Below are 129090 nucleotides of genomic sequence, written 5' to 3'. Positions count from 1 at the left end.
ATACTGTGTTCTGTCTTTATTCTTTTGAATAATTACTTAAACATTACTGCTTCCAGCAGACCAAAATGCGTGCTTTAATTGATTACCTTGTCCCTGTCCCCATGGCAACTAGAAATTACCAGAAGGACATAATCATAGGCTTCTGCAAGATATCTTGAAATCTATGGAACTGCTACTTTTTTTAACCTTCCCTTGTTATATCCAGTTACACTGGTTGAGCAGTTGCTTTGTTTTTAAGGTTTGACCTGTACTGCGCTATATCAGCAAAGTACACAACCTCCTGAAAGCAGAAGAAAAAGATGGAGATATAGGTGTTGATGGGGTGTCGCAAGTTTTTTTCTTTCCAACCATAATGTAGCTCATTTGGTAGGCGTGACTTCAGCACTTTCCCCTGAAGTTAGCCAGCTGGCAGCTGCTGATTTTTCTCTTCCTTTCTACTGCTAAATTGCTGCCCTAGATTCCCACCCTGACATTTCAAGCAGCATAGAATTCCAGTTTGATATGTGAAACCAAACCCATACTCATGTATGCAGTCTTTACCAGCACTTACAGTGTAATGATGTCTGATGATACATTTAAATTCATAAAGTGAGGGTAGAGCACTTACACAAAAGAAAGCCTCACAAAGTAGCATTCTTCTGTCCACAAAAGCTGACAGAATAATTGAAGACCTTGTCTTCCCAATATCTGAAAAATTAACTATTTTGCTTTTTGTCTTGTGTGTCATAAATTGATGTTAAGGCATTAATAGCTCCAAAATGCCGCATTTTTCCAGACTTAAGCTTTGAAAATCTGAAACAGTAGAAAAGTATTCAATATACACAACATAAACTGCTACTTTATTAAAAATTAATTATATTCAGCATTACATTTCTAATTCCATCCTTGACCACATTTCCCATTGCACTCTGGTTGCATCCAACTCCCTTCCTCTCCTGACCCACTGGTAACCTCTGAAGGCTGTTCTTGTCTGAAACAATCAACTGATCGAAAAGGATAAGTAGGATCCATTTACGTTCAAGTAATGGCCTTTGGCAGATTAAAGTGGTCTTACTTACTGCATGCTCTACAGTGGTGAGAGGCTTTTGGACAAGACAAGTGAACAATCATGTGGCTAAAAATGGAGCATAATGAGCTGGATGAGAAATCAGAGGGTTCGAAGCTTCTTAAATGAGGTGCTAAAGATTCTCTATATTTTATAATACAAATGTAAATGCCATATATCTGCCACACATTTCACATTTGGTTTCCTTTACAAGAATCAGATGAATGAAAATATTACTATCAATACACTAAAATCCAACATATAGACTAAAGACCAGCTAGTTAGTTTAATTTAGCACATGCATCAAAAATAGTTCCTGGTATCAAAGTGTCTTATGTAATTCATGTGCTTTAAAAGAAATTAATCAACATTTTGGGAAGATTTTTAATATGAATCATAGTGTTAGACCAGGGGTGTCGAACTTCAGACCTTGAGGGCCGGTGTCCTGTAGGTTTTAGATAACACCCTGAGTCAACACACCTGAATCAAATGATTCGTTCATTAATAGGCCTCTGGAGAACTTCAAAACATGTTGAGGAGGTCATTTAGCCATTTAAATCAGCTGTGATGGATCAAGGACACATCTAAAACCTGCAGGACACCAGCCCTCGACACCTGTGTGTTAGACCATAAGATAAAAACAACTCTCATACACAGCTAGCAGTGTCTTATATATAGCTAGCAGTTGACCAGCTTGGCTTGCTCTGGGTGACTTTTACAGAAAAGTAAGGCACCTGTCTGCTTGCACAGCTACAGCCTTTTTTTACAGAAGCATGGGCACACCCATGAAAACAGCAAACGCTATACATCTTCAGTGGTTTGTCAAACAGACAAAAACAGAGAAAGCCCAGAGACGATAGCCAACTACAGCCATGAGATGGCAGTTATTTAATGGATGGATACAAACAGGCAATACATTTCATAACAGAGCTTTTTCTGGCATGTGTGGAGAGAGATTGTGTTCACTTTATTAGTTTTGTACTGATGTTTATTTTTATATTTCACTGGGCAAGCACTGCCTGCCTTGCTTGCCCTAAAAGAATGCCACCTGCACAGCAGGAAAACACAATTAAAGGCATTACAAACTCTGTTTTTTCACCTCCATCATACAATTCGATAAACTGTTTCTTCATGCAGATAAATAGTAGGGGTGCAACGATACACAAAATTCACGGTTCGGTTCGGTTCGATACTTTGGTGTCACGGTTCGATATTTTTTCGATACAAAAAAATGTTCATGCCTTTTTAATTTGTCATTTATTAAAATTATAAATATATATTTTAACTCAAAAGTACAGTTTTTAAATTTAACCCTAACCCTTGTGCGCGTTTTTTATTTTGACAGCGAATGCGCACCTGCGGACCACTTATGTGCAGCCCTGGTTATTTAGCTCGTCATATTGCAGCCACAGAAATTCTTTTGTCCATGAAACCATAAAGCTGCACTTTCTTTTTGCCTTATAGTCTCATTTGTCATAACTTCTCCGTTTTGTGGTAAGCTTTTCTTTGGCTGTCACTTCTTCACCCCGACCTGTCTTATTTGGCTCAGCAGAACTAAAATATATATACTGCTACTTTTACACACGGACTCACATAAGCTCAGCGATTCTCTGCGCGATCAACCTCTCACATGTTTAAGCTTGCTGCGGGAGATTTCACTTGTCATGTTTGCATAGTAAGCTAACGATTAATAAGACGATGTCAGAGGAATTGGTGCACAAATTATCATCACTCTATACACAGTTCGCACGATTGCAAAAAACAAGCGCAAATTCAAACGTGTATGAATTGTCACATATTGACAGTGGCTCACCGATGCCAATGACATAATTACCCAGCAACATTTCTGAAAGAATGCAAAAGCATTGACATATATTTTTCCTACAATAGCCCGACGGGCAGGGAAGAGATAGATTTTTGTAGCCCGACTGGAAAGATCGCTAGCTCCAGGACGTCAGGCTAGCGATTTTGCAAGCCCTGTATCTGATTGAGGAATCACTCATCTTTGGAAAAGAGAGTTTATTACAGAGAAATGTCTCTTTCCAAAATAAAAGCTATACTATCCGCTTCTTCTGGGCTATATTCTCAGCAGCATAAGGAGAATCACGTGCTAACAGCTGTCTAAATGACTCGGCTAAAGTTAGTAGCATGCTTGTTGTTTTTGTCTTTGCATTAGGATGATGTCGGCGTAAATGTGCAGTCATATTCGTTGTGTTCCCACTAGTGCTTTCAGGTTAATCTCGTTGAAATGACCTTAACGCCACAACACCGCAAATCTCCGTTAACGAGCTACCGCCGATCGCCCCGTGCATGGGGCTAGACGGCCAACACGTTAACGAGCTAACTGCGCTAACACACTAGTTCACACCAATGTAATTAAGCATTGCATGGCACATCCAACATACTGTTTTACTTTAGTCCATGACTCGCTTACCTTCAGGGTCATACGTCACATGAAAACCAAAATAATTCCAAACGCCAGATCTGAATGAGAGTGGGGGAGGTCCATCTTGCAAGGAGAGCTTAACTTCTGTCTCGCTAGCTTGCCCTGCGCTCTTCCTCCTGACTATGCTGTCTGTGTTGAGCGCTCAGTGGATCTGCGCTCGACAGTGCAGCCTAGGCGGAGTAGTCGAACGCAGATTCACTGAGCGCTCAACACAGACAGCATCGTCAGAAGGAAAGTTGATAAAATAAATTACAAATGTTGTATTGTTCGATACATATGCGTACCGAACCGAAAGCACTGTATCGAACGGTTCAATATCGATATGAATATCGTTGCACCCCTAATAAATAGATCAAGTCACTTGTGCTCATACATTAAATGACAAGCCATTAACTTCAGTTCTGTCATGTTTAGGTATATGAGAAGTAATTAAGCATTAATAAGAGGTTTGCAAACTCAGGCAGAAATAGATCCAGGTGTAGAAAAAGGTTCAAAACAGATGCTTTCAAAGTTGTATTCCAGTAAAAAAACAAAACAAAACAAAAAAAGCAAAGAGTCAGTTTCCTTTTATGATGCAAAAAGACCTCAGCTGGCTTTCATGTAGTTAATTATGCAAATTATGATGTTGTTTATTTACCTTGGGAATTTGTTTGTAATGTGTCTAAAACATGTAAGATCTTTTTGACATTTCATCTTTATACTCATAGCAACCAAACTAATTAAACTAAAAAACGAAACTAATTAAATTCATATATGGAAGTTATGCTCTATGAAAACATCTGGGTTATTTACCCCCTGCTTATTTGCCCCTATGATTGGATTTGTCTTCTTTGATAATGTTGCTTTCAGACTGCTGCCAGGAGCTTTAATCTATCTGCAATTCAGTGTGGACTAAAGGATCCTTTTATCTTCCCTGCTGATTTAATAATAACATGACTGTAATGTCTACTCATCACCACACACATGAGAACACTGACATGGAAAAGTTAATCCATATCTTTGGCTCAAACGTGTGTAGTGTATTATATTGTAAGTATTGTTTGGGACAAGAAGCCAAAGATATGGTCTTACTATGAAGCAGCAAAAGACAAACAATCTGAATACACTCTTCCTTTAAAAATGCTGGGATAGCTGAATATGTTTCTGCAGAGTTTGGCATTTTAACTCATGTTTTAAGCAATGTCTCAGCAGATGTATATCTAGTGTCCAATGATATCCCTCAAGCCACGTTTTCCCATTTTTTCCAGTCCTCATTGTCAGTTTTATGTCTTTGTCAAATGCAGAATTTATTTAAAATCGATATTATTTTTTAAATGAGCATGTAGCAGTGTAGCATTATGGGTAACACTGTACAATAATGCCTCTTCCAATTCAGATATTAATATCTGACTCACAGTCAAGACAGAAACACCCAAACAAATAGAAATAACAGAGGAAGTATACATGAATTTATAGACTCCATCTGCCATGATGCTTTGCTCTGCGTGACAAGTCCTGTGCCAAGAATTAAAAAGCTATCATAACACCGCTGCAGAAGAACATATAATTAAGCTCTTCTTTTCCTCTGATTCGGTACATTAGATTCAGTGCGTTTGTCAGCTCCATTAAAAACCTAAATTCTTTTCCCATTTTCACACATTCACTTTTTGTTTCCTTCATCCCTGAAGATCAGGCAAGGATAATTGAAAGTGAGTGGAGGCTATACTCTGTTGTAAGCATTTCTTTTACTAAAAAAAGACAAACAAACAAACAAACAAAAAAAAAAAACAATTTTAATAATGTTCTAGGCTTCTTTGCCTTTACTTTTGTTTTAATTAAACAGGGGTCCTCACAGGTGTTCTTCTAGTTTGAGTTACAGCAAGGTGGAAACATAGTTGTGTAATGGTGTAGGGTCTAGTTTCTTGGCACACTTTGGGCCTATTAATACTAAGCACCAAACTCTACCTGTGTGTTGTTCTTGAGTCATTATGACTACACTGTACCCATCTTCTGAAGGCTGCTTCGAGCAGGATAACACACCGTGTCAGAAAGAGACAATGAGTTCGTTGTACTCAAATGACCTCCACAGTCCGCAGATCTCAATCCAGTACAGTCCCTTTTCGATGTGGCGGTGCAGGAGATTCTCATCATGGATGATGGATGTGCATGCAACGCAATCATGTCAGTATCAACTGAATCTTCTGAGCAATGTTTCCAGCACCTCCCTGAATATGGGTCATAAAGAATCAAGGCCGGATCCAACCCAGCACTAACAAGGTGTACCTAATGAAGTGTCCAGACAGTGTACACTGTCACCTTATAAAGTCGATCTGGTAAACATTTTTGGACAAATGGCTGTTTACGCTTTATTTTTTTAGCTCAATTTTTGCTCCTGACATTAATCACTTAAATGTCTTTGGAGGCACTAAAAGCTACAATTATTAAGTAGTCATTAATTCCATTGCTCTATCTTTTGGTGCTAAGCAAGTAGCCCACAATGGATTCAGGAAGGATTTTTACTTTATTTTATTTTTGTTATAAATCACAGCTGAGATGGCTGACAAGAGCTTTGAGACAATAAAACAGTAACATAAAAGATGCAAAACATTCCATAAAACTGAAGGCAGCTGCAGTGTTAGAGATAATTCTCTATGGATCAACGTAAGCTGCTTTTTCACAGTACATCAGTCATTTGATTCACTGTTGCTACTAATTGAAGCTGCTAACGAAACATTTTCAAGTTACAGTGTGTTTCTATCTTAATACTATACTACACTCCAAGTAGGTCTAACATGAATTTTTAGGCTTCAAATAATTTCTGATTGGGGATAATGCCACATCAAGCAGCAGCAAATATACCATAATGCAACAAAAGGAGGAGAGTTACAGCACTCACTGATTGGAGAGTCTTGCTTCACCTTATTGTTCAGATAATGTGACGAATCTCCTTTCTGCCTGCTGCCTGTGGCTTCTTGTTTACATGGCATGGGTGCTGCTTACCTGACCCGTCCATCTGCGTCACCGTCACCATGACTCATGTCTCATTTTGTGTGACTATTCTGCCTCCTTCAACCCCCTCCTCTTCATTGCTCTCTCCCTCCCCTTCTCTCCTCACTCAGTCCCCATGCCTCACAAACACATTATTTGCAGGCACAATGCTGCACGTGTTGACACGACCTTTGTTTTTCATTGTATGTCTTTGATAAGGTCTAATAAGGAAAGATGAAGACACAACTGTGAATTTGAGGAAAAATAGATGCACTGAAATGAGACTATAATAATATTTGATGACATTTTTAGAGGGTGGGTTGTTGCCTTATTAGTGAAAACACAATAAAGCAGCATGACCTGATTACACATCCACTGAGCATATGCTGTTCAGTACAGTGGCATGATTTACTCCCTCCTGAGCTTCAATTTTTTATTCTGTAGAGTCCTAGAAATAGCTTTTTTACATTTCAGGGTGCTTTGCAGTCTGCCAGGCTGTCCTGTTGACAGCTGCCTGGTCGCATAAATAGGATCATTCAAGCCAGACCCACACAAGAGCAAGCGAATAACAGACAGAGAAAGAGGATGGTAACTTTTGGTTGGGTATACATCTGTCTTATTTTCACATGCACTCGGGTCACTTCATGATGCAAAGAGGACACGGGCTGGAAATGACAGCAGGCAGTACTTCAAAAACATTTTTTAATAGAGCACAACACCTCTCTGTGTTTGAGTCTGCATCAGGAGAAATGTCTCTGCCAAAGATCTATCCTCTCTAATGAAGCTATCTTGGGATAAAGTAACAGATGAATCAAAATCCCTTCACAACCAGCAAATACTGTTATGTTGGATCCAACAGGAACTTCAGCAACAGTGTGTCTTTTGTAATATTCCATGTGTCATTGTGAAATACCCTAAATTTCTTCTTTTTCGAGCATATTCTAAAGTATTTTTTCCAGCGATAACAGCACCAGGCAGGAGTCCAGACATGGTTTTCTGTGACTAACATTTTCAATTAGTGACAGGTTTTATGTGAATGAGTGGGAAGGAGCTAATCCATTACACAGACACTGAGACCTACAGACTGTCCTTTGGTGAGTAGACTCAAGCCTGTGAACAAGACTTCTTAAAAACCAGAAGATGAAAAAAGCAGCAGAAAGATACTAATAGGAATAGAAGCAAATAGATATTTATTCCGTAAGTATGTTTTGTTACAGCATAAGTGGAAACCTAAAGCTCCTGGCAGTAGTTACTGACTTTTCTTTTTCTTTTTTTAAAAGCCAAAATCTACAGCATCCTGGTAATGGCAATTATAGGCACAGTTACACTGTGAGCTAGCATCAGCTCATCACATTATACTGCATTAAATCTAAGCACATTAGAGGAGGATTTCACAAAGGTCCTAAATCAGGTGATAAGTATGGTTATTTCACGGGCATATATATATATACTGATCAGGTATAACAGATGACCATTAATTATTCACTGAAGTGAATAATACTGATTATCTCTTCATCATGGCACATATCAGTAGGTGGACTATACTGGCGAGCAAGTGAACATTTTGTACTCAAAGTTGATTTTAGAAGCAGGAAAAATGGTCAGGGATAAGGATCTGACCGGGTTAGACAGAACAAGAGTCAGAGCATCTCCAAAACTGCAGATCTTGTGAGGTGCAGTGGTCAGTATCTATCAAAAGTGGTCCAAGGAAAGAACTGTGGTGAACCAGTTCCAGGGTCATAGGTGTCTAAACCTCACTGATACTCATGTGGAATGAAGGCTGGCCTGTGTGATCCAATCCAATAGATGCACTACTGTAGTTAAAATTTCAGGAGTTCCTGCTGGTGCAATGCAAAGTGCATTGCAGTTTGTTGCATGTGGGGCTGGATGGCTGCAGGACCAATCAGGGTGTGCATGCTGACCCCTGTCCACTGCCGAAAGTGCCAAGAATGGACATGAGCATCAGAACTGGATCACAGAGCATTGTAAGAAGGTGGTCTAAATAGCTATGCAATCTTTTAACTCACGTGGATGGCCGGGCGTGTTTACATGGGGAACATCTGGCACCAGGAATGCATCTGGCCATGATGGTCCGGCCATCCATGTGAATGTTACTTTAAGACTGGTAGGCTTTGCACATCTTTTATATAAAGTTTATGTAATTAATGCTCAACACTGAGCGGAAACTGATAGGAGTGTCAGTATCAATTTGGATATATTGGAAAATTGTATTGGAAATATATAAACTGTGGTGAAAGGTCGGCCAGTTCAGGTCCTCCTGGAGAATACAAATGACTGCACCAAATTCCACCTGCCCAGCATGTAGCCTTATCCTATCAGTCCTCATTTGAACAGGTGATTGCAGCACATCTATTCTCTCCTTTTCTCATTGTGCTGCCTAGTTACAGCCAACAAGCCTTCCTCTGTAATTTGTGCATCCTTGCAGCATGTGATGCCACCCATCTGTTCACACCAAGGCAGTCTATGTTTTTCTTTCTTTTTTTTGTGAACACCGGCTCCATCTGGTAACCATGCAGTGAAGCTATTGGCCAGCAAGAAAGGTAGCCAGTCAATAGGGCTTGTAGCTCGTTCTATGGGTCGATGAAGGTTTTTGGCTCTTTCTTTCTCTCGCTTGGGAAGATGGCGCATGAGCAGTGACACATATTTAGTTAGTGGGGTGGCTCTCAAGTGATTGATGGCAAAACTGCAGAAAAATGAATTGCTGGAGGGCATAAGTGGCAGTTTATTCAGACTCACATAATGTACAGATACTATTGAAACAAATCTTGGGTGATATCTTTATTTCGGTGTCGAATTGACTTGACAAATTCCCAACAAAGCTAAGAAGGAATCAATTAGGCATGTGAAAAGTGCTGCTGAGACTCTTTAATAACACCTATTTTTAGTCTCATTAAAACATAGAAACAGTCTCATGCTGGCGGACTACCTCAGAGCGTTTTTCACATTTTTTCCAGTCCATTATCTTGTGGCGTATGCATGGAAACCCTGCTATTATAAAGCACTAACATTTACTCAGTATGATTTATATCCTTGCCCCATGCCATTATTCACTGATTAAAATGCATCGGTGCACAAAGCTATTGTGATCCGTTTCAGTTTGACATACTCATAGCATATTTTGGCAGTATTTTATTCCCATATATTATGCCAGAAGCATCCCTGAAAACAACAGATGCTACATATTCTTGCCACGCCTGACTAAAATATCGAAGTTTTATGCTGGTTGGGTTATTTCACATCGTTATCTGATTCTTGTCAACCCTTGTAGCGCAGATACAAAAATTAGCTCTGCAGTGGCTTTTACGCCATGGCAACTGTGTTTGCAGAGATAAATGTAATGGGTTGAGCTGCTTAGATCAATATTCACCAAAATCAAAATAGAGTGTCCCTGGCCAAGGTCTAATACACGGAGAGAACATCTTCATGGGTGTTTCAAGCAGGCGGTCCAAGGACAAGAAGTTTTGCTCAATTTAAGAGCTTGATTGAAAATGAGTGTAGTCAGGGGTAATGACAAAAAGCCCATATTACAACTTTATCTTTATTTTTCTTGAAAACCAAATAGCCTGTGAAATGGCAGATAATTGGGTTCTTCTGTTACACATTTAATTACTAAGTGTTGAGTTATTTTGTGCTGTCTTTAAATCTCGTGAAAAAACAAAAAAAGCTGCACTCTTTTTGTCTGTTTCTCTGTATTTTGTGACTCCCGAACTCATCTCTGACCATCTCAGCCCAAATCCTCATTCACTGCTTCAAAACCAGCCACAAAAGACAAACAATACAAATAGTTATTTTTTTTAAAGGTCAGCGCCAGAGGACAATCTTTGTTTTAAACTAAACCGTAAGGCAGAATATAAACTGCAGCATCCATGCCAGTATCCATAGTAATAAAGAAAAGTGTTACTCCTTTCAAGCCTGTGGCTCATTTGTGTATTACTGTGAGGTGGTATTGCTCTGTGGATGGCAACACAGTGCAGTTTTCAGACTGAAAATTGATCTTCGTGACATTTATGTTCCTCGGAAAAAGATGCTAAGTGACATTTTTAATCTCCTCGTGAGATTCGCATTTGTAGTTTTGAGTGATGTCAGTCCCTTTTAGATTAAATAGCAATAATTGAGGTGGCATGTAGTGTCATCATCGGGTCAAAACCAGTTTCTACAAAAGTGGTTTATCATTTATTTCATGTCATCATCCATCCATCCAACCTTCTTCACAGCTACCTCCTTCAGCTCTATCAGTGGAGAGCTATCCAAGGGTGCTCTGCATTCCCAAGCCATCCAAGAGCTCACCATTTTTTGGGGGGGGGTCTATCCTAGGGCCTCCTCCAAGAACATGCCCAGAACACCTCACCTAGGAGGTGCCCAGGAGGTTCCTTTCAATGAGCAGCGGCAGCTTTACTCTGAACCCCTCTGGATTTATCCAAGCTCTTCACTTTATCTCCAAGTACGCACTTTAGAAGAAGTTCTTCCACTTGTATCCCAATTCTTTCAGTCACTGCTCATAACTCGAGGCCATAGATGAGAGTGGGACCACAGATAGACAGCAATCTCTTCATCAACATCACAGCAGGCACTGCATCAGTACGACTGGCTATACATACATATATATTCTTATAGTTTTACATGTCAACTATTTGCATAGTAACCTCCTAAATTAAGATGATCAACAATCTTTTGGTCTACTTCCTGTGAGGGTTGGTAACATATTGATATCAGCATTTGAATGAAAAATCTATATTACTCTTTCAGAGCCCCTGGCTATTCAGGCAGTGCTTTTTAAAAGGACTAATTATTGTTTTATTTTGGCCTTTTCATTAAGATACATAGCAGAAGAGCTGATCTTAAAATAAACTGGTTACCAGGAATCTAAACCACTTTCAGAAAGCAGGCTTCACTGCCAATCCAAGTTTGGCTTTCCCATTTTGAGCTATTGTGAACATATTGTATATTCTCTATTTATAGAGTGGCAATATCAGTGAGCGAGCATGCACTGACGAATGGAAGGATTTCTGGCTTCACAAAGGACTTTGAGGGAAACATTTGTTCTCAGGTGCTGCAGTCAATCTAATTTCCATTTGCTGTTGTTTGACATCGATTTTACGCAGGCCCTCGGCAGTGGTGTTGTACGCCTCAGTGGACTTTTCTGTGAAACCACTGAGGTGTAAAACAAAATATCCTATTGATTGAGTTCCTTTTTAGAATAGTGATACTGCTTGATACCACATAGCACCAGTAGATTATAAGCAATTTCTGCGAATCTGACTCTGACTGCTGGTCTCCCAAGTGGCAGCCTTTTCACTTTTTAAATCCACCTCTTCAACCCAAAAAGATTCATCCAGTGTCAGTCTGCAGCCATTAATGTGCTGAATTTTATCCCTCGTTGTAGGGAATTGTAACAACAGTAGAAATCTCTCAGGCTTTTGCCCATACCATTGAAACTAAATGTTTTATAATAGGTATATTTTCCACTGCTGCCTTTGATGTCAGGCTCAGGTGAAAACTGTTGGACCTGTTAACGAGATTCAAAAGGAAAATGTTAACAGTCTTTGGTGTTCTCACCTTTACATAAAGCAGTAAGGCAGAAGTGTTTCAGATAAAACCAGAGATCTTGATGTCTCTGACTAAGGAACTGGATGCTGTCTGGTGTGTGAAGTGTTCTTGCCAAAGGCATTTGCATACCACTCACGTCAATTTCACAGTTTCTTTCCAAGTCAAAAAACCCAAAATGAAAGTGAGTGAAGCTTTCTAACAGAGGAATGTTTTGAATTCAAATGTCGTAAGGGTAAAATATTAATGTTATGGATTAATTACATTTTTACTAATGTGAGAATCCTATCAGCCTGCTTATCAGTGGGTGGGTGGGGGTTCTGGGTGGTGGGGGGTTGAGCCTAACTTTGGTTATAACTAGCTTGTGATGTCGTAGCTTTCCCTTTGTCTGGGTGTATAATCGGCTGACCGCTGCAACAATCTCAGGAACACATAAGCATGTTTATACATGTTTATACATGTTTATGCAGCCACCTCATCTCCTGTCTGGTGAGGAGGAAGATGATGAGGTGGAGACAAGGGTGGAAAGGGAAGTGCTGGAAGATGAAGATAAAGATAAGCAGGAGAAAGCAATGATGAAAATATAATGTACAAATATTAATTATATGTTATGGCCATTTGTGATCTTTCAATTAACTCATAATTGACACCTTTCAACAGTTTTTTAACCCTTTAAGACCTACCATAGAACCAAGTCCGCCAGAGCTTATATTATATTTTTACATGCTGTGGAGCCATTTTTGGGAGCATTTCAAGTTGCTATCAATACAACCATTGTAGCCCAGATTTTAATAATATGTATGCATTAAGTGCATAGTAATTACATAAATTGCAAAAATATGCAATAAACAACAAAAAACTTGAAAATCGTTTTTGTTTTTTTTAACATATAATTCTAGTTAGAGAAATTTAAGAGGCTTATCCCTCAAAACTGTAAATACAAAAAAGTTGCACCACAGGAAATTTATTTTGAGTGTCTTCATAGTTTTGTTTTTGAAATACACCAATTTTTATATACTGCAGGAGAAACGAAAATAAATATTATAATGCAAATCTGCAAAAAAAAGCAGCATATGCATCAAAATAAACTATTTCCAGCAGTGCAATATGAGTCCTCAGCATCCCAGAAACAACACAGAAAGTCATAAAGTCAAACATAACTTTTAAAAACACCAGTATAGGCTTATAAGGCCCTGATGGTAAAAAACAAAACAAAACTACATTTCCGCGAAAATGATGTCACTTCCGGTTTCGGGCAGGTAATGGCGGGCATGCGATAGTTCGCGCTGATGTCTATTCCCACTAGGAAGTGTTACCAACAGCTGATCGGATCGGCAAAGCTTGTTTCTGGAATATTGTGTTTTTGTTGCTGCAAGTGCTTTATATGCAATTTTTGCAAAGCTATATGTGGAAGGAAACCGTGACCTAGGACAAGCTGATGGCATAAGATGTAAGTACAACTCCTCCAGTTTCATATACAAAAAAACTATCGTGCTAGTTTACGTGGTTGCAGTTCTACAGGGATTTAAAAATAGTTATGCAAAACGGAGCGTGCCCGCTCCGATAGGCTTTAAAGGGTTAAACTAAATTTAGGTTTTTAGCGAGTTCATCAGATTTCCCATTTTTTTCTAGAAGACTTCGTAGAATTCCGTTGGGGTATAGAGACTTAAATAGGACTTGCTTGTAGTAATTAAGAAAATATAATTAATAGGAAAGTGTTTCCCAAGGTCACATATCACGTGAGCAAGATTGTTTTCTCACAGATGTCTATACAGTTTGTCATCTTTTTTTGCAAGCGGAGGAGGCATCCCTTAGTGGAAATGAAAATGGATGCTAGTTTATAGTGCGTCTGCATTGGCATTACCTTTCCAACCCAAAGGAGTGTCCATCCTTTACATACAGTCTACAGCTATTGCCACACATGCACTAACTCATGAGAGATGAAGCTGGATTAGACACTAAATGGTCTTTATCCTGGCAGCTCCTTAGTACAAAGTCCATCTGATGCTCATTGTTCTCCCTGTGAGAATACTGAAGGTAATTATCTAGAAATTCACAATGACCAAGTCCCACTATGTGTCCTGCCTCCTGCACGCTCTACGCAGAAAGCTCACTCATCTAAACCGAACAGAGTATTTCCAGCAGTGACAATGTGTCTGACACAGAATATCTCCTGCTGTGTGCTGTATGAGTGAAATGGACAGTGTCCCAACCTGAGAATCCCAGCACTGCGTGGAGTTCATGCGTGAAAATGACTTAAGATATAAAGATATCTTAGAGCAATGAAAATGCCCCTAGACATGGTTTGTTTTTGTGTCTGGAAATGAGCCCCAGATCCAAAGATATTAAGCTCTCTAAGTGGTATTTGATCTACGGAGCTTCACGAGTTCCTTCTGGCATCAGATTTATATTTTGTATATAAATACTGTTTTTTAGGCTCGTAATCAATACCACTGTTGATTTAGTTTAATCTAGTTTGAACTTAAGGTGCAACTTGCTAATTTACAGCATCACACTAGAGCAGCACCACTGTTGCAAAACACGTTAATCAGTGGTGTTATTGTTCTACCGCCTGTAGTGCTCTCTCACACAGCATGTGTGATTTGTGCTGTCACAGTTTGCTTCATTTTGCACTTCATAATTTGACTGAAGCGTGTTCACCATAACTCAGTGGATGCACTCTAAAAGTTGCTGTAGTTCCTGCACGACGATGAAAATAAACACAAAACAGCATCCTGTAATCATCTATTGTGTTACTCTCTCTCTCTTGTTTGCTTTGAAATACGCTGGGAAACAGACAGAGTTTTAAATAAAACAGCATCTCTGGCAGTGCAATCCATTTACACATTTTCATAATTGTTAATCTAATAAATTCAGTTGAGCATTCGCTTTTGATATGGGATCAGAGGAGATGTAGCTTTCTATTGGGTAGACAGATGCAAAGAAAAGGGCTTTCTCCAGGGAGGGGGATGTCTAGCAAAAATCACCGCATGCATTATTGATCAGTGCACACACACACTGGTACACACAAAGGCTGCTGCATCAGGCCTTGTGGGACAGTGTGTGGCAGCAATCCAGGGGGTTTGAGGCACAGGCTAATCAAAACCAGAAATGACCATGTCTTAATCACAGACTCTGACGTAAGGTCGAGCCATCTGGGGTTAAAAAATAAAATAATGTTTCTGTTCTAGTCAGGCTTTCCAATTATATTTTTTTCAATGAACTTTTCCTTTCGGATGCGGTTGTTCTTCTGTGATGCTTTATTTTATTCTATGATTAAACTGATTTGATTCTGTTGATCGTAAATAAGGGTCCTCTGTGCAGCCAGACATAAATATTCACTGCGCTGCACGAGCACAGAGGCCACACGCTTAGTCATTCATATGCTTGACTTGACTTAACTATTTCTGTCCGTGATGAAAACTGAAGATGTCTCATGCACCAAGATAGTGCAAAATGATGCTTCTTCGTGTGTAGTCAGGTCCGCCACCGCTGGACACTCTGTCTCACCTTAAAAATCTCTCTAAGCACCTCTCATAAGATTTCTTTCAGCTTGAATCCAAGATGACAGGTGCTCGAGAGATTGCGTCATTTTAGCTAGTTGATCAGTGTGTTGCATATTTGGTTTCTGAATGAGAAAGTTTTCTGTATTGCCTTTAAACTTTTATGTTTCCCTTGCAGAAACATTATCTCATAAATTCCAACTTAGAAACTGTATAACTTGAAGCCATTTACAGCTTGGAAACCAATTTCCTCTCATGCCTGCAAATGAAGGTGTTTCAAAAAATGAAAACTGTGTAGTAAAGTTGAAAGATGTGTTCATTTTTTTTGTCTCGTGTACTATGGGAATAAAAAAAAACTTGTTGACTTATGAATTTATTATTATAGCAGACATGCATAGCAGGGAACCATTCAAATATGTAATGCGTGTGTTGGGAACTGGAAAGCAAATTCCTCTGAACAAGAGTAATGGGGGAAAAACAGCAAAATGTCTCCCAAAAGGTTTGTATAGTAGTCTAACTTTGATGGAAACAATGTCCCAACACCATTTGGTTGCATCCAGAGTTTATGGTCTCAAAGTTTTGAAATGGCTATTTTTTATTTATACCAGTTGTAAATTAATTTCACAACAGCCACTGTTGGACAAAAGATTAATAGAAGCTAAATAATCCTTGACTTGTTTGGATTAGACTGCCTGCATAGAAAATACTGTTTATTAAATGTATAAAAGAACAATTTGTTAAAGCTCAAGTTCACTTGGGTTTGGGTAGAGGTAATATCATGTGATATTCTTGGCACAGCCTGAATTAGCACCACATTTTAGTCAGAAAAACATGGTCAGCTTAACCACTTACCACAAGGGTGGTAAGTTGTGAGTGCTGGATGTCGGGGCATATCAGGAGTACATGAAACACACACAAGAATACATGAGGCACTTATATTATGCACTCAGCAGAGAAAAGCATGCAAACAAATGATAATAATAATAAAAATAATAATAAACATAAAGTGTACATGAACTTGAAGATTCTGATCCGTCATTGTTTGCATGAGGAGTTCTACTCTGAGAATTAAAAATGTGAAGATGTTCGCCTGCCAATTTATTAGGTACATGTTGCTAGTTCTAGGTTTGGATCCTGTTTTGCCTTCTGAGCTCCTTTCATTTTTCATGACATCGATTCAACAAGTTGCTGCAAACATTCCTTAGAGATCTTGGTCCAAACTGACACGATAGAATCACACATTTGCTGCAGATTTGTTGGATATCCATGAGTTCCACCTGATTACGAAGTCCTCTGTTGGATTGAGCTCTAGTGACTGTGGAGGCCATTTGAGTACAATGAATTACCATTGTCTAAAAGCTAGTTTTAGGCTGTGGTGTTTAAACGATGCTCAGTTGGTAATAAGAGGCCCAAAGTGTGCCAAGAAAATCTGCCCCACATCATTACACCACCACTGGCAGCCTGAACTGGTGATACAAGATGGAGCCATGCTGTCATAGTTTAGTTTCCTGCTGCTCTAACTCATCTTAAAAGTGGTTATGTGAGTTACTGTTGCCTTCTTATCAGCTAGAAACAGTCTGCCCATTCTCCTTTATTTTCACCCTGATGCTCACTGGATGTTTTACAGAGAATGGTTCAAAAAAGCAAAAGTATTTCAGAAACTGCTGATGCCAGTAGAAAAGTAGTTTCTCACATACTTTCTCTCAGCCTGACACCAGCAACTGTGCCACGTTCAAAGTTACTTAAATCAACGTTATTCCCCTTTCTAATACTCAATTTGTCTTTACTATTTCTACATGCCTAAATACACTGAGTTGCTCTCATGCGACTGTCTAATTAGATAATTTGGTTTACATGCAGATGAACAGGTGTACCTGATAAATGTGTTTGACGCAGCTTTCCACATGACAAATACTCACAGAAAATAAACTTGTGAACTTTAAACTTACCCATCTGCGTCTCACACACATCAACTCTAATCAAAGTCTCAACCTACAGCCACACAGTGTACTAGCTATGACGTAAGCTGGCTGCAAAACATCTGAAAGTAACGACAGGCCACAGCATCCTCCACCCAAATTATGCAGAGATTAAAAATTCCCATAAGAAAGTCATCACAGCTTTCTTTACTGGCTATTTACTTAGTAGGTACTCGCACTGAGGGATGAACTCTTAAAAAAAAAAAACAGCTGCTGGAGCTTAAGGACCCAATTATTCTCAGCCTCAACTGCTCTGAGGATCTAATAATAACAGAGCATCCAAAAATAAATAAATTAAATGTGTTAAGTCTCATCATCTGCTACAGTACATACAAGAAGTGTAGAAGACATGTGGAAAAAGTCCAAAAAGGTTCATTATCAAGCTGATGGTTTGAATAATATTGCAGGCTATTATCACATGAATAATTGCTGGAATATCTGCAGTGATGAGTGCAGCTGATTAAGTAGTGCATCATTGTATCTGATCTCTGGCAGATATGAAAAGAATAATCTTCAAAGGTACAGTATGAGCTCATTGTGGTGACAGATTCAAATGAATGAAGTTAACTCCTCCATGCGCCGTCTTCCCCCGGTGTATGTTTGGCTTCCAGGTGAAATTATACCTTTCTGAGATGAATAAGCTTTCCATCCCATTTTGTTACAAGAGCTGATGGCCTTTGGATGAGCGTATGGCAATCTTTTCTTCTAAAAGCATATATGAATGTTCATGAATAAAGATATTATTTTAATACATATCAGATCAGGGATAACTCATTCATAGTTGAGGTGTGTGATTAGATAATTATTACATCATTTGACTCAGAAAAAAATCATAATTTCTCTCTTGTTTTCTTTCGTTTCACGAAGGGAAACCTCTCCTGCTCATGCATAATTTAAAAGGCTTGATTTAGAACAAGCTGCTGAGTTGCCCTATTTGTGATTCATGAAAGTATGGGGCACTATTTGATTTTGGGTTCAGTACATAGACAGAAAACAAAACCTGCAGGAATCTCGCTGAGCTATTCTCAGAGCAATGTCTGCAGGTATCATTATGCTGGTAACAGTTTGGCTTGGTCCTTGACAGCTGGCTACACATTACCAGTGCGTTCTCACAGTCAAAGTGAATTAGGAGCAAACAACACCGAACCACAATTTGCAACATTCAAAATGTGTTTCTAGCAACAAATGGATGAACTAAAATTGCTGTTAATGTGTTCATAAATTAGTGCATCATTATGCATGTAGATAATTAGCATTAGTCTGGCCAGTTAATGCAAAACGTTTGGGCCGAGCATATAGTCTTTACTGCTTGGTTTGCACAATCCTAAAAGATCCTAAAAGGACTACACATACACCAACTTCAGCTCATTTCATTGGATGTCAGTGACAGGCCAGCTGTTACATTCCCCATAACAACTAAAGGGATTGCTTGTCACCATCTTCTCCTGGTCTCGGGAAACAGAGATATAATTGCTTAATCAATAAGAAATTGCTAAAGCCCAAAATAGAAGATGAATGAGAAACACGTCCTTTGTTGATTTTTTGTGAAATACCAAACGAGGAAGGTGGAGGGAGGGGGGTCCAGTTGGTGATCAACACAAAAACACCTCGAGGCTCTCATTTTTTCTCCACTATGTTCAACAACAAGCAAGCAGGGGTAATACAAGGCTCCAGTTTCAGTAGAGAACACTTCTCTGAAGGAAATAAAAGAAAGATGGATATGAGGTGACAGCTGTGGAGTCAGGTAACATATAACAGCTTGTGCAACTGTTGCCAGCACTGAAATACTATATGTGAAATCATTTTTGATATTTTTTTAGCAAATCTTGCCACATTTCAGTAAAACACAATTTTTGCAATGTCTGTAAGACTTCCAGTCACTGTTCATTTGCATATCTCGTACCTGGCTGGGTTTCTATGGACCAACGCAAGCACAAGGCAAATCTAGTTAAACAACTGCTTAAAATTAACTTTAAAAAAATGTAAACAACTTCTTATGTGTATCTCTTGAGATTTTTGCATTGATTAACTGCATGTGGTGCCGGCCGAATATATCATTTTTTATGTTGTCTTGAAATGTTTGTGTGCATGCAAAGACATTGGACTGAAAACTGCTGCTTCACAGCAAATAATAACAAACATGATTTGCTATCGCCACCGAGGTCTTGTCATTACGTGCCCATTGTTGTCTAAGAGTCTGATTCATTTACAGAATGTTCTCCGCTCAGGGCATCAGAGGAATAGGAATTACATGAAAAGACCTTACAGAGGGCCGGTGCTTTCTGTAGGTGGTATAATGCAATCAATAGGCTTTTATTTTAAAGATACCTCTGCTTGTGAGCTGCCTCTTCAAAATGCCAGACATAAAATTGGTGCAGTCAGGATTAGTGGAGCTTAACATGTTGCTATCTCCCTGGAGATATTTGATAGAACAAAGCCATTCCCCGGTTAAATGAGACAATAAAAAATCCTCCAGGATTTCACTTCTTTCAACGCCTCCCAGTAGTCCAAATGTTCCATCTCATCAATGTTTTTGTTATAAAATAATGCATCGCTAATAATAAAATGAGAGGACGTGGCAAAATTAGCTGGGTGCAAACACATAATTAGCCTTTTTAAAGGGGTAGAAACACGCCTGTGTCGCCTTGTTTCATGCCTAAAAATTGCCTTAAAAAAGATTTTAAAGTAAACATATTTTGCTTCCAGTAAACATTATGCAGTAATGAATAATCTCCTGAGTGGCACTGCGTGATTTTACTTAGTTTGTTACTATTTTCGTGACTGTTTAAGATTTGGTTTAGCTTTAGGCAGACAAGCATCTTATTTAAGCTTAGAAAAAGATAACGATTTGGGACCCTTTACAGCAGCTGCCACATTAGAAGCTTCTCTTCCATTTTCTGGGTTACCACGGTGAGGAATCCAACCCTATTTAATACAGGACTGGTTGCCTGATAAGGAGCAATAATGGAAAAGCAAAGAAAAGATATGTTGATTAGCAAAGAATTTTTGATACACCACATGACACGTAATCTGGGAGAAAATAAGTTGCCTTTGTGAGATAATGAGTTTGCAGTTGCAGCCCTTCCTGAAGATGAATGTTTAACCATATGAGGTGGTAGGTAGGCTATAATGTGTACTCTTTATATATTAAATTATTTATCAGTGCAACAAATTTGGACTAGTTCTACCTCATCAAGAAACAAACTTTGTGACATTAGTGTTTATGTAGTGTTTATGTATGCAGCAATTTGACCTTTTATTCATATGATGGACAAACATATGAGCACTATTAGGTGACCTGTTCATTCATAATAATTGCTGCTTCTATACAGCGACCTTTATTGGCTCCCTTAATAGGTTAGTTATAACCCCTAAAATGACAGTTCCCTGCTGTCTGATTTACGGTGACTGTAAATAGCTTAATGTAAATGTTGACACAAAGTTAATTGCCACAGCTTCACAAATCACCTTCCTCTGTGCACGGTACCAATTAAAATCCGACATGTTACACAGGCAGTGGCAGCTAATGGCATTATGATCTATATTAGCAGCTGAGGCTCCTGTAGCATTGCCTGTGGGAGTAAAGTCGACAGTCTAATTTAACAGCTTTCAACTTCCTTCATCTTGAGGTGACTATAAACTACAAATTTACTCTTACTTTTCATCAAGTTCCAGCCACCATATGTCACGCCTTAATTGTCCTTTCAGGATGTTTTACCTTTTTATATGGCATGTTTTTGGGGGCTTTGGTCTTTATTCCCACATAGAATTATCAAATCTTATTATGGTATCCCGTGGATATGGGATTATAGGGAATCTCAAGTCCGCTTATAATGTATATGCTGCATAGTAGCAGTTTGTAAGAGGAGCATGTACATTGAGAGGTACAACCAAGTGGCAACCTCTAGTCCATGCATCACAGATATTTCTAAACATAGTCCCATGTTTAGAAATATCTGTGATGCATGGACTAGAGGTTGCCAAGTCCTGATTGGAGACACCACCAAAGGTGGGTGAGAACAATAGGGCTAGGGTCTTCTTCAAGACAGGCAACCACCTGCTGGACAGGGACACATACTGATGGTTGATGAAGAGTAGAAGACCAACGTTTTGATAGAGGTGGCAATCACAGAGGACAGCAACATCAGGAAAAAACAGCATGAGAAAAGAGGCAAGTACCAGGAGCTGAGAGATGTGAAGTCCAATAGGACTCCAATAAGAATTGAGTGGTTCCAGCAGATTCCTGGCACAACATCAGAGGGTTAGGGTTAGGGGGTTAGTCTAGCAAAATATCCATCCATCCATCCTCTTCTCCTTATCCTTTGTCAGGGCTGCTAGGGGGCTGGGCCTATCTCACCTACCATAGGGCGAGAGGTGGGGTACACCCCGGACAGGTTGTCATTCTGTGGCAGTGCTAACACAGAGAGACAGACAACCATTTGCACTCACATTCACACCTGTGGGCAATTTAGAATATACCAGGAGCTGAAAAGAGATAAAGAGATAAAGCACAGTGTGTGAAATATACTGTAATTACATAAATTGCTTTATATATTGTGCAGTAAAAGTGATACATGTTCAAAATGTCTGTAAAGAAGAGAATAAGAATAACCTGGTTGCACTTTAATATTTCTTGCATCTCTCCATAACTAAGTCGCATAGGAAATTCAAATGCTGCTCTTAAAGTGGATGGGGGTTTTAATCTAATGAAAATGATGATGATGAATGACAGACGCGCTTCTCTTTTCCCTGAGGGATGATGACTATGAGCGAGCCTAGGTGGGAAGGACTCTCGAGGAGGAGAATGAGGAAGAGTAACCGCTGGCTGTGACAGTGACAGTTGCTCCTCTCCTCCATCCCCTCCTTCAACTTCATCATCAGCACCAGCATCATCATCACCCGCCTCGGCAACAGCAGCTTCAGCTTCATCAGAGGCAGAAGGAGTGTCCGTCGAGAGAGTGGAGAACGAAAAACCTAAGCAGCACGCATCTTTTTTTAAAAAGAAAAAAAAAGAAAAAAGAAAAGGCGCTCCACTTGAGACGGAAGATGGAGAAATGGCAGTTGCAGATGAGCGAATGTAAGGACCAAGAAATTCGACAAAATCTTCTTTTATGACAAAAACCCGGATCCGTGCAACAGTAGGAACTATTTAAGGAACAAAAAGGTAAGACGTTCACCGATAACATGTTTTCCTCTCTCTACGCTAAGTTGGCGCTATAATGGCTCACATAGGAGCTTGTCAAAATACAGGTATCTAAATATACATTTAACCAGATTTCAACGAGATTGAATGACATGAAAAAAATGTGGCATTTAAGATAGTCTACTATCTTAAATAATTATCGGTTTGAAAACACGTTCTTATTAAATTTTTTCGTACATCGGTGGAAAATAAATCGCTTTAATTGGTTTGGCCAGCTAAAAATACGATGTTAAGTAATGAATGTCCTGTAGGTGTTAGAAAGCATTGTTTTAGGCTTTAGGCTTTTTAATACCTTATATACGTGTGACTTGTGTTAATTATCAGTAATGAAGTTATATTCATCTATATTTCAAAAAGGAGGAGCAAGAGGAAGAGAGACGACAAACAAGAGTACCTATCTGCCCCCTTGTGGTTTTGATGTGCTGTGTATTGCCCAAATGAATGCTGCAGTAGCCATAAATTTTAGAGTTAAGAAAAAACAAACAAACATCAGAGGCACTACTTCATACTCACAGTATATATAAATATATTTAGGCTTTACACTTTGAAAATTATATTTTATAATGAATATTAATAATCAGTAAGGCTACTGAAGCTAAATCCTTGCGCTGTATAAAACAAAGTAGAAAAGGTTCAAACTCTTCCCCTCCATTTAACCCTTTCACACACACCGACATAGCTACAGGATTTGCTTATTTATGGTGTGCAGTTCCATTCAGCTCATAAGTGGCCCACATTCATATATCATCCCCTGGTGGATCCCTGTTATGTAATTTCATCCCCATCAGACTGCATCAGCCTCACAATGTTTGCTGCTTGGCTTTTATGAGCTCACACGGGATATACACAGCCTATATACACAGAGGCAATGTAACACAAGTGTAAATCTAGGAAGGGTAAAAGGTAACAGCGACGAGGTAACGTGAGAGATTTTTGTTGTGTGTCAGCACATGTGTATTTTGGATACATGTGAGTGTGGCGGTTTGGATACTGAGAGATAAATTATGCAAACCTCTAAACTAAGTCCAAATATTTGACAGCACTTTGGTTGCTGTTACACTGTAATGGATTTCACTTCATTTTTCAGATTGCCCCATTTGACGCCCATACAACATGGATATATCTTCATCTTCGCTTCAGTACGGATCAAAAAAGCGGGTCAAGATTCACCCCAACACAGTGACGGTGAAATATGCCACTCACTTCCCTCAGCCTGGAGATGAGGGCTATGACGATGCACCCTCTTTTGAGGACTTTGGCGCCTTTGCTGAAGCCAATGTGGGGAAGAGACTGGTGTCAGATAGCAAAGGTGGCAGGACTTTCTTTGGAACCATGGAAACCCAACCTAAGCAGCCAAGTGTGCAAAGAGACAAGGGCGTTGAGGGGCAGCTGGCCAGCTTTGGCGAGGCGAATGTGTTGGCCTCCAGGGTGACCTGGATGGCCTTGTTTGGGGCAGCAGTAGCTCATGGCTGTGTGGCATTGATTACTCGTTTAGCAGCTGACCGTTCTAAAGTTCCTTCTCTTGAGCTACTATTCATCCGCTCGGTGATCCAAGTGCTGTCCATCCTGGTGGTCTTCTACTACCACGAAGCCCCCTTTGGCCCCAAGGGCTATCGACTGCGTCTCTTCTTTTACGGTGTCTGCAACGTAATCTCAATCACCTGCGCTTACACATCCTTTGCCATAGTACCACCTAGCAATGGCACTATCATGTGGCGTGCCTCCACCACAGTCTTCAGTGCAGTTCTAGCCTTCCTGCTGCTGGATGAGAGGCTGGGCTATACTGATGTAGTCACAGTGGTAGGAAGCGTGTTTGGCTTGTGCCTGGTTATGGTGCCAAATGTAGCAGATGAGGAGAAGTCCAGGCTGGGGTTTTGGAAGGAGGCCTTTGGCTACACAATGACAGTGATGGCCGGCATGACTGCTGCCCTCTCCATGATCGTCTACAGGGCCATTAAGGAGCGGGTCAGCATGTGGACCGCACTCTTTACCTTCGGCTGGACGGGCACAGTTTGGGGCGCCTCCACCATGTTTATCATGCAGGAGCCCATCATTCCTCTGGATGCGGAGACCTGGGGCTATTTAATTGGGATTTGTATCTGCTCCACTGTGGCATTTCTCGGAGTCTACTATGCTCTAAATAAGTTTCATCCAGCCTTAGTGAGCACCGTGCAGCACCTGGAGATTGTGGTTGCCATGTTTCTCCAGCTCATCGTTCTGAGGATGATCCCCTCTGTCTATGACGTCATCGGGGGCCTAGTCATCATGATTAGTGTGTTTACTCTGACTGGAGTCAAGCTGTACAGGGTGAGCAGAGCCATTCGGCAGGATTACCAAGAGATCCTGGACTCACCCATCAAATGAATTTAGATGTCAGTCTAATTGTTTACAATGTTGCTTGGTTGTACAATTCAAAGAATGTCTGGGTCGTCATCTGATGATTTTGTATTGTTGTGTTGTCAAATGAGTGCCAGTTGTGTAACTAATAAAAAAAATGGTGTCTTAATATTTGTGTGGGAAATAATAATAAAAAAAAGGCAGATATAACATGGTGACGACTTTGCCCCCAGTAGTATTGCTTTAATGTCTAATCAGTTGTGTGACTGGCCAAAATGTTGGGCATGAAAATGATCTGTTTAGTTTGTGTGCTTTACCACGCTCCAAGATTTGAAATCAAATTGACCCCGTGGGATCTGGTCTTGTGAATGTCAATGTAAAATCAGCAAAGATGTATCTCTGTAAATGTCAGCCCAGAGATGGGTCACGCTACATAAAAGGAATAAAATAAGAACTTTAGAAACAGCCCAACCTTTTATAAAAAACAAAACAAAAACAAAAAAACAACTGGTATTTATTTGTGTGGCTCCTAAGCTGTTGCTTTCCAAGACAGTATAATTTCTTCAAAGAAACAATTACAGATGAGCCAGCGAAGCTACAAAGTAGAATATAATGTCCTTTATGTGATAGGCTGCAGGCTGTGGCATTATGTGATATTGTTCTTATTAAATCTAAATTGAACACCACAAACAGACTCCAAATTTACTGGAGGCCAAATGTGACTTTGAAAAATAAAAGGTCTTGTCTATAATTCCTTATATTTTGTGCACAAACTGTTGTTTTGTTGTTGCTGCTCCCTATCACGTATGCTCTGGCCCCGTCGCCTAGTTGATACTTAACACTGGCGATTATAACCCTAGATTCTGCTTCTGTTTACTGTCAGATGCATATCAAACTAATGCCCAGAGGCAGGTGCACTGTATTGAATTAGAGTTGCCTTTTGACAGCGTGAGACCATTTGCTTTTTCTGTAGTGGGTGATTCAGTGTCTCACCAGTGACGTCTCCTTTTCTCTGTTGGGAAAAACCAAGACCACTTGAGCTCTACGTTTCCCCAAGGCAAAGCAAAAGCAATGGAATGAAATAAGAACAAAATGAGGATGCAGAGTGGATGAAAAGAGGGGATGATGCTTGCTCACAGCTGACACAAACGCATGATTCACTGATAGCCCAGCAGGTGGCATTCAGGATCCACTTCATTTAGACTGCTAGAGCTAGGAAATTATTTTACTTCAGAAAGCCAGGAAGCGAATGTTTTGTGTATGCAGTAGAAATGGAAGCATATTGATGGAGCAAATTGATCTGAGACTGTGCACAGCTGATGACAATCTATTGAATAATAACCTTATTTGCACACAAATAGGTAATAAATGTCATGGGACCAGTAATATACCCTTATTACAGCAACAATATAAGCAGTAAATCAAATCCGCCTGTGTAATGACAGTCTACTACTATTGAATAATACAAAATGACTAAAACAACAAGCTAGATCCATTTGCAGAGAAAATGTGGACAAAATCTTTCTCAAGCTAATAAGAAAGTGACTCAAAACACATTCCACCATGCCATATTTTATTTTAAACAGTCCAATTTATATTAAAAAGTGAATAGAAGTATTAGATGGAGTTTATAATCCACTATACATGCAGTATTATAGTCTAGTTTTGGGTGCAGATCACAGAATACATGTAGGGCAGGCCCATCTGTTTGAGCAGGAAACAGATTGCATCCTGCAGCGAGTTGCACAGCCTTCCAAATTACTCTGCAAGTATCTTCACCACAGAGACGTTTAATAGATGTATCATCATTTCACATGTGGAGCCCGAATGGGATTGGATGACGAGTTATTTTATGTAGATTCGTTTTGTGTATCGCACGGTTGGTGATGACTGGGCATTTCTTTGAAATGCTTATTAATGCTGAGAAAACTACAGTTGTCATATACTAAAAACACGTAGGCAGCATTTAACGCGATGCTTGCTGAAGGGCAAGCTTGCACTTTTTATGTATTTTATTTTAGCAAGTATAGTACAGAACATCAATTTCTTACTAGCCTAAATTATAGTTTGGGTCTTGCGCTAAAGTCCCACTCCCTACGTATCTTTCTTTTAGATACCAAAACATTAAACAGTACGTGATGCGATAACCAGACTCACTTTCATCTCTCTTTTCATACACACGTCTATCAATGGTAGAGATTCGATCGATTCTTTACCCTCACAGAGACGAAAACATGACGAATGCTTAGGGGAAAGCAAAGCACCAGCAGCTGCAGTGAGATTAACGGACAGTGTCTTTGTCCAATCACAAACTCCTGATTCTCTCTCAGCCAATCGTGTGGCAGCAGGCGGGACCCAGAGAGCGTCTGAACTGCTTGTGTAGCTGCTAGTTAGCTTAGCCATGCTGCTGAGCGATGACATACATTGATGCAGAAATGCTATTCCAACGGGGCACGGCGTCTCGTCAGCTAGGCTAGCGTCTTGGAGTGGGGAAAAAAGAAAAAAAAAACCTGGCTGCTTAGCTAGGATTCTGGATGCCGCTTCTGTGCATCTTTGGCTGCTGTGTGTAACCCTTTAACATATTTCCAAAAGGACATAAGAAGAGGTGGCCGTCAGGAATCAGGTAAGACCTGGTATGACTAGAGCAAGGTATGAATCTGAGCTGCCGCTGATGGTGAAGCTCTGTGATACAGACTGCAGCACTAACGGTTCTCCAGCGTTAAAGCTCACGCAAGCTAACAGCTAAACGTTAACCTAGACTGAAAAAGAAAAGGAGAGAGAGAGAGAAAAACACCTAGTGTCCATGCCAGCATGGCCAGCACACTGTTATCCAGCTGGCAGACGGTTAGTCTGGCTGTAACCACTAAAAGCAGATGGGGGAAATTTTCTTAGCCAGGTTAATGTTAGCCGTTTTAGCGTGACACGCTGTCAAGCTCAGGTTATAAGGTAAAAACTCCACCAAAACTGCTACACAGCTTTATCATCTTTATTCTTCTTTTCGTTCAAGCGGGCACCACGTAAACACTTCTATTTGTAAGACTGACAATTTAAATGAAGCCACAGTGATGTTAAACCGTTTGATCCAATTTACAGTTTATACTTAAATGCAGCTTTATTTTTTTCTTATTATATCTCAGGATTACGTTTTTTAATTGCGTACTGAGTTGAACTCGCTTGGTCGTGGTCTCGATGTGCATCACTGGTATTGGGGTTTGCTTCAAGTAGCCATAATTAGTCATAGCTGGTCCATCACCTCTATCTTCACCCAGTGATACCCAGTTGGCTTGGTATCTGTTTATTTGGATCAGTAGTGCTCAACCTAAAGACATTCTGTCCCAGAGATTTCAAATGCAGGAAAAATCTTCACCTTAGAGAACATACAACAATGAATTGTTTTTTTTGTTTGTTAAATAGTTTTTTATTTATTTATCTAAACTCAATTTGTGGATAAATACCTACCTGTATACTACGTGCAAAATGCATTTGAGCCTACATATTCCTAGTTGGATCGCTTAGATCTTGTTTTGGGCAAGATTTTGGGTAATTGCACACTTAGTTTATCCCGTAACATTGTTTCTACCTTACACAACCCAACCCAGACTAAATGTCATTCTTAGAAGCACAATGGGGCAGTTCGTCTGTATAACTCCTGGCGAGCCCTTGCGGCTTTTGTTTGTGTGGCCTTCTACAAAATTTGGTGCAACACTCAACAGATTATTCCAGCTTGAGGTTTTTGTATTGCAGGTATTTATTTGATGATTTGTGGTTAATTATATCAGAGCGATTTATGCGAGTAGCCTGCACATCTCTGCAACCAAATACTAGCGACTGGTTAAGAATTACTCTGTAATTATTGTCACAAGTTAGTTTTCAAGGAGGTGAGAGGAGGAGGAGGAGGAGGAAGAGAGAGGCATTTGCTCTGCTGTTGCTCTCTTCTCAGTTGGAGTCACAGAGAGGGTATCCACAGCTTGCAGGAGGAAATGGTGATGCCATTCTTATCAGCATTTCGTACTCGCTTACATTTGAAAATCAAATGTATGCATGGAAACTGCAATTAGGCAACCTATTTTAAAAAAAAATTGCACCTGTCAGCTGCCATGTCATGAGCTTCTGTGCAGAAGTGAGGACTGTTCCTTCACTCTGATATACTCCTTGTGTACTCCTGTAATAGTCATACATCCCACACTATAATGGTGCTCTTGTTTGGATTTTATGACAGAATAATCGTATGCGTATGAAGGCGTTATCCTTTTTTTGTTTGGCTGTGCCCTTTCCTCTTTTCCGAGTGTCTGGCTACCAGTGGCTTCCAGCAGCCAAATCTGTCCTCGCAGCCCAGGGTAAAATACCAACTTTGCTTTTCTCGATAGTCAAAACGATGGCTAAAATTTCCCTCGTCAGGGCTCAGAAGCTAGTTCATAAAGTCACCTTTCTTTCTTTTCTTTTTTTTGGACTTTTTATGAAGTTGAGAAATGGGGATTTTTTTTTTCTTTTTTCCGCAATTGTCTCTTTGCATGTTATCGCCTTAATCTCTGTTATTGCATACATTCTCTTCCATTTCCTCTTTCATTTTTTTTTCTTTTTTTGTGCCCGACTGCTCATGCATGTAGATGTTTGAAGAGTAAATAACAGACGTTCTCTGTATACATTAACTGTGACAGAATATGACGGAGCAACAGCTCCTGCTTTCTGTGCCCTGGCAAAGGGCAAAAAGGCGACTAATGAGCAAAACACTGAAACCAAAAAAAGGGGAGAAAAAGATAAGTTTCAGCTTAACTACTAAAGCAAAGTTGTAAGGAAGTGCACAGTTATTGTTTCTTGTTTGGACTAAGTTTTCCAACTTTTGTAAAAGTGTACTGTCCCGGCTGTATTTGCCATCTTTTTGTTTTCTTTTGAAGTGATTTGACTTCCTCGTGTCGAGTAGGAGAAGTGTGCAGTTTCAGTGTTTCTTCTCTTAGTCCATTATGGTTCGGGGTTTTCTTTCAGTGGGTTTGGCAAAGTGATAATGAGGATGTGCGTACTCGTGCAACTACGACTGTCATTGTTGTGACAGCAGTTGTGTAGCACTGAATTACAAAAAAAGCAATACTGTCATAATGAAAGAACTGTGCGTGTCTTTAATGATGAAAGCAGGCTTTTTAGGCACAAGCTTAGGTCATTTCTGTGAATTTGTTAAACCAATAGTAAGTCCTGTCCACAAACCTTCCTCAGTCTGCTACAGTACTTTCAGTAGGAGCAAGAAAATGATGGTTCATGGGTGGCTTCCACACCACCCGTTTTTCTTGTCATGTTCTTTATGAACATGTTATGCAAAAAAAAAAAAAAAAAACAGTTAGACCTTCATATAGCTCCAGTATATGAGACTGTTCTAATTAAAACCTCTTGTGTACCAGATTTTTGGATCTATAATCTCACCTCTCAGTGTTGTCTGTGGTCCACTGGTAGCAAATAGAGATCAGTGACTAGATGGAAATTTTCCTGTGACTATTTTATAACACCCAAACCTAGGAGCAAAGTTCAATTTTATGGCATAACGCTCTTGGCTGTAACGACAACATGGAAAATATTTGAATTAAAGCAAGCTAGATCTTGAATGCAATCACACGGGAAATCAAACAGCAAGAATGAAATAATTAAACAGTCCGGCAACCTAGGAAACTCATCAGTCATTTGAGAATCAGTTTGTTTTTCTTATCGCATTTCTGATCGCCTTGAAACTGACCTTCAAGCAACTGCTGAGATATTGGCTTTGTTGCAGACTTAAGCATCTTAATCAGATTATTTTGATTTCTTTAGTTTTTGTGTGTAGAAAAAAAGCTGACCATCCCTATAAAAATCTGTTGTTGCCTCTGAAATGAATGTGCTGGATCTTTTGAAGGGGTTAGCAATCCGGTTGTTCAGTGATGACGCGACGAATCCTACTTCCGGGTCTAAAGTAGTCTGCGTTTAATATGGCTTTTGTGTTGTTAACATGTTTAATGTTATGTATTTTCTTCTATTTGATCTCAAAAAGCTCCTAAAACAGTCAGCGACCACTGTTGACCTCCCTCGGCTTTTATTACCGCTAATCATTTATTTAAGCTCAGTTTTTAAAACCTTACGATGTAACTACAGCCCAGCCCATGCAGCAGTATATGAATGACTAACCTCGTATTGTGGATGGATTATCTCAGTTGTTCTCCTGGCTGAAGTTTGGTCCTTTTACAGCATCCTGCCATGCGATTACATTTGTTCCTGACCACCGAGAACACTCACGTTAACTTTTATCGAGTGGAAAAAAAGTTAGCTTGTTTATATTATGCTAACATAGCTGTGTCGCTAGCGGTCACGTATCACATCATTATATACCAGCTAGCCCAACTTCAGTAACCCTACAAACGTCACTGCTGTTTAGTTTTCTGTCTTCATTTATGCTGGAAGTGATAGCAGAGCTGTACGTTTTAATTTGTTTCCAAAACCCCGCAGTCAGGACATGCTATATTGTATTTAGATAGAAGCTAGCGAGCTAACTCCCTGCTAACTTCTAACTCCGTTAAATGTCATAAATTCCGTTTTCATGGATGCCTGGATGTTAAACTCAATTGTTACACCTGGTAGAGCAGAACGCTGATCATTTTATTAAAGATGAAAGACTTTAGACAGTTTTTCAACTCTCAGTAATCCCATAGTGATCGTTTGATATATGGACCTGCAGCGGAGTTTAGACCCAGACACGGCTAGTGACGTCAGACTGAACAACCGGATAGGGCTGCCACGATTAGTCGACTAGTCACGATTACGTTGACTATTAAAATCGTCAACGACTAATTTAATAGTCGACGCGTCGTTTGAAGCTTTGTAAGATCGCAAAAGACGCAGGAATAAGTACCGGTAGTAGTATTTAAGAGTGTAATAACGGACTGAAACAGAAGATGGCAGCACTGCATGTACAAGGATGCCAGCTGCCGTTAAACCCCGAAGAAGAAGAAGAAGCTGTGTCCCAGAATTCATAGCGCGGCCCAGCGCATTTGTCAACAATGGCGGCAGCTAGTTAGTTTTAATATTACTCTTATTATTCTTTTTGGGTCACAAAATAAAGTTTAACATATTTTCAGGCGAGAATGTAACTGTGTAAACCTCAAATATCTGCTCAGTTTATCAAGACACCGCATATTTTCAAAAGCGCTCCAACGTTTTCTGAGACGTCTGTTACCCACTAGCTCGATAGCTAGCCGGGTTCAAGGCTCACTCGAGCCTGTGAGAACACCGGACTCCCAGCAAATCGTTTTCAAACCCACCGCCGTCTTTCGCTACTCAGGTTAAACATTTAATATAAGTCACTTAGATAACTTAAAAATGTTATTGTTTGGCTTTTTAAAAAAAAAAAATTTTTTTAGTATTTTATTTGTTCCTGAGTAAATCTGTTTGGCTGAGATTAAAGTTATAGTTTTTACACAGCTGAATAAATGTCAAGCAGACGACTGATTATCAGAAGTGTGAGATGCTCGAGAATATACTCCGGTGTCCTGTTATATTTTAGATAGCAAGGCGCAGACGGCTGAGTTTATTAAACTCCACCGAAACAATCTGCAGATGTCATTCAAATTTAATAAACTATCATCTTGTCTTTTTTTTTTAGTTAGCACATACCTTAAACACTTCAAGCTGTAAGCTAATGATAGTTATATAAGAGCAGATGCATGCTGGTGCAATAAGCTGTATGTTTTACGTCCAGTGGATGCATGATCTGATTAGTTGACTAATCGCAGAAATAATCGGTGACTAGTCGACTGTCAAAATAATCGTTCGTGGCAGCCCTAGTTAGCAACATGTATAACAAGTGCTGTTTCACACCATTTCCCTGGGTATGGAAAAGTTGCCAAACAATCTCCAGCTTTCATTAAAAATGCATGAGAACATTGATTTTACTCTCAGATAATACCCTAAAGAAATAAAATGAACTGAAATGTGTGTAGGCTGACTGATTTGGGGAGTACAGAGATGAGCGTTTCTGTGGAAAATGTTCTTTCCCCCCCTCTCTCCTATCAGAGAATGTAAGGATGGGAATTTTTGCAGATCCTAGATTTTTGATTTTTCCAACTTGTGTCCTTCTCAAATGTCTGCCACAAGTAGCTTGTTTAGTTCTATTGTGATGGCATTTTTGAGGATGTAGGAAGAGTTCAAATGAAGCCTTTATCTATTTTATATCTACTACTGTCCAGTTTACAAATAATCTGTGGTTTTTACTGAAACAATAACAAGGTCTTCTGCTTCATGGCAGTACTTCCCCATATTTAGATTTTGTTCATACTGACTCCTAGCAGGTTTAGGAACCATGACAGTACACAAAACCAAACCAAGAGCAGCTTTATTAAACTGCACTGCTGTGTGTTGGAGTTCCTTCTGCTTTGTAAACTTAGATTAGTCATTGGGAAATCCCCTGGAGCTCCAGAATCACAGATGCACTGTTGCTTTAAACCCAAGATTTCTTGGATGTGGCCATCATTTTACCTGGTGGGTAGGCCAGCTAGAACAAGAGCTGCCAATTTCAGGGTGTACATGAAGAGGTGTAGGCTGCTAAATTAGGTTGAGTCTAAGGAAATGGATCCTTTCTTCCACAGAGGTATTAAGCTCTGACAGATATCTGCTTATGGATGGAATAAAAGCATGCTTCTGGTGAATCACCTCGTGCTGCCAGCTGCAGAGTGTGCATTCACTATAAATAATTAATTATAATTAGATAAAGCATGACTTGTGTGCAGTCTTGCAAGTGGCTTTACAGTAACATTTTTTTCTATGTTTTGCCTTTTTTGCAACATCATAGGCTTTCTACAAACTCTTTGGTTATGTAACTTGCTGTGATTTCTGATAAGGAAGCTTTGATCAGGTTTTCAGGGCTGATACAGATCAACTTATTTCATTTTGACAATCTCGGTTTCAGCATTTTTTTTCTTAAGTTTTATTAGCAAACGCCTACTTGTAAGGACCCATGAAAACCGTCTTGGTTTCACATTTCTTGTCTTCTCTTTTCATTTGAGCAACGTTAGTGTGAGCCTCTGAAGCAATGCTTGGTAGATTGCTCTCTTCTGGGGCAGTGATTTAGACTTTGTGAAAAATCAAAATTCAGCAATCAAAACTGACTTTATTACAGGTGAATCTCTGTGCAGCTTAGACACAGACATTGGCATTCTGTTTAACATCTCGTCCCCCTCTTCCAGCCACAGAAAAGGAGTCACTTCACCAGTACCGTCTTTCTGTGGGCTAGACAGTTCACAACCAGACTGAGGGTGAATATGCAGTTGTAATAATAAACTGTGAAGTGAAATAAGGAAGTGAAAACATTTTTAGCGTAATGTTTGTTAATTTGAATTTTATGAACAGATACTCAGACACAACAATGGATATCCTCTAATATGGATGGATGCCTATATGAGAATATGTTTGTTTGTTTGTCTGCTATAGATTTGAAAAGGTCATGGGCTATGATTTAATTTCTTTATTGTGGTGTTTGAGACATTAAGTTTGCCAAAATTACATAAATACTGCCTTTTATGAAAATGGCACTACTCTTTTTTTTTTTTTTTTGCATGGGATTTTCAGGCTAAATTGCTAAGCAACATATTTCAAACAGTGGCGTTTATGTGGGCCTTTCACATATTTGTTTAGAGTGTAGAGTGGGGCTTTTGATGTGAAGTTAGTCTAAAAGAAAGCTTGAAACTTTTGCTGTTGGTCGTTGCTATGAGAGTAAATCTCTGACAGTTCTCAAAGGACATGAGCCACGGTCTATTTTAGGCCATTCCCAACTGCTGAGGGTGATCCCGAGGGGTGGATAACCAACTGCTTTCACACAGTCATGAATGTAGCTTAGCCTATATGCTTAACCCAAAACACTAGAGGCCCACTAATTCAATTTTAATGTGATGCTGGAACAATACAGTTTTCTAAAGTGGGAAATCATGTGATCTGTCTTGGTGCTAAAGTTTAAAGTAGTCCAGCAGTTCATCTTTGATCTCTTTAACAAGGTACATTACAAGCATCAGTGCAAAGATAAGTTATCTGAACTCATCTAAACTCGAAGAGGGTCAAGCCTGCTCTCTGTCAGCTTGCATCACTTTCCCATCATCCGGTCACCCTTGTGTCCACACTTCCTGTCTCACAGCTGGCCTGCCAAGTCTCCCATGACCCTTTGCTGCTGTGCTTCTGTTTTGTTTAGAGAGAAACTGGGACATCTGGGATGAGCTGCAGTCTCATGGGATTTCAACTGCTGTGGTTCAGTGTGAAGAGAAGCGCAAACATGTCTTAATCGGCCCATCGCCATCCTGTGCTGTCAGTTTGTGAATCAGACCTTCCCTGTATCTAAAATGCACATTTTGGTGGAAGGAGGAAGTGTAGCAGTGCCAGAGGGGCTGAGTGAGCAGCGAGCAGAAAGAGCACATTCCAGAAGGCAGCAGAGCCCTGTGATTTTAGCAGGCTGTCACAGGGATTAGGTTACTCTGTCTGCCTCTGTGAGCTCATGCTGCTGCTGTCTCAGTGCCTCAGCAGTCTTGCCGAGCAGTGATACACTGTATGCCCACACAGTGAAGATAGACAAGGATCCATAGTTGTTCTTTTTGGTTTGTTTAGCTGATACAATATCCAACTGTTGTGAGGTTTTCTTGTTTGTTTGTTCATTTTGTTTAACAAATAACTTCTCATATGACTTGTAAAAGGACAAAAATTGACGTCAGTGCAGCTCTGGCTATTTTCTACTCATGCTTGTCTCCAGGACAGCATCTCTATAAAATGCATTCCACTAAGAGTCCACTAGGAGTGCTCTTTGACTGGCTCTTCACTTGTGTGCTTTTTTTCTCCCCCTTTTTCTCATGCATAGACTCGAGAGGTTATGGCAGTAGCTGTAGATTGCAGGATGTGGTGAATTCATGTCAGTGTTGTTTTATTGTAATACAAGAACTGACAAAGTTGCACTGTGCATCTTCATTACACTGCTAATTTGCAGTTATTGCGGTTTGTGGTTTACGCCGTCACTTGAGCCTCGTCAAATTTTGTGTAACAGAAAGGTATTTTCTGATGACTCTAAATAAAGGATCGCTGACCTGTGTTCAATACCCCAGTGATGCCATTTGGGTTAGTTTTACATTGCTGATGGGAAACAGTTGTGACTAGAGTTGGTACTCTTGAGAACATGAGTGGTTGACTTGTATTAACACTGCTTGACCTGTCACTAGCCTGGCGTGACATTAGATAACGTTGAGCCAGACTAACCGCTTGGTTTATAATTCTGCACATTAGCATGACACAAATAGGCCCACTTTTTTTATAAACACACATTCCACTTGTGGTAATACCCCCACACCGAGTTCAATCTTGAGCTGTTAGCTGTGAAGTGACAGCGTTTCAGCGTACACTCAGCTGGCTGTTTTGTGTAAAAACTGCCCCGGTATGTTTCTAATATTTTCCGATACTTTGTCAGATATTACTTGATTAATCTAAATTATAATTCAGCCTTTAAAGCAGATGATACTGATAATAACGTGTTGGAAAAGCTCTCAGTAAAGAAGCTACTAGAACACAGGTTTTTATTCTGTTTCAAGGCAGAATATTAGAGATGTTTTGTTTTTTTTGTTTTTTTTGTTGTTTTTTTTTTTTGCTTTATTGACAGCAGACTGGTTTTGAATGTTACGAGGGAGGAATAGTAGAGCTGCAACGAGCAGGGAAAACCCTGCACTTACCACAGACCACCAGATCTGGCTACTTCTCCAACCATTTCATGCAGTCTCGGTGCCCTCATTGATGACCACAAAGCTTGTCTGTAAAGATCGTGTTTTTGCTTTATGTTTGGCACCCACGTTATTTTTCCCAGTGCTTGGTTTCTTCAAAACATCTATACTTCTGCTACTTACTCATTATAAAGGTCACAGGCTATTTGTCTGGGAGCATTGAGTCATGACATCATCGCATTTGATAATCTTGTCCACTGAACATTTCCACATCAGCAGCCCTTGCCCTCGTAGTGGTTTTTGTTGTTGCTGTTGTTATTGGTTGGCCTCTTTTCTTCTCCACATCACTGCGAATCATCAGTGAATATGTTTTTTTGTTTTGTTTTTTATTTTTACTTGTCTTGCAAAATTCTCCAACTACAGGTGATTCTGCATATGTTAATTCATCTCAACTCTAAATGGAAAGACAGTTTTTTTTTCACGTTTTTGGTTAGTTAACCTAATTTTTGTCTCACAAATGCAAGATGGCGGCAAATATGAACGTATACAGCAGCACAGTGCTCCCGAACTACAATTTTGTTGTACATGTATGATGACAATAAAGGGCTATTCTACTGTATTTTATAATTTAAGAGGAGTCCTTTTTTGTTGTTTTGTTTTTAAAGCTGTGAGTTAGAAAGATAAATGTGAAAACATTTAGTCACAAAGTCAATAAGATCGATGTGTGCTATGTGCTGCTGGCGGATTGGGCTTACCTGTTAATTCTGCCTGGCAGCAGGGTAAGTGGAGATCCACAGTTGATGTTAATGCGAGACCGTTTGAGCAGTTTGACCCGTCTGACCTCTCGCGTAGCGCTTTGGGGCAAGGCGACTGGTCTCGGCTCAGTATGCAGCTGCATGATTAGCTCAGGGCATCTGTCGCTTAACTTTTTGATCCTCCCTCACATTCGCATCGCAAGTCACTGTGGTGTTAATGTGCACTTAGTGCTTAGCCATCTTAGATGTGGGGGGTGATGGGTTGCAGCGTGTTTTCTGAAAATGGGAGGAATAGCTGTGCACTTGCGATTTGGTCATGAAATACTAGGGAGAGTGTAAAATGGAAAAACTATAGTAAGGGTGGGATGTTGTAAATGCAGGAGGAGCGCATATACACACTTGTATTCCTGTTTTGGCAGACAGTTATCCAGCCCAGCCCAGGGAGTAGAGAGATTGTTGCTTTTGTCTTGGGTGAAGGAGGCTCTCGAGAAGAGTAAATCAGCTCTTTGTTTTTTTTGTGCCACTCCCTAACATGTCTCGCAGTGTTCATTAATTTAATTAAGGATGGAAAAGGAGCATGCAATAACAAGCCATGAGATAAAACCACATTATACACCCAAATGATTTTTTTCATTTATTTATTAGTTTTTTTGCAAATTAAGACAACACCCCATATGTGGAAAGCTTAAACCACAGGTGCCCTCCACCCACCCAGCATTTTATGGAAGCTATGTTACACAAATAATTTTTTTTTTAATCACACCTCTTAGTTTCTGACTCTAAACTTGTTGTAGTCTTAATGTGGCAGCATCATCTCATGTTGCTTTAACTGTCTTCTGTTCTTTCTTTTTTTTTAGTCCGCTAAGATCTCCCCAGACCTCCTTTTTTTTTTTTTTATTAATTAATTAATTTTTTTATAAATTTGTTCTTTTTGTGTTTTGTTTCGTTTTTTTTCCCCGCCTCCTCTTGCTTAACCATGCTGAAACTTAGCTCTGCAGCTTCTGCTTGTGTTTGCCTAAGATCAGGTTTAGGCGTATCTCAAGGCCAGCTATAGAAGGAAACTTAGACACTGCTGCTGCTTCAAATAAAAACCAAGAGCTCTCTATCAACGAGGTCAGTGTCTGGTCCCTGGAGTCAGTCGGGAGTTTTTGGGGCGGGGGGGGGGGGGTGAAGGTGAAACTCCATCCACTCTCGTGACATCAGAGCAGCTAAGCAGATGCTTCAGTGGTGCCCCACTCCCTCACTGTTGACCCAAGTATCTGCTGTATTAATCTAGCATATTCTGATTGTGCTGATGGCTGCAGGGGTCATGAGACCAGCTGTTGTGAATGTGCTCATTGTTGAACATGAAGTCTTCACAGTGGATCACAGTCTTCCAAAATCATAATTTTAGATAGCTCAGGGAACCTATGAATGATCGCAAACATCGCTGTTCATATAAGCTGAACATTTGCATTGGCGCTGCGCACAGTTTTGAATATTTATAGGCCAGTGCTAAATTTAAAATAATATCCTTCATCACTGGTCGCTGAGAGCCTCGCTCACTGACGTACCCACATTTCTGACGCACAGTGCCTCTCTCTTTTTTTGCTTCCCCGTTGCAGTAATCTTTACCATCGTTCTGATTTCTCGCTTCACATTTGATGCCTAAAAGAAAAGAGAGTTTGGTAGTTTAGCATTGCTCCTAACCACCTGTGTAAATGTATGAAGGCTTCGTTTGTACACTGTCATTGTGGATAGTCAGTTATGACTGTTATTAAAAGAATACAATTAGTGGAGGGAAATTATATCTGAAGAGACTAAACTGTGGAAATGTTGGCTGGCCTTCTGCTAATATAGTTTAATGACATCATCTGTATCTTGGCATTGGTGCACTACAAAGACAATGTTGTAAACACACTGGGTTCGTTTTATTTAAAAATCAAGAGCCAACACTGTATAAAAGAGGAAGTTTCCTGGTAATATCGACAAATCTGCAGAGAAGAGTTTTAAGAAGAAGCAAGTAGTAATTATCTCGCATCGTTCTTGTTCTTTTTCTAGGTCAGCAGAATTGTCAGAGCCCTTGAAGTTCTCAGCTTTGATGCAGTACAGGTACGGCTGCCTGTTTCTAAACGGCTTCTAAATTTACGTCTGCTGTGTCTTCTAAATAATCATTCTACATGAGCAAACACCACAGTCTGGACATGCGTCTCAAGTGTTAGCAGACACAGGAAACAGATGCTCATAATCCATACTTGGGAAAGATATGAAGGCTCGGTATAAGTGTAAATAAGTAACTGCTACTGCTGCTCATGAGATAACACTATTCTCGATGACACTATTTTGAAAATGTTTTAATGTTTAAAAGGATTCAAAGAGTTTGTGAGGTAGAATATACCCTTTGGTCACTCATGTCTCTCCTTGCTCTCTCTCAGTGTTCCTAGTGCAAGATGACGGAAGAGGTGATTGTCATCGCCAAATTTGACTACATGGCCCAGCAGGACCAGGAGCTGGACATCAAGAAAAACGAGCGTCTCTGGCTTCTCGATGACTCAAAGTCCTGGTGGAGGGTTCGAAATGCCACCAACAAAACAGGCTTTGTGCCGTCCAACTATGTGGAAAGGAAAAACAGTGCCAGGAAAGCATCTATAGTCAAGAATCTCAAAGACACACTAGGTAAAAAGTAGTTATGATTTCCTGACTTTGACTTGAAGCTTTATCAAAGTTAACACTCTTCTCCACAAATTTGTTTAGTGTTATGGAGGATCTCACCATTTCCCGGTAAAGCTTTGAGGATGTTTTATGAAATATTTGCGCATGTTTGATGCCTTGCAGCATCTTTGACTGTTGGTTGATGTGCTTTGTGTTTTGCATGCTTTAAAAAAGAAAAAGAAGAGTGGCATTACAGAGCACGTTTATCTAGGCCAGCTACAATACATTGTTGTGGCGTGTGATGAATCTTGTGAAAGTCACCACAGGAGAATGGTCGCAGGCTGATATGTGATTGGTTGAAATGCAGAGAGCGATTTTCATCTCACTGTGCACTTTAGTTTGAAACTTTAGTTTCTTGGAGCGTTGTCTGATGCACGATTGTGTATTTTGAAGCATTTATTCTGGTAAGGCGGTGATCTCTATTTTTAAATGCCAATACAATTGATGTTTTCTCCTGTTGATGTGTGTTAGGTGGAGGTAAATTGGACAATTTCTAGTTTCTGTTTCTGTATGAGCAGCACCTAATTCTTTTATCTTGTCTTGAATTGATACAGCACAGGTGTTTTCTCCTCTATCTGCACCATAGTAACACAGTTTGTTTGTGATTTCTCTTTTCATAAATTACCTAGTTTGTTATGCCTTGTCTTTAGTGTCAGAAGCTTTTTTTTAAACATTGAACTCCAAACTGTTTGAACCACATGCCATCATTATCCTAATTAAAGCGTAATGGCATAGCTGTTGTCAGTTTACGCTAATCCATTAGGTGTACACTAGTCATCGTCTGCTATTTATCTGCATAACATCAAATTGCAGGGGGAAAAAGGGTACTTTTTAAGCAGTTTTGTTTATTGGTGATGTGGCAGTGTCTGCGTGCTGTTGAGTAGGAGGATCTCTGCGAGGAAACCCTTTGTCCGAAAGGTGTTTTTCCTCCCGAAAGTTTAGAAAAAAATGGGGCTATTCTCCGTCCTTCTAACCAGAAGTGTGTCATAAGTGTATACATTACAAATGTTTGCAAAACCCTTATCTGTTGGACACGTGAAATGTGTCTTCCTGTTAGTGTGTGCGTGAGTGCTGTGGTTAGATGAGCCTGTCAGCTCAAATGCTCTCGTAATGAAAAATCATGTAAGGGCAGGAAGCAGCCTCTCTAGTTTTTAATGTGCGGCTCATTTCTTTTCTGTTTTTGCTCACTTAAATAAGCAGGGATTTCCCTTTTTTCTCTTGTTGTTTTTCTGTTTATGGCATGTAAATTTTTATTTATTTATTTATTTTTACTGCTGCAGTTTAGGTCTCCTCAGTCTTCATGTCCTAGGCTTTTATAGGTTTATTTGCCTGTCTGTTCTCTGTTGTCTGTAGTGTGTGTGTGTATGTGTTTGGTTGTCGTGCACCACAGCGACGAGCTTCCCCGTAACATCCCACCTGTCGGTGCATCCGTTGATCAAATGGTTCACATGAACAGCTGCAGCAATGGCAACTCCAGCTATTTCTCACTTACACATACAACTCAGTAAAACATGAGCAAATGTGGTCTAACCATAAACCAAACTTTATGAAACACAAATATAGCAATAGAAAGGTTGTAAATGTATAACTTTCACTTTTTCTTGTTTTTAATTATTTATTAAGTAGATTTAAAGCATTTTAGCTGTGAACTTTAGGGCTGACTCTTCAATAATATGTGGGAGGGAAAACCTTGGGTTTTTTTTCCTTTTCCCTTCTTCTTTTCTTAGCCAGGTCCGTTGCTGGGTGTGGAGCAGTGTCATCGTTCGAAAGAATGTGTGATGGTATGATCCGTGTGTGTGTGTGTGTGTTTTAGTACTCATGTTTCCTGTGTTTGTTGTAAAGTTATGAGTGTTTCTCCCAACAACTGCAGTCATGTGACACTGAGTGTTCACTGACTCACTCAGCTGCTGCCATGTCCTCACAGATCCTTATATAATTTTTTTTAAGGACACTACCCTCCTGCTTCTATATGTTGAGGAAATTACTCCTTCACTTTCTTTATACCTTGTCTTTCCCTTTTCTTTCTCTGCGCGTATAAGTGTCAACCCCCCCCCTTCTTCTTCTCCTCTCCATGAGGCCTCTGTGCTCTGCCTTCCATAGCTGGACTGAAGGCCTCTATATCCCACACTCTCATTGGCTAAGCCTGACCACATGGTCACAAGTAGGCTGCCCTGCTCTGAAATCCTCCCAGCTCTCTGGGTGTTCACATGGAATAACTCTACAGCTGCAGTGGGAAGAGAGCGGGGGCCGGGAAGGAGACAGAGAGAGGGAGAGACGGCAAGCCCAAAATGGACATGGCTAACCTATTCAAACATTTCTTTCGTGAGTTTTCTACATTTCTAGTCTTCTTAAGCTGCTTTTAAAGCAAGTATGACTCATTTGTTGTTTTACAAGTTGTCCGGAAATGTTTTGTCTGAAGTTTGAGTGGCTTTTTTTTTTTTTCCCTCCTCTCACTCTCGCGCTCTCTTTCTCTCTCTAGCTGTGCAGCGGCAATTGTCAAATCTTTCTTTTTCATCTTCCCTTCGTGATTTCTCACACTTGTTAGTTTTATCTTAGTTAACCAAGTAAATGTGTCATAATTGGAGCTGGCGGAAACTGATTTCTGTGCTAACATGTTGTGCTGGTAAAGAGAGGGTGAAAGGGTGTCTTAACAGCTTTTGTGTGTGTGTGTGTGTGTGTGAGTGTGAGTGTGAGCAGCTGCAAAGACTGGGTGGATATGCTTTTGAAAAGCCTTCTGCTGAGCCGAAGCCTGTAATTGCCTCAGCAATCGTTCTCTGCCTCTTTCTGTTGAACACACATGCATACACACAGTAATCCCACTCCAGTTCTTTCTACTATTAGTCCCAGTGAGCTAGGTGTATTACTTTATCATGCTTGAAGACCCCTACCCTGTTTAGGAATATCTTAATATATAGCCAGTGTGTGTTTTCTCTTATGCTAACCTAAGGGTGCCCCCACTCATTCTAGGAGGGTCTCTTCCCCCACCGTCCACCCCACCTCCTGTCATGGGCTACAGTTGAAGGGACGCAGGGTGCTTATGTAGAACACTGTAGTCATTGTAGTCAAGAGGAGGAAGGGGTCTTTGCTGATTGATGGGACCCGGGTTCCCATCTCCCGCACCTCACTCGGTTATCAGAGGAATGTCGCTACATGGACAGCTCTGTGGGATGAGGATATTTTACAGCCACGCTGACACTCGTTTTCAAAAGGCTTCGGCACACACGCTTGCTGTAATCTCACCTTGTAACTGCTGAGTGATATCGCCTGTCTCTGTCTATCTTTGTGTGTGTGTGTCCGTGTCCACTGACTAGTCTGCTTGCTGTCTGAAGGATCCAGAGTATGGTGATGAAACCAACACAGAGATGAGCTAACAAATGTTTTGCTTGTGTAAACTGAGAGCTGTTAGTCTTTCTCTCTGTCTCTCTCCCCTCCCTCCGTTTTCCTGTTTCTCAGCCTCCCCAGCGAGCGGAAACTCTAATTTGAGGCACATTTCTCTCTGAGCATTTGGAGAAGTGAAGCCAGAGAGGAAGCAAGAAGTTAGAAGGAAGTTGAATCATATGGGGGGGGGATCTATCTGTCGCACGCTCCCTCATTTCAAAGTCCGGCTTTTCTCCAAAACCACTGATCGCTCTTCCCTGACCAAAAAGGCAAAAGACGTAATCATAATTAGAAGTTTGGCAGGGGAGTTGTCAAGTTTACTCAGGCCTTCAGATGTTGTTCTCCTGTGAAAAGACATTTACTCGTCTTTGTTTTCCTGTATATTCTTCCATTAAGAATTGCTTAAGAGGAAGTGAGCAAGGGTCTGGACCTGTTGAACCATTGCCGACATTAACAACGCCCTCCCCCGCCTTGTCAATTGAATTATATTGTCTACTATAGATGATTGCTTTTATTATAGAATAATATACCGATTATTTTCCCAGTGAATAACCACAATTTGGTCTGTAGAGTACAGTCAAAAGATCACTTAAAGTGTTTGTTTATGATAATCCAAAACTCAGAAATCCAAAAGGAACAAGTAAACCAGACTGTATATCTATTGTGAGTTACTTATTTGGTTTAGTTAAAATGCAAGGGGGAGGGGGGGGCTGGCACATAGAAAAAGTTTTGTTTTAGACTTTGTTGTTATTCAGCATCATTTTGACAAACTGGTGGCTGAAGGAATATAAATATTAGCTCTCAGTAGAGCGTCTCTTTGCCCCCCTGCTTGCTGCCCACAATTGAATATCTATTGTTTGTTTGTGCAGCATGCCAGTATCATGACACTCGTTGCTTTATTGGCGTGTCCAAATAGCAATCATGTAAAAGACAGTGGTTATGGAAATCTTTTTCTTTTTTCTTTTTAATTGAACTGACGTGTTTGTATTTGGGGGGGAGCACACATGATTTACAGCATCAGCAAAATGCAATTTAAATTTAGGTCACCTGAGTAAAGGTGAAGAGAAAGTGAAAACGAGTTTTAAAGTTACTGTGCAGTTTTCTGTTTTGTTTTGGGGTTTTTTGTGATTACATATGTTAACCAAATAATTTTCCTGTAGCGCCTGACTGTAGCGGTGTGCTGTCCAGATGCGTAAAGAACAGAGGAGTATTTCTCTCCGAGCGCTGCTCCGTCACAGAGATCGATGGCTGCCTGCTTGCTTTTGATGTCTCGAACAGCTGAAGTTGAAAGAAGTTTGCACGTTTCCTGCGTTTCAACCGCGTTGGCAGCTTTATTGAAGCTGTAGTCTTAAAAGGTAGCCCCGGTCGTCTCCACTGAAGAACAGCCAACTCACTCTTGTGTGTCTTTCCTTTAGCTTGTTTGATTTTTGAACTACACATGGCTGTCATTATATTTGGCACATAAACCATACGACTGAGTGTGGCTTTTTTGCGGTACATATATTGTCTGAGTTTGCATTGCTGTGAATCTATAGAGCACTTTCTGAGGCTCTGTGTTGTCACCACATGACATAAGTGTAGTTTGCGTGATAATTTAGGGAACATGAGAAGAAGTGCAGTTGAGAATATGACTGTGATTAGAGCAGGAGGACTCAAAATGCCAAAGCAGGAGTGTGTTCAGGCACTGTCAGACAGCCTGACGCGGGGTGTTGTCGTCCGCAGAGGAAGAGTCGTGAAATGGAGGGAAGCCAGGAGGTCGAAAGGGTCCTAGCAGACAATGGGACAGCCAGCCAGTGTAGGGAGGCCACAGTTGAAAAACAAAACTAGTTCCTGTCTACCACTGGTAGCTGAGCAAACTCCCCAGCACTTTCTTCTCCTCCTGCTGAGTGTACCTCATCTATAAACCCCCAAAAAAGCAACTGTTTCAGAGGTGGTTACCAACTAAGTCATGGTCTTAATCATTGTTATTTACTGCCATCTGTTGCAATATGAGTTCCTTCCTCTGTGTCCTCCTCTAAGGAAATACACAGGAAAAAGCATGTGACGTCAAATGAGAGAAAAATTTCCAAAGCAAAGTTCTTTTTCATTTCTCTTGTTATCCTTTTTCTGGTAGCAATAGAGTAACGGGGGGGTTTGTGGGTTTTTGGGGAAGCTGAAAATCCCACACTGCATGTACACATGCACCGTGAGGGCAGAATTTTAGGTTAAGTTCAGGTGTCAGCAATGAGCGGAAACTACTCTGTAGGTGGTGAGATGGTGTTTATTTTTAGCTTTCTACATTTAAATCTGCTTTTTTCAGAGTACATGTATCTGTAGCCAAAAACACCGTTTTCTTTTTGTAGGCCAGCTTGGACGTTGTCCCACGAGAAATAAAACCAGTAGGTGTTTCAATAGGTTTGTTGGATTATTGCATAAAATATGGAGAATTCGTTTGTTTTCTTTGGCAAAATGGCATTTGTGTAAATGCTGTCACTAGAAAGAAAATCCAAATTTGAGGTCATAAACTCCACTGCAGCTGAATGACGGCACAATCGGTGAGGTCTTGTGTTCGATTGTGATTGTGTTAAATGGCTTTGAGACTTTCTGTAACCTCAATTAGCGACTCGTGAGTTCTAAAATATTTCCTATAGTAAAACGTTTGTCTGAAGCTTGCGGTAAACACAAGCCGTATTTCAGCAGTCATTGATTTTTCACAGGGAACCAGAGGTGAAAGCACTGACTTGTTTTGGGGTTTTAAGATTCATCGCTGCTTTACTCTGTCTCATGTCTGCAGTTGAAGGATTCTGCTTCTCGTCGTGTGGGGCATTTTGTGGCAAAGGTTTCATTACTAGTTGTTGCAGTGGGCTGTTGGTCAGATGAAAGATTTCCAGCTTCAGCCCTCATATAATCCAGCAGTGCTTAACCTCAGACTGTCCTGTTACTGCCCTAACGTACGTCACTTATGTAATGTGTTACCATTACTTCATAAAAAAGACACTAAGCCCAGCTACCTCTTATCTGTGCCATGATAATCTGGAATTTCTGCAGGTTTCAAAATGCCTCTACACACTTTGTTTGTTTGTTTGCTGTTACCACCTGTACGTGCTTGTTACTGTGCCTTTACTACTCTGCACATACCTTGTTGAGTTCGACATAATAAAAGGTCCAGAGATTGTGCTCAGAGCCCTATTCTGCACAGCCACGTACATTTTTGTAATCGACCTACAGCAGCATTACAGATGGGCCCTTAGAGAAGCAGGTGCCTTCAATTTTCTTTTCTTTTGTCTTCTGGTATTGTCTACCTGTAGCCATACAGGCAAATCTGAACATCCTACTATTACAGATTGAGCATCTAGTCAAATTTAGTGGCTCCGTTTTTTGTTTTTGTTTTTTTTAAATGCAAAGTGTTCATGTGAGCGGAGCAGGAAGTGCCAAATAAAAACTGTGACAGGGACACTGATAAGGACTGTTGGCTGGCCAAAGAGATAAAAACTCAAAAATAAGTTGTCTCCGGTGTCAGTCGGAGGTAAAAGACGCATTATTTATACAGAGTTCACCTTTAACCTTTGTATGGAGCTAACTAGGCCATTTCCAACTGTGCAAAGGCACACCCCGGAGCCTGCACCTGCATAATCACTCTTTGTTTGTTTGTTTGTTTCCAAGAATTGCAGATGCTTTGGCTGTTGGAAATCTAGATTTTGGTCTGTGATGTTTATGCATATTTAAAAACTTAGACTAGTGGATTTATGCTGTGGAAACATTTGTTTTTTGTAAGAAAAAACAATTTTTTTTGTTGTTGTTTGACATTTTGCCTTCAAGTCCTAAAGACTGCACAGATGCATAACTAGCATCTGCGCAGCACTTAACCTCCACCTACAGACATCAGCTCTTAACACCCTGTCTGGAGTCTGTAGTTATGTACAGTGGTGTGACTAATAACAGGGTCTACCTGGAAGCAATTTGACGTTGGACTCTGAGCACTACCGTGAAATTTGTCTGCTCTCCTTGAGTCAGAGACACCTTTCAGTAGCAATTTATGTGTGGTAAAGGATATTCAGTATGGCGTTGTGACACATTAGTCACGTTCCCCACTCCGTCCTGGAGACTACACCCTGCCTTAGTATATAATTTCACCCAGCTGTCTTTTGATTGTGCAAGCAATAGCTTTGCAGACGTAATCAGGAATAGGGTCTCTCGTCTGCTTGCTCTATCTGATATCAGTGTCTGGTTAGTTTTAGCTTCAGTCTGGTTTACTGTCACATCATCGGTAAGAGCATAGATGTGTCATGATTACAGTAACGTCACGTGGGCTTTGTTTAAGTAGCAAAATGGCTGTCAGGTGGAAATTCTTGCTGATTGAAACAATTGCTGGGAAAAAGGTTCACGGGCATGGTGACTGTTCTACCGTTAGCCTCCGTTTGTTGCCCTTTTGCCAGTGGTCAACTATGGAAATGTGTGTGGGCTAGGTTGGCATCAAATACAGAAAGGAATAGCTAGTTTGCTGATAGCCCACAGTTGATAACACGTTGATGAATGTGCTCCTTATCATCGCACACCGGTCAGGTTGAGGGGGTGTTTGGAGAGTGATGGTGCTGGGTAGAGACTGGGAAGAGCACTCTAGAACAAGGAAGTCAAAAGCCTTTGATTGTATAGGTGAAATACAGCCCAGTTTAATCTCAGCTGGGCAGACTAGTAATATACATTGCAAAATGACCCATTAAAATATATATGACAGGTTGCTTTTATATACATGTAAACAAGTACCAGTACATTCTGAAGACGGTGACTTTCAGTTACACAAGATCACAAGTGGCCTACAGAGATTACTTTGGAAAAATAAGTACAATTTCTAACATGTTTTTAGTGCAAATGTATTCAAAGTGGATCCAGTGCAGTTGCAGTGTAGAAAGATCTTTAACTTTCTGTTCTATTGTTTATCTGTCCTCACATGACATACAGCATTGCATTCAATTTTTTTTTATTTTTTACCTTCCTCATGAATTCTTTGCAGTGCTCACAGTTTGCAGAATTGTTACCTGCCCTGTGCGTCATATTTCTGATGCTCCTGCTGAGTTTTTATTTATTTATTTTTTTTGTAAGCTGCAGGTGATTAGTTCAATGTGATTAGCAGCAATGAAATGGTATTAGTTGTTGTTTTGTTTTTTAACCACTGTTGGGTAGCAGCAGTTTACTTTCTTTCTAGTTTCCACAGATTATAGGTCCATGCCAAAACAAGTTTCCATCCCACTCACTTTCTTCCCCCAGCACACCAGCATTGCATTTTTTTCCCTTGTTTCCTCAGCACCTAGGCCTAATCCCCAAGAATGGATTTGGATTTGGACTGTGGAGCGGGGGGTTAGGGGAATGTAATGTTGAAAAGGAATGATGTTTAGCCCTGCTTACCCACCCACCCAGCCCATAATGCTTATTATTGCTCCCTGGTATTTGTCTGGGATTTTTTCTTCCTGCCTTAAATTTTCATGTTTATAATGGGAAGTGTGTGCAGTTTTGGTTTTTTGTGTTTGTTTTTTTTAAATTCCAGACTTGTTCCTCACCATTATGGGGAAAATAAAATTCCAAAGAACTGGCCTTTTTTTGTTTTAATTGAAATGATGACTTTTAAATTTGAATGTAGACAAATAAGCATGTCTCGGCTGCTTTTCAGATTCTGATCGAATTCACTGGGTTCAATTTTAATATGAATGATGATAATGATTCCCCTGTAAACGCCAACATCTTTACTATATTCGTCATATTTTTTTTTTTTTTTAGGAATTGGGAAAGTGAAGAGCAGAAAGGGGGGTATGAGAGATCCAGCCCCTAATGCTGACCCAGATATGAATGCAGATAACGGAGAGAGGCTGTATGACCTCAACCTTCCCGCCCTGGTCAAGTTCAGCTACACAGCAGAGCGTGAGGATGAGCTGTCTCTGGTGAAGGGAACACGTGTGGTGGTGATGGAGAAGTGCAGCGACGGCTGGTGGCGCGGTAGCTACAGCGGACGGTCAGGTTGGTTTCCGTCCAACTATGTGACGGAGGACGTGGATGGGACGGCGGGGGGAGGGGGTATGGGCGGACTCGACCCTGCCGGATCGCTGACAGAGAAACTGGCTGCGGTGGTGAACATCACAGCGAACGGAAACCGAGTGCTGCACACAGTTCAGGCGCTCTACCCGTTCAGCTCAGGCAACGACGAGGAACTGAACTTTGAGAAGGGCGAGGTAATGGAGGTGGTGGAGAAGCCCGAGAATGACCCGGAGTGGTGGAAGTGCCGCAAAGCGGATGGACAGCTGGGCTTGGTGCCCAAGAACTACGTCACTGTGCTGGACTCCACCTCCCATAAACCGCAAGCGGGGCTCGCTGGGCCGCCCACACCCGAGTGCGACTACATCTTGCCATCAGGCAGCGGGCGCTTTGCGGGGAAGGAGTGGTACTACGGAAAGGTGACGCGCCATCAGGCAGAGGTGGCGCTCAATCAAAGAGGCACAGAGGGAGACTTCCTCATCCGAGACAGCGAGTCATCGGTCAGTAGCCTCCACCTTCTCCTTGGTTTATCTTGTTATGTGTCGGTGCTTTGAAACACTGTTAGTAACCCCGGTTCTCTTTTCATTTTTAGCCAAACGACTTTTCCATCTCCCTGAAGGCGCAGAGCAAGAACAAGCATTTCAAAGTGCAGCTGAAGGACAACCTTTACTGCATCGGACAGCGCAAGTTCAACTCTATGGAAGAGCTTGTTGAACACTACAAAAAGGCTCCCATCTTCACCAGTGAGCAGGGAGACAAACTGTACCTGATTAAAGCCCTGGCTGCTTCCTGATCCATCTGTCTCACACAGTGATGCACGCACACACACACACACACACCTCTACACATTATTTTCATCAACATATAATACAGATACTTACACGAGAACACACACTAACATTTCAGCTCCAAGCCTGAAGACTTAACACATCATCAGGACTTAAATGATATGTGATTTGTCACAGATTTGTGAGCATTCCAAGAGGAGGTGTGGGGTAAAAAAGCATGGGAGAGACATTGAGGAGGGAGACGGCAAGAAGGTGGACTCCTGAGAGTAACTACAGACCTCTTGGTTGCCTATTTTAAATTATCCAGATGTGCTAGGTCATAGGCAATGCCATGGTTATTTCCACCTTGATATCTATTGCATTTAGTTTTCTTTTCCTTTTTTGTTGTTGTTGATGTTGTTGATAATATATAATCTTTTTAACGGTTTCTTTTAAAAATGTGATTTTTTTTTTTTTAACTTTACACATTATACAACCAACACCTGACTGAGGCATTTTCTTTCAGATGTTAGCAAACTCGAGAGCCGAGCCTATAGCTTATTTCTTTTTGTCTGTCTTAAGGCGCTGTTTGTGGCTGTGGACAAACTAATACACAACTTCTGCTAATCCCGAATAAAAATGAAGTGACCAAAATATATTTATTGATACAATTCTGTAATGATCAATGTTGTAGAGATTGGAATATCACACTGTGCATTTTCTTTTTTTTTTTTTTTAAGGATTTCAAGGTTTCCTCTTATTGTAAAAGGTCAAACTCTCTATATAGTGGTCTTCCTTTGTACAACAGTATTGCTTGTCTCACATATTGCTGTATCTGTATCACGTGAATGTTACAAAACCGAGGCAGCGTAGATAGGGGTTTTAAATCCTCTAACTTTGCATGGACGCACACAAACCGAATAGTGTCCTAACACCTTCCGCCTAGCTCCGACAGGAGAGGGAGAGACAGTCCACAGGGGTGACGGGGAGTTTCTTTGCATATAAAGGTCATGTGAAGACTCAAAGTATTTTTCCCTCCTGGGTCTCTCCTCCACCCCCAGCCCAGTGTGTGGGTGACAGCAGATGTGTCTTTAGTGTTGCCAAAGGGGATGGAGATGGACGGCAGTGAGGTGAGCCAGGGTGAACTGCGCGGCTTCCAAAAATATATACAGTGCTGGTTTGCCGGAGCTCTGAGGAAAAATGGAGGGCTGGGAGGGATGATGTCACTGCTCCCTGAATTGGTGATCACTGGAGGGAATGGAGGAGTTGAGGGTTACCCAGGGGTCGCGTTTGTGTGGTTGCAAAGCGTACACGTCGAGCTTAAGCCAGCACTGGGGTTGTCGGAGAACAATTCCTTATGCTGAAGAAATGTTAAAGAAAGTGCTTGTTTTCTTTTGATTAATGTATCCTAAGAGCTGCTTTAAATGTACGTGCAGTCAAACTTTGGGACATTAAGCTGGTTTTACCAAATGTATGTTCAATGTCCGTATGTCTGAATGCTTTCAGCAGCACACATGGTTTATATTTACAGTGAAGGACTTCTAGTGAATGGCTGTTTTTGAGTGAAAGTGGACCAAGTAGTTGTTGAATGTTGTGCGGCAGCTAGTGCCGCTGCGTGCTGCCTGCAATCAAAGCTGCAGCAGTGTTGGCGGGGGGCCGCTTCAGCAGTGTGCTCCGGGAGACGCCGATCACGATGATGATGATCACGATGCCTGCGATGATGAGTTCTCCAGCTGTGGCCAGTTGGACCCGAGTACAGGGAGAGAGAGGAAGGAGGAGGAAAGGGAGAAAACGGACATTTAAAAGAAAAAAAGAGGTGAATCAGGAGCAAAGGAGGAGACTGAGACTTTTTTCCCATTGGATAAGAGTATCTGGAATCGCATACCCAGGCAGGGAAATTGTTGCTATATCATAGCAGAGACTAAAGGAGTTGAGATGGGAGGGTTCTGGAGGTCTAGTTAATCCAAGCATGAAAAAAAAAATTCAGTCATGCCACAAAGAACACAAAACATGGGTGTGAACCTTTTTTCCCCTCCCTCCATTCCCCAGGTGATTGACTGAGCTATTCATACAGAGAGCTGTGAGCAGACTTTCCTCTGTCCTGGACTTGTATAAGATGAATTCTAAACAGTGAAACAATCGGCTTTCAGTTCGGTTTATGATGGGTGAAAAGTGCAAGCGCCAATTTTAAACCTGCACTGCACCACTTGAAATCTGAATTGAAGTCGGATTATGTCTTATTTAAACGTTTAAGGCAGGAAAGGAAAACATTCCAGGAGTGCACGGCTTCTGGAGGGATCTCTGAATGTGTGGTTTAAAGTGTCAGCATGGCTTGAGTGATTTTGTTTTTTTGGGTCCCAAACTATTTTTATGTCACGATGTTAAAGGGACAATTAGTGCCTGTTTGTGCTTCATTTTCAGTCACTAGATCAGTATGTGGGTCATATGGATTCTGTCACATTTCCTTTATTATACCCAGATCAGTGGCTGTTTGTCGTACAGCTGCCGTTTTGCTCTACGTGAAACAGCATTTCCCTACACTTTGAATCACTCTTGGCAAAAATGCCCTCCCTAACTTTCAGTTCTGTAAGCATCCTGCAATATTACGCAACGCCAACGCAACGTGCCCCAGTTTGAAGAATTGAGGAAGGGATTTAAAAATGTGCCTTCACAATTTTTTTTTTTTTTTGGCTTTTTTTTTTTTTTTTGTCTACCAAAGGTTTAGTAACCGCTCCCCCCAAACCTTCTTTTATTCTTATGTCTTTATCCTGTGCTTCCCACTTCTCCGCTGCGACGTATTTGGTTAAAGCTTTGCATGCGCGTCAGTTAAGTGATTAGTGAGCGATGTTTTGGGATGTCCTTCCTTATAGGGAATAGCATTTCCTGGTGATGCAGGCTGAAAATGTCATTGTCTGACTTTTTTTTTTTTTTTTCTTTTTAAATCTCCTGCATAAAATGCCCATTAGTTGATATTGTGTGTAGTTTCAAGTGACCTTACCGTAGCTGATTTTAATCAAGTATAACATAAGTGAATGCCTACATTGTACAGTATGAAACTATGTGCTGATGTTCATTCAGAAACGTAACACCAGGTGTGATGTAATCATGACCTGAATCTCCATGTATGAAGCACCTCAAGTAACGGTATCACATTATTGTTGGTTGTGAGAAACTGTCACGGTTTCTAAGGATATAGTTTGTTTTTTTTAATGTCTGTATGTAAAACTAGTGTTAAGACATCCACTTTTCCAGTTTAGCCACTTAAATATGGAAAAAAAAAGCAAAAAAAATCCCGAGTACCTAAACGTTTTACTTGATATTCCAACGCAGAACTACAGTATCTCCATGCTTAGATATCGTTAATGGGATCTTTCTCACTTTACAAGAATGGAGGCCGCATGAGCAGAGCCTTGTAGCTGTACAGAAAATGGTTTGAAATCTGCAGAAAAAAAAAAAAACCCGCTGAAGTCAGTTGTGACTGATATTATCAAGAGATTGTCTATCAAACTATTAAAGATGGAAAACTACAGCGCAGCAGAAGCTTCTTCCTGACTGCTCAACTAGCCTGAGATCTTTTTTTTTTTTTTTTTAAATTATTATTATTTTCATGGATTTCTTGATAATATTCAGAACAAGTGGCTCTGGTATTAAATCTTTGGTGCTTTGTGCTGCTTACATTTCTATGGTGGTCTTTAACTCACAATGCTTTTTTTTTTTTTTTTCCCCTCTTTTTCTTTCCCTCCCCCTCCCTGTACGAGAGTGAAGAAAACGGATGATAAAGGCAGTGCTGTGAAAATTTAATGTCATGCTCTTAATACTGTTTTTATGGAGGGGAGATTGTCTTCAGGTGTAATAATTTAGAAGAGTCTATTAGAGTGTTCAAAAGACGTAATAAACAGCATAAAAATGGTCCCGTCTGTTTTTAATCTTGTCGTTTGCTCAGTCTGGGACAAAACAGGTGATGTATGAAGCCACAAACTGTATGACCCTAACCCAGCGCAGTGTGGTTACAGCTTAAACGGCAGTACACTATTGCATGAGGAAAGCTGTGGGATTTTTAAATGATTCATTCCTGCCACCTGGTGGCCTTTAGTAATATTACATTTACTAGTCCTAACAACCCAAACCAATATTAAAAGAAAGTCTTTCGTACTTATTTGGGTGGGAATAAAAGGACACCATGCTTGTAATATTTTAAAATATAATACTCTTTTTATTTGGATCATTCCATATACAAAATACTTTGTCATCAGAGAAGGGAGGGGAGGTTACAAGGGGGGGGGGCTTTTTCAGTCCAGCGTACCCATTTATCACATCAAAAGACCTCGGTGCTGACGTGCTCCAAAACCCCTTCACGCAGGATGGTTTGGAGCACGAGAGACAAAGTGTGATTGTGCTGTTGTTACGCAACGTCGGACCAAGCCGGGCCAAAATCTCACCATGGTCCTACAGTAGCTGACCCTGGTTTTTTCCACTGTCTGCTATAGAAGAGCAGCAGGAGCTTTCTCCTGAGCCAGCGTTGGTCCTCGTGCCAATGGGGTGGCCCCACAAGATTCCCATAAGGAAAAACGTTACAAGGCTTTGGGAAAAAATATTTAGAGCTAGAAGGAGAAACTTTTTTTTTTTTTTAAAAGATTTTTACCACAGCACGGGATAAGGATGCAGCGCTTATAGCTATGAGTAGATTTTGGCTCTGCTGATACCAAACACAAAGTAGTTACTACTCAACAGAGAATATCTGTATAGATAAAGTTATGCTTCTTGCCAGACACATGAAAAGCAAAGTGCAATAATTTACTTACAATTTACAAAACCTTTTTTATATATATATATTGTTAAGGCTTGATTGATCATTAGATGATTTCAAGTGCTGAGGGCCAAATGGCAGGAACCCCACTTAGTCTGTAGATCTGTGTAACTGCTACTTAGTGTGATATTCTTCAGCTATCTGATTCTCAGGGTGAGCTAAACACAGGAACAGCTTCTCTTCTAGAAGTAAAGGAGGTCAGATATGGCACCCGGCAGGTGGGTCATCACCTGCATTCTGATCCACCAGTGCGGCTCCATGGGGCTGTAGCGCGTGTGAGGACGCTTGGACATGATGGCATCGGTAATGTCATCCAGCACGGAGACCGTATCCTTCTGCCCGCTGCTGCAGTAAGAGCGCATCAGAGCCATGTTCTGCTCGAAGTGGGTCTTCCCATAATCCTCCTTCACCTCCGAGGGCGCCTCGCTCCACAGCTTATTGGCCGTGGTAGCCACGATGTCGCGGGTCAAGATGCCAGTGGCCACAATAAAGTTGCCCGGTTCGATTACGGACACTTTTACGCCCCACGCTTTCATCTCGTAGCGGAGGCAGTCAGAAAAGGCTTCCACGGCGTATTTGGAAATGCAGTACGGTGACCTCATGATGTTGCCCATCCTTCCATACATGCTGGCCACGTTCACGACACGGCCTGTGGTCAAGAGATACAAGGGGACAGATTTTAGATTCTCCAAATAAATGCATCATAATTCAAAAGTGAATTAAGAGCCTTTAGTGCACTTTTAAAGCTGCTAGGCTTGCAGGTCCAGAGTTCAGATGTCTTTAGGAACATTTCTTGGCTATTTGCTTAGCTCAGCAAATAACGGCCTCTCACTGTTGAACAGTCACTCATAACACACTTGTTAACAGAGCTGCTGTTCTGTTAGCGTCTGCAAACTTTTCTTTTTTCTTCAGCACAACTTTGATAACACTGTTTTTTTTGCTTTACTTCAAAACATAATTTATTCCTATTTTATAGTAATGTTTTTATATATTCATTTATAATTGTGGATCTTAATACTTGAAACCACTTTCAGGAATGTTCAGTGCAAATATGCTTATCAGCATTGAAGGGTTTATATAACAAAGGTTATATAATGTGTTAATATGTTCTTTCACTTCCAGCCTTGTTTGAATTGTTATAACTCTTCACAGCTCACTCAAAGGCGGATGTATCTTTCAAATTTTTGCACTTCGGCGCCGTTATTTTGGACACTGTGTAACTGATTCCTGTTTATATGTCACAGAGTGGAGGGAACAAAATGCAGCTTACCCTTCGCCCTGCGGATTAACGGCAAAACAGCTTTAGTAACCCTGATGGTGCCCCACAAGTTGACCTCTGACACGTGCTTGTAGGTGTCCATGGAGGTAAATTCGACCTCTCCAAACGTTGACACACCAGCATTATTCACTACAGCCCAGAGAACTGGGCAGGAGAAAGTCAGAGAGAATGAAATGTATGAGTAAAGTCGACTTCTTTTATGTGGGATCTATTTGATTACCGAGCGACCTACCCGCTTCAGATTCACCCAGGATCTCCCTGAAGTGGTCCACTGCCTTGTTGACCTGCTCTTCATTGCACACGTCCAGCTGCACGACCTTCATTCGATCTGAATGAAGTTCCTCAAGCTCCTTTGCACCGTCTCCACCTTTATCCTGTAAGCGGGGACATTAGTTAAACTCACGGCCTCGGCATAAGAGGTCTCAGTTCAATCAGCTTCAGTGCTTTTAACAAGAGCAAGAGCATCAAAACCTTTTTGTGCCTTCAGTATAAATGTTTTTTCCAGTTCTTGGCGGGCAGGAGTGGTACCTGGTTTGGCTTTCTGCTGCTGCAGCCCATCTGTTTCAAGGTATGACAAACTATACAAGCAGAGATGCTCTTCTGCATACCTTGGTTGTGACAAGTGAATATCTGGGTTACTGTTGCCTGGGTTACTGCCAGCTCAAAGAATTATTATCTGTTTGTTAGGCACAAGTGAAAACTAAATGTGGCAAAGAGCCCTGAAGGTATGAAATGAGATCCTTAAGCAAAAATAAAGGTCAGCAGAGTCTTAAATCCCCTGTTCAGACATTTATTGAAGAGCCCATTACTGATCTGTTTTTAATTTTCTACTAGAACGCTAACATGCTGTTGCTGACATTTTACACTGTACTGTTATGCTTATCATTCTTGTGCTTGATGTTATCATCTGCTCGTTTGTTCCTTAAGTAAATCACTTTGTGCCACACATGTAAAACAATGCTCTGTGGATGGTTTATTATTATTATTATTTTACTCCTCCCACAAAAGTTCAGAGGTCACAACTAAAGAAGCGCCCATTTTTTTTCAAAGGCTGAATTTGCCGACATCTGTTGCTGTGAAACAGCCGCTTTTACAGCTTTTGAGATAAGCTTAGGATATCTTATCTTAAAAGCACGTTTCAAGGTGTATTTACAGTGTGAAAACAGGTCTCCCGAAGGACATAGGTAGGGAATGATCATTCTGATTTTCATGTGGGTGGGATTTGTGGCCATGTTGTTCTTGATTTCCAGCTAAGCTGTGCAATCGATAGCACATCTTCCTTGGAATGGGAGATTTTTTGGAAAACGTTTTGCTCACTTCCTGTTTGCAAATCAGGGAAAAATGCAGACTCGATGAGCAACATCCTTACCTTGAGAAGACATCCGGCAAAGACTGTAAAGCCAAGTTTGTGCAGATGTTTGGCGAGAGCGTAACCAAATCCAGTGTCACAGCCTGTAATAAGCACGGCTTTCCCTTTCACCTACAGAGATGGGTACAGTACAGTTTCCCCCAAAACACACAATTAACATTATATGCAAATTAGAGAAAAAATGCTTACAAAAACACGCATATTTCCAAGTGAACGCAAACTCTCTGTACAGTTTGTTACAGTATAAACAAACTTATATTGCCCACCCCACATTACTGTAGCGTATCTTGTAAAGGATTTTCTGCGAGTTACAAGCCTTAATTTTGCATTTTACAACGTTTCACTGACATCTGTGTTCCATTTCAATGTTTTGCCTGATAAAATGCAAACCAGCGATTAATCCCCGTGTTTGTTGTGACATTACCTCCACCAGTCCTCTTGGAATTCGAGGCGTCGCCACGTACAGCACAAAAACTGCGTACAATGCAACTATGCACTCGGTGACGCTCGTCTCTGGCAACCCCAGCATCCTCATGAACGCGTTCAGCAGAGCAGGGAGTCCAAAACCCAGCACCACCGTGAGGAAAACCGAAAGAGCCACCAGGAGTACCGCTCGGAGCGCGGGCAGCGAGGCCATCTTGTCGGAATGGTGTGTTTGCTTTCCTGGCGTAGCGGTCCGCTTTACAGCCGTCACCACGGGCGGGCGGCACGCCCCCTGTATCACTGCAGCGACAAGCCACGGGATAGGGAAGTCCCCTATTGTAATGTGTAACCGCAAAAGTAGCCGCAAAGCATCCGGTTGCAGGTTAAAATCGTGTTTTCGGCTAACCGACGTCGCTAAGTAACCATTATACCGTGTGGTGTCGTGTGGCAAGCTGTTAAGTGTCGCTCGCACCAACTTCGGGCCGAGATCCACGAACAAGCCCCCGACTTAAGCACTGTCCAGCCATTATGTATCAGGAGTAAGCTCTCACTGCAAAGTCACCATGAGGTGTGTTTTTTTATGCTTTACGTTAATATTTTACATGTCAATGTTCCGTTTCTAAAAACAGGACACTGGCTATCATCGGGATTGAGACGGAACCGGAAGTAACACGGAGGGAAGTTTCTTGACATAAAGCATATTTGCTTTGAAGAGATTTCTCCCTCGCTTATATAAAAGGTATATAAAAAGACTCGTTTATCATTACACATTAATGAGCAAGCACACTTTGAAGCCTAGGTATATTCTCATTTAGCATGGCACAATATGCACAAAAAGGGGGGGCAGCCTTGCACTGGACTATTTTCGGGGGAATTTTTTTCATTCAAGAATGGAAACGGCACCTAACTCAAAGGATGAGGCAGTGATGTCTCTACAACTAAGAGACAACTTATCATAGAAGTATGCATGTATAAGTACTCAAAGCACTTTACACAACTTGCCCCATTCACCCACTTGCACAAGCACTCTTTTCTAAGTTTCGGTTTAAGTGCTTTTTATCTCTCATCCACACACTTTCAGCAACTTGGGGTTAGTATGTTGCCCAAGGATATTTAGCATGCAGCCTGGAGCAGACGGAGATTAAACCACCAACCTTCAGATTAGTAGGTGACCTGCGCTACAGCCACCCCATAAAAACAAATCCTTTATTCACATTTCTGTAGTTGGATCTATGAAGAATGTCAAAGATAAGAGTTTAACAGATATGAAATAGCATTTTTGCATAAACAAGATCATTCCCAAGTAGCCTTTGGCAAAAAAGGCAAATCTGAGCATGCTGTGCAGTGTGTCCTTAAAAAAATCTGAGGAAACTGGTGGAGGATAACAGAAGAAGAAAAAATTTACTGTATCTGCATTTACGTTTGCACATTTTAATAAATAGCTCCCATTTCCTAGGATAATATAAAGATAATATAAATTCCAACAAGAAAAAAAAGCACCTGAGCAACTCCACAGCTTGTAAGGATGTTTTATTGTTTCCAGATAAAAGATTTTCAGCCAACATCCAGGTCAAGTATAATGTGGTAAAATTACAAACCTGTTTCATCTACTAAAAAAGCTGCTGGTCAAGAGTGAGATAACATAGGATGACAGCAGTAGAGAGAGCAAGGCATTAAGGCACTAAAGATCTAGTGTGCATGGCTCACTGACCATACTACGGCCTTGAGAAGTGCTGTAAACATATCTTCATATCCGTGTAAAACAGAGACTTCTAATTCAAAAACAATAGAATTAATTCTTTTGAGAAAAGAAAATATTAAGAAGACTGTCAGGTTACTGCAGAGTAAAAAAGGAAAGAATAAACTGAAAAATGACAATGTCAGTGACTACACATCTTAACCACACCGATACAAATGGCCCAGTTGATCTCTTGTTGCCATCTCCTTTTTTTTGTTTGTTTTTTTTTACAAAAGAAGCATAAACATGAGAAAAAAAAAGATTTTAATATTCACCTTTAAACAAGCACACTTCGGTTATAAACCTTTTTTCACACTGTAGAAGAACATATATGAGTGTCAGGGTAAACTGAATGATAATAATCTTGCAGAGAGAATTAAAACCGCTCATAAAATTTCACATTACTTCCCCCCACTTAAATTGGGCTGTCTTTGGAGTATGGAGTTGGTAGTGCTGGTGGAAAGAGGGACTTGGCTCATTTATAGTTGAAATAAAGGTAGGAAGAAAAACTGCAATCTGATTTTTTCGGCAGTATTTTCTTGGCAACAAGTAGAACGCAAGTGCTCTTTTAAAAATATCCCGTGCCAATCCTTCTTTATTTGAGAAAAGTATCAAGCTTTCTCTGGATATTGTCAAATGAGTCCATTCCCAAGTAGTCTGCCTGACCTTGCTCCCATTTCTGCTTCCGTTCTTCTGAGGACATCTGCTGGGATTGGGATGCCTGTGCGTGCGCGTGCGAAGACCTGCTCTCGCCCTGAAGGAATATGGAACATAACAGCAGGGAAATGAATAAATGACAAGACACGCAGACTGCACACAACATGCTGTTTTTCCTTTTTTTGCTTTTTGGAAGCGGCAAACTGCCACACTTAGCCTTTCCAAATTAATGGCAGCAGGCAAACACGCGAAAGCTCTGATTTTAGAGGAAGGGCAGCAACAGCAATAAACCAGGCGCCAACGGATGCTTAATCACTGCTGAGCTATAAAAAACAAAACAAATCTTTGTCTCCATACCTGTTCACTCTCAAAAGTGACAGTTTCACTGTGCTGGAACTTTGTGAGATGAATAAGAAGACAGAAAAGAGGTTTAAATAGCTTTGCATCATTCAAAGTTCAAAATAATGGCTATAAATTTATACTGGAGCGTTTCAGCTCATAAACTGTCTGAAAGAGGATCTTTTAGCTCCCTTAAGTTAAATCTGTTGAGATTGGCTTCCCCATGCAGGCAAAGGATCTGAAAAAGATCAGCAGGTGGGAGGGACTGTATGTCTGAGATGACTATATTAGGGATAGATCCTCTTGCTCACATCTGAGAGCATTTCGAGCAGTCTGAAGCCTCAACTTTTGGCTCTCAGGGATTACTTACACATATGCTGACCTTGCTATTTTAGCCATTTGTTATGAATTATCCAGTGACTCCATGGTTGTAGTTTTGTGCATTCGTTGCAAACGATCTTAGGTTCAAGACAGGGAGGACATACACACCCAGCCTCAGGGGTTCATCAAATGGTTGTCAGACTATGTGGTGTAAAATCTATGGTGACCCCTTTAGAAATATATAGCAACAAAAGTATGTCTTTTTCTTATGAACTATCCGCCTTTGTAACTATACAGAAAATAAGGAAACAGCTCTGTTTTAAAGATAATACCTGATGAGAAGTCGCAAATAGTGCAGGTTCAATTAAAATGTCGACTTACCTCCACACATCCTGAGTGGAAGGGCTGTTCTCCATACTCCTCATGCAGCATGGGGACCACATCACCCGAGTATAGGGTCCACCAGTTGAGAAGGAAAGTAGGGTGTGTGGCAGCATCCTGCTCACTCCCTGAAATCTGTTTGGTTTTGGGATCAAATGTGTAATCCCATGGTTTGGTCTTCCCCAGGAAATGGACCACCTTGGCATTTCCACCATATCTGAAACCAGTATTACAGTAAATGAGAGGATGTACTGTAGATGTAGTGTGGTTATGGTTCGATTTACTAAATGAAGCTTTTTTTAATGAAGCTAGTTTTTAATATCAAATTGTAGCAATAAAGACATTTGTATTCATAGACATAAATAGTATAGAATATGCTTAAATAAAAAAAGTTTTAGAAATTGTGGAGCAGGGAAATTATTTTACTGCTATTGTTAAATAATTGTCATCATTACCATTGCATTAATAATATAATCTGGAGTTTATATTGCATTCAGGGGTTGAACAGTGTGTGTCTTTCAGAAAAGCTAAAAGTCACAGGCTGACAGGAAACAGGCTTGCAGAGAGTTTGCAGAAGCAGGAAGTTATTTTGAGCAGCAGGCTAAGACGAGGCTTTAACAATGTAACAGATAGCTTTAAGAAGGCCTTAAGCAGTTATGACTATTTTATACACAATGCATATCTGTGCTTATTAAAGAGTTGGAGCTCGGTCAATTAATTGGGGGTCGGAAGCTTTGTTCGGCGCGATGTTCGGACAATCTATTGTGCAAGTGACTTGGAGCCATAGAAGGAATTGCAATACATGCTTACAAAACACTTATATATCAGATCATTTTATATTAAGGTTTTAGTAGAGGTTCTTGGTTAAAACATTTATTTAGTAGAAGACATACACATAGTCTCAGTAAGCTTCTGGTCTAGTGAAAGGTCAGAAGTGCAACAGGTGAATTGAGAAAGAGCATGTGAGGTCAACACATACACACACATGAGTTAGATTTATTTAGAGGAGAGATTAGTCATGTCTCGGTAAAAGAGGAACAATTCACTTTAAGACAAGAACGGAAAGTACCACCCATGAAAATAGAAGATGATTTTCTAGGTGAAAAGTCATTGTGGTGTTGATCTGATCTATGTATAAAATGTACCTGTGACGCATGAAGGGGCGTCAGTAAATCAAACCCTGATGCTATAAAATATCTGTTCATGCTTTGATTAAGTCGAGGACTACTGGCTGTCTGCGTACAGAGTGTCTTCCCACACGTGTGTTCATTAAAATCATTGTTGGACCAAGAGCTTCTGGACCAAGGGTGGTTTGTACTCTCCCTCCTCAATTTTGAACCTTAACAAAATGTTTTAGGAGAAACCCTGTATGTTAGTGTCAAAAAACATATTATTAAATTGTTGTGTTTTTAATTGGTCATAATTATGAACTGGACACTAATATAAATTTTAATGCTCCAGGAAACATTTTTGGGTGTCTGTGTTTAAAAGCTGGGTTAGCATGAATGAAACAAAATCCTTTTGGAGAAATAAGAATGAGAAATATATTGATCCACCCCAGTTCTGACAAGCTTAGATGTCTTTGTAGCACTGGCAATCTGCTCAAGTACACAAATAAACCTGAACCCGACACTGTCGGGTATGTTTTGCTGTGTTTGTCAGACCTCTAAGCGTTATTGCTGACAACTACAAACAACTAAAGACATGTTTATCTTCCCTGTCCTCCTGATGGATGCCAGGAAATGCCAAACCAAAAAAAAGCCTGCTGATGAGACCAGAGGTGAAGACACAGAGATGCAATGAGGATGAGAGGGTAGCTTTAGACACAGCACACAATGACCAGTCCTGGAGGCAAACATTAAAAGGTCTTTAAATAAAGTGCTCTATTTCAGGAGTGGGTATCAGCTGCTCTGAGCTCAGAGTGGGCATCCAACCCAGAGCTGAGGGCCTGCTGGGGCGACACTCTAACTGTGCTGCTGGAATCTCGCTGCTCATCTCACCCGTAACCTGATGTCATGTCACGATGTGAATACGCATTCATGTGACCAGGTATCTACTTACATCTTGGCTTTGTATCCAAGACACAAGATTTTAGTCACATGGACAGACTGCTGTTGCGTAATATGAATTTCCCAGGGTAGCAGGTAAATATAGTATCTTATAGAGTTTGGTCACATAATTTTTTTAAACCGCACCTGTGACTTTAAGCATTTCATAATTACTCCATGAGTTTAAGTGTGCTTAGCAGACACTTACTGTTTAAATGCTGGGAGGTAAGTGTAGATGGCTATGCTGCTGAGATTGTAAATGAAAGGGAGATGTTTTGATATGTCAGCTGTTGCCCAGTTGCTAAAGAAGCCATTCAAAATCCCTTGGTCTCCTCCTGCAACAGAGAAATACGAAGGTAAGTGTGACAGTATGATAAGTCGAGTCGCTTTATATGGCACATTTAAAAACAACAGCAGTTGATGCTTTCCAAATGAGGTAGAATAACAAGGCAAATCTCTAGAAACATACATATAAAGCCCTAAAGAGAGATACCCCCGGGAGATCCCGACAGGGGGGGAGAATGAGATCTCCAATTGGACGAACTCAAGGTTAATGACCAACGCAACGGAAAGGACTATGAGTAAGACATGCATCTGCGGCAAGGCGTGTAAGAACCAGCGTGGCCTAAAGGTCCATCAAGCCAGAATGTAATGTTTGGAGTGGGAAAGTGAGGTGCAACGCACAGGTCCTGAACCTGGTGAGATGCAGGAGGAGTCTGGCCAGGAGGCACCTCACAGAGCCCAGTCCCTCCACACACCAGAGTCTTCCAATCCAAGCAGTGTAGTTCCACAACAGCGGATTAAGCCAGCAGTTGGAGCAAGTGGCAGAAGTTTGATGAGGATCTCTCCAACATCATACAAGCTGTAGCCAAAAGAGATGCTGACAGCAGGCTTAAAACAATGACCACCATCATAGTCAGCTATGCCTCAGAAAGGTTCGCCCTGACCGAGAAGTGTAACAAGACCCCTTATACCATGAACCGCAGGGCCATGAAGATTCATTGACTGCGCCAGGAGCTTAGGAGCCTTAAGAAGCAGTTCAAGAACACCAATGCGGAGGATAAGCAAGCTTTAGAGGAACTGCAAAACATCTTGCGGAAGAAGCTGATTACCCTCCGTAGAGCAGAATGGCACAGGAGGCGGGGAAGAGCGAGAGCCAGGAAACATGCAGCTTTTATTGCTGATCCCTTTCGCTTTTCAAAACAATTGCTTGGGGTTAAGCGAAGCGGGCGGTTGGAGTGCTCAGCAGAGGAGGTGAATAACTTCCTTCATGAGACCATGAGTGACCCACTGAGGGAACAAGACTTGGGACCCAACGAAGCTCTCATCAACCTTGCCCCACCATCAGTAGAGTTTAAGTTGACGGAGCCAAGTTTGAAGGAGGTGTGTGAGGTCATCAAAGCAGCCCACTCAGCATCTTCTCCAGGTCCCAGTGGCGTACCCTACCTTGTCTATAAGCGCTGCCCAGAGCTGCTTCGTCACCTGTGGAAGATCTTAAAGGTGATATGGCGGAAAGGGAGAGTTGCTGATCAATGGAGGTGCGCAGAGGGAGTCTGGGTTCCCAAAGAGGAGGACTCTAAAAACATAAACCAGTTTCGGAGCATCTCACTATTGAGCGTGGAGGGGAAGGTGTTTTTTAGCATTGTCTCCCGGAGATTGACCGAGTTTCTCCTTAGAAACAATTATATTGATCCATCAGTTCAGAAGGGGGGGATCCCAGGAGTTCCTGGTTGCCTAGAGCACACTGGCGTAGTTACGCACCTTATAAGAGAAGCCCACGAGAACAGAGGTGACCTAGCCGTATTGTGGCTGGACCTGACTAATGCCTATGGGTCTATCCCACACAAAATGGTTGAGCATGCTTTACACCTCTACCATGTCCCCAGCAAGATTAAGGACCTGATCCTGGACTATACGCCAACTTCAGGCTTAGGGTCACTTCTGGGTCAGTTACTTCAGGCTGGCACTGCTTCAGGAAAGGTATAATAACAGGCTATACCATCTCAGTTACGCTCTTTGCCCTTCCAATGAACATGGTGGTAAAGGCTGCTGAGGTGGAGTGCAGAGGGCCGCTAACAAGGTCAGGTGTTCGTCAGCCCCCTATTAGAGCCTATATGGATGACCTCACCATCACAACATCATCAGTTCCAGGTGGATCTTGCAAGGACTTGAGATACTCATCTCATGGGCAAGGATGAGTTTTAAACCTTCCAAGTCAAGATCTATGGTACTGAAGAAGGGGAAGGTGATGGACAAGTTTCCGGTTCTCAATCTCAGGGACCATTAACGGAACAACCAGTTAAGAGCTTGGGGAAACTCTTTGACTCCAGCCTGAAATACTCTGCTGCCATTCAGAAGGCAAATGAGGAGCTGGGACCTGGGTAAACAGCTAAGGTTCCCACAGCACATTGCAAAAACATCCTTCCGGCCAGACATGATCATTATTTCTGAGGTCTCAAAACAGCTGATCATGCCGGAACTCACAGTGCCCTGGGAAGAGCGGATCGAGGAGGCCAATGAAAGGAAACGTGCAAAGTACCAGGAACTAGTGCAGGAGTGCAGGGGAAGGGGCTAGAAGACTTTCTATGAGCCCATAGAAGTGGGTTCTAGAGGCTTTGGAGGACGATCACTCTGCGAAGTCCTAGGCCAGCTGGGTGTGGCTGGGACAGCCAAGAAGACGGCCACCCAGGCTGTGAGCAAAGCGGCAAAGAAAGCCACAAGGTGGCTGTGGATTAAGAGTGCTGATCCGTGGGTAGCTACTGGTACGCAAGTCGGGGCCTGATCACCCCCGGCTGGGTCGCCTGGGCGAGGGTGTATGATGTTGTGAGACCAGAAACACCTGATGACCCCAGGATACATCACTGAAGATGAGTACCAGTGCATCCAGGAGATGTGTCTTGTATAGATAAAACTAATAGTCACATAAATAAAAAACCTAAATAAACTATAGTTTAAGCATATTTTTCAGTGATTAACAATTTGCTAGAATAACAAAATTACAATAATGAAATAACTGAATCTGATTTAATTAGGCTCTGAGGACCAGCTGCTGTGTAGTTCAAACATTGTAACATCTTTTCAAGACAAGTGGATTTGCAAATAGTGTACAGTGTCTTTTCCAGCGCTGACTTTTTAATAACATCAGTCATGAAAACAAAACAAGCCTCAGGTTTTAAAATTTATTAACAGTTTTGTAATTTCTTGTAAAAATGTTTGTCTTGAAGTAATTTGCCTTGGTGGCATTTGCATGCTGTGAAAATCTCTGATATGGTCACATAACAGCAAACTTGGCTTTAAAAATGTTTCTGGTCAGGTTTTGTTTGTTGGCTGAATGTCTTCACTGAAAGAGTGAGACGAATGAAAGGCACACCTGTGACAAACCACATTAGTTTTCACCTCAGCTCATCTGCTGAGATATAAGCCCAGACAAGCATTTAAAGAAATGTTCTCACATGTTTAGGACACACAACTGGATCTCATGTTCCCACTGCTACCTGAAAAAAGTAGATCTGATTTTCTAGAAACTGCAGGTAGTGCTTTACCTCAGTGGGTGCACACAGGTTGGGGCATGTGTTTAGCAGCCACAACATTAAACCCACCAAAGTTAATGTGAACAGTGTTGATTGTCTCATTAGAGGCACGACATTGCAAAAATGCTTCGGGAAACAGTTCAAAAAACAAAGAGCCCACAGCATTAACCAGGCCTCCAAACTTTGCAGATCCCAATCCAATCACCATCTATGGGATGCGCCTGAACAAGCCCATTCAAAGGAGGCTACACCCTGAAATCCACAGGACCCAAAGGATCTGCTGCCAAAGTCTGGTGCCAGATACCACAGGACACCCCCCTGAACTCTCATGTTCATTCCCAGATGGGTCAAAGCTGTTTTTTCTTTTCTTTTTTTGTGGCATGAGGGGGAGGGATATTATTGTCATTACGTTTATTTTTATTGCATAAAACATTTTATTTGTAAATAATCCTTTTTATTTTTTTCAGATTAAAAGGCAAAACAAAAAAATCCTAATCAAAGGATAATGTTGGTGTCAGTAGAAAAAATTGAGGTGCTGCCTCTGCAATTACATTGAATATTTCCAAACTTTACCCTACTCCATTCATGACCAGCCAACTTTAAATAATACAAACAGACAAAGAGGTTTAAAGACTTTTGTCTCTCACTGTGCTGGTACGTGAATTAACACTGGCCTCTGGGTTTTAAGTAAATGGACTGCAAGTTTGCGTCTGAGTTGCCTCAGGTCCTGGAGTTCAATTGGAGGGCTGTTACAGCCATTTGCCCTCCCTCAAGTTTGGCTGCTTTAGAACTGGGGCAGCCCCTTCTCACAGCAGCAACTTACATAAATACACAACTTATAAAAGTTTGGGAGGCAGGGATCTATTTGATGTTATGTGAGGTGGGTGACAGGTAGACAACTAGACCAGACCCGAGCCTTAAATAAATGACAGCCCCCCCAAAATGTGATAAAAGTTCAGTGAATCTGTGAATGAGTCACTGAAATGACACTGACACAGGACGAGATGTTGGCTGTTAACAAAACTTTCACATGTCTCTCCTAAAAAAGCATAGGACTGTAAAGTCTGTGGCTTCGGTTTAAAATAACACACATAGCTGGCGTTTGTCTGAACCCACAGCCTCCACTGGAGAGTTCAAAACTTAATATGGAGCTGAGTATCTTCATTTTGAGGGGATGAGCAGAACACAGGAAGAATGTGCATCTAACCGGTGCCAGTTTGTTTTGGCAGCAGATAACACTGGAGCCACAGATGCAGAGATAGAGCCTCTGGGTTCAGTCACTTACTTTCTTTCCTCCTCTGCAATTTTTCTTTTCCAATACATCTTTCATGTTCTGCGGGGTAGAGAGGCGTACATGTGTATATCATGCATTCCTTGCAGGACAGCAGAACTGAAATGCTGAAGGTCAAAGCGGCTTCACCTCATGCCCCAGTGCACATGAAAAGACCATCCATGTCTATAAATAAGACAGCTTTACTTATTAGCATGCCATCAAGCATTTAGATAGTGGCATCACACTGAAACAGGGACTCTAAAATTATCCACAAAAAGACACTAAGGGATAAATGAGTTTCAGCTTCCAAAGGGACTCTTTCTCATAAAGAAATAAGAAAATGTCTTTTGTTTGTGGTTGAAATCATGATGTGAAAGATTGTTGTGACAGAATGAGTCGGCACTTGAAAGCAGTGGCCCATATTAAGCAAACTAATTGGTTTTTCCAGTGGCACCCCCCATCCCTGATGGAATCTGTCTCACAGCATCACAAGGGAAACAGATTCAGTGACACTAACAAGTACATAGTTTGGCACTTCTGAGCCTAACTATAAACCCCTTTCGTCTTTTGTTTACTCCACAACTGTTTTCTTTGTTGGAATTTTTGAGGTCAGAGCAGCCCGAGTAATGATTTTGTCTAGAGTCCGGCCCTTCTATCAGCAGGACTGACAGCTAAATGAAATCAAAAGCTTTTTCTCGGCATATCAGATACATAATAAATACTGTTCTTCACTTAAGCACTTAATTGAGATTTCATCACAATACATTCGATTTTTTGGTGTCAGAAGATATTTATAGTCCAAACCAGGGAGTTCAAACTCCTTTTAAATTGTGACCCACTTTAATTGGCCAAACCAATTCAGTTACATTCAATTTTATCTATAAAGTGCCAAATCACAACAACTGTCACCTCAACGCATGACCAGTGAAGCGTCTCTCTCTGTCAGTGTAAAGAAGTGTAACTTCATATTTAATCCCTGAAATATCTTAACATAAGAAGTGCAGTTTTAACGATACATGTCAGTTTTTCTATATAATAAAGACATTAAAGAAATTTCTCAGCACAACACTTTGGGTTTAAATTATGAGAAATAAATACAAGTTCTGGTAGATCATTGCCTGGACTCTGTTGTAATTATTAAACAAAAAGGTTTTTGTTAACTCATTCTTACTTAAATAAAACAGATAATAAGGTAGATCGTGAAAAAAATAGAAACATTTTTGCAATTTCATTTTTTTATAATATAGTGTGAAGATAAGAAAAGCTATAAAACTTGAGACAATATAGTTAACATCTGAAGTTTATGCCCACTTTCACATTTTCCAAAGACATGCAGTGGGCCGGATTGGAGTCTTTGCCCAGTCATATGTTTGACACCCCTGGTCTAACCAGTACTGCCCAGTTGGCAGGCTTTGGCTACATTTAGGTAAACAGCCCCAGTGAAGAGGAAATGAAGGATTAAATTTCCTGTACAACTCAAAAGTATCTCCCGTCATCTGACAATGATTAAGTTATTTATTTGCTTTTAAAAATCCATCGTTATTTTTGAACAATGTAAACGCCACAGATAAGAAAGTCTTGGCCTAGATTTCTATGAGCTACACTAGTCTCCCCAAAACAAAGACTTGGCAATCAGAAATATACGATGGGTTTCCAGCATGCACATGACATTATTTTGGTCATGTGACGTAGCTGTCGCCTTAGCTGCATGGTCTTAGATGAACTGAGAAACTCTTTTTGCCACTTTAGACTATCACGTGGTCTTCTGGAAGAAAATCTAATAAGTGGACAACAACTTGAAATTATTTTTAAGTTACATGGCACAAATTTAATTAAAAATAAATTCAAAAGCAAATAGGCAACTTGGTCTGATGTCCACCAGACTCTCTTTGGATAGCTACAATATGTCAGACTCAGTTACTCAGCTACTTTCTAAAATGCAAGTGTTCATTTTTTCCCATTTAGATTATGTAATATTAAAAAAAAATTCTTGAGGAGCACCATGAAACTACGGATCGATGATGATTCTAGCCCTTCACTGAACCTGATATGGCCGGCATAGCTTTGACCACAATTCAGCAACAGTACGCTCCATGGAAAAGTGTTGCTTAATGTCAACTGGTGCTCTGTGCAAAACAGGGCCTCTCAAATTTAACCTTCACCCCACCCCGGTGAGCCCCTGAGAATAACTCAGCAGAGCTCGAAAGTCTCTTACAGGCGAGCCTTGTTTCCAGGCACCGAGCTTGATAAAGACCTTACTTAGAGCAAAAGATAAACAAGTCCAGTTAAACATCATGTTACCAAGAGCGTTTCCAAAACCATGTTTGACTCAAAAAAAAAGGAATTTAAAAGGGCAGAAGTTCCTCCCTTGCTATATCATTGCCAATAACATGAAAAGTAGAGTAAAACATAAATTTTCACTCATTGCAACCCTGAATCTCAATAATAAACCTGTTACATGTCATTAGTCATTGCATAGAACCAAGTGCATTCCTGAAAATGCTATAATAGCCCTTTAATAGACATTTTATAAAATGCATCCCGGCATTTTACAGCAGCTTACCGTCAAAGCTGCCATGTTCTGTACAATACTGAAGCAGTTTGCCATGAGTCTCCACAGAAGGACGAAAAACAAAAACGCCAGAGTTGAAGCAATCGGGCCAGCCAGGGTCAGGAGCAGCTGACAGTTCCTCTCTATCAAACAACTCATCTATATTTGAAAGAACCTGAGATGCACAAACAAAGCACATGTTTATACACACCAGTGATGTGCAGCATCTTCATTTTCTTTGTGCTGAAGCAAAATGACCTGTTAGCCTCACCATAGTGTCTGCATCCATGAAAACACATTTGGAGTAATGTGTGAGGGTCCAACAGTGGAGTTTGGTGAAGGTGACGCCCAGTTCGGGTCTCTTCATCATGGCCAGGTGTGCAGTGTCGCCACTGTCTAGCACATCCACCACCCTCACCTCATCGTAGATCCTCTTCAGCACAGACCTAATGATTTACAATACTATGAAATGAATCACTGTCAACCACCCATGTGGAAAACAAGAGTTCACAGGAACAGTAATGTGTATGAGTGAGAAAAAGTGAATGTAGGTAAAGTTTCTTACTGGCTAGGCTCTGATACTTGTGGACCAATGAGTGCCACCAGCTTCTTGGTTGTATTGTGCTTACGGAGGGATTTGCCCAAAACCATTGCTCCCCGAGCATAGTTGTCATTGGTAGCCAATGTCACAAATGCCTGATCTGTAAAGAAAGAAAACTGAATTAAATTGGTTAAAGGTTGCTCCCACCCAAGTACTAACCACGCCCAACCCTGCTTCGCTTCCAATATGAGAAGAGATTGGGCGCACCCTGAGTTGCTTAACTTAAAGTTGCTTCTTAATATAGTACATACAATTTAAGAATGCTCTCAAACTCGTGTGTTAGTCAGATTCTGTTCTAAATGTTATGAAGTGGTTGAATTGGTTAGTTGTCTTAGTTGAATTGGTCACATAACTGCATCATATGACTTAAATGTGTCATATTTTTCGAAAGCCTCCGTTTTCGCAGTGTGGGGCTGCCCCACACAGTCCACACGCTGAAGAGTGCACTCATTTGTGAGCGGCTCAGAGTAGAGCCACTACTCCTGCACATCCAAAGGTGCCAGCTGAGGTAATTCGCACATTTGACAAGGATGCCTCCTGGGTAAGGTGTTCCAGGAATGTCCTACTAGGAGGTAGACCCATGGCACGCCCAAGAGATTGGGGTGTGTCATGGGAACACCGTGGTTTCCTCCAGTGTAACTGCATTGCATGTATTTTTAAAGTTTACTGCAGGAATATGAAACACACACCAACAACATTACACTGCAGTTGTAGCCTCTTGCCTTTTAGGTGATGAGTTTCTGTGTGGATTCTCTAAAGCATGAATGATCCAAATAATTCATATGTTGATTATTTCAAGTGTTTTTGAATGAGCAACACAATCTAACCTCACTAAAAGTTTTCTCACAAAGTACCCCATAAAGGTTTAAATGTCTCATTAAGGTGATTTTTATTTGCAGTGTGGCATCTACTCTGTACCACCACCTCAGGCTCCTGGGAGGAAAATCTGCCAAGTCAAGTCTTGGGAACAACGGCTTGCCTGTGAGAGGACATATAAACTGAGATGACGAAATCAGCATGGCAGCTGGGATAGTTCTGTGACTAGCAGTTAGGCCAACACCAATCCCATTTGGCCTATGCGCTAACCCTCTGGCAGTAAGATACCAATAATGGGCAAGGAGATCACAATAGATAGAGTATGTCTGACATGCTAGCAGCCCAGAGTTTCTATAAGTTTGGGCCAGTTGGAGAACAATGGTTCCAAATACCACAGCTTGCCAGGAAAATTTGTTCTGTCTCACTGCCTTTTCACAGTGCCACACCTCCTTTCTCTTACGCCCCCTTTTCAATTGGTAAAAACCCTTCTGCAATATGAATGTAACACTAAAAAACACATAAAAGATGAGAATTAGCTCTGCAACAACCCAAGGTACAGTGAAGTCACCGTCCAGGCAGCAGGGTCATTTCATTTTGAGTCAGGGGGACGGTTCCCAGTAAGCTTATACCACAAATTAAAAATTAATTATGGCGACTTGGGACACAGAGTAGTGTAGTAGGTCTCAAACTAAGGTCCAATGATAGTAAAGTAGTCTAAAAAGGTACCCTGTGAAATGATTTTATCGCACTGTGTCCACTGCACCTACTTTTGGCAGTTTCCTAATATATACATGACAAAATGGAACACAGTTATAAAAAGTAGTAACACTGTAATTATGTCACACCGGTAGCTGGTCACTGTGACAAATACAAGTTAATTATGTAAAGTAAGACTGTAACCACTTTAAGAATACTAAACTTCTTATTCAACAAGGGAACACAACTACCCAAAAACAAAGAGAACAGTGACAAAAGACTATATTAGCTACATAATGTCATTTAATGTCACCAAAGTTCGCGCCATTTGCTACTTTTAAAACTTTAGAGAAAAAAAAACAAAAAATTAACAAGAATTTTTTACTATCGACGCTGAGAGTGTTAAAATGTTACCTACCAGCCATGACTGACGAATAAGTCGCAGCTACTCTGTAGCCTGGACTTTGCAGAAGCCTTGCGTGGCGAAAAGGACCGACTAAATATACAGAGGTGGTTTAAATACCAAGATGACAGCAGCCAGACCGGCGTCACGTGACAGCCCCCAACACACCCACCTGCTGTTGACATGCTCCACCGCTACACAGCAGCACCTCAAGCAACACCGCTTTGAACAGGTTTACAGCCTACAGATGAAGAAAAATTGCAATTATTGAAAATATTGTGCATTGCTTCCTCCTCCTAACGTTACGGAAATTTCACAACTCTGAAAAAGTAAAGGGGGAAAAATTCTTTGAGTCAGAGATAACGTTGCACTCTCAGGACATAATTCTACAGCTCTGACCTTTCAAACAGCTGCCGGGTATCTCCCCTGAGTCCTGTCATCTTTAGTTATAGTGACAAATGAAAGACGGCGAAGATGTAATGCGTCCAGGAACAAGATGTCCTGTAGTAAACATTTGGCACTTTGTCGCCACCTTGTGGATTGAAGAGCGTATAGCAAGGCATTTATCAAACCGTAGTTTAGGAGGTCATTCAGTGCTCTTATTGTATTACACAACAGTGAATTATTTTTAGCTCAAGTAGTGTACTTTAAGAGGAGTGTCATAATTAAGCAAGAGGATGATATGTCATTTTACTGTCTTACATTTAAATCAAAATAATGACATCAAGTGGCAGAATTAAAAGCATACAAATGGCAATATTGACCACAATCTTACCAACATGTTTAACATCCATGCAATGGACTGTTGCCTAAGTAGCTCAAGAATAATTTAGTGCAAAAAGCAAATATAATCTTCTTAAAGTGTTATTTTATTAATTAATCTAAAGAAAAAAGATGACTATTATTATTTTTGAAAATGTTACAGTTAATTTGCATATTTGTAAAACAGAAATCTAAACATTATTATGTAAAAGCCTGTTTATCATCTTTTGTCTGTTAATTTTCAGTAATTTAAAGTAAAAATCATTTGTGTTATCATTGAAATAAACGTGTAACTATCCAGCACAGAGGCATAATCTCCCCAGTGTGTCCTTGGTCTGGCCTTGAGCCTTCATACGATGTTGAAATTTCTTCTTTTAAATCACTGAAAGAGTGCCTTTTTAATTTAGGCCCATACCAAACTGCATGGACATTTGCATTTTTAAAAAGCACTAATCAAAGGAGAAATAGAAATCACTGAAATGACAATATTACGAACAAGCTGACTGACAAAGTCATAAAAAATTGGAACAATGAAAAAAAATATAGTACATCCCACTTATTATATATATCAGTGGGATGAGGGTCAATACACTGCTTTTATTTGAATATAAAACTAGTCATATTTTTTCCCCTGCATTGTGATGCGTGAAAACCAGTCAGTGAAATTTACTTTTCCAATTTTACCCCAGAAATGTGAATGTGAAGTAAAATTTCCCGCTGGTCTTTGGCTCCCTTATTTTCTCCACCGAGGCAGATGCTTGGCAGAATGAAGATGCTGCCAAGAAGTGCTCTTTGCTTGTCACATACTGTGCCCTTGTTTAGAAAATCCCTAACAACAGATACCCACGCCCACCTAAGCGCTGCTACTGGAGCAGTGCCATCTGAACAAGAGGGATCACTGTGATCCAAAGGGGTGCAATAAATTTGTGGCTCTTTCTTTTGTTTTCTTAAATGTCTCCTTTATAGACACTTTATAGAAACTATAAGAACATTTGGTGTTTGGCACAGTTACATTATGGTTTCATTATGGTTACATTACACAATATTTTTTCTTAAAGGTTGTGGTATATGTTTCTAAAATGTTTCCCTCTTAATTTGCATTCATTGCAGCAGATGATGAGCCCTAAAGTGAAAGTGTTATTATTGCTGTTGTTCGTACGCAGTAAAGCCTCTGTGTACCAGACACAATATTATCGTATACACATAAAAAAATTGATTCAGCGTGTGGGGATGGATCATTGATTTTATTGTTTGCACTCATCTTGACATTCTGTCAAGCACAGTGAGGAAACATGGCGGGTGGTGCCCTGTATCCATGGATACGGGCAGGAGATGGCTGAGAGGTTGGAGGGGCTGGGGGCTGGTACAGAGGAGCCGAGTTGGCAGGGGTCCTGGCAGTTCCGCATTTTAATAGAGGTTCTTCTGCACGTGGGCCGCAATGTACTTGACGGCCAGCATGGTCTCCTCGCATGTGGGCTTGATCTGAGACTCGGGCAGCAGGAAGCCATATTGACCCTCGTCACGCAACTCGAAGGTGTAGGAATATTTCACTCCCAGGTCGTAGGCCCAGTCATCAGAGCCTCCAGCAGCGGGGTCTAAGGGCAGATGAGGAGAGAGTGAGGGAAATCACTGAGATGGTGACATTCTGACAACCTGGGACAGTCTACATGTGTTTTCATACACATTTTACTTGAGGGGGGGCAAAAAAAAGAATCCCTTGCTTGAAATAGCTGTGGCTCATGATTGCCTTTTGTGGTTTCAAGAGGCCACATTTCTCAATGGAGATGGGTGCGCTGAGAACACACCATAATGCATAATGACAGAGGTGGAAATAGGTTATCAAGCTATCACTGAATATGCAATCTTCCCACAATAAAGTGTGACTATTTGCTGTACTTACAGATAGTTGGAGCACCAGGGCCGCTGGTGTAGACTGTGCCATACAGGCTACGCAGAGCAGAAGAAGCTCCCTTAGCAACTGCCATCTACAATACAAAATACAAACAAAAGTCAAATGTGTTATAGAGTGAATTAATTATAAGGTTTAAACTATATACATATATATATATATCAACACAGTATCTGAGTATATCAGACTGAGCAAAGGTGTGTCATTGCCTGGAAATGCTTGAATTTGGAGGACTTTTTAATGTAAAATTTGTCACTTTAAACCAAACAAAGCACGCACACAAATGACACCACCTTTAAAATACAGCTGTTACACGTTATAAATACATGCTTTTCACCCTGCGGGTTTCCAGTAACATTTTTAGTGATATTATAGAAAGCAGTAAAAGCATCAGCGAGTTGCAAGAGGAAATGAAACCCCCAGAGAAACGCACAAGCAGGAAATGATATTTCTGGCCAGACTGATGAGTTATGACAGATCCCTGGAGTTCTTTTGTTCTGTAAAGTGTCAGAAGACAGTCTAAATTACAAGTGAGTAATAGAGAGGCAGAGACGTGTGATCTGCCTCAGTTAGTGTGAGAGCTGGAGCAGGGGTGTGAGTGTTAACTGTGCAGCACCACGGACACCCCAGTGAGAGGTAAAAGAGCCATGAGAATGAGCCATGTAAGCAGGGAGTAAATGATTTGCTGCAGCTAAGTGTGGCCCTTAGATAAGAGTAACACGGTAATGGGGTGGGTAGAGTTATATATGTTTATATTATATGATCTATTGTAAAACTTTTTATTTGCTCGTATTCATGTATATCACACATACAGATCATTATTTGAATGAACCGAATTCATAATTATACATAGCCTGACTCAGAGGTAGGTTTTGTACACTCACTGCAATGCTAAGGCAGATAACAGTGACTTACCAGCTCGTCATGGTCTGCAGCTAACTCATAGGTGTAGGAGTAGGGGAAGAGCAGCATCTGAGAATAGGAGTGGATAGTGATGTAGGCCTTGATGATGGATTTATTTTTGCGGATGAAGTCAGCAAGATTCTTGGATTCAATTTCAGATTCAGGAGCGGTGCCACAGTAAGTTTCGCTGCAGGGGTTGGTGGAAGCTCCAGTGGCTGCAATCACATAGAAAACCATGTATAAAAGTTTTCTTTTTCTTTTTAAAATTGTTAAATAAAATGACATAATAAATTACAAACTAAAAATGTTACCAAGCAGCCAAACTGTAACTAAACATATTATTGACTTGCCAGATTAAAATACATGGAAAATCTATATAAAAAAAAAATACCGGTACAGTTCTATGTCCTGTCCTTAAACCTGATATTTTTGCTGAAGTTTTTTGTATTTTTTTTTTAAATAAATTTAGCTTTTTATGGAATGCCTATTAACTGACATTTAAAAATAACCAATGCAATTGCAAATTACCCCAATTTTTCTTTTATCAGTCTAAGATTTAACTGTTCATATGTCATACTTACTGCACCAGCCAGCATTGAAGTTTCTGTTTGGATCAGTCCCAAGGCAGCTGGATCCAGCGTTCCTGGAGCGAGTTTTTCTCCACATCCTGTTCTAAAGTTCTCAAAATGCATACAGATGTGCATTAAATGCATTCTTCGAGATATAGCACAAGGATGTCTTCTTTTAACTAAGGCAAACAACTTAACTTTAAATGGATTGTAACGTACGTTTGTGTGGGTGAACACGTAACCATCGACGTTGAAGACGGGCAGAATAAAGACATCCATCTGGTCGAGCAGGCTAGTCATCTGAGAATCACTACCATAGGCGGTCACAGCCTGAGGAAGATTGCAAAAAAATTTGTGCTGTAATCAGTTATATTCCTTATTTGTAGGTGCTTGCCTCGGTCATCCTGGCATCTTCCTTACCTCATTGACAAACCACTGACAGAAAGCATGAGAGATCCACTCTCTGGCGTGGAATCCACAGTCCATGAAGATGGCAGGCTTGGTGGAACCAGACTTCTTACCAATCTGTGGTTGTTAAACGTAATCACAAAACAATTGTTGCATGTAGTTATAATATAAATTAAAAAATAAATTCTTTAATGTCTGTGAAGGTTCTCAGTCATCCAGGTCATCATAGTCTAAGGAGCTTGGAAAGAGGATGCCAGTGTTCACATTTTGGCAGTGAGGACAGATGGTTTGAAAGAGAAGTGAAAGAAGCCATTTACGTCCACTGTGAGCGACCATCTTTGAAAAGAGGCGGTGGTTTACGACACCAACTCTCTGCCATTTCTAATCCAGTTTTGAGATCCCTTCCCAGACGCCTTAACGCCCACTCACATCCTGGGCCATCTGACCTCAGGAAATCACATGATAGGATGGGTCCAGGTTTCACAATGAGCTCACCCGAAACCCTGGCTGATTGTGACCCACACCTGTTTTCACACCTTGGCTCATGCGATTAGGTAGAGGATCATCAGGGGGTCCTTTTGTCCCTCTTTGGGGGGATACTCCCACTAGGTTTAAATCTGGGACTCTCCACCATTTGACCTTAGAACTGAAGAAGCTTCTCGGATGAGAGGTGAAACGTCTTCAAGCAACTTAAAGAAGTCCAGATGCTTTTCTTTGCAAGCTCCTTTGACTAAATTCTTTAATATTTATTTGGGTAAGCCTACCTTGAGAACTACCATGGGACGTCCCTCATAGGTGTTTCCAATCACCTCCTTGCTGATCATATCAGAATTGGCAGTAGCCATTGAGTTCATCCATGACTCAATCTAAAATAAACAGGACAAATATGGTAAGAAATTAATGAAAACCAGAAAAGAAAATCAGAATTGAGATCGGCGCTCTTAAGGGTTTCGACTCTTACATCGCTCCAGGTGTTGTACTTGGTGTAGCTGTGGGCTCTGGGAGAACCCTTGTTTTCAATCTGGTGATCAACAGCCTCCTGAACATCATCAATAAAGACCCTGAATAGGATTTAATTAAAAAGTGTCACAGCATTGCGTGAAGAATGTAAATCTGGGGCACAAAATATCCAGATAAATATCCTTTAGTTTAATTGTTTGTCTAGCGACCTACTCTAGCTGCATGCCGCTCTGCTGCAGGACGGTGAACACCATGTCCAGGTACTGGGCAGGCACACGGATGTCCACGCTCATGCCCACAGTCACCTGCTCAGCATTTTCTGGGGTCCAAAAGTCGAGCTGCAGATGGCAGCAAAGTCAAACACTTGAGCAATGAAACATATGTGTGTGCCTGTATGTGTGAAAGCAGATGGGTACCTGAACACTGTTAGCCAGTTCCCTAATGACTTTCACATGTTCATTAAGGACAGGCTTCAGACGCAGAACTTTATCACTGTTTAAAAAAGGGGGGTGAGAGAAATCAACATTATAAAATAGCATCCACAAACACTTTGCCTTCACTCCTCAGCAGTTTCTTTGGAACACAGTAATACCCTTTGCATAAGCCACAAACTTAGGGAACGCAGGCTTATATAGTACTTCTATTATTAGAACTGCGTCATTATATTTTTAGTGTCATCACATGCTGTAGTTTACAGGAATGCAGTCCTTTTTTTAAAACAAAAGTGTAAATTTACCCCTCAAAGCGAGTAACGTCAGCGAGGGCAAAAGCCACCAATCCAAAAAACAGGAGGACCTTCATGTTGGCAATGAAGCTGGCTTTCCTTGTGTACGACACTTATACCTCGCAGCTTGCCATACATCCACCAATCTGAGTCTTTTACGCAAAGATGTGTCATACGTCCTTTGCTGTGTCGCTGGTTTTTTTTAGGTGTTACGTGGAAAAACGAGAGCCTACATGATGTACTGTCAATGATTAATAGATTCAAGACGTGTTTGAGGCATTTTTAAACCAAGGTCATTTGATTTGGATAAGTCACAGTTATCAGAAGTGTTTTTTGTAATGTGTGACTTGCTTTCACGACTAATCAGGATGATTTGTCTCTTTTTACACTCAGCTATTAAAAAATAAGATCCACCTTGGACTGTATTTTATTTCTTTTTAATTATATTTTCGTATTCACAAAATGTACACCTACACGGTATAAAAAAAACACACCTGTCAAGTTTAAATACCACAAAGACAACCACCAAAGACACTGACAATGATCTCCCAGCCTGGATTATTTACATGGCACTCCATTTTTGATAGCATGTCACTCCCAGACTTGGTAGCATTTCAGTGTTGATATGCAAACAAATATACATTTTCACAAAGAGGACATAGTCTGACTATACTATATAACATACGGAAAATAGTTACTGAAGTCAGATATGCTGCAAATATACATTTACATGACATTTTGCAATACATTTCCAATTATTTCATGTATGTGGCCACTGGCAGAGCATTCATGAGTGGCTTAGCACTTTTTTTTAGCATTGTTCCAACTAGTGAACGACCTGCTGAGAGCAAAGGATAGTTTTCACTAGACACTATAGTACTGCACTGTATCATCGAGGCACAATGCTGACATAATTTTGCAGAACATGCATATCTTTTTATAAATAATGGGATAAGTGTTCAGTAATTCTGTATAATATTTTCTTGCAGAGCCATACTATATTAATATGGCTTTTTTGTGACACTCTCATTCATTTCACAGGGTTAGATGGGAAAATTTGCCAGCATGCTACGTGACATGGAATGGTATATGAATAAATATTCTGCAACTACAGAGGAACATGTGCACAACATTACAATCATTGTGGATGTTTCAGTGCTGGGTAATACAGTTGGGCATGGAGAAAAAAAAAGAATGGAATGTCTCCATCCCCAGGTCTTTGACCTCAAACTGAAAGAGTGAGGAGAGGTCAACTGTACCCTGTTTCTCTCTCCCCCCCCCCCTCCCCCCCCCCCCCCCTTTACTTCACGTCAGAGGAGGCATTACTTTTGACTGCAAGGCTCAGTGCCTCTGTGGCGCGAAAAGAGAGTGCACTCATCTTGGAGCTAATGCTCGGGTGAGGCCCGGGAACTGCACCTCGGGAGCAACGCAGCAGATGGAGTAAGTTTTTGCGAAAGTTGTGCCCCACGAAGCTGTACACGATAGGGTTCACGCAGCTATTGAAGTAGGCAATGCATATGGTGAAGGGTATGGCGGTGTCAATGAGTTCCACGATGGAGCAGTTGTTCACAAGTTTCAGTTGGGTGAGCACCTCCATGAAGTGGAATACCTGGTGTGGCGCCCAGCACAAGAAAAAGGCCAAGACAGCTGCTGCGAGCATGCGCAGTACCTCGTCGTCCCGCGAACGAGAGCTCTTCTGTATGTGCGTGGCCCCCAGCAGCGCCTGCCCAATAAGGCAATAACAAGTGAGGATGATGACAAAGGGCACCAGGAAGCCCAGCAGGATCTTCATGAGGCTGATGGCGAGGCGGAGCTCTTTCAACCACATTTCATTTTCTTCAGTCGGGTGCAGAATGCCGCACACTGTAGTGTTAGAGTGTGAGATGTCGTGGAGATCCCTGATCACCGCTGTGGGCACACTGAGCACGAAGGCAAAAAGCCAGATCACCACACAGGTGAGACGCGCATACACCACGGTGCGGAAGCGCCTCGATCGCATTGGATGCACAATAGCCAGGTAACGGTCTAGGCTGAGCGCTGTGAGGAAGAAGATGCTGGTGTAGATGTTAAAAATCACCAGCCCTGCACTGGCCTTGCACAGGAATCCTCCAAAGGGCCAACTATAGCCTGTGGCGGTGTAGGTGGCCCACATTGGTAGCGTGATGAGAAACGTGAGGTCAGACACGGCAAGATTCAGGACGAAAATGTTAGCCACCGTCTTAAGCTTCATATAGCAGTAGATGACAGCCACCACCATGCTGTTTCCGACAATGCCGATGACAAAAATACAGCCATAGACGATGGGTACCAGGGTGAAAATTATTTCATGGTGTCCAGACATACCACATGCCAGTTCTAAACCGTCTGTTGTTTCTGTCGTTAGATTTTGCATTTTGAGCACCAAATCCCAAATGGAGGGTCCCTGTAGGCAGGGTTGGTCTGTGGTGACTGATACAGGCCTTGGGAGAGGGCCTCAGCGAGTCCTATAAAAGAAACACACACACAAAAAAAGAAAATGTCACAGGCAGCCCAGGAGAGGAGCCATCATTACTGCTGGCACGGCCCATAAACGCTAATCCACACGAGCACCCATGAAAATGCTCACTCTACACCAGCTCATTAAAGACCTGCACATTAAAGCCATCCTGACGCTTTATGTTATTTCTGTAAAGTAAGAAGCCATGAAAAACAGATGTTGCATGTTATTCAATATTCCAAAAATGCCCTTTAAAAACGTCATTATTCAGACAGCCTGCATTCTGCCTTCGCCTTATAATCGTCCCTCGGCTAATGAAGGGCAACAGTAAAACTGTACAGTGTTTATCAAATGCTCGGTCCATCTGGGTTGGACTGTCAGCACCCGGAAGGAGAACATTTATGCCTCGTGTTACGACCTGAGTTAATGAAGGCCGCATGGCAAAGCGCGAGCTTGGATAACAACGCCATTAAACACTAAAGCGCTGAGGGAGCAGGGGAGGAGAGGAGAGGTTCGAGGCTCCAGTCACCGTAAAAGACATGTCACGTTTTAAACCCTCGGCGCGCCGAGATACATTGTACACAGCATGAGAACTTCTAATCAGCACACACCTAAACAAACAGGACAGCAGGGATTCAGCTCTGTGGAAACTTTGCTCTGTGAGAAAATCAAACCTGCGTGCTGCGGAAAATTGGCCTCGGGGCTATTTTTTTCTTTTTTCTTTTTCTCTTTTTTTTCATGCTTGATTTGCACAAGCTTAGAGTGAAATGGGAATATAAAAAACAAATTCTCTCCTTTGCTGAGCATCTTTATGTTTAATAGAATAGCTTTGTGGGTGTCATTAGTGGAGCTGATGTAATAATATTAGCATAAGTCTCATTTATATGACAATATAGCTGAAGAGATTACCCAAACTTGCACAAAAAACAAGAAATATTTGTGGTTACAGTAAATCCAATCTGATGCCAAAGAAAACATAACTCTGTCTTTAGAGATCATAAGTAGGCAAATACAATTTGAAGATAATGAACAACTGTTTAACTGATTTATGATTTCTTTTGGGAATGAGAAGTTAACCTTTTATTATTATACAGCTGTCACGACAGAAATGGAATTCCCTGGATTACCAGTCTGAGTAAACGGAGCAGGATTTTGCCACAAGATGGCATGCTAGCATTAGGATTTTACTCTTTACGTCTCACTGCTGACTCAGCAGGGACACAGCGCATTTTGACAGAAACACTACTGATATTTCAGCCAGGGTGTTTCTATACATTTAGATTTTTTTTTTTTTAAAAGTAGCCATGTGCTCCTGTCACAATCTCATTGGAGTTTAAGCTACTCGAATCAACCTATTGCAGACACTTTACCTTCACATCTACTGAGCTCAGAGTCTGAGCTCCAGCAGCACAACTGTTTTATCTGAGAATAATAAAAAGATCCTAATTTTTCAGCAGATTTCAGTAGGTGAATTCTTTGAAAAAAACGAAATAAGAAAAAAAAAAACCTGCGTGCACTAAAGCAACGACCCTATCTGCTGCAGATGTGGGATTTATCGAGTGTGGAAGATGTGTGGATGCCAAGGGCAGCAGAATAATGGAATATCTCTGCGAGTTTCCTGCACAGGCCCCAGTGTAACAGGTAGGATAAAGCACCGACACAGATGTCGAAGCTCGGATTCAAAGTGCGGGTGTTTTGCTTCTTAATGTTTATAACGGTGGGTGACTGTAATATCAAACCATGCAAACAAGAGCATTAAAATGAATATCGGTTTCACAGTTTGGGGATTTTTAAACGATTAAAGGAAATCTCTTGATGCTCAGAAGATTTTTGATTGCCAGAAATGGAAATAGGAGAGAAAATGGACACTCTTTTACTATTATTAGTGCAGTGCAACGCCAGTGTTTTTCCATGAGGGAGATGAAGATAGTAAGGGAACGTGTGTTGAGTTAATACAAACAAGGCTCCATGTGCTGAATATCTATAATAAAGATAAGGTGGCACAGAAAGAAAGTGACTTAGAAGAAGGCTATTTAGGGTGGCTTTGTCCAGTGAGCTATAGCTTGAGTGAGATGGCACATTACTGAATGGCAGCTATAAACCCTGGGTGACCACAGACAGGAAGGCAAACAGCCCCTTCACAAAGTCCGTGCGCAAGCTGCATCCTCTGAGACAAGACAAAAAGGCTGCAAAGGCCCAGAGTTGTTTGCAAACAAAGCTGCTTACACTGAATGATAAAATCAGGGTTAGGAGGAAGTTTGGGGACATTTCTGCCCTCCAGATCTCTGTGGCTGAATCCTGAGTGACATTATAGTAGCAACATTTGAGTCCTATTTTGGGGCATTTAAAAGTGGAATCGTTCTGGGAACAGGGGATTTATTTACAAAAACTAAAACAAGGACAAATTAAATCACTTTTAGTTTAGAATAATAGGATTGTCTAAGTTGGGACAGCGAGAAAGTTCCCATCAACTGAGCTATCTGAGGCTACCCTTAGCTTGAGAACCCAGCTGCTCGGACATGAGCACCACCATCTGGCTGTTCAAAGAGAAAACCACTAAAATCAGTGGCTGATCGAGTTAATGATTTATATCAGCCTATTACAAAGTGAGGTTCATCTTACTGGAAACAGGCCACTTCACCCCACCTTCCTGTTTCAGCCCTGTTTGGTCAACAGGATGCTCTGCAACAATGGGTGCCTCTGACTTTTGTGCATCCTGCATCTCTAAAGGTGTTAAAGAAATACAAATTCAGCATGAGTTAATTAACCAACAACAAGACCTGAACCTTAAATTTCCTCCTTTCCCTGAAGGTGAACAACAATGGTGTCTAATTGCATAGTGCATCTCAGCCGTAGCCTCCTACAACTCACTTCCTCCTCCGTCTCAGCTTGCATGGTGTTGCTTTAAATCATGAGCTTCTTGAAGTGAGGCAACCTCCCTAAACTGCTGAAGAATCTGCCACTGCATTAAAAAAGTGATACAGTAAAGCTCTCATTTTAACATGAATCCAGAAATAGAAAAACATCAAAGGGTTTAAATTAATAATACATGTGTGTATGACATTGTGACAGTGTCCATGAACTAATCAAAGACTTGACTTATGGCTTGCAGCTGGGCAGCTTATGGAAGCCCGTTTCCGCCACTAAAAAAAAAAAAAAGAAGCTAGTATCCATAACTCGAAATTTCGAGTTACTTTTCTCAAAATTTCGAGTTAGCTCTGCCAATCAAAAATATACGTGAATGAGGTCGCTTTCTTGTTACCCGGAAGCATATGGCGCAGGACCGCGCACTCAAAAACGGATCCCAACAAATTAAAGTATGTTTGCTGATAGTAACACCATGTGATTCAGCTAATAACACAGGGATTTCATCATTTGTGAAGCCAGGCTGAAAACACTCAGCAATCTGTGCATTCACGACTGGATGTAATACCGGTAGCTTAGCTGTAGCATTTGTAGCTGAGGGCTTCAGCTTCCGGGTAACATGGAAATGACGTCATTCACGTAGATTACTGATTGGCAGCGCTAACTCGAAATTTCGAGTTGCTTTTCTCAAAATTTTGAGTTAATATGTCGAAATTTCGAGATAATAACTCGAAATTTCGAGAAAATAACTCGAAATTTTGAGTTATGGATCCTTTTTTTTTTTTTTTTAGTGGCGGAAACGGGCTTCCATAGCAGCTAATGGAAATATTGGCTCCAGAAGTTATGTCTGCATCTTTCTGTTTATAGAACTGCGCTTTCATGTGACGTACACAATCAAACAACACAAACCTGTGCCTGAGAGGCTTCCAATCATTTCTTGTACTACGACTTTGAATTACAATAACCTAGGAGACTGTAAATCCTGCTATCTTTTATTTTTTTCCAATTGTTTTGGTAATTCTGTTAAAAAAAGAAAACCTCGTATAACCTGAGAACAACAAGTCTCTTGAATATGGAAACACGAGAGGGGGGAATGAAACTCCTAAAAACTTTGACAGCAACTTTTACTCTGAGAAGTCTGCAGCACTTTATTTTGTCCCTTAACTTCTTCTTTCCTCATTATTACTTCAATAGTATGAATTTTGTCGCCTTCACTCACACAACTATAAATTAAATTCCATCAGTTCTTTTTACCCCTGGTTTGCTTTTCCTTCACCTTTTCACGTGTTTTTTTTGTGATTAAATTCTTCATAAGCGAGGATTTTCAAAGAGCACGGAGATACTGTTTATCAGGAAGTGGATCCAATTTTCTATGGAGATATAAGACCTGGGTTTGTATAGATGGCATGACTAGGTTCTGAATTCTTCTCATTCCTACCGCAGATTTACTGTAGTTGGTTTAAGGGTTTTAAACACAGAAGAATTTCATAGACAGAGTAAACAAACAAAAAGTAATATTAGTCATTTTAGTAAATGAAAAAAAGTTTTTCAAACTGCACCAAGAATCAGCAGAAAACAGTTTCTCTAACTTATCCCTAAAATGCTAACGTTCATCAATGAAAGCAAAGATGAAAGTTGGTGAGAATCCTTCCTGAAAGCGAGGCAGTGTCAGTGCTTACCTGCAGTGCTGAACCAGGAGGCTGTTGATGCTTTCAGAGCAGGACGGGCTGAGAGATAGAGAGACCACCGCAGCGTGTCACTGACTGCTTCTGATTTAACTTAACCGCTGGAGCAGGACGAGGAGGAACACCGTCTGACACACAACCCCCTCCTCACCCCACCACTACTCTCTCTCTCTCTCTCTCTCTCTGACACACACACAAACACACAAACACACACTCTACAGTGATGAATGAGTTACACTGGAGCCAGTCAGCTACATATTGTCTTGACCCATCTTTCACTCTGGCCAACAGACTCTGCAGATACACAAACAACCACACATGAGCTCTTACACAATAGCACCTCTCCTCTCCTCCTCTCTCTCCTCCTCCTCTCTACTTTCCCCCTTGCACCTCAAGCACTATCTCCCCTCCTCTCCCTTAATGTCTGCTTTTAATCATCAACTTTTTTCTGTCTTATGAAATTGACTACTTCTGACAGTTTGAGATGATTAACATTCCAAATCTAGCCCTGTTGCATAATCCTTTAAGGGTGTTCAATTTGGCTCTGCATTTTAATTGACTATGCAAAATCATGCTCATAATCACAGACAGCACTTTGTTTAAGTCTTACTTCAATATTTTGGCCACCTCTCTCCTTCCACTTATGTCAGCTCTCATCCAATGACAGTCCCACCGTCCCTCGTCCTCTGCACAGCATGAAAGGAACGGCCAGGGTCTGATTATGACTGAGCCTGTCAACACACTTTATTAATAGCTGCCACAAGAATCCCCTTGAATCACTATGCAACACGGGCTCAAAAAAGTGTGTGTATGTCGGGGGAGATCAGTTGGGTGGAGCCTGAGAGTTGGGACACTGTTATTTTTTCCCCACTTCTTGCTAGGGTTCCTCAAAGCGTTTCCTGCATTTCAGTATGCGATTCATCTGTCACTCATTTGCCACGCTTTTTTTTAAAACATATGGACCTTTTCTCGGCATTGTGTAAATCTATGTGCATGCATACCTCAGAGCTTACAACTCCCCCTTGGCCAAACTGTCTCTATTGAAGCTGTAAGTTTGATGAAAGTGACTTATTAAACCACTAAAACAGTTCATGTGTGATCAAAAAGAAAAGAAGGAAAAACCCAACTCAGGCACGAAAAGGAAAGAACTCGTCTGCGCGCTTGTGTAATCCAGCTGCATTAAGAAGGAATTTCTACTTTTAGGGATTGCACAGAACCGTCAGACACAGCTTGGTTGTTATTCGTCTCCCCCTATTCTTTCTCAAGGTCTGACAGGTGTTGAGAAGCAGGTCACATCCTCGCCTCTCTGCTGCAACCTATTGCAAATGTCGCTGACATGGATAAGTCATAGATGAGGTGGCGTGGCAGCCATCCTGCAAATCCCCTCAGTTTCAGTGGCGGCTGTTGAAGAAAGCCGTCGCCTGGGCTAAAGACAAACAAGGAAAGAAAGGAAAAGCAAACACTTTGGGCTAAGTGGAAGTCCTGTTTGGTGACTTTTGCTCACTCAGGTGTGACCTGGTCATTTGAGAATGATCACATTTGCTGAGGTTTTTATGGCAGGGGGTTCTTCAAAGGTCACCGGGGGTCAAAAGGCAGCAGGTACAAAGGTCTGGAAAACGTTTTGAAAATACGTGACGTGCAGCAAATAGCTCTTCGCTTTTTATACCTGTCATTTTTCAGGAAGGGCAGGTTGTGGAGGAGAGTAACTCACTTTGCTCAGCAACAGAGCCATTTACACCTCCAGGGGATTATGATCAAGCTCCATTATGTCTTCAATTACTGCAAATGATAAGAACCATCCATTAGGCGAATGTTATCTTATTGCGTATCCTGTCACAGCACTGAGCATCTGTATGGTATCCCTTCGTCCTTACGGTCCTCGCTGCTACAAGAATTATCTTGTCTATATCTGACCCTTGAGCCCTCTCAGGAAGTGAGCAGAGAGTGCAGAATCACTACATGTATTTTCCACAAAGCAAATAATTCTCAGTGGGGACAGGATGTTGTTGCAACACCCCATACTACAACAATGATTTACACTCCTTGGGTACAAGCAGAACCAGATGTTGGTGATCTTAAAACAGAGATATGCAAAAGATTAGAAGGGAAATGACATAGTTAATGTTCCTAAAGCTTTTTTTGTTTTCTTTTTATAGAAAGAATAGAGTTTATTTAATTGAAGTTGGTGCATTAAAAAGGTAAAATTACATATTCTGACAGTGTCCTCTTTAATGCACTCAATAAATGCATCAATGTTTAATCCAAGTTATAGTTGTGCAACTTTTATGAACCCATGCAACTATCATAAAATCCAAGTAAATCCATTTTTTCTTTTTTTTTTTTACAGAATAATTCATCAGTTGTGGCTGGATGAGGCCAGAAAGAGGCCAAGGCTTCATCTCAACTGCTCATACCCTGGAGGTGTGATCTTGGGCGATGTTCCTGCTAATCACATCACTCTAACAAGATTAGCCGTGTTAGCACTTAAGCTGTAGTAGAATAAATTGATGTCTGAGGTAATTACTGGTAGCAGACCACTGCGGGGAAATAGACTTTTTACACCACAGCAACACAGGCGGTAAAATGCCAAACCAGCACACAGCCACCTGCTGAAGAAAGACAATACTGTGTGAGTTCTGAAGTTGAGCTCGAGCTGTAAAATGAACACGGGTGACAAACTGGAGAGAAAAAAAATTAACAGCATAAAGTGTCTTAGCAAGAAAATGAACCACCACATACCGGCAGAACAGCTTAAATGCATCTTGGGATTGATTCTAAATGTTCTCTGGAAATGTACTGGAGGGATGGAAAAACATTATTTTAAAATCTGTTCCCTCATTTGGTGTTTTAAAGATGTTAATGGAGATCCACGTCCAACACATTGGGCCAAGTAAGTGTTAACATGGGCTGAAAACCTGAAAGCCACATGATTATTAAACCATTCAGTAATTCCAAGTTACTCTGGGGAACCTGGAAAAGGCTTCTCCCACAAGGATAGAAAATGTGTGAGCACAAGATAAAAATTATTACTCAGAACAAAGTTTTTATTGACTTCAACTGCTGAGTTGCAGCAGTTCCTGGATTCAAAATCACTTCTACTTGAGGTGCCATGAGCAAACCAGATCTGTTCTTGCTGTGTTTCACCAATAGAAAGCTTCCCACAAGGGTGAGGGTTCGAATATTCCACCAATAAAACCTAAAAAAAAAGGATATAAACACCAAGCCCAAAAGGATTCACCAAATTTAGTCCAAATCAGGCAAGACACACACAGCAGCATCAATTACAGACAACATGAAGGTCTATAAAAAAGAAAAGTTGCCAGTTAGAACAGAGTATTTAGTGGCCTGTAGATTATCCAGAAAACTTTCCTTTGTAAAAGGTTCCTCTGTCACCTGTTTGTGTTAAAATATGAATGTGGTCAATTCCAAAGGCTTGTGGGTTGCCATTATGGAAGTCCAGGAAGCATCTTAAGTTTGGATTAATTTGCACTGGTCCCTCACTAATGGAACTAAACCGCCACCGCTATAACCTGACTCAAGAGTTCAAGATTTCCTTTTAATTTGCCTATTTGTAGCTTCTAGATGTGTATAAATATCTAAAATTTCCAAAACAAAGTATCAGCTTTTGACAGGTTCGTGCTGCGTGTTTCTATCAAAGCCAATCTCTGAGAGAACCTATTGCATGTTTAACTTATTTATTTATTTATTTATTTTTAGAAAGAGGGGCAATACATATTAATGAACATTTTAACAAATGTAAATATGCCAGATTATAGCCTTGGGCTAGTTTCCATCTGCAGACTCTCTGCCGACACGGAGCCAGGTTAATGTGATCAAAAGAAATATATGCAGAACAAGAACTACATGTTTCTTTTCACACATGTTCCTCATAAGTTTGTATCCAAACTTTACCCCAAAATATCTTTTTTTAAATAACACAAAAAAAATATTCTCTATTAAAACAATATGTGCAGAGTGAAGCAGTTCTCTTTATGTTTGGGATTTGATGGACATGTTGTCTTAATAAGCCCAACCACATTTTTCCCCTTTGTTTTAAACAGTTCCATACTGTACCATTGCTTTAGATATTGTTGTGAAACTCACTTCCCCACCATTCCCTTAAGACTCGTAATCAAAAAATGCCCAGAGACGTGTTTCTCAGCGTTTCTCTGGACATTTAGACCCCTCACAGTATGAGAATCACAGGTGGAACTAATATCACTAATGGCAGCTTTCCCCCCTCCCCCAGCAAACGCTTCAATGCTAAACAGCAAATAATGTTAGACACCCCTCTGACACGTGAGAAGTTGTACTTTACTTTTTAAGGCAACTTTGGTTTATCCACTGGGAATTATTATTATCATGTAATAGAAAAACAGCTGTTCTCTGACTCAAATGTAAAGACATGTAAAACAGCAACAAATTCTAGCTGGGCAATAATTATAAGTTGATATCAGGTTACAAAATAATGTAGAGAACCGCTGCACTAAAAACCACTTCTATGACTTACATTGAAAGCATTGTCTTCAAATAATAAGACCATTTCAACCACCAATAGTGTCAAGCAGTGATGCTCATTCTGCCCCCAAATCCACCAAAATGCATGCTGCTACTTTTCTTTTTAGCTATTAAGGCATTTCTAAGCTAAGCCATATTCCACATGATCTTCAAATCTTGGCGTGGAAGCTGCTGTGACTCTTCAAAAAGCCTGCTAAGATCACTGCTTCCTCTGTCAAAGTAAGAGCTTGCTGCTTGATATCTGCTTGGTGTTGAGTTGGTCTTTGACAGGTATGCTTGTGGCTTATATCTTGGCTTTTGTTACTGCTGTCTTTCATTCACTATATATCGAGTGTCCTTGGCTTCAATTCTTCTTTTTTGCCTGGTTATTATTGTTTGGCATGAGGATACATGTTGCATTGTGGATGCTTATATTGGAATGTGAGTGCGGCTGAAGTGGTATTGCACCATATTTTCCTTTTTTTGATGTTATTCCTGGATGATTTCATGCTGCAGTGCATGCTTCTCTGTAAGCCTAAGTAAGTGTGCACTGAACAGTTAAAAGTCTAATGTTTGGTTGGATGAATTGGCCACAAAACAAGCCCACCAGTTACACACATTTCAGCTACACTTCGGTCAGGATGTCTGCATTAATTTCTGGTTTTATTATTCAGCCGCTGACTTCATCTTGTATCTATGTACTGTCTGCTCTGATAGTTGTATCTGCTTTTACTTTGCAAAATCTACTTTTAAACTGCTTTTACTGTTCGACATCAATCACTCAATCAATCTTTATTTATAAAGCACTTTTCATACAGAAATGTAGCACAAAGTGCTTTACATGGTTAAAAGCAGCCCACCCCGCCCCGCCCTCCAACTCACTCCCCACACTCTCATTAACATGCAGACCAATTTTCCCTTCAGAGGTGAAGAAAGTTTATTTTTTGTTCTTTCCGATCCATGTTTTGCTGAACTTGGTGGATGCTGGCAGAGCCGAGGTCAGAGCTTAGATGCCAAAAATGAACTCTGAATTCACATCATAAATCTCTTTTGTATCAGTTGGCTACAGAACCCTCCCACTTGTACCATCTTAATGTCCCCAAACTGTGGTATGCAGAACATTATGTAATCGTTGGGATATTTATCTCTCTGAGTGGATACATTCTTGGACAGCAATATTTTTTTGGAGTACCTTTCCATTTAACTTTTGGTGGTATTTATTAAAGAAGATATAGAGGGCAGTTTAATTACGCATCTAGTTAATGTAGGTGGTTACATTTAGAATATTGCCTTGGTTATAGTATTAAAAAGAATAATGTTCATGAGTGGGAGCTTAGTGAGCTTAACTTAGTACGATATCACAGGAATGGTGGTGGACTCCATCAAAACACATGCATGGCATATATTTTATCTAATGGAGGCTTGGCACTCTTATGCTTTGTATAGATATAAGAAACATCCATCTGTTCATAACTAACGTCTGAGCTCCTGACAGTCCTAAACATCCAGCACTACATACATCACCCCTGATGGGCCAAGAGGGGCCTGTCCAGTGTGACTTTAACAAGCTTTTTATTTTGTCAGTGTGCTGCGTAAGTGTCAAGGACAGCGCCAGCACCATCCCTCTGGGGCAGTCAAGGCTCAGAAAATATTTACTGCATCTCTCACACTCGATGGACCTGCCTTGTTAGTGCTGTTGCCCGCATGAGTCTGACTTAGAAGCTGTGTAGGAGGATGAAGGGAGGGGCGTGTACAGGGATTACGAGTAACAGTGCACAAAGTGTGTTTTGTCACATTACAATATACTTTTAAGGTGGTATGAAGAGTCAGGAATACATATACAACCTGTATCTGCCACGGTTTTACCACTAACCCTAAGTTTTAATTCCTTTAAAACATCATGGAAATCAGTGACTCAGTGGTTGACCTTGGATCTGTAAAATTGTATGGCCCGCACACTCCTCTAAATTGGAGCAAAAGAACAGATATGTAAAAAGCAACAAATCTTTTACACAAACAGGAAGCATCTGAGAGATTGGAGGGAAAGTGGTGGGAAGGCTTTTAAAAAGGCCTCTGAGAGTCACATTGTTTAGGTCGGGTCTCCCCAAGGTTGCCGTTTTGCATCTATGCAGGGATGGATGGGAAAATACTGAAGGGGTGCGCACCGAGGGAGGCTTGCTGGTACTCCTTGAGTGTAACCTCTCCCATGAATATTTTGGGCTCTTTATTAGATCTATGGAGGTTAAAAATGCATTAATAGTTCCCTCTGGTCTGTTGAGATTTATCAGTTGGATGACATTTGAATTCAATAAAACAGTGAGCTGTAATGCAGACATGTTCTACTTTCTTAAAGTAGTATCTGTTCAGCCAAAGGAGCTTTATAGCTCAATCGAGGATAATGCACCGTTGCCTTCGAGCGAGGAAGTGAGTATCTTGCTCTAAAGGTTTGTTTGTGTTTATTAAAGTGATTTTTTATTCCATTTAGGCATCTCAGACACAAATTGTAAGAGCGTAAACATATACATTTGTCTCCATGTTCCTTTATGCTTTTTACTTGGCTGCGTGTGCTGTCAGTGTGTCTGTGCATAAACTCACTTTGGGTATTCTTATGTCACCTAAATCTAAACTGAATAAAGTTCTGCGGCGTGTGTCCCTCTGAGGCTATGTTGCTTACTTTTAGGCTGCTCGTGTTAAGTTCATTGAGCGTGTGTGTGTGTGTTGAAAACACAGGGTTTCTGTGCGTCTTTTGTGTTTATGCATGTGATTGTGTGTGCACGGGTCAGAGAAGTTTCACAAGCGCATTGGCGCACTAGGGGTCTGGAACCTGTTCTTATCCCTAGCAGGCTTTCCTTATGTAAACAGCATGTTAACAGCTTTGAATTGTCTTTCTCATTCTTGTAAAAGAGTCATTAACCAAAAGAGAGTAAAATCCAAATTACACGCAAAACAATATAATAATATAAAAACAGAATATGTATAAAATGTATAAAAATATGATAATTAAAAAATATATATTAGTCATCCAGCTTTTGTAAGAGCCTATCGTGTGTGAATAGGAAGGTGAAGTATCTTATCTTGTGTCCACTTTTCCCCTGACCCCCCCACCCGCTGGGCCATACTGTACTCTCTGTAGCTGTTGGGAGTTTTGGGCTCAACTGAGTCAACAGCCTTGGGGCTCTTCCGACCGTATAAACACCCCCGTCCTCCAGGAAGAGGGTGACTCAAACCATGCTTGTAATGTTTTTGTCAAGTCCTCATCGCTGTAGTAACAAACAGACTCGTATGTGATGTTTTGACGAAAGAGCTCAGGCTTCAACGACTGTGTCGAATAAATATGTGAGCAGACATTTTGAGCAGTGTTTAAGGTATTTAAAAGCAAAGAACTGTGAATTTTGGATTTTTGTGGATGAGTCGACCCAAACATCACATGGCAAGGGAACAAACTACACGTGTACATAAAGCAGATTCTGTAAAGTGTATCTGAAATATGAAGGAGTTCAAACTGCAACAGAGCGCTACGCCAAACAGCTGTTCTTAGTTTTCAGCACACAGTGTGGGATTTTAGGTGGATACTCTTATATCTCCCCAGCAGTGCTGTCAAACAACTGTTCTGGTGGAGCTCAGCTTTCCATTCCCAACCACATGGGAGACAAGCAACCGCTGATAGTGTTGATTCTGTTTTTCCATAATCAAACATCCAATTTTCTAAAGTATTCGATTATATAATGACATTTGAATATTCTCCTTCCAAATGGTTATATTTCAAACAAAGTATTTTGTGTTGCAATCACCGTGTCACACTTGCAAGAGTCCTCAGTTGCGAGGCTAAAGAGTATCCCGCTGCTGAGAGCTGCTTTTTTTCTCCCCCATTGGTAATTTATTAAATACGTTCGAGACGCTACTGCTTTGAAATGTCAAGTGACCACTAACAACAACAACAAAAAAAGGAAAAACAAACAAACAGAAATGCACCCAAACGTGAGACGTGATGTTTGATTTCTACGTGGAACCATATTTTAGATTGTTTTATATTTTATTTTGTAAACTTCAGTTTCATTTTCACTCACTGTCAGAGTTGTGCATTAAAACTACTTGGACATATTTATGAAAATGAAATGGTTTGGGTAAAACATTTACGCTTTCACAATGCTTACCACATGATATAAAAAAGCCCCATCAGTAGGACAGTGCAAATGTGACACTTAGGACCGTTTAATCTCATTATTTCTGCATATAACTGACATTTGTGCCACAGGTGTGTGTGTTCGTGTGTATGTTCGTTCCATCATCGCACAGCAAGAAACCAGTATTTCTAGTGAGTGAGTGACCATAAGCGGTAACTCACTGTGGTTCAGGTTCAGGTTGCTTTATGTGCACCTGCAGGTAGATGTGAGTTTGTGACCAAACCATAACCAAGTAATGACATAAACGAAAGTGAAAACAGTGAAAAAAGGGACTTCATTAAAGTGTGATTAAAATAAAAAAAAAAAATCAATGAACTCAGAAGGTTGCCTCTAGCATGAATGATGCTGGTGCCCTTTAATGCCACACAGCTTCACAGTGCGAGGATGGTCTCATTGTCCTGAAGCCACCTAACAATAATAGAGTCATCTGCTTACTTTAAAATGGCTCTGTTTTCATACCTGCTCTGACATGTATTGGTGTACAGGATAAATAACAAGGGCGAGAGCATACATCCTTGTGGGGGAGCCAGTTGAGAAGCGACTTGAGCCGACAGAACTCAGTTTATCTCGACTCTTTGAGTCCTCTTACAGGACACAAGATTTGTATTCAGGTCCAATTGTTCTAAACGTCTGCTGACAAAAATACAAGGCTGAATTGTGTTGAATTCCAGCATTGTGTAAGTGCTGGAATACAGGAATCAAGCATAAGAACCGTTTCCTTCCAATTGTTTAACAATTAGGTTAAACAAGGTTTCTTTGGCATTTTCTGCTCCTATGTGGCCTGTTAGTAAACTGCAGGAGGTCGAAACCATGCTTGGTTTTTCTCAACATTTCTGACTTCACCAGTTTTCAAGCAGTTTCAACACAGGCAACCAGTCTGAAATCATTTAGGTGGTTGTGATAGCTGGATTTACAAACATGAAATACAGAGTCATCACATAATCTTTACATATATAATATATATTTATTGCTTTTTTTCTTTGTGTGTTTGAGCAACACAGTATGCATTACAAAGGGCGAAAATCACTATTTTAAGGAGTAGATGTTAACGCCACTCGTCAACCCAGCAGTGCTGATATCTATTATTGTTGATGCCACTGCAGGACTATAAGATGATAAGATTACTAAGGAGATTGCACAGACCTCAGCTGCTTAAAAAAACAAACAAACATATTGCTATGAGATAAGGTCTAAATGTTGATTTAATTAAATTGACTGTATTCCTCTCGAGGTCAGCCAAGAACCAGAACCTGAGGGTGCACAGGCCAATCAGAGTTGGACAGTTGAAAACTGGAAAATCGTGGTCTGAATCTCAGTTTGGGCTGAGGTATCAGATGGTAGGGTCAGAATTTGGCATTCATAGCATGAGATGAAGGACCACCAGTCCAAGGTACGGTTTGCGTAATATTGTCTTGACATGCTTTGGGTCTCATGGTTTGAATGATGCCTGTGTGAACCACGAGTAAACCAGAAGATCTGAATTCATTAAAAGACCTTTGGGTACAATGAATTTGTGGCATGAATGTACAGTCGACAAAGAAGATGCAGACATGTCAGAAATAAAGAGAAGGTTTCCAGCATTGTGTGAGTTGATGCTGAGGTCTAAAGTTGTTTTGAAATCAAGGCAACAGTCTCCCCAGTATCCATATGGTGTTCTAGATAAAGTGCTCATGAGCGTGGAAGTCTGTTAAGATCATCCAATGATGGACTGTCCTTTGGGCAAACAGTAGCTAGAAGGTGGGAAGAGAGGTGATGGGAAGTATTAAAAAATCACAAACATACATCCAGAAAGCAATAACATGACATTACGAGCCCACTTTATTCTTTGCTTTTCGTACTTTGACAAACTCTATACAATTGTTACTGGTATATTTTCTCTTCACATCGTTATCCCTCGTGCGCCATAAGAGCCATGACTCAGTTAATGGAAGCAATAACCTTTTATGAGAACATACTGTTTAGCTGTAATATTGCTCTTAGCTCAGCTGTACCAGTAACACTTTATACCGACAACAGCTTAAAATCTGAAAACCCGACTCTAAATAGCCTTCACTCGCATTTTTCGTCATCTCTGTTCGTCATCCTATTCCTGCAAGTCTGCTGCGCACTCTGGGACGCTGGGTTCATTTGACCTAAAGTAAACAACAGGTCAAGAACTTTGTTCCATTCATCTCTCCATCCCTCCAGTGCGCAGATAACAGGCACACTAGAAAATATCATATATATATATTTTGTGAGAAAATGTCTAAAGTCTAGCTAGTCCCTGGTGTGTCTGCTGACCTTTTTGTTTTGCAAGTTTTAAACGGCTTGTCTGGCTGCTTTTTTCTGCTGAGGTGGAATCACTTAGGGAGTTTGTCTTGACTGTGTTTTAAAGGAGTGCCAGTCATCGGATGGCACCGAGGTCTTGCAATCAACACATAGTCCAAGGAAAGGAGGAGCTCATACAGGTTTTTTAATTTAGTCTTCTTTCCTGTTGGTTCTATGGCGTCCGGATGTAGAGACATAAATATCTGGAAATGGGAACATTGTTAGCTGCCATATTGTGACTCATTTCCTAGTATAGAAGAACGTGGAATGTGAGTATAATGTCCTGGAGAATTATGTTGAGTTTACCAGAAGTTGGACACAGAGGACACAAGTTTTTAAAGGCCAGTGTTGCTAATGCTTTATAAAGCTGATGATGGTGCACAGCTATTTTCTAAAGAGCAATACTAACATTTGGTTAATTAAATGTGATCAACATTTGTGCCCGACATAAACTTGTGAGTGCTTGCTCTCTTTGTGTGCATGCACTATTCCCTGGAGACTCTGTTTCTAAGTGACCTCCATCATATTTTTGGCATTTCTGTTGACAGCTCTACTTTTTGGCCAACAAAAACTCTACTATGATGCATGACTAACAAACCAAATTGCTACTGCAATCCACAAGATATACATTGATTAGAAGCACTTAACTGCATAAACTTTAGTGTTTAATGAAATATCTTCATGAAAAAAAGAGGCATTTTCTAATTGCTATTGAATAATTAATCTAGTGGCATGCCAGATAACAATCTTGCTGTGTTTTTATATGTCTCACCCCCAAACACTGTTCCAGATTACTTACTAGTGAGACAAGGATGTTTTGTGAATTTGCATTTTTCTCACATGTCGCACTGGAATTATTCTGTTTGGTTTAGTCGTGGGAGTCGCTCCCTTTGTGGAGCATACTGAGGCAGACTACGCCATGCCCATTCACTTGCTTGTGACTTACCTGCACAATTCATGCATGAGCCCTGGGGGAGCTGGAGTAAAGTCTCCAAAGATTCAGGGCTGCAGTGCATGTGTGAAATCATCTGTTGTTTAAGTTTAAAGAACATACTGCTGAGCATAACAGAGTAAATTACCTTCCCTCTGTGAATAACTAGCTCAGAATTTTGGGATTTAACCCTTTAAAGCCGGTGGGCGCGGGCACGCTCCGTTTTGCGTAACTATTTTAAAATCCTGGTAGCACTGCAACCACGTAAGCTAGCGCAATAATTTTTTTTGCATATGAAACCGGAGGAGTTGTACTTACATCTTATGCCATCAGCTTGTCCTAGGTCACAGTTTCCTTCCACATATAGCTTTGCAAAAACTGCATAAAAAGCGCTTGCAGCAACAAAAACATAATATTCCAGAAACACGCTTTGCCGATCCGATCAGCTGTTTGTAACACTTCCTACGTTGGAATAGACGTCAGCGTGAGCCATCGCATGTCCGCCATGACCTGCCCGAAACCGGAAGTGACGTCATTTTGCGGAAATGCAGTTTTTTACCATCAGGGCCTTATGAGCCTATACTGGTGTTTTTAAAAGTTATGTTTGACTTTATGACTTTCTGTGTCGTTTCTGGGATGCTTAGAACTAAGATTGCACTGCTGGAAATAGTTTATTTTGATGCATATGCTGATTTGTTTTTGCAAATTTGCATTACAATATTTATTTTCGTTTTTCCTGCAGTATATAGAAATTGGTGTATTTCAAAAATAAAACTATGAAGACACTTAAAATAAATTTCCTGTGGTGGGAAACTAGTTTGTGCAACTTTTTTGTATTTACAGTTTTGAGGGATAAGCCTCTTAAATTTCTCTAACTAGAAATATATGTTAAAAAAACAAAAACTATTTTCAATTTTTTTGTAGTTTATTGCACTTTTTTGCAATTTATGTAATTACTATGCACTTAATGCAGACATATTATTAAAGTTTGGGCTATAATGGTTGTATTGATGTATATCAACTTGAAATGTATTTAGTATTTATTTAGTATTTATTTATTTATTGTCATTGTCAAGAACAATGAAATTGCGTTTGGGGCTTCCATACAACCCAAAAAAAAGAAGAAAATAATAAATACCCCTTAAAACCCAAGTGTACATATTTAACCCAGTGTGACTCCAATGCAATAAGACAATCCTTAGCAATAATGTTCGTAGAAATTCAGACAAAGACCTGAGAAACATGACAAAATACAACAATGCAACCCATTCAATATTATTGTACTGTGAGATATGATATCAGATATGATAGTTATCTATTTAAGAAAGAGGGGGGGGGGGGGGGGGGGGGGCAGGAGGGGGAAGAGAATAAAGATATGATGCACCAATGCAGACCAGTTCATTGCTATTAAGAAGTTGGATATGGTTATTGTCCGTGAGAGGGGGGCAGAGAGTTCAGGAGCCTCACAGCCTGTGGATACAGGCTGTTGGCCAGTCTGGATGTTCTGGCCTGTATAGACCTGTACCTTCTCCCTGAGGGCAGCAGATGGAAAAGGTGGCGCGCAGGGTGATGTTGGTCCCGCAGGATACTGTGCACCCTCCTCAGACAGCGAGTGGGGAAGATATTACTGATCTCTGGCAGACTTGTTCCAATAATTCTGCCAGCTTCTTTCACCACCCGCTGGAGTGCTTGCTGATCGGCCTTGGTGCAGCTGGGGAACCACACTAGAAATCCATACGTCAGAACGCTGCTGATGGCACAGTTGTAGAAGTTCAACATCAGAGATCTGGGAATGTGTGCGCTCCGCAGTCTCCTCAGGTAGTAGAGGCGCTGTTGGGCCTTCCGTACAACTGAGGTGATATGGTTGCCCCAGGACAGGTCCTCGGTCACAGTTACCCCCAAGAATTTAAAACTGCTCACCCTCTCCACCGCCTCACTGCCAATGAAGAGAGGCAGATGGTTGTTATGACCCCTCTTCCGGAAATCTACAATGATCTCCTTGGTCTTTTTGGTGTTTAAGACCAAGTTATTGTCGTGGCACCATGACTCTAGTTGTTGCACCTCTGTCCTATAGTTTGTCTCATCATTGTTGGATATAAGTCCGAGCACTGTAGTGTCATCTGCAAACTTAACAATGAGATTGGACGCGCAGGAGGAAATACAGTCATGGGTGAAGAGAGTGTATAGCAGAGGGCTCAGAACACACCCCTGAGGGGCACCGGTGTTGACCACAAGGGTGGAAGAGGTGTTCTTACCCACTCTGACACTCTGTCTACGGTTAGTGAGGAAGTCCACAATCCAGTTGCACAGAGAGGAGTTAAGTCCCAGTTGGTGGAGTTTGGGACGGAGTTTGTATGGCCGGATGGTATTAAAAGCCGAGCTGTAGTCTACAAAGAGGAGCCGTGCATAGGTGTTCCTGTGTTCCAAGTGCTTCAGTAATGTGTGCAGCACTGTGGCGATCGCATCCTCGGTTGACCGGTTCTCCCTGTATGCAAACTGGTGCGAGTCCAGGGATGGTGGAAAAGCAGCTCTGATGTGTTTAATGACCAGTCTCTCCAGGCATTTGGCGGGAATGGGGGTGAGTGCCACAGGTCTGAAATCGTTCAGACATGTGACATTTGACTGTTTTGGGATGGGAACGATGGTTGCTGCTTTGAAACAGGATGGTACCAGTGAACAGGACAACGAGGTGTTATATATAGAGGTGAAGACGTCCGCCAGGTCCGCAGCACAGTCTTTTAGCACCCGGCCCAGCACTCCATCCGGCCCGGCCGCCTTCCTGGTGTTAATGCTCCGGAACACACGCCTCAGCTCATGAGTGCTCAGGACCGGAGCAGGGTCGGTTGAGGGGAGAGGGGACAGGACAGGGTCGGTGTTCTCCCTGTCAAAACGGGCATAAAAGAGATTTAGATCCTCAGCCAGAGTAGAACACAGGGTCATGCTCCCAAAAATGGCTCCACAGCATGTAAAAATATAACATAAGCTCTGGCAGGATTGGTTCTATGGTAGGCCTTAAAGGGTAAGCCAGGGAATCCCCCAACTGGAGCCAAAAATGATCCAGTATTTTATTTATTTTATTTTATTATTATTATTTTTTAATAATAGGCAAAAAGCACCCCACCTAAAATAAGAAGTAATTCAAGGCAACCGACTTTACCAAACGAATATAAATGCAGGAAAATGAAGACAACTGTTGTAATAACTTTTTATTTTACGGTACAGTGCAAGTGTTTAATAGATAAATTGTAACTTTCCTGCAGTTTTAGTGTTTCACATTGAATATCTCATTAAGCCCCAATGCCTCACTGACTGGCTTTATTGAATACCAGACAATCAAACTAGAATGTTATCTAAATAAATATTTTAAACCAAGGGTAACTAATAACCATAGATGCTAAAGCATTTTAAAAAATATGTTTGCAGTAGTATTTTAGGCCATTGTTTTCTTGGACCAAAGTCTAAGACTTCTAAATGCACGTTTTCCTCCTCCATGATAATCGGAGGCATTTAGCTGCCACAGTGGTGATTGTGCTGTGTGTTTCTGAGGTCAGTGGAGTGGATATAAGCAGAAGAGCTTGAGGAAATAAGACATCAGTGGGATATCTGACTCCAATCAACATACAGTAAAGTAAGAAACATCAGCCAAATGGATGAGGCTTACCAATTTCCCCAGACTGTGTGGGTGGATGGGTTTTTTTTCCCTTGAGAGGAGGGACTGGTTAATGTGCCTCCTGAAGCTTTAGTCGTTCTGTCTCAGTGGTTTCATGCTTTAGTGTTTTTAATATTTTAAGCTTTTTGTAGAGTGGTTTAGTCATTTATGTTCTGAAGGAGTTCAGTTAGCATTTTTACTGTGTGCACTCTGTTTGATATTGTTATGTCTGTCGACATAAACTTGTAAGTAACTGAGTAATTGTATTTGTCATTGTGGCATTTAACACAGTTACCGAGCACTTGGACACACAGGGTCAAGTTTCAATGTACTCCCTCTCTGTGTCGGCATGAACAGAGAGGAGGCGACTCACCACGAGGCACGTCCTAATGAAATCCCCTTCCTGGGAGCTCTGTAAATATTTTCATCCTCTCCCTCAGCCTGCTGATAGACTAATTCCCCTCACTTTCCTAATTAATCACTGAGGAGTGGATGGGAGGAATTGGATAAGTGGACACACGGCTGTTGTTGGAAGCTGTCCACATCAACACCATGTATGCAGCCTATCCTGTCCTCTCCTCAGATACACATGTGAGTGAATGTGCACAGGCAAGTGAAAATAGACTCATATGAAATTAGTTAAGATACTTAGAAGCAAAGATTTAACATTTTCTCTGTATCAGCTCGTAGTAAATTGCAGCGTTTTGATCTTTTGGTGAGACAAGTGAGTATTTAAATCCTCGATTAGGTTTTTTTTATGAGTCAACAATGGACCATCTTCCTCCATCTCACCCTGTCTTAGCCTCTTTGGTCACACCAACCCTCTGCACGTCTTCCTTCACTAGACTCATGAATTTTCCCTGTGGTTTTCCTTTTTCCAACCATTTCACCCTCTAACTTTGCCTTCGAAACAGTCCACGGAGACTGCTGCCTGTCAGTTGGAATTGCAAACAAGAAGTATTCGTACCGCACACCTCACCACTGTTTCGCTGTCCTCATTCATGCCCTGCACCAACCTCACATACTTCTCTGCCACTCTTGATTTTTCCATTCTGTACTCCAGTTTCTCTCTTGGCACCCTATCACATGCTTTCTCTACCTTGAGAAAGCCACAGTGCAATATTCCTTCTGACCTTCTCTATACTCTCAAAGTAAACATCAGTGCTCTTTCTCGACAAGAAGTCACCCCGCTACTCACTGATCATCAACTCTTTTGTTGAACCTAGCTTCAACATCCCTTTCCCATAATTTCATGCAGTTGTTGATGATTATTAATCAATAGCTGGTAAATTACTGGATTAGAGAAAATATTTTTCAGTTGTAACTCAATGTTTTTTCAGAGCATCAGGAAAAAACTGAACATAATGTGTGGATCAGTTTATATATGATATTTTCAGAGGATTTATTGCAAACACATAAAGACAATATCGCTTGATCTTAAATGTACTCCTTTTACACCTGTGTATTACTTGGGATGAGGATAGACCCTGTTGGTTTTTGAGATACTAAACTTTATGATCTCAGCAACACGTGTTAAATGTCTATAAATGTCTGGGAAAGTCAACTTAGAAACTGTTAATATTAACACAGATGCCCACACATATATATCAGCTATCTTAGTTGCATAAGTGGATTTTGATATATTAAAATAGATGGTTCAATTGTTTTCAGTTTAGTTAATGAATTTAATACCTGGAATGTCAATATCTGCTACCAGACTTCTGCAGTCCTGATCCTTAAGTGGAATTATTACCATATATATGAGCTTCTTTCATGGTGTATGAAGGCTTACGGTAAACCTGATTTGTTTCACATGCAATCAGATGATTTAATTGTATGCATAATAATGTTTAATGTAAACATTTCCTTTCTCAGTCATTTAGCATTTAACTGCATCACTGCATCACACACAGGAAACTGTACTCTGTGTTCTAAGAGAGTCTGTTTTCTTTAATAAAGATTAATAAGGGGATATGGCAGGACTGAAGTATTGGAAGTGAAATGCACTACTTCAATTCATTTTTTTTCTGCAAAAAAAAGATTAATTATTGCATTCATTTTTTGAAATGATGTGCTGAGTTTGCTCAGGATATATACTTGGACTCATCTTCTGCACAGCAAATAAATATACACCCTCGCACATCTAATCCTTCACTGACAGGTGAAATGTACCACTCATGCTGAGAAAATAGTTGAATCTGTCTTTATTCCAGAGGCTAAACTCCTTCAGTCGTGCTGGTTATTTGAAAAGCATTACTTACCAATGGCAGTAATACTGATTGATTAAAGTTGAGTTTCCACACGAGCCTCTTGCCTTTTACTTGGTTTGGGCCCAACCGCAGATGGATATCATGTGGATCTTTGTCACACGTGGAGGAAAACATTCATCTCATTTTCAAACTTCCCATCTTCCTAATATTTTCTGTAATAAATTGAACAGCATCTATTTCATATCGTAAGGGTAAGTGGAAAGGAGTGAGTGAGGGTCACACCTTTGGAGACTGAATCCCTCAATTTGATGGAAAAGTCAATAGGATGGACGTGCATCCTATTGTTAAACAGACAGGACAGTTAATAGGTCCTCAGAAAACTGTCCATCATGTTTATTCAATCCCTCCTGATGGGCTTTGGTTGATACAGGCAGATATTGGTCTCTGAGCGACGGCACTGAAAATCAGGTTAGCTCTTACACTGAATGTGCAGGAGGCCTGCAAACCTGGCCCTATTTCCATTTCCCCTGGCTGTGTTACCCACTTCTTAACAAAGTTACAGCACACTTCTCATTTTTCATTAGATTAAAAGGGCCATATAGACATGAACATGATACCCTGGTACATCAATCCTAAGTGTGTCTGCCCTGCTGCTCAGATCATGCACACACCTCTACCCGACATCTCTCTTTCAGACATGCATACTTTAAAAAAAAGAACTTTTTCCAAATATCAGGGTTTAATTTGCAGCTGACCTCCCTCACAACAGCCGCTGCTCATTAGCCTTTTGTCTTATCGCCCGTTTAATTACATTAGAAAAAGGACAACAGCGCAAACCATGATTGCTTGCAATGACTCAGACCCGTTTAAAGCCATAACAAGGCAGAACATGGAAAGTAAGGCTGGTGATTACTCTGTAAATGATTTTTTTTTCTGGCATTGTTTTCTGTCTGGAGTGTGACCGAATTAGGTATGTGAATTAACCACTGACTGATTCTACTTATTGTACGTGTGTGACAAGCCTGGAACAGAATTTAAATGAACTATGAGATGATTCACTCATGCAGGTGGTTTCCTTAAGGTAGAAAGCCATTTTCTTTTTTGTTTGACATGCATTGTGATTTCTTAGTTTTTAATTTCTCAGAGGGATGGATTTAGAGCAACATGTTCACACAAGGAGTCGAGTTTTGTTGAAATGATTCATCCCTCTGTTATTTTTACGTGTCACACCCGTCTAATGCCAAGTTTTTATTCATGACCTGTTTTTGCTGTGAGGATATCTGTTGGATTGAAACATGGGTCGTCAAGTCAATTTGGGTGAAAAGGATTTGCAAACAGGATTGTATCGGCCCTTATGACCATATTCACTTATTCCAGAGCAGGAAAAACAATCTCCAGATGTAGACACTTAAAATAACGTGTTATTCTTCTTCTAATTTGTCATTTCCTTTAGTGTGTGTCTGTTTCATGTTGCATATAGCACCAGCTACGCTCCCTAGGGCAATTTACTTTAAGGAAACGCTCACTTCAAGTGACTTTTGAGGGACATCTTCACATATTCCCGCTAACAACCATCATATACATTTTCTTGTAATGATGTCTGCATTAAGTAAAGAACATATGTTATCCATTCAGGAGGAACCGTTTCCCCCATGGTAAAGTTGGCTTAGTTGGAAGAAGTTTCCCAGGCTTGTTTCTCATGGTGATTGTGCAATACAGCTCAAACAAAGGAAATGTCCAGAATTCAACCAGAGCTCTTAAACTCTGACCTGCAAAAAGTCAGTCACACGCTCACTTTCTCTAGGATTTACTATTTTAACTTTAGGTCACGTTCTCACCTCTGGCTAGTTCAGAAGCTGCAGTTTAGCATCGTACTGGTTTTAATAGAAATATCGTATAATTTTTACTGCATTTACATATTTTACTGATCAGTTAGAGGTCTTTGTCCATGCTACATAGCAGTATTGTTGACTCCACGCAAACCGATGTGCACCATTAGATCATCAGATAACCCTTCCTGCTATTTCACACTTTGTAGACATTTTTATGGTGTATTTTTTTATCCATCCATCTATCATCTTCCGCTTACCCTTATCATGATTACGGGGCTACTGGAACCTATCCAAGCTATCACAAGGTGAGAGGACAGGTAACCAGTCTGACGCAGGGCTAGCACAAAATAGACAGACACCAGTTAACCTAGCATAACTAACTGCATGTCTTTGGACTGTTGAGGAGCTGGAGTACCCAAAGAGAACCCACGTAAACACAAGTGAACACCACACAGAAATGCTGCAACCAGATGGTGGCGCAGAACTCAGGACCTTCTTGCTGTAAGGTAACAATGTTAACCACTGTTAGCACTGTTGCCTGTGTCTGCATGAATTCTCTCTTTGTATGTGGGATTCCTCCCTCAGCTCAAAGGCCTTCACATTAAATAAACTGATGACTGTAATTGGCTGTAAGTAAGAATGTGAGTCTTAATGATTGTTTTTCTTGGTATTAGCACTGCGATAGACTGGCGACTTGTCCAGAATGCACCAGCTTCACAACTTATGATGGCTAGGATAGCCCCCAGGCCAACACCACCCTGAACCGCATATGCCAAAGGAAATGGATGGATTTTGCATTTACCATTTTTCCATCTACTCTACTAGTTGTTTAAATTTTGTGTGTTATTTGCTTTCTGAGTACTGTCAACAGCAAGTACCAGTTTGTCTGTCAAAGCACTTTGTAAGTTTTGTTTTTAATGGCGCTGTTTTAGAGTTGTTGTTATCATTTTTTTTAGTATTAAGCTACAGCCGAATTCATTATTTTTATCCATATCTTTTGAGTCACACACAGTAATCTTGTGAAAATACTCTCCCATAATTGCCTAAAGATACAAGATATTACAAAATAGAAACACTAATACGCCAGACATGTTAGTGATTCATTTTAGGGATCACAGGCACTGGCCTGTGGAAAAAATGAGGAGGGTCACCACAGACAGCCACACACATTATCTTGTAGTGTGCCTTGGACCAGTCACGATAATGGCAAACAGGAGTTAAATAACAAGAATCTGACTCTGTAAATAAAAGAAGTCTATTGGTGAGATTAATAAAATGATCATGAGGCCTTTATATAGACAGGGTAGAGTTTCATATGTTCCAGACTTAAACGAACTCTTGGAAAATTAAGGACTGAGGGCTAAAGGAAGTTAGGAATAAAAGTATTCATGAAAAAAGGAATTTAGGGCTTAAGATAGAAATTGAGGAAGGAAGGGATTAAGAAATGGAGCCTATAGGAAGGAGAGAATAAAACAAATAAGGCACTGAAGCAGTGAGTCCAAAAACAATAAAGAGGTCAAACAAGAAGGAAGCGAGGGAGAGTGAAACTGAAGAAATAAGGTATTGGAATGGAAGGAATTTAAATTTCTTGGATTCCTCTGCAACGCCATGACTCGGTTTACAAACCTCTTTTTTTATAAACACGTTTTCCACAAGGCCGTCCTATCTAGTGAATAAGTTCTGTTTTAATATGCTGACTAAATCAATGAGAGTTAATGTCTCAGCTTACATCATTCAGCTATTTTCGCAGTTATTTTATCATATGTCTGGTAAATTTAATGAAACAAAAAAACACCCTATCAGGCACTTTTGCAGTTCAGCATGTTTGCAATGACTTCTGTACCATAAATATAGCACCAGGGAAGCCAGCTGTTCTGACTGAGTAATGAATAAAACTTTGCTAACGTCATCTGAAGGCTTTCAAAATCAGGCACATACAATACTCTGCCTCTGAAGCTGTGCATCCATTAAGACAACAGACAGAGCCATCACCAAGCAGGCTGTCTGTAACCAAGGCACGATAACCGCACAGAGCTTGTACACTGCAGCTGACCGACGCAAATAGTACGAGCAGCTCTACTGTTTGACGTGTGGTTAGTAGGGCACCAGATCACTTCCAGGCACATCTGGCACTTTGTTGTACTCTTTTCCACTGATAGGATTTGTAATTTTCCACAATCTTATAGCATTTTTGCTACTGTAACAGAAATATAACTTGTGTGATTTCTGTCTGGACATCTTTGGTTTTAATTGCTCAGCCCTTTTGGATTTGATGAACGGGAAATGAAGCACTTCTATGCCTTTTTATTTATTTACCATATAAAAGTCTTTTTCACGTCTCCACTCTGCCACATAGTGGAGACATAAATGAACTGCTGAATGAAAGCTTCTTATTTTAATGCCTATACTGGTCTGAGATGTTTTTTCTTTCCTCCTTCTCATTAATATACTGTAATTAGGTCTCCTGTCTAGAAACAGGCTTTCTGGGGTTACTTCGGTATACCCAGTCATTTTTACTCAATACAGTATGGCTGTGTGTTATGGTTATTAAAGAATATTTAAATTTAGTGAAAGAAACGTTGAGACATAAACATTTAACTCAAGTAAATCTTTTTTTTTTTTTTTTTACAATTTTTATTTACTACTCTGAAAGCATAAAATGAAAGGTAAGGGGCATTTTATGTTTTGGAGGGAATGATAACCTTTATCCAAAGTGTGGAAATCACAAATATTTTATTCAGTATGAGCCCGATGGGTTAAATTGGGAACTGTATGGGTGCCATCTTGTGGTTTGCTGTATCAATTGCACAAAAGCCTTGAAGTGAAAGGTCATTTTATTGATGGAGAACCAGAATTCAACATTAAAGATATTTTTGAGCCTTTGCGCTGGTTTAAAAGGGTTCCAGATGCAGTTTATTTTGCAGTTTACCTTAAATAATATTAACTTTTTTTCTTATTGGATCAGTAGCACAATAAATTAGCAAAGACAGAACACACAAGAGCCTGTGGGCCAGAATGTTTACCTAGAGTAGCAGGTATGCTGCTTGTCTGAACCAAGGACACCTTCACATGTTTCCACAAGAGATACGCTGCAACGAGACTCTTCTCACTGATATTTTAACACTCTTTGACTTTATTGCTGTTGTTGTTTTTAGCCCTATCTCTCTTCCACTGTTGTTAGATACCAGCATGCAGGGTCTGCGTGTTTTTTTCCCATAGAATGAGAAAAAGAGTTTCCTCCCGTCTGTTCGTCACACCCAGTAAGCTACCTTCCATCTTTCCGCTTCATGAAATTTCTACGCAAATGTGAAATCTTGAAATTACTGTGACACTCAAATGACCTCCTTTATGTGTTCAGTTTAAGGTGTCAGCAATGAAACGGCAATTAAATCTTAGATGTGTACACAATGACGACTATTAAGTTTGACCACACCATTGGAGTTCAATTGACGTGTCGAAGCATGCAGTTAGCGGATGAATATGTGTGAGTTCCATGGTGAGAAGTTGGAGATGCTAACTCTGTGCCTGCACACCAAGCACATCAACCAGCTAGCCTTGGGCAAAGGAAGCAAACATGCTGGAGTATTTGAGTCAGTTTGCATCCCTAATGTCAGAACAAAACGGTAGCCCCGGCGGTAACACTCAACGCTTTACTTGTTTATTTATTTTCTGTATTTTTGCCCCCTTCTAATCTCCTGTTCCTGAATTAATTACTCAATTAGCATAGCAAATTAGCGAAACAATTATGATGCATGGAAAACTTCCAGCACACACCATCACAGCCAGTCTGGGTACGTTTAGTGAAGTGAGGAGGAAAGAAAAGAAGGGGGGAAAAATAAGAGGAACAAAAGCAAGCGGGGTGGCTTAGAACTTAAGCCAGAGAATTAGATAGTTTGTAATGAAATAAAACATTTTAACAAACAGTCCTGCCAAACGAAATGCGATACCGTTTCCTCAGTGTGAGATGTAATAAAAATAACAGTGCAGATATATTAGCAGCGTATAAACGTATCAATGAATTCATTCTTTGTGCTTCTTAGAAGGTTGCATGGAGTGAGCAGAGAATTAAATGCTTTCCTCAGTTTTTCAGCCATCCTCACACACATGAACTAACACACAGAGAGGAATGGTAAAGACTCTAGCAAAGAGAATAATGTTTAGTTTTTAAACCTTTCATGAAGCAGTTTAAATTTACTGAACCACGAAAGACATTGAGACACACTGTGGTCCTTGGATAAAGAATTTAGTGCAGCTGGACAGTTTGGTCTTTTGGCATCAGTGTGTCCAACTACATAACAGAGTAGTCGTTCACTTTGTGAGTTGACAGATAATAGGGATGCTATGGTACTGGAAATATAGTGGTCAGTTCCACTAATGGTAAAATTACATTATTCTTAATGCCCAATTTGAGACCACTGTAAAAAATAAAAATAAAATGATTATCCCATGTACTTAAACTACCTTATAAAATCTTATAAAATGTCATATCACTGACATATCTTTTATTTATAATGTTAACGTTATATTTTGTTGACAGGACAAAGTATTACATGACAGAGTATTACATGTCATTAGATTAAAGATTTACAGTTAGGTCCATAAATATTTGGAAGGAGAAAACTTTTTTTTCTAATTTTGGTTGTGTACATTACCACAATGAGTTTTGGATAAAACGTCTCAAATGCAGTTAAAGTGCAGACTTTCAGCATTAATTCAGTGGGTTGAACAAAAAAATTGTATAGAAATGTGAGAAACGAGAGCCTTTTTAACACGATCCCTTCATCTCACGTGCTCAAAAGTAATTGGACAGATTTAAAAACTGAAAATTGCTGTTTCTTTGTGGGCCTTTCTGTCCGAAGTTTAGTCAAGTGAAATGCATGCTCAATTGGGTTAATATCAGGTGACTGACTTGGCCATTGTGCATCTGTGTTATGAAACGCCGCCCAATCAATTTGACTGCATTTAGCTTGTTTAAATCCCAGCTGCGGCCTTACGGTGTGAAAAAATAAACAAGTTAGAATTTATTTCCAACTTTATAGAACTTTATATTAATAGAAATTGAGCAAACCGATATTAAACAAAGTGAGATTAAAATAGAGCTCATAGGAGGGGTTGAGGGGTCATAAGATTATAAAGGAAGCTTAGCTGCCATTTCGGTGAGTGTGGGAAACACACGTGCAAGTCCAACACATGGAAAAATGCCTAGAGCAGTGATGATAGTGTTTAATGGTTACAAGGGTTATATAATACATAATATAATACATACATTTAATAGTTTTTGAAGTAACTTGATACTGGCATAGTGATAGAAGCTACTGCACAATTTTTCTGGATACCAGAAACAAGGAGCTCCTGCCCTTAGTCTCTGTGAGAACATCAGGGAAATGACTTTATACTAACATCCTACAGGGAAATGTGCGGGTGGTTAGTTTCCAGGCCCAGTGTTTTTAGTTCAGATCAACCAAAGAGAATACATATAAGTTGTCCTGCTGCAGAACTGTTTGAAATCCTTTTGAAGCATCACATCCCACTGAAGGAAATACATTTCTCTTAAGAGTAAAGAAAAAACATCCACATGATAGAAAGTAGGGTCAAATTTTATATCCTACTGATGTTTTCACTTGACTTCTGATTAGGTTACTAACGATACTTGGGTGTAGATGGTACGGTTTGTTCTGTTGAACACAACTAATCAATCCTCTGGTCTGTTAATTAAAAATCTTAGTTAAGTGTAAAAACTTGCAATACAAATAGTGTCATATGACAATATTCATATACTGACTGTTGAGGTGAAGAACATTTATCTGCTTACAATGCAAAGTTCTTCTGGAAAACCTAGGTCCTAGCATTACATCTGCCAAGTGTACCTTACTTTGACATGTACCAACCATCCAAGCAATGTTACACGCCAAGCACACGTCATCAGCATAGTCCCTGATCAGAGCTCAGCAATGATGTGAAGAAGCCAGCAACAAGGCCAAGCCATTGGATTTATTTACAAACAACACATATCTACAAATCAGCACATAAACCATGCGTACAAATGTTTCAGAAACTAATGATTGTTTCACCAATATTTTTGTATTTCATTCTTTCAGAACAAACTTAGACGTGCGTCAGACCATTCGTACGAGCAAATTATGAATATCTGGCTGTGTTAGAATACGTGCTGTACTGTAATTACTACTAATACTTCTAATACCGCTACTGCTACTAATACTACTAATAATAATGATATATATTATTATGTTATTGCCTTTTTATAATTATTTACAGTTTTCTCAAACACCATAAGTGAAATGACTTCGTATTTAGACATTATTAATGAATTTTCTTCCGTCAAACTTTCTCCTGCTTTTTTGTCTAAAACTCGGTTTAAACTTCTGTGGGAAATCTCTGTCTTAACTTACATAGAAACTCCTTTTATCCTTACACCACAACCTTGCACACCATTAAAGCTGTTGTGGTAGTGTAGTTACATTTATTGGGAGGTGCATGTCAGGTTAGCGTGGGGTTAAATTGAGATTCTGGTTATGGCGTAAGTTCAAAGACAGATCTGATGCAGAAGTATAATTCACATGTTAGTGATGCTGGCCAATAATACATGGCAGATGATATGCAGGCAGCAAACACAAGCCATGGATTTGGAATGAATCTGATTCACTAACATACAAATATTGGCAGGTGCACACAAATGTGACATGAATTTGACAACGACTTTGCGTGCAAACTCATTTTTGCACAGTGTAAAAAAGTTTCCCCACACATAGGGAACCCACTGAACTGCCCTCCAACCTCCCCAGATCACAATCTGATCAACAGCACAGTGCAACCAAACATGCAGAAACAGAAGTCCCACCTAGCAACCTACAAGATCCAAAGTATCCACTACCAACATCCAGACATCACAGAACACCCCTTGAGGTCCTATGTTCATACACTTTGTGCACTTTGATAGATTAGAGCTGTTTGTGCAGCACCAGGGGAACATGGACAAAATTAGGCAGCTGGTTGTAATATTTTGAAAGTATGATCCTCATTGTGTTTGCAGCTTTTACAGAGAGAATCTATAAGCTTATGGATTCTAAATGACTCAGTCCATTCTCCCCTCTAGCACTCCAGATACTCCAAATTTCCAATTACTCCAATAGATTCCAGAAGCTATTATGTTTTCACTGATTGTGAGTATCAGGCAGGTGTGGAATGGTGGCATCATAAATTTCTATTGACATGTTCCCAGTGGCATAAGTTCCTTGTGAATATCACATACCTCATTACACTCCACCCAGTTTAGGTTCAATGTGTAATTAGTTTAATGAGTGCCGTCCACTGAGAGCACTGCGGAGGGACCCATCTCCTAAGCTAATGCATTTCCATGACAATATGAGAGGCGAGCAGATTGCACATCATAGTCTAACAGTGGGCTACTCTCCTATGTGTAATAAAAGATCAGAAAGTCACTGATGGTTAAAGTGAGTGGACTAACATTATGTACGCAACAGCTCTCTCCGTTTTAATTGCATTACATTGTTTGGCAGATATCAGCTCTAATTATTTTTTTAAATTTTTTTTTTTGCCTTCTTTCATTTATCTCTTCCAAGGTCGGTGCAATCTGTTCAGTCTTGTCATGTAAATAAAAGCTGCATCTTGAATGGAGGAAATTAAATTCAAAGTATCCCACTGGCTGCCTGGCAGCCACATCAAATGGTGGAAACAAGACCCTCAGTTACACTTTCAGTGTTGTTGTGATTTCAGTTAAGAGCTTAAAGCCACTCCAGGGATAAAAGACAGCTCGGTAGAAGTCAGTGGCTGAACTGAAGGATGATAACGCAAATGATGTTGATGAAGCAAGACGATTAATGTGCCAAGTGCACTTCATTATGCACATTCTGGCATGAAGTCCGGTATAATCAAATCTTTGTAATGGCTTTAATGCACTGTAATGTGCAATATGTGATGAGACTGAGAGTAAGCGAGAGTTGAATTCATTATATAGAAGTTATATAATGAATGCTTGTTTCTAGTTCAGGTGACCTTCGCATTCCTATGCAGACAGCAGAAGGACAACATGTATATATTCAAATACTTTACAAAGCTCAGAAGTTTCTGCAGTAACTCATCTAGCCTTGAAGGGACAGGCTGTTACTACTCATCTATCTCTCTAAACAGTTTTCCACTCGAGATTACAAATTTACTGGTCTCGTCTCTCTCGCTTTTTTTTTTTTTTTTGTCGTGGGTGTGGGGGGCAGTCAGCAGTTGGAACGTCACCAGTCTTCGCCTGTCAAGGCTGTCGCAGCTGGACTCCGCTTGTGAGTTGATTAAAATAGGAGAGTCCATAGCTAATTAAAAAGCTCTTCCCTTTTAATGCGAGAGTGTTAAATAAAGGAGTGGGAGATGGGATATAAACAGCCTCCTGACAGATCGTTCATTTGCAGAAACTCCAGGCTCCCTGTTGGCTTGAGAGGAATGTGTGAGGAGAGTGTTGATTTGGAGTGGAAATGCAGTGTCAAAGGTCACCTTTATGGAGACACCGCATCGCCCTTTAATTGAGCATCTGTCCTTGCTGTCTGCAGTAAGCATAAAAAAAGTTATTTAATTTCAGATATTGATGATGTTTTATGTTATTGGTCCAGACCCACCAACAGTGAAGATGGGAAAAGAAACAAAACCAGCCTCACTGTCGGTTCGTTTCCTGGCTCAAAGGGCAGGTAAAGTCTTCAGCCTGAGGTTTCAGCTTGTGTTTATTTTACAAGCAACCTCCTGCTGCTGGTGCTGCTGGTTAGAGCTCCCCCTGGAGGAGGGGGTGTAGATGAGGGAGAGGACATGAGGTAAGCTTTTAGACCCCCCCCCCCACCCCCCCCCCCACCCCCCGAGCCCACCTATGAAGTTCAATACATTTTAACCTTCCTTATATTGTGTTTCTTCTTTCTCTAATTCTGCACAGGCAATATAGACATGTGCTGCAGGTTGGTGGAATTTACAAGCACCTCTACCCATTAAAAAATAAATATGACATATGGTTTTTGTTGGGAGGTTTCAACACCTGCTGTAACAACCACCACTCACCCATAACATTGTAAGTCTGTAGCTTGTTGACCTTTACTTCTACAAAGACCAAGAAGCCTTTTATAAAAAAAAAAAAAAACTGCCCTCATTTCTACTCAAATATATAAAAAGAGAGTCTTGCATGAGTCTCATAGTAGAACTCTGTAAGTACTGTATGTTTTTCAACTTATTGTGTCTTCTGGGCAATGCTGGCCTGCAGGAGCCATGCCATGTTGAGCACACTGTCCGTGTAGTTTTGTGGGACTGAGTTCCTACCAGTGGACCGAAAAAACAAACGAGAGACTGTCGGGAGAAAAATGGGTAAAACAAAACGCGAGCATTATTCAGCGAAGGCGATCGTAAATAAATACTTTCAGGTCGTAAATTTCACTGAGACGTCACAGCCACAAAGCGTTGCGAGAAAGGAAATATTGTTTTGAACGTAAGAAAAAGTTGCATAAATAAAGCCAGCCACACAAAACGGCAGTCCTTGAGAGTTTTTGTGTGGCCGCTGAGTTTTATGTTCCTAATTCTTTCGCCTATATTGCCAACATAAATATGGCACCTCGCTGTGGGATGCTCCGCCGAGGGTCATTAAAAACAAGACTCAGCAGCAACAGGTTCAGATACACAACTTTTACTGCAGAATCTATGATTTCTATTTTATTTTTTTGTATTTTTTTGGGATGTATGTATGTATGTGAGCCCACATACTATGAATCCTTTTTAAAATGTGGATATCTGGTAATGAAGGGAGATGATTTAGAGCAGAGGAAAATACCTGCTCATGCAAGAATATGTACCCCTTCTTTCTTTAAAAAATGGAGGAGCAGCATGCTTTCTTTTGACAACCTGCAGAAGCTAAATGAAATTTCAAATCCTGCTCATGTTTTCTTTTAATGAACTATGTAACCAGGAATGAATATCTTACAGGAGATAAGAAGGTAGAAAATTCATTACGTTAAGACCTTCAATCATTGCACGCTATAAACTAGAAATATGGCATCATAAAAGCAGGAAGAAGCAACACTTTTGCAAAAAAAATAAAGATAAATAATATTCTTCATCCAGAATTTTTAAGGTCTTAGGCTTTGAGAAAACACAATATGAGAACCTCAAAGGCTATGATGCACAACAGGGAAAAAAAACAGTTGACTATATCATCATAACCCTTTGGCAATAACACTGTGGTGGGTGATTCAGAAACATGTGCTGCCATTTTATCATGCCGAGGGCCAAGTTTTGGAGCCTTAAACACCCCGCCAAGGCTTGATAAATCTGGCTTGAAAAATCTCATTTGCAGAAAGTTACGCATCTGCAACAATATTTATCTTCTTCCCTGTCCAAGGGTAATGGGTTAGGCAGGATGGATGAGGGCACAATCCTCTTGCCTTCAGGTGCAGCGATCTCACAGAGGACTCGTAGACAGGCTGCTTATGACGAAGCAAAAGGAAACACATCAACTCCCTCAGTAAACATATCACCATGGCTGAACAATTGGCTATTAGCATAATTAGCCCGCCTGATCTTAGACTTTTTATGTGAGTGTGTGCGTGTGTGCGTGTGTTTGTGTTTGGAGGGGGCTGGGTGTTTTTGCTGTTGTTCCACAGCAATTAAACCCATCTAATTTCAAGAAGAACAAACATTCTTTGGTGGCTGGGGGAAAGCTTCGGGGCGCAGAAACTTCAGGAAAAATAAAGTCCTTGGTGGCACCACGTCTTGTCTGATGATGTTTGCTAATTATGCAGCCAGGCACTTCCTGGGAAAACACAAAAAGTAGCAGGCAAGGGTCTGTGCCTGAAGCTTATCAAAAAACAAGCAGGCAACTCAATCTGGATGTGGCCTTTTGTCTCTTGCACAGAAAAGAGAAAATAGGAATGCAATGAGAAAAAGGGTAAAAAAAACAAAAAAACAACATCTAAAGGTCAATTTCCAGTGAAGGACTCTGTCTCAGATGTAATTAACCTTTTGATTTAGGACATTCTCTTTCGTAAATAAGCTGGCAATTAGTTTATTTGGCTATCATGTGATAGTAATGACTCTCATTAGCATGATGTGACCTCCTCTAATCTGTTGCCTCCCAGACTCTTTACTGGATTTCTCATCTGGCCTGCTGAACCAGCCTCTGATTGCTGCTGATGTGTTGGCGCTGATAGAAGTGTGAAAGAAAGTGTTTCTATGAAGTCAGAACTTCTGTCGTCGTTTTATTTCTGCCACATTCAATCTCATTTTCTCTCAATTACTCGCTTCTGTTTGTTTTTTGCACTTTGTCTTATCTGCACAAAGATTGAGGTCAGACTACAGCAGCTGTCTTTTTTGTTTTTATTCTAAATACTCGACAGCTAAAACATGCAGTGTTGCATTCAAACGCCTTCCAGAAGCTTTCCAGCTTAACCCCGAGATACCACTGTCTTTTCTTCCTTCTCATAAATCATACAAGTTCATGTGTATAAGCTGGCGAAGACGGTGCAGGCTTCTTTAACTTCTTTTTTCTGAAAAAAGAAAATTGGGAAACAAAGTTGGGCCGATAACAATCAAGAACAACGGAGCAAAAATGTCTTTTCACACTAGTAGGTCTGAGTAAGAGTTAACGAGGCAGAGCATACAGGAAAATGTGGAGAACATGGACTCTTGAGACTGTAAGCCAGGAAAACCACAGGGTAGTAAGATGTGTGAAATGGTCTTCCCTGTGCAGCCTCGCTCAGCAAGGGCCACAGATGTAAAAATATAGCCCGTTTTTACAGCACACTGACTTTATTGGTGAATTTTGATGTAAATGTTGGCAGCGATTGCCTTGCTCATATAACTTTTGTCAAAGAAGAGAAGCTGTTATGTTGGTGCTTTACTTGATTTTTTTCTTCTTTCTTTTTTGTGCAAAAATACATCCCTGGGCATGATTTGGGCGTGATTTGGTGTCACAAAGCCTACCTATAAACTTCCAGTGATAGACATCATTATACATTAAAATTACTGAGCAGGCTTTAGTGGCATTTGAAAACTCTGGCACAAAACACAGATGTAATATAAAAGTCATAGACTGAAAACAAAATGCTTTGCTCTCTGTGTGCGTGCGCAATATATCAGTGAGTGCTTTAGGGTGACAAGCTGCAATTAAGCGTGGAGTCAGAAGACATTTATAAGCATTTCATATCTCATTAAATACATTTATTTATTTTACAACAAAAGCTTGTTTTTTTCTTCTTTCTTCTTTCTTTCTTTCCTTTTTTTCAGGCCAGTGCCATTCAAAGTTGTGCAACATTAACTGGTAGAAAAATAGAGAAGAAATGAAATAATTGTTTAAGCTTGTGAGGGATGAAGATGAAGATTACCTCAGAGATAATCCTCTAACAACGACTAAAAGAAAGATCAGTGTAAAGTCAGTCTTTTTGAGATTTCAGCTTTGGATCACGTCCTCTGAGTTAGACATAGACTAGCTAAGAATCCCTATTTATCGCTTCGGTCAACACTTTTAATTTCTTTCCTAGTGTTACTGAGACATCTAGTGTTATCTCTAAAATAGCCCCTATAAAGAATCATGAAACAGCTGTGGGTGAAAAACAGCTGGAACAAGAGAGGAAGGTGGTGGAGGTACTCCAGTAAATGTCAGCGATACTAAATGGTCAGGACAAATTCTGTGTGATACTGCAAATTTTGGTATTGATCCGACTGAGCCAATATTGATACTATTACCTTATAAAAGCAGCTTTTCCAGAAGAGAGCAGTGTGTCATTGTTTATGAGATGAATCATGATTAATTTGCAAATTCTGAACACATTTTAATGACCACTAAATCACTGTGATTTTCATATCCATAACCTCATGACGGGTCTCAATAGTGAAAGTGATGAACAAATAATTTCACCCCCTTGCACTGACTAACATAACTTCTCGGTTCAGGTAACAAACAGCACCTAAATACCTGCACTTGCACGACTAATTGTTTTCCATTGATTGCCATCTTCATTCAAAGAAGGTCACTTGTGTCGCCGAGACGCCCTCTGACTGACTCATGCTGTCAAAAGTGGCCCAATCAGTACCACGATGCGACGATTTATCACAAGACTGACAATATCCCTGTTACTCATTTTAGCACATGCACAAAGTCCACCTCCAACAAACCACTAAACACTCGGCAAGAAAGATGAAAATGCTCCACCCTATATTGCCTAAAAAGGATTAGAAGAACCAATAACGAGCTGATTGGAAACAGTTGATCCAAAGAGAAAAAAATGTGCCTCTGTGTGTTACTTCAAAATATCCCACACGAAAATGTTTGCATTGGCTCGACTTCGATGTCCAGATCATCATCCTCGAAGATCAAAGCAGTCTACCTCCAGCTGAGATGTTTATCTACTTCCAAGTCTTGAAACCACCCAGCCAAGAAGAAGAATAGCGTTTTCAAACCATTTCAGTGTCCCATACTCACTTACTTGACTGCCCAAATAGTCGATATCCCAGAGTTCATAGCTAGTGCAGCCATTAAACATCTCTGCTCGGAGAAAGCTGTGTCTACTGTTTTGCAGAAATACTTTAAAAAAAAGCTCTGAGTACTCCAAGCAAAGAGAAAAGAAAACTTCCTTATGTTCGACTCCAACTATGTTTCCAGATGTGCTGTGGGTCAGGGGTTAAAGATAAAAGTACCAGGATGTGGCATACCCCAACAAGAAACCGGTTTGCAGTGTGTGCATTCCTCACTGGAGGGGGGCGATGAGCACTGTGCCTTGTGTTTCTTCTTTCCACCACTCGCGGTGAGAGGCCTCATTTTGTGGTCGTGAATTATGACACCGCAAGTTTCGTGCTTGCTACTTTGGCAGTGTTTACCAGTGGCACAGAGGCAAAATGTCAGCCATGTTAAACATAGTAGGCGAAAAACAAATGGGGAAGTTGGCTGCAGTAGAGATCGTAACTCGCTTCTGACCCTAACTACAGGGAACTGCTAGGGACGGTAAAGCATGCCATATCTTTCTTTGCAAAGCAAATGAAATCATTTAGCCCCCCATCCTTGATTAGAAAATTTTATAAAGGAATCTAAAGTTTGGTTTATAGAGGGCCAGGCAGAGAGCAGGATTTGACTGATAGCTCTGAGTAAGGACCATCCTTTCCACCCCCTGCCTGGTGCTGAGCAGCAATAGAGACATCACAAGTTATGTATAAGAGTCTATTACGTCAATTCAAGAATGTCTGCCAGAAATTGGGCTAATTTCAGAAAAAAAAAACGCTAATACGATTATTTCGAGTGTGTCAGAGGCTTAATAAGTGTGGAAATTGGCCTGTCATATAAGTCCTGAGAGTGGTTGTAAATTGCGTGATTACAGTCGCAAAGCCTCGGCCTCCCTTATTGTTTCTTTATATATCGTAATCTGCTAAATGAAAATGGACCGGACAACTTCATTAGAATTCTAAAAAAAAAAAAAAAGTGGTAACATTAATATGACAGAGACAACTTTATTGTGGTATTATGGTTATAATGAGCTTTAGAGGATGTGCAAAGATTACATGTCCCTTGAGATGGCTTCTTTTATTATTAGGCTCTGAGTGTTTTATTACCCCCAGCCTCTGGCAGACCGGTCCTTTAGAGACATTGCCACAGTACCCCATCTTACAACCTGGTTTCCAAGAAAAGTTTGGATGCTGTGCAAAATTTAAAGAAGGGGGAAAAAAATTGAATGTGATGACGTACAAGTGATTTAAACCCCATATTTAAGTACAAAGATGTTTTATTCTTTATTTTACAAGGACATATAATTATACTGTATCGTTTAAATTTGCAAGCAACATGTTTCCAAAAGTTGCAGCAGGGGCATCAAAACACTAGAAAAGTTATGTAACACTAACAAACACATCTGGAGGACACAACACATCTAATTAGGTTATATAATTAGTTATGTAATTTGGAACAAAAAGAGCATCTCAGTTGAGCTGAGACCTTCAAAAGTAAAGCTTGAAAGTCTACAGCACACAGCCAGACAATTTATGAATGACATGTTTTTTTTTAGTATAAAAGTGCAAAGAATTTGGAGCGTTCATCATCCACTGTGGATATTATCAGTCTCTGTGCTCAGGAGACAAGACCAATACTGAATGGGCATAATATGTGAAAAACAGACTGCAAAATGTTGGACATCGGTGCACCGGGTCAGGAAACATGCTTTGTCAGTGCATTCACATATGAATTCAAATGAAAGCTTTACCATAGAAAGAAAACATGCATAAATAAGATCCAGTGTTTTTAGGGGCCCTGGCTTATTCAAGATGAACTGAAGCAAAGTTCAAAGATTTTTTTGGGTCTTTTGAATTAAGTTTGATAGTCTTATATTGTTTATTCTTGATATTGGTATCCTGCCTACAGACACCTAGGGGAAAGTGCAATCTACCTTGTCATCAGTGCACAGTTCAAAAGCCAGCATTTGTGATCATATGGTGCACATGGTATGTTTTACCAGTTTGCCATTAATGTGAGGGCACCACTAATGCTAAACTATCTACATGCAGTTTTTAGAGCAACATCCTGGCAACCAGATAATATTATTTCCAGAGAATGCTTTGCTTATTTTAACACGATACCAAATCGTATTCCAAGCAACATACTCCTGAAGGAGGACAGCTGGTGTATTAAACTGGCCTGCCTGCAGTCCAGACCCGTCACCCACTGGAATCATTTAGTACATAATGAAATAACAATGCCATAAAAGCGCCTGCTACACTAAATAAGGATGGAAAAAGATTTACTCCAAAGTATGACAATTAGTCACCTAAGTGTTGGAATGAAGACATGATTCAAGACGGAGATAAACATGGAGCTTTTTATTTTAAAACTTGTTGCTGCCATCACATTTAAATCAGCCATACACTTGGTTGATATCTTGCCTTGGCAAGTTTTTTTTCACTTAAATATATGGTTTGAAACATATGCACATCCAACAGTATTATTACAGTATCCTAACTTTTTTGGAATTGGGTTTGTATTATAACACAAACGAAATGAAGATACTAAGAACAGGAAACTGGAAAAGTCCCTGAATGTCCCCCGAGGTCGAATGACTATATTTGAAATTCCTTCTGATTAAGGATCTAAATTAGGAGTTGGAGTAATGTGCCTATGCTGTAGCTGTGAGTTGAATCCGGTTTAAAGTTGTGCATGTGCTGAAGATGGCACACAGGACCACTAGATGGAGTTAGATCCTACAAAAGAGCTTTGGGATGTTGGCTGAAACAAGACAATAACAGCACAAGTGGAAAAGAGGACACGTAGCCCCTCTGTGTGCTTAGACCCTTGGAAGCTAAAATGCATAGTTTCCTGCACAGAGACCACAGCACAATCTTCCAGTGGCCCGCTCGTATGTAGTATCCTAGGAGCATTTAGGGTTCATAAATAGACTGTACACACACCTACCATGGGAGCAGCTACCTTTATTAAAATTAAAATGATAATCACCTTGAGTGCATCCCCCAGCTTTCAGCGTCTCTCATACAGTGAGCTAATTACCTATGCTACTGTTTGGATTGTCCATGCACCTATATGTTAACAAGCTTTGCATAAGAGCATTTTGTGCTTATGTGCTTTATAAAACGAAAACAGTGCTTTTATGTGTAAATCCCTCAAAAAGAACCTCATTCTTTACTAAAAGACTTAAAGGCTTATGATTTATAAAATAAATAAATAAAATCCACACAAGTTTAAAGGGTTTTCTGTAAGATGAATCTCACTGCTCATAATTACTGTGATTTTTTTTTATTTTTTCAAGAGAGGATTCAAATACATCAGGAACTGCTTTACAGTTGGATATGATAATGCTGATACAGATGCACTTCCTGGTCTCTAATGGAGGGAAAATTATATAGTTAGATACATTGATAAGTGGGAATGACACGCTATTTTTTCTTTCAATCCTCCCTCTCTGCTTTGAGTCCAAGAACAGTATTTTAATGTTAATGGTCGATAAAAGCAGAAAAATTATTGTAATTGGGGAGCATTGCTAGTCCAACTCTTACACATATACAAACAGCACAGCACAGCCTGTTCCAAAAGAATAATAAAGTAGAAAAATAGCCTTTTATAATCTGTACTGAGTCAGATACTCTGCATCATTATATTCATTTGAATGTTACGCACATTATTCGTGGGACTCCGTATGTGACTGCGATGCCACATACATGGATTCGGTGCCTTGACACAGGGTAACGTAAGAGTGAGTGAAAACAAATTTAAGTGCTAGTCCCACAGGAGTAAACATGAACTCTGTCAACAGATGTTTAATGCTGTGAAAAGAAGGGGAAAAATATCACCATTTCTCTCGATCTCTCATGTGAGTTGCACCATTTAACGTGTAGCAGTTGTGACAGGTAATTGACTTCAGAATCCAGTGAGGAGTCTTTATGTCATGGTAAATAATGCATTGTTTCAGCGCCTATATCAATATTCATAGTTTATGTAGATTGGGAGAATTTCAACAACTTTATGTACTTTTATTTCTTTTTCAGCAATGATTTTATGTAGAAAATGTGTTTAAAGCACCAAAACACCTCTTCTGCTTAGCTGGCGTGTCTGGGTAATGGCAAGCTCACGTCAGCAGCTGATGCTTGTAAAATACTGCAATGAATTAACCATTGTTGTTGGATGATCTCATTTGCGTCCTGCTTTGAGCTCAAACTCTTAATTCTCTTTATATACTGAAATATTAAAAGGCTAATATGTCATCTGTCACGACTGTCATTTATCATCTTAGCTGCAGCGTGTCCTGTGGGCCTTTAAAGATTTCCCTCAAATTACTTTTTATTAAATTGCCAGCATTTGTTCCTGTTTATATGCCTGTCCTTCCACTCCATTCGAACTTCGGCTTCATTAGTAGCTGCCTATCTGCGTCTTGAGGTTTTGCCCTTCCACGCCTTTATTTACCAAATGACCCAACTTTGCCGTTTCTGTCTGGCTTAGACAGCTGAGCTGATTAAGAAGTTGCCTTTTGAACAGTAATTTATTCCACTCCACCATTTTGTTATATGGCCATTGTTTCATTTAAAGTTTACCCTGATTCTCTTTAGATGGAAGTCACGCTAATTCTGATTTCCTTTTGGAAAAGCTATTTAGTCTTACAATGTATGATAGATCTGATTAGTCATTCAGGCCGGCCTCTGCTTTTATGCTTACATTAACTAACACAAAGAGCCCCCCTACAGGTTAAAGTTTAAATGTGGATTAGCAGATAAAGCAACTCCTGATTAGGTTACTGTGGGGCTTAGAAGGAAAAATGGATTTTCCTTGCACATTATTTCACAAACATCTTCACTCTGCCTTCTTTCTCTCCCCGTCTTTTCTTCTCCGGCTTCATCCTCTCACATTCACTCCCAGCATGGATATCTATTTTGGCACAAAATCTTTGAACAATTATGCAAATGCATGTAAGGCAATGCACAATACAGTATGGAAATGGCTCGGAGAGAAAATGGACTCATTAAGGACAGATGGCATGAGTGCTAAAAGCCATTCGTTATGGATGCAGGAAGACATTTCAGACAATGTCAGAACCTGAGAGACATCAGATATGTTTTTCACACCAAGCACTATTTGTTGTGGTGGTGTAGTTCTTGATTATTTCAGCATGTTGATGATTATAAATGAGCGACTTTCAAAACGAGATGAGCCCGAGACTCCTCTCCATGTGTTATGACTGGCGCTGGCATATACATTCCCTTTTTTGTTTAAGTGATAAAAACCTTGTAATATTTCATCATTTTGACAGATTATTTTTAATTGCCTTGTTAAATTATACCCTCCAAAATCTTTAACCAAATTGCCAATGTTGATCAAATCAGCTATATGTTAAGTATGCAACCTTGCCTCGTGATGATGCCAGGAGGAATAGGAATGTAAAAAAGCAGTCATGTTGCGGGCTTCTGATATTACATGCGCCATATGCATGACTTCTGCGCTGACATAGATTTCACTGTCACTTCATACGATATGAATTAAACTCCATATAATGGAGACTCTAAATGCTGGTGAGAGATTGCTTTCCATATATTGAATGGTGCTTTGAAATGGCAATGAATGCAAGACGCACAAAGTGAACAGTGGGGTTTTCCACAATTAAGAAAATGAAGTCTCTTTTGGCTGGTGAGAATAAGATGCGTTGTTATCACTGAGGCCAGTGTTAACCCTGGGTGGGAGAAATTTATTTGCAGCGAAGATAAAGCTTTAGAATCTATTGCAGATGGCACTATAAACACAACAGCATGGATGCTGGATTCACTCTGAAGACCTGCAACAGTAACGCGTCTGAAGGGGGAGTTCTAGCTGGAGAAATGTGGGCTTTGACATAGCCACTGTTTATTTTGTCTTTGGCCCTCTGTGGGCTTCCTCAGTACCACTGTCTGGGCCTTTGATGTCACTGAGGTTATTGTTGACTATTCTCTGCTGTCTGCCTCAATATTCATCCGAGCTTCACACGGGACACAGAAGAGGGAGAGGCAAGGGCTGCCATTTATTTCTACACTAATTTTCCTTTGTGATGGATGGCTTTCTTATTGTGTCATTTGTGCCTTTGAAAAATGCTCCTTGGAGCAGAAGAAATTACCATCTTCCAAATCATACAAACACGCACAGTGATCTGAAGAGAGGAAAAAAAAAAGCTTGTGTGTAGGACAAAGAAGATTATCATAAATAGAGTAAATTACACGAGAAATGCAGAGTTTAAAACGCCTTTATTTTTATAAACTGACCAATAAAAATAAAGGCGTTAAAAATCAAACTTTAGAGTGGCTATAGGTGAGTATATTTTATCATTTAAATGGCAGTTTTTTTTTTTACTTGAATGTAGATTTTAGTTACCCTATTCATGAATTTCTATATTAGCATATGCTCAGTCTTGAAGTCTGAAAGTGATCTCTAAAAAGTGTAAAGCCACGCATCAAAATATTTCAGTATCAAGGTCTAGCATAATAACAATTATTTTTTTAAAAACCCATAAAAAGTCAAAGAACAAACAGATGAAGAGTATCAAAGGCTTTCATATTCAGGACTTTTTCTTTGTTGTATTCAGGCTGTCTTTTGTCTGTCCACTGACTATTGTGACAGGACACAGAGACTTCTAAAGGCCAAAGTTTCTTATTAAATTATTTCTGGGTGAGATGAACAGAGGCTGAATAGAATCATTAAAGTTCACCAGTTATAGGAATGCATGCGCCGTGCTGCCGTCTGCTGCGAGATGAAAAGCTGTGCGTTTTCATGGCCCTTCAAAACCTTTAACTTGCCATGAAAAGATATGACATCAATCCTGGCAAAAACACAAGGGAGAAATGAACGACACCATTGTGGTCTCTAAACATCAATCATGCTCAATACTTTGGAAAAACAATGCATTTTTGTTTGCATTTCAGAGGTGACAAACAACACTTGTGACTGGCTTAACATTGTCAATTCCCATTACTCAAAACCTGAAGCAAATCAGAATTAAACTGTGGCCCTGTTGCTAGGCAGCTGAGTTCTCTTGACATGGTGGTTAGTTTTTCTTTCATTGCTTGACAAGAGCAAAGTGAAAGGAGTTTAGAAAAACTTGCTTAAAGCGCTCAGAGGAAGGGGATAATTGGAGTCTGTGGATTGTGTAGTGGCCCTTGTGTGGAAACTTCCAGAGCTTGTAGACAGAGAGAGTTGCGCGGAACAAAATTTTAACTCTTGTACACAAACTTGACCCCGAGACTACTGTGGGGTTTTCCACACTTCATTTGCAGAGTGTTTGCCCTAGTGTGGCCCAGGGCCCAGTGTCAACACTGCAGAGTGTGTAGAGAAACATGTGACAGACCAAGTAAGGGACAACAGCAACAACATTGCAGTTTTTTTTTTTTTTTAAAAAGGAAATTTACTTTAGAGTGAGGAGAAAGTGTTAAAAGTAGACAATTGTTTGCTTGTGTGTGGGTGTGAGGGGTACAGGATCATTTTTACCCGCTTCATAGTTTGGATTTTACTGTTTCTCTTTCAGACAAAACACGATCAAGTGAGTTCATCTTGATACTGTCGCCATGGTCAATTTTATTAGTCTGTCTGTTGAAATATATTTTAAAAAAGCTTGTTAAGTAAACAATGAGAAGGGGTCTATGCCTTTAATGACCTGCGGAGGAGCCCCAGCCTGTGAAAGTGCACACCCAGTTTAAGAGGGAACCAATTAATGCTGGATTAACATTCATGGTTATTTACAGTTGCTTTTGTGCTTGTTTCTGCACTCCGACTTCCGCACAGAAGAGAGAGAGAGAGAGAGAGAGAGATGGGAGGGTGAGGAGAGGGAGAGTGCTGAGGGGCTTGGAGAATGGGAGGGTGGGCGGTGGGGTTGTTTGGACCCAAGAGGTGCAGCGAGGTGGCTGGGTCCATTGTGAGGACACCACCTCTCTCATTATGCCCTCTCAATCAACACTCCTGCTCACAGGAAGCCCCTGTAAAGCCCATCTGCCATAGCTAATCTACAGGCAGCCCCGCACTTGCGTCTGGGTCTGCTACCCTCAGCCGCATTATTCTCAGATCCAAGGCTTCGCCAGGGATCAGCCAAAGCCCATTAAAGTAAATAATAGCCAGAAATGACAGGCTTAGCAAGGATTGGGGAGGAAGTTGAAGACCAGTTTGAGCTGTGAGCTCTGATTAATAGAGAAAAGCATTTTGGGGGAGAGAGGGGGTTAGATGGAGAGAGAAAGTGAGGGAGAGAAGGGGGGAGAGAATGGAGAAAAAAATGACCTTAGTCTGCTGCAAAGAATTCCTCAACCTCAGGGTTGTTAGGACTAGTGCTACCATCTAAAGCATTAGCAATCCTTGAGCTACTTCTGCTTTGATGAAGCTCAAAACAGGATGGGGTAAAGGGGGCGGGTGGGAGAGGAGTAAGGGTGATGAGGCAGGGGCTGGGAGGCATGCCACATGCCACAGTCTTCAGAGGGCCTCAAGTCCAAGAGAGTCAAGAGTCAGTATCAGAAGTGGGGGAAAACAGGTTTGTGGGTACACACAGCATTAATACCACAAACAGTGAGGGTAAAAAGTTCATTTTCTCCTTCTAGTGTCTCAAAGGGCAAAATTTCATGCCTTTTACTTTGTTATATCATTATAAATTGATTTTCTTTGGAATTTGGAGATTTTGTTTCCTGACATTTTATAGATATTCTTTATCAGTAGATGGGCAATTGCTTAAAGAAAAGGGGACTGCATTTAAATACAGTTTAAAGTGCCATAACTTTGAGCTAAACAATGCAAATTAAAAAAAAAAGATGACTAGTCAGGCATTTAGTTTAAAAAATTTGACTCTCCATTGGTTGTAAAATTCATGTGCTCTTTTGTGTGTCTGGTCGCCCTAATACTGTTTTTGTGTTTCGCGTATTTGTGTGTGTTTTCTGGATTTAAATGCTATTTTCACCACAGCATTGCTATTTGTAGTGGAAGTAAGCCTGTTGGCTACTTTGAAAAGGCTACTTTGTCATGGTCAGCTTAAGGTTAAGCAATTAAAGCTGCTCCACAGAGTCAAGTTAGTGTCAAGTTAGGCATGGACACCAATGGTTCAGATGGTAAAAGAAAGAGGGGGAGAAAAAAAGGTTAAATAACCCAACTTGGTTAATAGTTAACTGACCTAGTTAACTGACTTTTT

General features: G+C 40.5%; 5 protein-coding genes across 13 annotated transcripts; 2 read left to right on the top strand and 3 right to left on the bottom strand.

Annotated features, from left to right (window-relative positions):
• The first annotated feature begins 22154 nt into the window (after positions 1 to 22154).
• On the top strand, positions 22155 to 25721 carry slc35g2b (solute carrier family 35 member G2b). Its single transcript, XM_080865103.1, has 2 exons — positions 22155 to 22669; positions 23796 to 25721. The coding sequence occupies exon 2, from the start codon at positions 23822 to 23824 to the stop codon at positions 25070 to 25072; it is 1251 nt and encodes a 416-aa protein (XP_080721229.1). The 5' UTR covers positions 22155 to 22669; positions 23796 to 23821; the 3' UTR covers positions 25073 to 25721.
• A 1719-nt stretch (positions 25722 to 27440) lies between these two features.
• Positions 27441 to 54028, top strand: nck1b (NCK adaptor protein 1b). 3 transcript variants are annotated; one of them, XM_080865714.1, is made up of 5 exons: positions 27441 to 27668; positions 39534 to 39584; positions 39908 to 40148; positions 49314 to 50065; positions 50158 to 54028. In XM_080865714.1, exons 3-5 carry the CDS (start codon positions 39923 to 39925, stop codon positions 50356 to 50358), a joined length of 1179 nt encoding a protein of 392 aa, XP_080721840.1. In that variant the 5' UTR covers positions 27441 to 27668; positions 39534 to 39584; positions 39908 to 39922; the 3' UTR covers positions 50359 to 54028. The 3 variants fall into 3 exon arrangements, with proteins under 3 accessions (XP_080721840.1, XP_080721841.1, XP_080721842.1); XM_080865715.1 differs by lacking the exon at positions 39534 to 39584; XM_080865716.1 differs by lacking the exons at positions 27441 to 27668; positions 39534 to 39584; positions 39908 to 40148 and adding an exon at positions 42319 to 42506.
• Positions 54029 to 54522: 494 nt separating this feature from the next.
• Positions 54523 to 58853, bottom strand: bdh1 (3-hydroxybutyrate dehydrogenase, type 1). Its single transcript, XM_080865398.1, has 5 exons — positions 58212 to 58853; positions 57788 to 57898; positions 56651 to 56792; positions 56410 to 56562; positions 54523 to 55788 (listed from the first exon to the last, which is right to left on the bottom strand). Exons 1-5 carry the CDS (start codon positions 58422 to 58424, stop codon positions 55322 to 55324), a joined length of 1086 nt encoding a protein of 361 aa, XP_080721524.1. The 5' UTR covers positions 58425 to 58853; the 3' UTR covers positions 54523 to 55321.
• An 870-nt stretch (positions 58854 to 59723) lies between these two features.
• On the bottom strand, positions 59724 to 73764 carry LOC308386091 (glycogenin-1-like). 3 transcript variants are annotated; one of them, XM_080865401.1, is made up of 9 exons: positions 73737 to 73764; positions 73580 to 73657; positions 71614 to 71749; positions 71320 to 71494; positions 71061 to 71223; positions 63903 to 64029; positions 61647 to 61863; positions 60963 to 61001; positions 59724 to 60702 (listed from the first exon to the last, which is right to left on the bottom strand). In XM_080865401.1, exons 1-9 carry the CDS (start codon positions 73747 to 73749, stop codon positions 60544 to 60546), a joined length of 1107 nt encoding a protein of 368 aa, XP_080721527.1. In that variant the 5' UTR covers positions 73750 to 73764; the 3' UTR covers positions 59724 to 60543. The 3 variants fall into 3 exon arrangements, with proteins under 3 accessions (XP_080721527.1, XP_080721525.1, XP_080721526.1); XM_080865399.1 differs by lacking the exon at positions 60963 to 61001; XM_080865400.1 differs by lacking the exons at positions 60963 to 61001; positions 73737 to 73764 and having other exon boundaries at positions 73580 to 73670.
• Positions 73765 to 75557: 1793 nt separating this feature from the next.
• Positions 75558 to 87559, bottom strand: LOC308385948 (carboxypeptidase B-like; the record flags this gene model as incomplete). 5 transcript variants are annotated; one of them, XM_080865165.1, is made up of 13 exons in its annotated part: positions 86820 to 87104; positions 85147 to 85237; positions 82143 to 82282; positions 79492 to 79567; positions 79289 to 79413; positions 79077 to 79176; positions 78880 to 78981; positions 78128 to 78232; positions 77927 to 78037; positions 77720 to 77810; positions 77151 to 77353; positions 76227 to 76311; positions 75558 to 75921 (listed from the first exon to the last, which is right to left on the bottom strand). In XM_080865165.1, the coding sequence occupies exons 2-13, from the start codon at positions 85168 to 85170 to the stop codon at positions 75734 to 75736; spliced, it is 1350 nt and encodes a 449-aa protein (XP_080721291.1). In that variant the 5' UTR covers positions 85171 to 85237; positions 86820 to 87104. The 5 variants fall into 5 exon arrangements, with proteins under 5 accessions (XP_080721291.1, XP_080721292.1, XP_080721295.1 ...); XM_080865166.1 differs by lacking the exons at positions 82143 to 82282; positions 85147 to 85237; positions 86820 to 87104 and adding an exon at positions 87436 to 87559; XM_080865169.1 differs by lacking the exons at positions 82143 to 82282; positions 85147 to 85237; positions 86820 to 87104 and adding an exon at positions 79812 to 81070.
• Positions 87560 to 129090: the final 41531 nt, after the last annotated feature.

The sequence above is a fragment of the Rhamphochromis sp. 'chilingali' genome, assembly GCF_963969265.1.
Source record: "Rhamphochromis sp. 'chilingali' genome assembly, chromosome: 18".
NCBI classification, from domain to species: Eukaryota; Metazoa; Chordata; class Actinopteri; order Cichliformes; family Cichlidae; genus Rhamphochromis; species Rhamphochromis sp. 'chilingali'.
This window is presented reverse-complemented; position numbering and strand designations above follow the sequence as displayed.

Excerpts from the sequence above, each read along its gene's own strand:
- nck1b (XM_080865715.1), top strand. The coding sequence starts at position 39,923 with ATGACGGAAGAGGTGATTGTCATCGCCAAATTTGACTACATGGCCCAG. Across the intron at positions 40,149-49,313 it reads GAATCTCAAAGACACACTAG|GAATTGGGAAAGTGAAGAGC; the intron begins GTAAAAAGTAGT and ends TTTTTTTTTTAG. Across the intron at positions 50,066-50,157 it reads TCCGAGACAGCGAGTCATCG|CCAAACGACTTTTCCATCTC; the intron begins GTCAGTAGCCTC and ends TTTCATTTTTAG.
- slc35g2b (XM_080865103.1), top strand. The coding sequence starts at position 23,822 with ATGGATATATCTTCATCTTCGCTTCAGTACGGATCAAAAAAGCGGGTC.
- bdh1 (XM_080865398.1), bottom strand. The coding sequence starts at position 58,424 with ATGGCCTCGCTGCCCGCGCTCCGAGCGGTACTCCTGGTGGCTCTTTCG. Across the intron at positions 57,899-58,211 it reads TTCCAAGAGGACTGGTGGAG|GTGAAAGGGAAAGCCGTGCT; the intron begins GTAATGTCACAA and ends CCATCTCTGTAG. Across the intron at positions 55,789-56,409 it reads GTTAATCCGCAGGGCGAAGG|GCCGTGTCGTGAACGTGGCC; the intron begins GTAAGCTGCATT and ends TCTTGACCACAG.
- LOC308386091 (XM_080865401.1), bottom strand. Across the intron at positions 71,750-73,579 it reads TTATTCGTCAGTCATGGCTG|ATCAGGCATTTGTGACATTG; the intron begins GTAGGTAACATT and ends CTTTCTTTACAG. Across the intron at positions 71,495-71,613 it reads CAAGTATCAGAGCCTAGCCA|GTCTGTGCTGAAGAGGATCT; the intron begins GTAAGAAACTTT and ends GTAAATCATTAG.